We start from the raw sequence: 123075 nt of genomic DNA on the forward strand, positions 1-123075 counted from the left end.
GGTGGTTTTAGGGTTTGGATGTTGGGGCAGTCCAGTGGAGAGGCAAATCACTAACCTGTTTTTCTAACTGTTTTGGTTTGTCCCTGTGTCTATGTAGTCTGCTGGGGTTGTGGGTGAGGATTGGTCCCAGGAAGGATCTTTCGGTATATCGGTTTGGGTGGCAGAGTGGGTCTTTGAAGGTCAAGGTCCGGTGCATTGTTGGGGTTGTGCACAGTTTGGAGACAGGGCTCTCATCTGTCTGCAAACTGGTGGGAACTTCATGAGCATTTTTTCAACTGTAGTGTCCATTTATCTCCCCTTTTTTCAACATTTGAAATTATCTCTTTCATGTCTTTTATTGTATTGGTAAACTTTATTTCTGGTGATTTCTGTTTGGCATCACATTTTTTCAGTCTCATGTAAGTTTTGGTTTTCTTTAATGGTCTCAGTTCTACTTTCTTGTCTTGAAATATTTTCATTGCTTCATTTATTGATTAATTTTTATTTTCACAGTCATCATTAAGGGTTTTATTCATGCCTTCTTTTGGGTACTTGAACGTTTTACGTAATTAATGTTTTGAAGTTCTTGTCTTGTTTAATAGCTACATTGCATTTCTAAGGGTCTATTTTAACATGTTTATCAGGTTCTGTAGGAGGCATATTGTTTTGGGTATCATGTTTGTGTTTTTTTGCACATGTGTAGTTTTCATGTTTAATATACTCTTTGTGATGACAACAGGTTTTCTCATTCATTGGGATGGTGTAACATTCTTTTGTTGCTGTTGTCCTATTAGAATACTTGACAAACATGATGGCTCTTGAGTTGATGGCAGAGTGTGCTCTTCAGGTTAGTAGGTAACAAAGAATTGATATAGAGTAGGAAGAAAGGATGAAAGATGTTGTGGTAAAGAAATATAAGGGTCAGGTCTGCGCTAAAAGGTGGAGTCCCCAAAGGGGGATATGATAGTTTATTTTTGGAGGAGGGTCTCCTACAACAGGCTACAGAAGGATAAAAAATAAGTCTGAAAAGACATGAATGAAAGGGATGCTAGGATCCTGAGTCCACATCAAGAGGTAGAATCCCTAGTGAAATAGATTTGGGTGTGAGGAGGTGCTTCTGCAAGCCAGACACTACAGAACTCTTAATTTCCTTCTCTGCTCTCTTGTGAAAATAGTCAATCATAGGAAATTGACATCAAATAATATAATTTTGGTGACCAATGCCTGGTAATACTTCCCTCCCTACATTGTCTTTCAGTCATAGGTATTGTTGTGAGATGCTATTCTGGGTGAGCTGTAAATAAATTCTTTATACTCTAGATATGGAACTGATGACAGAAAATGGTTGGAGTTGGAGGATACTAAAGTACTACATGCTGAACCAATGAGTTTTATTCTTGTCACTTACAAGAATATGAATGAAAGTCTAGAAACAATAACAGAAATGACTCAAAGAGAGCTGTATTGATAAATTTAAATATCTACATTTAAGAGAAATCTCTTGGATGCAGTCTTACCTTTGAGATGCAGTGAAATCTTGAGAAATGGTAAAAAAAATTGTTGAGCATCTCATCATGGTATCTGAGATACTAATGAGAATTTGGGGGTAATGAAATACTTCCAATATCTTCCATGTGGGAGACTTACAGGGTTGAACTTATGGGGACAGATGCTTCAATCCTACACAGTGATAATACCCATGAGAGGGCAATCTCAAAATATTTTGCCTTTAATTTTTTTATAAAAATAGTCATAAAATAATGTATGTCTTATGCCCAGCATTTTGTTAAAATTCCTCTGTATTCCATATTGGAATGGATCAAAAGATGTATTCAAATACATGCTCCATGCACTTCAGTTTCCACTCATTGATAAGTAAGGCATGCTCATAAGCAGCCCTGATAAAGGACTTCACATTTTCCTGTAGAAACATTTAACCTTCCATTGTTTTATGTTTCATGACTTTGAGAAATCACAAATGAGTCACAAATGAGATATTTTCATCTGTACAACAAAAAGAGGCAATAGCTTTCAGGTTAACTGAGTTTTTCTATATGTCAGAATGAAGAATCCACTACGTTGCACCACAACCTGGTTTGCTCTTTGGGAGGTTTTGAATGCATCTCTACCCATCTTCTCTATCATTCTTTTTCCTCCCTTGTCATTTATTCCACCTCCACATCTCTTCCCTGCTTAGTTTCATTTATGTAACACAAACTCTGATGATCTCAGAAGAGGCATACTCAGTGGTGAAAATGAATCTATCAGAGTGCCTGTAGATATTTTCTGTATTGTATTTTTTTGATTAATGGTTGAAGAGGAATCATCCCACTGTGTGTGGTGCCAATTGTGGGCAGGTGGTCTTGGTTTTATAAGAAAGCAAGCTAAGTGAGACACAGACTATCAGCCAGTAATAAGTGTTGCTTCATAGTTTCTTTGGTTTCCTCTTCTAGGCTCCAACCTTGAATTCCTGCCATGTCTTTATGTTGCAATAGATTGTTAGCTGTTAAATGAAATAAAGCCATTTCTTCATAGCTATCTTTGACCATGGTGTTTTGCACAGAAATAAAAACAGATTAAGAAATTTCACTACTTCAGTTGGTTTGTTTTGCTTGCTTAAATAATTTATTTTTTAGTTTCATATTGAACAAACTGCATGGTTTTTTTTTTTTACTTATTTTTACTTACCTCCCCAGGACACCTTTTCTGATCTCTCCCTCCATCATTTCTGACATTTATACATTAAAATTTTATGTAATATACTGTTGTATAATTTCATCCCAGATAGTGTTCTCTGTGTTCCTCATACTTAATCCTGTTGACCAGGACTTTCATATTCTCCTTTTGGCTCACACATCCTGTATTTTGCTATCACAGCTTAAGCCCAGTATTGAGTTCTGGTTGGCTTTTCTCATTATGGTTTCTTTATTGATTTTTGCACCTAATTTATAAGTTACTTTGGTGACTTTACATAATGCTTCTACTAGCCCTTTGAACTCACTTTAAATTCAGTATTTATTTTTCCAGGAAAGGAAGTCTTCATTTTTTGAGCAATTTTATATTAATTGTTTGTTATAACACGTCTGCCCAGTTCTCCTGAAGTTTCTTTCTCTTTATTCTGTTTTACTTTTTATTTTATTTTTTATTATTATTTTATTTTATTACTTTAAAAATATCAATCCAAATTCCCACTCCCTTCCCACACCTTCACACACCCTTCCACCCCACTCCCTCCAATCCAAAGAGAGGGCAGTCCACCCCTCCCTGTGAAAAGTCCAAGGCCCTCCCTACTACATCTAGGATGAGCAAGGTATACATACAAAGAGAATAGGATCTCAAAAAGCCAGTGCACGCAGTAGAGACAAATCCCAGTGTCACTATCAGTAGCCCCTCAGCCTTCCCCAACTGTCAGCCACATTCAGAGGGACTAGTTTGTTCCCATGCTCATTCAAATTGAATCATTAGGTTCTACTACAAAAACCTGTACTCTACAAAATTGGAAAATGTAAAAGAAATGGACAATTTTTTTAGATAGATCCCATATACCAAAATTAAATCAAGACCAGGTGAACAGTTTAAATAAACCTATAAGCCATGAGGAGATAGAAGCTGTCATCAAAAACCTCCCAATCAAATAATGCCCAGGGCCAGATGGATTTAGTACAGAATTCTACCAGAACTTTCAATAAGAGCTAATACCTTATACTACTCAAAGTGTTCCACATAATAGAAACAGGAGGGTCATTGCCAAACTCTTTTTATGAGGCTAAAGTTACCCTGATACCAAAACCACACAAAAACTCAACCAAGAAAGAGAATTACAGACCAATCTCACTCATGAACATCAATGCAAAAATTCTCAATAAAATACTGGCAAACCGAATCTAAGAGCACAACAAAAAATTATTCATCATGATCAAGTAGGCTTTATCCCAGAGAAGCAGGGCTGGTTTAACATACAAAAATCTATCAATGTAATTGATAATATAAATAAACTGAAATTTTAAAAAATATGATCATTTTCATTAGATGATGAATAGGTATTTTTTATTTTTAAACTTATTAGATTTTTTAATAAAATACCAATCCAAGTTCCCACTCCCTCTCCTCCTTCCATTACCTCCACACATCCTCCAACCCCCTCCCCCCAATTTTCAGAGAGCTGAAGGCACATTGCTTTGTGGAAGGTTCACTACCCTCCTTACTATATATAGGCTGAGCAAGGTAAAAATCCAGAGAGAATAGAATCCTGTTAAAGCAGTAGGAATAAATCCTGGTGCCACTGCCAGTGGCCCCTAAGTCTGTCCCTGCCATGCAAATGTCAATCCCATTCAGAGGGACTAGTTTGGTCCTATGCTTGTTACTTTCCAGTCCAGCTGATGTTGGTGAGCTCCTATTAGCTGGAACCTAAAGTCTTTTTCTAAACTTTAAAGAGATAGAGAGAATGTGGATTTCCCAGCAATGAACCCCTAATTGGTTTTACAATAGCAGTTTGTAAGCCTTGAAGTCTAATACATTCTAACAATATGAAATTGACTCAGTAGGTTTTACTTTTTTATACAAGTTTGTGGGCAAGTAATAATAAAAATAGGAAATAATTTTAAGAGGGATCAAGACAGTGGGACAAGGAATGTGTTGGAGCAAATAAGGGATAAGGGAAATGTTAGTTATTTTTAATTAAAATAAAAAATACCATCTTATATACAAAAATATGTCAGAATAATGTACACAGTCAGTAGTACTACTACTACTTTCCTTAGGAGAATTTTTACAGCTAAATATATTATGAAAGTGTCATGTTAATCTTATTACTGAAGCCTGTATTACCTCACTTAGATTGCCATCCCTCACACTCTAAATGGAGTTTCACCTCCCTTGCTATTTCTATCTTTTCTTCTCAGTCAATCATAGCCATGACACAACACCTCACAATTAATATTAGTCATAGGATCAAAAGTTTTGACTAGAAAAGTGTGTTCATAAGAGTGTGCATTTGTAATCAATCAAAATTTATGACTGAAAGATGTTGCTAAAAAAAGAACAACATTTACTGAGTAGTTATTTTGAGAATCATCTGTGGAAACTGTTGATTTATATTATGACACAAAAATACTTGTGAACCAACAAGTATGAATATTCATTTTTACAAGGAACTTGTTTATATACAAAAGGGCAAACAAGGGGGCCAGGATTTGTTTTTTTTATCAGATGTTGTACACATGTGTTCAGTGCCTGGTGATTCCAGAAGATGACAGAGCATCCCTACATCTTTAGTTACAGGCAACAGTGTGCTAGTGGATGGAGGGACTTGGACTTTAACTCTAGGCTCCGTGAGAGTAGAGCAATACTTAACTGCTGGTCCTTCTCTCCAGCACTGAAAAAAATCAAAGTTCATATTGATTCTTTGATCTTCAAAGAGGTGAGTTCTATCATTAATTAATTATCTACTCATTAATTAAAAGAAACATAGAAACAAATAATACAAAACACCAGAAATTGTAAAAGTCAAATAAAAACTATACAACAGAAATATTTCCTTTATGTGAAATAAATATGGATTCAGAGAATTTGTGCAGTGATTTCAAACTTCCTTCTATTTAAGACTGATAGAAGGGGGTACTCAAAAGGCAGATGTGAGCATAATTACATTAGCTTTCATTTTGGGAAATGAAAGCAGAGCTGTATCCAAAGTGGAAAATGTCTTTGAACTCTGATTGTGCCCCTTGTACATTGAAGGTACATGTCTGCTGCGGATGTGACAAGCGAAGTAAGATACAAGGGATGTGACAAGGGAAGCAAGGTACAGTGTCACGTACAAGGGGAAATGTAAATGCAGGGGAAATTTTACCTTCCATATAAAAACAATGGAGTGTAACATAGACTGCACCAGAGCAGGGAAACACATTAGATATTACCATAGAGCTCAATTAAACTTTTATTTTGTTTATTTCAGGTTCAATTCCCAAAAATCCAGGAATCACAACACAAAGCAATTATTGTTTTCAACAACTATCTTAATCTGAAACTTAAAGTCTAGCTAATTTACAGTATAATTTGTAATCTACTTTTGTTACACCATGAACTAAATATATATCTTGATGTGTAAAGTAAATATATTTTAAATAAATCCATTCTCATACTTGTGCACAAAAGGACACACACAGTTATGTATGCCTACGTAGCTAAACACATTCACTTCCGTTCACAGCAGTGAGAAGGTTCAACTTCAATCACCTCAAAAGTCATGTGATATGAATGTTATTATGCTCACTATTCTCTCAAAATGACTCAATAACCAAGTGAGGACTGGGCAGCAGCTTTCACTTCAGCTCTTGATCAGAGGTCTTAGAAAAATGTCTACTAATTTTCCAGGGCAGGCAATAGCTGGATACCCGAGAATCATGATTCATGAGGAGAAAAGGAAAAACAGCGGGGAAAAGCAGAGAGGCCATTGCCGTCACATGCACCAGAGACCAGCCTGGATCATATAGAACAGCCCCAAGGAGTTGACAGAGTGAAGAGATTGTGTAAAAGGAGAAAAACGTACTGACCAGGAGAAGAATGGTTTTAGTGGCTCTTGTCTCAGGGGAGGATCTGGAAGAAGCATTGGTCCTGGGCATGTGTTGCATTCTTTTCTTGTGCCTGTACAGGGTGACAACCATGGAGCCACTGGACCATAACATGAGTACCAGAAAAAGAATGTCAGGAGCTGACAGCAATGTTGCATACAAGATGTCACTGGTTGGGTCATGACGGACAGAATAGCAGTATAAAAAAGATTTCAAGTTTTCTGTGCTTTCATTTCCATATTTTGCCCTCGTGTGCACAAGATTAATACTGCTAATAAGGAAATGAATTACCCAGTTCAGGTACACAGAGTAACAGATGTACTTGTGTAAATTTATTTTAAGCTCCGAATACCTGGAGTTCGTGGGGCTGATGATGATGGCTTGGAAGGCACTGAGGAAGGAGGTGCTGCCAATCCCCACACCCCTACTTACTCTGTGAAGAGAGAAAGTCAATTTGCATCCAACATCATTGAAGAAGTTGTTCAACCCAAAAGCTACTAATGTCTGAGGTACTCCTTTAGTCAGTACAGTTAAGATGTTGGCTACAATCAAGTGCATCAGAACCCAGTCTGTAAACTTTAATCTGTACCTCATTAGGGAAACAAATATGTAGTGGTGAAGAAGAGAGAAATTCCCCAGAAATCCAATCATAGTCAAAGACAAGAAGATCATTGCTATAGACAGCTCGCTGGTTTCCATGCTGTAAGTTACTGCTCCCAGACTAAGGAAATCATGTGGAAAGATGAGGCTTGGGCCACTTATACTGTATCATTGGACAAACAACATTCTCTATCCTCAATGAGTCCACAAGATAATTCAGTCTGTAGGGCATGTGCCTCTTTGACATTAATTGAACATGTAAAGGCAGTTGAATGAGGCACAAAATGCTCCAATATTTGTACGTTTATACTGTGTAGAATGTGCAGCGAGGTAACACTAGCTCCTTAGCAGGAAAGCACAGAATATCTCCATAGCCTGGTTCATATCTGAAACACAGTCATGACCCAGCAAAACAGTTGGCCGATAATCAAATGGCTTACTTTAATTTTGGAAGATAAACGTGAATTCATGGAAAATATGGTAATATAGAAAACAAAATTATTAATTTAAGATCACAAATAATTTCATTATTGACATATAAATGAAGGGATTTGGGGGTTAATGATAAATGAGTTAAGTTTTATAAATTAAGGATATAACTGTAAAGGGAATGGGATAAGCAAAAACTTCGAACTTTGACACAGGTAAAGTATAATTGCTATGCTAATAAGCATTAATGTTTAGAATATTTTAGGTTCAAAGAAAAATTTGGAAGTGAGTATAGGGCATTCCATAGAATTTGTCTATGTGATCAATCTCCCCATTTTCAATGTCTTATGCAAGTATAATTAATCCCATATTTGATGAGAATGTTGTTAAACATGAAAAAAAATTAACCCAAGTAGTTGAGGGCAGACAGAAATAATATTTATAGCTGCATTTAAATGACTCTTCCTACATCCACAGGAAAAATTACTGACATTTATAGAGTTTTAGCCATTTTCAAACCAATTAGAATACTGTTTCTATTCATTGCACCCTCACTCAGAGTCAGAGGAAAATGTTTTATGCAAATCAGGCCTACATTTACATGCAATTACAGGTAGGATTGCATTGTTTTATGAAACATGTTCCACTTGTTATTACAATCATGCAGTTACTATAGTTGTACTCCTAGAAGTGCTGAAAATGTATTATACTTATTTGATGAAGCTACAAGTTATTATTACTATTAATTTATTATTATGAGAACTTACTTTTTAATCTATTTTCATTTATGAAAGTTCTTTGCAAATATTTCATAGCAAAATCCATTCAAACCAATGTTAGTATCTATGACACTAGTACCATGTGAATGAATCACCTGCAAACCTCAAGACCAAGTCCATCACTGTCCAAACATCTGACTGTGCATAAAAGCTTCCATGAGACTAATATTTATAGATAAAAATCTCCCAAAAGCTAAGCAGTATCAATGATTAGGTGGCACTCCCTTATCAGGTGACTTACTAAAATCTCCTCATAAAGGGGTTTAAAGAAACTCTGCTTCTTTACAGACGTTTTGAAACTCCATAAACACCAGACTTATTTTTCAGTAAGACAGAGAGCACAGCAGGTACTGTCAGTGAGGAATGGGCTAAGTCAGAATTAAAACGCAGTGCTTCTAGGACCCCTGAATTCATTTCTACCTGATCTATTTCAGAAGATTTTCTGTGTCCTCTGTGGCTTTGTCCCTCCTCCAGTTTAGTCTCATGTCCTAATATCTCCAACGATCACTTACCAAGACTCACATTTTCTTCTCTTTTCTGCAGTCTATCACACTCTCGGCACTCTCTCTCTCTCTCTCTCTCTCTCTCTCTCTCTCTCTCTCTCTGATATGATGATCTCAGCTCCATACCCACAGAGATCAGGAGGAGGTTAGCTGGAGGGATACACCCAGTGCCTAAGATATGATCTGTGATTCTATGACCTCACCTCCCCTCAGACCTGCAATTATTATTTCACTTGCTGTAGCAGTGGACATTATAGACAAGAACTTTGATGTGAACTTTTCTCCCCTGGTGACCATTAGCAAGGAAGAATTGCAAGTTCCTGTTGTTAGCTCTTAAGGGAACATTGAGGCTTCAGAGAGTTCTGGAGGAGGTCACTTGCACCTCTGAGAGCCGTGCACACCACCTCATTCTCAGGTGCACAGCCAGTCAACATTGCCATCAAGCAAGCTGCTCAGAAAACCCATCCAAATGCTCGGTTTCCCAAGAGAGCCAGAGTTTATGCTAACAGCATGGCCCAAGGACAGGAAGCTGCCATTTTGAAACCACACAGGTGCTCCCTGCGAATCCATAAGACCTCTCTTAAAGGAGATGTGGCATGCTGCCAGGAAACAGCAAGAAGCTGTGTTAAACTTTGTATTTTTTAGAGAAATTGTTATCTGCTCTGTTTCCTAGAGGTCATGGGATCTCAGCTTCATAAATGAGAAGATTATGTGGTAGATCTGACAGCTATAATTGTGTATTCTGTTCCTTGATTGTCTGAGGTGCATGGTACACAATCTCATTTTTCTTCATCTCTGCTGGTGTCATCACTTTATATAGAAAGGAAATTTAATGACAAAGATTTTTGATATTGTCAAAGAACACCATAAAATGAATTGGATGCTACAAATTCACAGTAGTTTTTTGTGAAATGTAAGTTGTTCAATGTAATTTGTTTCTGTTTGCTTTTAAAGATTGAGACAACTTGCAAAAATTGATATTTTACAAGGAAATATCACATGTCAATATTATTTGGCATTACTTACTGAAGAGAAACAAATAAGATTTTGAGAAGAGGTACCAAGTATGGGTAAACAATTCTACCATCAGATATGAGTTATTTAATAAAATTTAATAATGTAACTTATTGAATGAAATCTCATTCCAGGCATTGCTTTTTTTCAGTGTGAGTATTGTCATGAGAGGATTGTGAGGTAAACAAACGGCACAGGCTCTTGTGATTGCTCTTACTTGCTCATCAAAACCAGTTGTAAGAGCATATTACTGATTATACCAAGTACTTGTAGTGCAGTTTCTAATTGGCCTTAATAATAAGAACCCTGAGTGGAATATAGGGGTAAATACTAAAATATCAGAGAAGCAGTACAGTGAACCACTAGTTCTTACCTCTACTGAATGCTCAGACCTAAGGGGTGATCCTGTCCCTACAAATCATTAGACAGAATGCCATCTCTACAGAGCCTCAGACTGAATCTTGAATTCCTGTCTTCTTCTACCTTATAGTATTCTCTCTGCTCAGCCCTACAGTTTCTCATCTCCACCTCTCTAGTGCTGGGATTAAAGGTGTGAGCCACTACTGATTGGCTTTGTTTCTCTTTTGGTCTAATTCAATCAAGTAGCCCAGGGTGGCCTTGAACTCAGGGAGATCTGTCTGCTTCGTCTCCCAAGTGCTGGGATTAAAAGTGTGTGCCAAAGTAACCTGGATGATATTTGTTGAAGTTGATCCTGTGATGATGCATGCCTCCAGCGTTCCCGCGTCCTCCCGGATGCTTGCGGTGTTTACCGATGCGGCCATGGCCGTGGCTCACGTGGCCCTGGAGTTTCCGGGTCTTCCTCAGTCTGGATGGCATGGCAATGGCAGAAATTGGGATGAGGCATTACCACTTAAAGAGGAACCAGAGCTTCGGCCCGATTGTCAACCTGGATAAACTGTGGACGCTGGTCAGTGAGCAGACCCGGGTCAACGCTGCCAAGAACAAGACTGGAGTTGCTTTCATCATTGATGTCGTGCGATCGGGCTACTACAAAGTTCTGGGGAAGGGAAATCTCCCTAAGCAGCCTGTCATCGTGAAAGCCAAATTTTTCAGCAGAAGAGCTGAAGAGAAGATAAAGGGTGTTGGAGGTGCCTGTGTTCTGGTGGCTTGAAGCCACTCAGGGAGGCCAATTAAATGCTAACACTTTCAAAAAAATAAGAAAATAAAAAATAAAAGTGTCTGCCACCACTGTCTGACCTCTAGTGTGGTTTGCTCTGCACTCTGATATTCAGCCAAACTTTATCTGTTAAAGCACAAACAAAATATCACCACATGTACTAATGATATAGTACATAAAAAATTAGCATAACCTGTCCATGAAGCACTCATATTGAAGAAATTACAATAATAGTCTAACCTAGCACTGTGCCCTGCATGGTACAGTGATGAACTTCCAAGCAAGTACTGATGACTGATGCAATAGTCACATGGCTGTTATGGGAGTAATTGAATACTTAAAAAATGGATATAAAGCCAATAAAGGTCCTGGCAGAAGATGGAGACCCCAATGTTAAAGAACAACTTTGGGTCCAAGCAGTGAGATGTCTCTGTCAATTCTAGAGGTTTGGAAGTTGCTTTATGCTGCACTTCCTGTTTAATATTATACTATAATATAACATATATATATAATGAAGTTGTTGATGGATAGTTATAGATAGATAGACAGATAGTTATAGGTATAGGTTTTTGTTGTCATCTGGGTTTCTGTCCTGCTGGGTTTCTGTCCTGTCTGTTTCCCGCAGCTGTTTAGCCCCAAAGAAAATCACACAGAGGTCTACATAAATTATAAACTGATTGGCCCATTAGCTCAGGCTTCTTATTAACTCTTATAACTTATATTAACCCATTATTCATATCTGTGTTAGCCACACGGCTCAGTACCTTTTTCAGCGGAGCAGGTCACATCCTACTTCATCAGTGTCTGGACATGATTGCATAGAAATGGGCTTCCTCCTTCCCGTAATTCTCCTGTACTCATTGACCTGCCTCTACTTCCTGTCTGGTTGTCTCACCTATACTTCCTGCCTGGCTACTGGTCAATCAGCATTTATTTAAAACATAATTGACAGAATACCGACCATTCTCCCACACTACTCCCCCCCCCCTTTTTTTAAACAAAGGAAAATATTCATAGTCCATTTTGGGGGAATTTGGACATAGTTTTCCAGGCTACTTCCTGCTGGTTGGGGGTGCTGATAATCTTATGGGGACCTCAAGAAAATTCAGAATTATGATCAAGTCCTGACTGGAGTATCCTACGAGTCTTGATCATCTCAGGCAGTAGTCTTGAATCTGTTCTGGATGTAGAACTCAGATCTGGGCCATCTGTTCCTATTGGAGATTTCTCAGGTGGTCTTGCTTGAAATTTCATAACTCAGAATGAATCCACAGCATCTCATTCCACCCTACCCCAACCCTATACTAGTTATAATCAACCTCTAATTGATGTCCCTAACCCTGAGGACATTGTTGTGAGAGGGGATGTTGTGGTGGTGATGTTCTTTCCAAGATATTTTATACAACTAAAATAGTGGTAAGATTCAAGATTACTATCTGTTATGATTGCAAATAGTGTCTGTGTAGTCAGTAGGGTATTTCTAAGATTCTTATTTGGACTTCTGGCCAAAACGTAAGAAGGTGTACCATTTCAGCTAACCAACCTCAATGTAGCCTTATCAGCATCATGATGTCATATCAACTAGGTGGAATTGTTGTGGAGTTCCATCTTCTTCCTGAAAACTCCAAAGATTATTGTAGGAAAATTCATTATTGTGGAAAATTTAAACTTTATTAATATAGACATATATTCAGCAAAAGCTATGATAGAAATAAAAAAATTATGGGAAAAAGTAAAATCATTCCTAAACTCTTTCTTCTTTCTGTCCCCTTCCAGATGACTCTGAATTTTTCTTTAAACAATATGCTTGGACTTAGAGGATAGCTAGCAGTGTTCAGCTACAAAGCCAGTTTAAATTTTTCTTCTTTCTTTTTTATTTTCCAGGTCTCCACATACCAGGTGCACACCCTATGATTCAGTTGGATCCCTGGCCCTTTATTTTATCTTTTATTTATTCATTTATTGAAAGAAAAACAATATTTTGTTTTTCATTGTACATACCAATTGAAGTTCCCACACCTCCCTACTCCCTGTCCCTCCAAATACTATCTCACCCCACCCCATCCAATCCTCAGAGAGTGTAAAGCACTTTACTTTGGGGTAGGTCCATGGCCCTCCCAACTATATCTAGGATGAGCAAGGTATCCATCCAAAAAGAAAAGGTTCCCAAAAAGCCAATATAAGCAACAGGGATGAATCCTGGTGCCACTGCCAGCGGCCTCTCAGTTTGCCCCAGCCATACAACTGTCAACCACATTCAGAGGGAATAGTTTGGTCCTATGCTGTTCCTTCCCTGTCTGGCTGGAGTTGGTGAGCACCATTAGCTCAGGTAGACTGCTTCAGTGGGTGCTCATATTCACATTCCTCCCACTGTTCAAACGGACTTTGAGAGCTCATTGCAGTACTCTGATGTGGGTCTCTGCCTGTTTTTATCAGTTGCTGGATGAAGGTTCCATGGTGGTATTTAAAATATTCATCAGTCTGACTACAGAGCAAGTCAGTTTGGGCCCCAATTCCTCTGTTGCTTAGGGTCTGATCTGGGACCTTCCTCGTGGATGTCTGGAAATTTTTCTAGATCCATTTTTTTAAAAATATTTATTATGTATACAGCATTCTGCCTCCATGTATGCTGACACACCAGAAGAAGGTGCCAGATCTCATTACAGATGGTTGTGAGCCACCATGTGGTTGCTGGGAATTGAACTAACGACCTGTGGAAGAGCAGCCAGTCCTCTTAACCACTGAGCCATCTCTCCAGCCCTAGATCCAGATTTTAGCTAACCCTATAATGGCTCCCTCAATCATGGTATCTCTTTCCTTGCTCTCATCTCTTTCCTTCCTCCATCTTGACTATTCCATTCCGTCAAGTTCTCCTCACCCCTCCCCATCTCGCCCGATCTTTCCCTTTCACCCTCCCTACTCCCCCCAACCCCATGCTCTCAATTTTGTCACATTATCTTATCAATTTCAACTTTCCAGGTGGATCTATATATGTTTTCCCTAGTGTTCACTTTATTGCTTAGCTTCGCTGGGATCATGAGCTCAATAACCTTTATTTATAGTTAGTATCTCCTTATGAGTACATACCATATTAATATTTTTTGGGTCTTGGTTACCTCAGACAGGATAATGGTTTCGAATTCCATTTATTGCATGCAAAATTCAAGATGTCATTGTTTTTTTACTGCCGAGTAGTACACTAATGTGTAAATGTGCCACATTTTCTTTATCCCTTCTTCAGTTGAGGGGCATCTAGGTTGTTTTCAGCATTATAAATAATGCTGCTATGAACATAGTTGAACAAATACCTTTGTAGTATAATTAAGCATCTTTGGGTATATGCCCAAGAGTGGTATTGCTGGATCCTGATGTAGGTTGATTCCCAATTTTCTAAGAAACTAACATACTGGTTTCCAGAGTGGTTGTACAAGTTTGCATTCCCACCAACAATGGATGAGTATTCCCGTTACTCCATATTCTCTCCAGCATAAGCAATCATCGTTATTTTTGATCTTAGTCATTTTGACAGGTGTAGTAAGATGGTATCTCAGAGTCCTTTTGATTTGCATTTTCCTGATGGCAAAGGATGTTGAAAGACCATGACTTATTAGCCAGTACCAAAAAGTCCATGAGTCATGCCACCATAAAATTCACTTTGCCGGGGGCTGGAGAGAGGGTTCAACGGTTAAGAGCACTGAATGCTCTTCCAGAGGACCCGGGTTCAATTCCTAGCACCCACATGGCAGCTCACAACTGCCTGTAGCTTCAGTTCCCTGGAAGCTGACACCTTTACACCAATGCACATAAAATAAAGTTCAAATAAATTTAAAAAAAAAGAGAGAGAGAAAAAATTCACTTTGCCTGTGCTAACCATTACTAGCTAGACAATTATTGAAATGTTCATAATTGTCTAAGCTTTATCTGTGTTGCCTATTATAATAACTACAACTACCATGCCTTTGGTGATTTAGTGTTGCCACCTGGTCCCTTCTATCTCAGGGGCCCTATTTTTAATAGCAAACCTATTGTATTTAATTCATCCAATTGAGCAGCAACACCTCCAACCCTAAGGTCTGGCACAATAAAAAAAAAAAGTGTGTGTGGGGGGGACAACAAAGCTTTTAAAATGTGCTGCTGCCCCTCTCATCAGTTTGCATTTTATAAGTTGTGAAGAGCATGCCTTCTGGGCATTCCCCTTGTGTGGGATTTGGTTTCAACAGCATACCCACTGTGGTGGTTTAAAAGAAAATGGCCCCCAAGGGGAGTGGCATTACTCTGAGACCATAGGTGTGGTCTTGTAGGAGGTAGTGCTTCAATGTGGAGATGGGCTTGGAGAGTTCATATATGCTCAAGCCACATTCAGTGAGAAAGTCTACTTCCTGTTGCCTGCATGTAACAGCTCTTTCTCCAGCAACATATTTTCCTGCACATCAAGGTCCCATCATGATGATAATGAAGTGAAACTCTGAAACTGTAAGCTGACACCTCAAATATTTCTTTTAGAAGAGTTGCCATGGTCATAGTATCTCTCCACAGCAACAGAAATCCTAAGACAGCCACTCTACTACTACAATTTCCCTGAGCACTAAAAGACCTTCCTCAACACTAATCCAAGGGATATCAGACATCTCAAACTCTTTTCCAGTAGGATATCTTTTAACAAATGTTTCAGCCAATCATTCAAAGAAAGCATTGATATTTTTTTAAACCCTGCAAGCATCCATATTAAATTCAGAATTCACATTCAGGGGGTCCATATCAAAATATTCAGCCTGATCTAGCTATATGTTCCTTATACCATTATCCCACACAATTAAAATTCATTACAACATATATTCACCAGACTTCTGCTTGAATGAATTAGCAAAATCATTAATTTCTTTTGAAGTGTAGCACAGCTCTTCATGGACTATACTTCCTATTTCCCTTCTAGGAACCTGCTTTGCTTGAGTCTGGTTTTAAGCTTAGAGGCAGTTATTGGTGGATCTTGAAGTACATTGATAATCTTCAGTGGAATTTTCTTCAGAGAAAGTCAGTGCTCTCTATATAGATAAATAAAAGAGAATTTATTAGAATGACTTACAGGCTGCTGACCAGCTAATCCAACAATGGTTGACTATGAACAGAAAGTCAAAAAACCCAGCAGTTAATCAGTCCAAAAGGCTGCATGTCTCAGCTGGTCTTTACTACATGCTGAAATTCCAAAAAAAGTAGGCTTCAATGCCAGTGAAAGAACGGATGTATTAGCAAGATAAGGACACACAGGCAATGAACAAAATCTTTTTCATTCCAGAAAAGGCTTTTTCGTCATTGTATAGGCTTCCAGCAGAAGGTGTGGTCCAGATTCAAGGTGTATGTTTCATTTTCAAGATCTGGATCAAAGCTGTGTATCTTCCTCCCTCAGAAAGGTATTCACTCACCTCAAAACAAGTCAAATAATAATCTCTCACAGGTATGCCCTCGATTTCTGAACTGTAGTTCATTCCAGACGTAGTCACGAACAGCCATCACACTTAGTAATGCCAGAAGCTCTATCTCTAAAATCTCAAGAATATGACCACCCAAAAACCAGCTGAACAAAAGCAGAAACACTGGGCATACCAAAGTGGATGGGAAAATGCCCACAAGGCCTAAACCATAGATGACAGGCAAACAGGGGATGTTTATAGCAGGAAAAGTAACATCTCCCATGGATGAGCATACCAATTGCTTATTCAATACCAAATGTTCAATCCTAAAAACAAGCAACATTATATGGGCTAAGTAGTTTATTTAGATGTATATGTATGTAGATAGATATGTAGTATGAAAAAAATTAATGAAAAAAATTTATGGGTTTGAAAGAGAGCAAAGAGGGTATATGAGAGGATTTGGCAGGAGAAACATCAAGAAGAAATGTTTTAATTATATAATCACAAATTAATAATATATAAAAAGCAAAACAAAAATAAAACAAATGAACAAACAACCCAATGTAAAACCAAAATAAACAAGTAATATACCTGCCAGGTAACGCAGACTAGGACTCCTTTAAGATTTTATGCTGCACAAGCTACAATATCAATCATCAGAAATAGAAATGATAACAAATGTTGGCATAAAAGTGGGAAAAAGAAAGTCATACACTGCTGTTCAAGTGAGAACTAAAGAATCAACTTATGAAATCAATCTAGATGTTCCAAAAAAAGGAATAAAAGAATAAAAAGTATTGTGTGATCAAATTAGAGAATTGATGTGTGATACTATTCCTGAGCAATGACAAACATCTACTTATAATAGATAGGAGACATTGACAAGCCAAAATTGGGAAGACAACAAATTCTAACTTGGTAAACCAATGAGCCACCTTTTTCTTTGTAGAGTTGATTCGTCTGTCTGTATGTCTGAACATACATGAGGATGTATGAAGCAGCCTCATGGAATATGTCTTACAAGTTAAATACATGTAATTTAAGAAAAAATGATTTTAAAATTTGAACTGAGGTTCCCACATAGGTAAACAGTACTGCTCCTAGACATCAGAACTACTAAATAAAACTCTCTGTACCAACAGCTACTGTCATCTGTCTAGTACTTACTGGTCATGGAGTCCCCATTGTCGCACCAAACAAAATAGGTCATTATCAGTGATTTCTTGGTCACTGTAAGTACATGGTGGTTCTGAACACACTGAACATTTTGGTTCCAAGAGAGCCATCTAGAATTTATGAGGGAAAGCTCTCTGTTGGCTATTGTAGCCATGCAAGGTCCTGTATGGGCCCTAGGCTGGGAAAAGATGTCAATGGTCTTACCACTACAACCAGCAATCTACAATAACAGGCAACTTATAAGATGCAAGCAGTGATGCAATACTGGCACAACTGCTTATGGGCATTACCAGCTTCATTCAATAGGACTGATTCCAGTTCCACAGAAAGGAATTCTTGCCTCATATAGTAAACATGGTAGAAGATCATGGGTTGAGATTACTGGTTTAAGGGCAGAGCAAATATTTTGTTAATGATGACATTTACTAATCTGTTATTGAATTATTCATCCTTTGTAAGATTTGTACTTTCAGCCTTGGTGAAAAAAGTCTCATACTTTGGTAGTAAATACTCTACAATAAATTGCTGTTCAAAAAGAACTGAGAACAAACAATTGTGGAAGAATAAGGCAATTATCATTTCATCATGGTTGGGGAGGGTCCCAATTTTATGTGTATGGCTGTTTTGACTGCATGTGTCTATGCAGCATACACATGAAGTATGTGCATAACCCAGAAGGCACCATATCCCCAGACACAAGAGTCACACAGTTGGTAGCTACCATGTTAACTGGTGTGAATCAAACCAGGAACCTAGCCAGGCGGTGGTGGCGCACGCCTTTAATCCCAGCACTCGGGAGGCAGAGGCAGGAGGATCTCTGTGAGTTCGAGACCAGCCTGGTCTACAAGAGCTAGTTCCAGGACAGGCTCCAAAACCACAGAGAAACCCTGTCTCGAAAAACCAAAAAAAAAAAACAAACAAACAAACCAGGAACCTACAGAAAAGCAAACACTGGACCATCTCTCTAGCCCTGACCTTGGTCATTTGTAAACTAAATGTATGCATGTACATGTTGTCACATTCGCATCTTAACTCTACAGTTTCTCAGCATCTTGATATATGTATTGTTTGACTATAGTTTGAAGATTTTGAAGGCAAATAAAAAGACAAAAATTGGCCGGGCAGTGGTGGCGCACGCCTTTAATCCAAGCATTTGGGAGGCAGAGGCAGGTGGATCTCTGTGAGTTTGAGACCAGCCTGGTCTACAAGAGCTAGTTCCAGGCCAGGCTCCAAAACCACAGAGAAACCCTGTCTCAAAAAAAAAAAAAAAGACAAAAATTTATTGGAACATTTTGTGTTTTCTTTCATAATAAATTTTATGTATACTATTTCAGTACTAGGCAAAGGATTTGTCAAATTGAATGTATTTGGGGGTGGAACTTCGGATAAACAGTAAAGTATGGGGATTATATACGGTTTACTTTATATGGTGTCTGAAAAATGTCTTTTCAGTGTTCAACAAAACTAGAGGAAAAACAAAGGTTTTCTCACAATTTTTGATACTACATTCTGTCCTTATGATTCTTTTTGAGTCAGGGATTATGTAGTCCTGCCAGGCCTGGAAACCAGTATATGGATCAGTCTGGCCTCATACTCATAGACATCTTTCCGACTTTGTGTCCTGAGTGCTTCTGGGATTCAAGGTGAGTAACATATTTAATTGGGGTGGCTCACTTACATTTCAGACATTAAGTCCATTATCATTATGGTGGGAAGCAAGGCAGCATTCAGGAAGACATAGTACTGGAGTTTAAGAGTCCTTACATTTTGATCTTTTTTAGTGTCAAAAACCAGGCGCAAAACTCAACTCCAAATGGATCAAAGACCTCAATATCAACCTGAACACACTGAACCTGATAGAAGAGAAAGTGGGAAGTACCCTACAACAGATGGGCACAGGAGATCACTTCCTACGTATAACCCCAGCAGCACAGACATTAAGGGCAACATTGAATAAATGGAACCTCCTGAAACTGAGAAGCTTCTGTAAAGCAAAGGACACTGCCACTAAGACAAAAAGGCAACCCACTGACTGGGAGAAGATCTTCACCAACCCTGCAACAAAGGTCTGATCTCCAAAATATATAAAGAACTCAAGAAACTAGATTTTAAAATGCTAATTAACCCAATTAAAAAAAAATGGGGCACTGAACTGAACAGAAAATTCTCAACAGAAGAAATTCAAATGGCCAAACCTCCTTAGCAATCAGGAAAATGCAAATTAAAACAACCTTGAGATACCCTTACATCTGTCAGAATGGCTAAAATCAAAAACACCAATGATAGCCTTTGCTGGAGACGTTGTGGAGTAAGGGGTACATTCATCCATTGCTGGTGGGAATACAAACTTGTGTAACCACTCTGGAAATCAGTGTGGCAATTTCTCAGGAAATTCGGGATCAACCTACCACAAGATCCAGTAATACCACTCTTGGGACTATACCCAAGAGATGCCCTATCATATGACAAAGGCATTTGTTCAACTATGTTCATAGCAGCATTATTGTAATAGCCAGAACCTGGAAACAACCTAGATGCCCTTCACTGGAAGAATGGATGAAGAAAGTGTGGAATATATACATATTAGAGTACTACTTGGTGGTAAAAAACAATGACATCTTGAATTTTGGATGCAAATGGATGGAAATAGAAAACACTATCTTGAGTGAGGTAACCCAGACCCAAAAAGATGAACATGGGATGTACTCACTCAAAATTGGTTTCTAGCCATAAATAAAGGACATTGAGCCTATAATTTGTGATCCTAGAGAAGCTAAATAAGGTGAACCCAAGAAAAACATCGTTATCCTCCTGGATATGGGAAGTAGACAAGATTGCCGGGCAAAAACTGGGAACTTGGGGTGGGGTGGGATGGGGGTAGGGGGAAATGGGGAGAGAAAAGTGAGAAGGGGAGGATGGAGGGAGCTTGGGGGAATGGGATGGTTTGGATAAAGGAAGGGTGGATATGGGAGCAGGGAAGCACAAATCTTAGTTAAGGGAGCCACCTTAGGATTGGCAAGAGACTTGAACCTAGAGTGACTCTCAGGAGCCCAAGGCGATGTCCCCAGTTAGTTCCTTGGGCAACTGAGGAGAGGGAACCTGAAATGACCCTATCCTATAGCCATACTGATGAATATCTTGCATATCACCATAGAACCTTCATCTGGCGATGGATGGAGATAGAGACAGAGACCCACATTGCAGCACCGGACTGAGCTCCCAATGTCTCAATGAGGAGAAGGAGGGAGAACATGAGCAAGGAAGTCAGGACGGCGAGGGGTGCACCCACCCACTGTGACAGGGGGGCTGATCTATTGGGAGCTCACCAAGGCCAGCTGGACTGGGGCTGAATAAGCATGGGATAAAACCGGACTCTCTGAACATGGCAGACAATGAGGGCTGATGAGAAGCCAAGGACAATGGCACTGGGTTTTGATACTACTGCATTAACTGGCTTTGTGGGAGCCTAGCCTTTTTGGATGCTCACCTTCCTGGACCTGGTTGGAGGGGGGAGGACCTTGGACTTCTCACAGGGCAGGGATTCCGGACTGCTCTTTAGACTGGAGAGGGAAGGGGAATGGAGTGGGGGGGGGAGGGGGAGATGAGTGGGGGAGGGGAAGAGGAGTGGGAGGAGGGAGAGGAAATGGGAGGCGGGGAGGAGGCAGAAATTTTCTCAATAAAAAAATAAAATAAAAAAACAGGCGCAAACACCAAGATATTCCAAGGCAAAAATTTACTAATGGCCAGGTCTTATTTTCAGTCTCCCATAGCAGGAGAATGAAAACAGCCTATATTAAAGGCAAGAGTAGTTTCTTTATATCAAGCAAGAAAGTGATTTAAGAGTGGAATTTTGCAGATATTTTTATGTTCATGGGAATGGTAAATGTTTATGGACAGAGAGTTAACAAACCACAAAACATCTTATGGTCAATTAATTCTCAGAACAATTAAAACAATTTATAATGTGTAATTCACAATGTTCTTGAGGAAAAACCACCCAAATAAGTTAATATCTAGCTGAGAATGTGATCAAAATCTAACATTGTTTAATTAAAAAGAAAAATGAGGTCAGCTGTCTTTAATCTGTAACAAACCAAAGGCAAAAGGAAGTAAACTATCTCAATGAGCATGGCTTGCACATGACAACTCAAAGCCTGTAACCAGTGACCCCTACCTCCAACAAGGCCACAACCAAACCACACCTCCTTAAAATTCCACTCAGCATGGTGGACATTTTCTTTCAAACCACCAAATTAGACTCCCTAGCCCCTAAGGGCATGTAACTATATCATAATGTAAAAATGCATTCAGTCAAAATGCAAAAGATCCCACTCTATCACAGTCTAACAATATGTAAACGTCATGTAAACGTCCAAAGTCCAGAGTCTCTTCTGAGTCATGTAATCACATTCATTGTAAAAAAACAACAACAACAACAACAACAACAACAAAAACAACAAAAAACCCAGGTCACATACAATGGCACAGGATACTCATTACCATTCCAAAACACGGGAAGAAAGTGTGGAAATACAAAACAAGACCAAAACCAGCCGGGCAAACTCCAAACTGCATTTCCACATCTGATGTCAAAATGTCTTCAGAGCTCCAATTCCTTTCAGCTGTGTTGACTGCAACACACTTCTTTCTCATGGGATGGTTCCACTCCCTGTTAGCAGCTTTCTTAAACACTGGCATCTCTAATATCTTCGGTTCTCCAAGAAAACACAGGCTTCTCCTTCACAAATTCATACAATAACCACCACCCCAAGGCCTCTATTCAGAACACCCTTGACACATGTGTGGCCTTAGTCACTTTTCTTATATGAGGAGGAAGGCTCCACATACATTTCTTCTATCTTTGAAGCCAGAAGGCTGGTTGTTCTGGAACTTGCTTTGTAGAAAAGGCTGGTCTCAAACAAGAGATCTGCCTAGCCTGCCTTCCCAGTACTGGAATTAAAAGCATGTATTACTACACCTGGCTGTAAGCTTCTTTTTAATTTCTTTCACAAGTTGGAAACTTATCTGGGTGGAATGGTGCCCTAAGGTCACCACTACCATTTTCCTATTTCTTAATCTGTTTATCTCCTGGAACACAGAATTCACTCCATTACACTTACTGGTGCTCTTTTCCTCCTCAAACTGTTCTACATAAACACATGTTCTGTATTTTTTCTTGCTCAACTTGCATATTACCATTATAAATATTCACTAGAGTTATCACTAATAACTATATGGCAGAGTCTATATGAGGCTGTTTTGAGATGTCTTCTGTTAATGAAATTAACAAACTCCAAATCTTCCCTTTAGCCTCACATAGACACTTTGGACAAGAAAAAAGGCAGCCACATTATTCAACAAAATATCACAAGAACAATGTCTAGGCCACATTCTTTTCTAACCAATCCAGGTACCAATAATTAAAATCACTCAGTATCACTCTCTTCCATGCTCCTACTAGGATGTCCCATTAATCAGCACCTAAAGCAGGTAACTACTTTTTGCATCCATAATCCTAAGGTCAATATTCCTTCAAAGAAACATGGTCAGGCCTATCACTGCAATATCTCTGTTCCTGGTATCTACATCTAATGCTCAAGTTAGAGTTCCTATTGCTGTTAAGAGAGCCCATGAAAATGGCAACTTTTACAAAGGAACACATTTAATAGGGATGGCTCACTTATAGTTCAGAGTTTTAGTCCATTATCTTCACGGTAGGAGGGCAGCAGGCAGGATGACAAAGTACTGGAGTTTAGAGTCCTTACATCTTGCTTGATCCAAATGCAACAAGAAGTGGACTCAGACGCTGGGTGATATCTTGAGCATAATAAGAGACCCAACAAGACCAATGCTACTCCAACAAAGCTACATCTCCTAATTGTGCCAATCCCTTTCGTGCTATTTTCTTTCAAACCAAAACCATACATGGGATCATGAAATTTAGGGTATTAAGCAAGTTAAATGTTATAATTATAGCTTTTCCCAGGTGGTTGGAGAGATGGCTTAATGGTTAAGAGCACTGGCTACCCTTCCAGGGAACCAAACTTCAGTTGATAACACACACTTCCTCAAACTCTAGCTTCAGTGGATCTGATACCCTCTTTTGGCCTCCACAGGCAGGAGCATACATACAAGGTACAAACATACATGCAGTCAAAATACCTAGGCATTTTTAAAAGCTTTTCACCTAGAATTGTGGGATTATAATTTAATATAAAACTCTTTAATATTTTCCTAAGAATTTAAGAGTCTTTCAAGGCTTTTACAACTTTCTCATCTTTATTTATCATGTATACTGTTGTGATTTGTAATGCCATATAGATGCTATGTCATCTTATTTACAACAGTATTTTTCTCTTCAGTATGAATCTTCTGATGTGCTCTAAGAGTTGAACAATCAGTAAAACAAACCTCACATTCCTTGCACATGCTTTCTTTCCTGAGTATGAATTCTGTAATGTGTTCTAAGATTTGAACTTTGGGTGAAGGACTTGTCACAGTATTTGCATTTGTAAGATTTCTCTCCAGTGTGAATTTTCTGATGTACTTTAAGATATGAGTTGCTAGTGAAATATTTTCCACATTCCTTACAAAGGTAAGTTCTCTCTTTAGGATGAATTCTTTGATGTATTTTCAGATTTGAACACCGGGTAAAGGATATGTTACAGGTTTTGCATCTGTAAGTTTTCTCTCTAGTATGAATTTTCTGATGTGCTTGAAGAGTTGAGCTCTTAGAAAAAGATTTGTCACATTCCTTGCATCTGTAAGGTTTCTCTCCGGTATGAACTCTCTGATGTCTTTTAAGATGAGAACACTGGGTAAAGGATTTGTCACATTCTCTACATTTGTATGGTTTCTCCCCAGTATGAGTTTTCTGATGTATTCTAAGATTTGAGATCACATTAAAGGATTTGTCACATACCTCACATTTGTAAGGCTTTTCTCCAGTATGAACTCTCTGATGTCTTTCAAGACTTGAGCAATTGGTAAAGGATTTGCCACAAACATTGCACTTGTAAGGTTTCTCTCCAGTATGAATTCTCTCATGTATAACAAGGTTTGCAGGGGAACTGAAGAATTTACCACATTGCCCACACTGGTGTAGTTTTTTCCCTATGTAGATTGTTTGGGGCAAAAGATTGTATGCCGAGTTGAAATTGTCACCATATTCTCCCTGTCTGTTTTCTCTCTTTGCAGTGTACAGGCTCTCATCTTGAGAAATGCTGGAACATAAATTAAAAGACTCCTCAGAGTCTTTAGATTTATAAGGTTCTTCTTCTCTGTGCATGCTTTCATGTCTATCTAGGTTTGCTGAGTTCATAGAAGCATCAATGTGATTGCTGCACCTGTAGATATTAGAGTTTTCTGTAGCTTCTCTTGTTTTATAAAGTGCATATTTGGAGTGGTCATGAAGCATTTTGACAAGGTCATTACAACACTGGCAAGAATCCTTTTCATTCTTCACATGTTGATAGACAGGATCACATATCCAATAGTTCTCTAGAAAAAATACAATTCAGATTACTAGAGCTTGTTCCAAATCAAACATTTGATAAATGACTGCCTCTTTAATTTTTCTGTTAAGTCGACCTGCAACTATTTTGAACAGAGCTCCCAGTAGTCGACATATTCTTTCACAATAATTATATAGATTCTTACAAAAACAGTGACAACCTTCATAGAAGATAAAACAAACATTTGAGACATCAGTAATTAGTCCTTGGGCTAGAGCTTACTAACTAATTGTATTTAGAATACACATCTCTATTTTTATATATTTATATACTCAGAAAATGATGAAAAAGAGCTTAATGCAATCTCAAGTTCACAGTGTTTGTATCAATGAACAACCATGAAGAGTACAGCTCAGAAAACCTGATTCCTTTTAAAAATAAAGGCTTGCTTAAAAGAAACAAAAGGTTTTTCTTTTTCAGAGATCATAAAAAAGTTTTTTCCCACTACCAAACTTTCCATAGTCTCTCTTATTTCCCATGACAGTTTAACAGAGTGTTTACAACTATAAAGTAGTGACATAAAAAGGCTGAGTTGGTGGGGTAAAGAGATGGCTCAGTGTTCTCTTCCAGTGGACCCTGCTTCAAGTCCTGTCACCCACATGGTAGCTCATGATTGTCTGAAACTCCAGTTCCAAGTAATCTGTCATCCTCACAAGACAAATATGCAGGCAAAATACCAATGTACATAAAATACAAATAAATAAATTTAAAAAAAAGAAAGAAAGCCTGAGTTAGGAATTCTACAAGCAAACTACGCTTACCCACAGAGATCAGGTTGTTATAATTCTCCAACATTACATCAACATACAAAGCCCTCTGAGCAGAGTCTAGACATTCCCACTCCTCCTGGGAGAAGTTTACAGCTACATCGCAGAATGTCAACAGACCCTGAAAGACAAAGCGCAGTTTGAGCAGACAGATTTCCTTTTGGATATAAGGAGATTTAAGGAAATATGGATGTAGATAAGTGAAGACCACTACTCAAATAATGATTTCTAACAGTCACTCTGTAGTTAACGTCCTAAATCTATGAAACAGGATTGACACAATATTCTTACAAGCAATATGCATGAAACCAAAAACAGATTATTGTTTGCACATGGCTATCTGCTATGGATGCTGTGTTTGTGTCATGCAGGATTAGATTGTACCAGTCTCAGAAGAAAAATCTGTGATGAGGAAATGTGCTTTTAAATATTGTATCTATATTTAACTTTTTGAATAGTAAACACACAAATAGCACAGGAACAAAATCCAAGTATAAACAGATGGGACTATGTGAAAATAAAGTTTGTGTACATGAAAGGAAATAATCAGCAGATCACTCAGACACCCACAAATGGGAGAAAATCTGTACCAGCAACACTTTAGATAGGGACTCATACCTAGAAATTAGCAAAAATTACAGAAATTAAATTCCAAGGACATAAAACTGCCAATCAACAAATGGGCAAATGACCTGAATAGATTATATTTCAAAGACAGAAACAAATGGTCAATAAATGTTGCAAAAATTGTTTAGGATCCCTAAAATGCCATTATGGACATATAAACAAAAACTACTTGTAAATATTGCCTCACGCCAAGCAGAATGACTATCATTCGCCGATCTGATAACAAATGTTAGAGAAGAAGTGACAAGAAAGGAACCTTATGAACACTTATGTGTTGTGTGTGTGTGTGTATGTGCAATTTAGTAAACTCAAATGGATATCAGTTTGAAGATTATTAAATTCTTAAAGCTAGGAGTAAAGTGGCCCCAGTCCTATCACTCCTGGGCATAAGGCCAGAAAACTTCACAGCCCACGATACAGAGTCCCCTGTTTACTGTTGCCGATTCACCATAGCAAAGCATTGGAATCAAACTAACCATGCATCTACAAATGAATGGATAATGAATATGGGACACTAGTCAGTCGAGGAGAAAAATATAACAAAAATGTGAAGGATAATGTGGATTTAGAATGTGTAATATAAGTGAGGTCATAAAGTGCCACAAGAAATCACATTTTCCCTCATATGCAGAATCTAGTCAATGATATGTGTTTATGGAAACAATGTTTATTATGATGACCCAGTAGGACAGAGAGGTAAGAGAACAAAAAAAGGGTAAATATCAGGTGCTGAGATAGGACTGCATGCAGTTAATGAACAGCAGCTATGAAAAAGAATATAAAACTTATTGTTTTTCTAGTTCTAATTTTGTCACATTTTGTGGGGGGGTAGTAGATAATTACTACAAAATATATTCAAGAGTGAAATATAAAAAAGTCTATGATGAGGCTCCAGAGCTCCTCTAATGACTATGTTAACCGTAAACTGAATAAAAGTACATAGAATTATGTACTTGGGGTCTGGTTAATTTTAGAATGTGATTTTTTTGTTGTTTGCAACTGTTTTTCATAATAAAGTTAAAAACAATGTCTCAAAATATAACATTTCCAGAAAAAAACTGACATGACCAATGACCTGGAACACATGTCCTGGAGAATCAGCCATTTCTTGTTCCTCCTCTTTGAGTTTCTCTTTCAGGAACAACGGATGGCTTGCTGAAGAGATGGCTTGCTGCCCTTTCATATAAAGGAGTCAAACAGGAAAAGCAAAATTTAGTAAGGAAAACCGTTCAATAACAACGTAAAACCACGTGAAAAACCCAAGAACCAGGATACTACTAGGTGTCTGGTCAATGGTCTCAAAGCCAGGAGAGCATGAAACCACATTTAAAGCTTATGGAGAAAAATCACTGTCAACCATATTAATACTCTCAGATAAAATCGTCCACAAAAGAGGGATAGATTATTTTTTACCAAAACTACCAATGAGAAGCCTTCTTTGAAGTTGTTGGCAAAAGCTATCTAAGAGACCTACAAGCATTACAGGGTATTGAAAACCCAGAATTCACCAAAAATATTAGAAAAAAAGCAAATGATAACATAACCAAATGAATTCAACAAACAATGTTCAAACACTGAACTGGCCAATATGTACATATTAAAAAGTTCTACATTGTAGGGTGTAAAATAATGTAAATTTAATATACAAAGATTCTAATTTTCCCTAGTCATCTATCTAATAAAAAATGTATTTCTTTCAGTAATTTTTTAAATGAAAATGGATAATATTACCTAAACTGATCACATAAAAAGCGAAATAACTGCAGAGTTTAAAACATATGTTTTTGGGGACTAGAGAGATGGCTCAGCAGGTAAGAGCACTGGCTGCACTTCCAGAGGTCTAGAGTTCAATTATCAGCAACCACATGGTGGTTCACAACCATCTGTAATGAGATCCAATGCCCTCTTCTGGCCTGCAGACATACATGCAGGCAGAACACTGTATATATGATATATCTTTAAAAAAAAAAAAAAGTGTGTGTGTGTGTGTGTGTGTGTATATATATATATATATGTGTGTGTGTGTGTATGTGTGTGTACATGTATAATATATATACACAAACATATATCCTGTCAATAATTGATTTCATATTTAGAGATACAACAAATTGAGAAAGACGGAATTTTTAAGATGCCATAAATACGGACAGCGGTAAAGAAGACTGATGATCATAATTTAAATAGTGACAGAAAAGTCAAGGCAAAAGCATCTAAATGCAAAATAAATGTATTAGCAAAAGATAGAATGGTTTATGACATAGACAATTCTTAAACAACATGGGTGCATGCAGTGATATTTCATTTGTATTTTAATAAATAAAGCTTGCCTGAAGTTGAGAGTAAAACAGACCAGAAACAGTAGTGACTTACACCGTTAATCCCAGTAGCCACACTAGTTTGCCACAGAAACCAGGCAGTAGTGGTGCAGGATTTTAATCTCAGCTCTAGAGAGGAATATAATATGGGAGGAGACAGCTTTCAGACAGTCTAATTCTGAGATTCGTGGGGGTAAGATCGCCATTTTGGACTGAGGGAGAGGTAAGGGCTTGGGGTTGGCTGTTTTGATTTTCTTACTGTCAGGCTGAACCCCAACTTCTGTCTCTGGGTTTTTATTAATCCTGCTACAGGTACATGTCACAAAACCTGGAATTCAGATATCCACAGACATAAAACATGAAAACTGGCACATTGCCTCATGTTCTTTTCAAACAAAAGACAACCTAGAAGGTCTGTTTTCTCTAAGACTCCAAGCAATTCCTATCATAATCCCATTTGCATTTTTTACAAAAAACAACGCTGAAAGTACCAAGAAACAACAAAGAGATGGAAAATACTAAGAGGATCAAACTTAGAGGTGATCTCACAGTATATTACATTTACAGTAATCGAAACCACTTGGAATTGTCATGACAACAGACAATAGGAGATAGCAATGGGCAGACAGTGCAGACAGAGTTTAACAGTCTATAAATATACTTCCTGATTCTTATCAAACCTCTATTGACAGCATTTTGGGGAATGTATACATTAACATTCTCTAAAAGGTAGAGAATGTGCTAGAATATCAAAGCTTAAAAAACAATCTAAAAACAAGGTATTAATTTTCATCCTTTTATATAACAAACTAAAACCAAAAAAATGAAAATCACTTAATATTTGCATGACATGATCAGTGACGTACATGAATATGGATAGTATCACTGATATATATACTCAAATAAAATTTTATGTGCCTCCTAGTATCAATTCTTTTGCAGAACAGCTCCTTTCAACATACCTTTTTATACCTATTATAGGCATGCTACATTAGGATAACCATGAGATCTTTCTCAGTGGATGGAAGTCTCCAGTATTTTTAGTGAAACAATGTGTCAAAACTGATGTCATGTCCCAAGTCCACATTCACTTGAAACCCTTTCCACTCCTTCACCAGTCCCTGCAACATACCGGGATCCTTAGACACTGTCTCCTCCCTCTCCATTTTCCAGGGTTTTTTGCTCTGCTCCATAGGTGACCAGGTCTGCGTGATCAGTGAGACCTGTACATGAGAAAGATATTTTTTAGGAAGCACCTGGATTTCTAACACAGTATTGTACATCATAGACAAAAAGAAAATAAAACAAAGAATTATACAAGTGATTCTCCACCTGTCATGCAATGTCAGAATACTGAGAATATTTAGGAAGCATTTTCAGTTAGTGTAACTGGAATCTCACCTCCAATCACAGCTCAGTCAAAATTCAGGTACAGAAATGAAATAAATGATTGGGATGAGAATAATGTACACTGCTGAGGTTCTGAATTATCCTAGGCCCAAGATGATATCCTAGGCCCACCTCCCCAGGGACACACAGGAAGAGAGAACATTTCCTGAAGATTTTCCTTATTCTTCTCAGGACTGGAGTTATGGTTTAGTGGTCAAGAGCAGTGACTGCTCTTCCAGAAGATGGGGTTTAACTCAACACACATATTATCTCACAATTTTCTGTTAATCCAAGTTCAGGGGATCTGATGCAATATTCTGGCCTCATCTATGCCCAGGTACCAGGCAGACACATGGTGTACAGAAACACATGCATGCAATATCACCACAAACACAAACACATAAATTCCCAATATTTTGCAAAATTTAAAGTTTATATAAACCCTGTGATATTTTCAAAGATTTAGACCTTTATTATTAAAGGCATTCACAAGTTTCTTATCTTTGTGTTTCTATTATGTATACTCTTGAGACTCATAAGCAGAGAATTTCAGATAGATGTTACATCACATTATTTACAATGGTATGTTTCTCTCCCGATGAATTCTTTGATGTGCTCTGAAGTAAAAGCATCTAGTAAAATATTTGTCACATTATTTACCACAGTAATGTCTCTCTTCATTAGGAATAATCTGTTATAGGCAAAGGATTTGTCACATCCCCTACATTTGCAAGGTTTCTCTCCAGTATGCATTTTCTGATGTACTCTGAGAGATGAGATATGAAAGGATTTGTCACATACCTCACACTTATAAGGATTCTCTCCAGTGTAGATTCTGTAATACCCTTTAAGTCTTGACTTCCCATATTCTCTGCATTTGTAAGGTTTCTCCCCAGTATGCAATTTCTGATGGTTATTAAGTCCTGTGGACTGACGAAATGACTTTCCACATTCTTTGCATTTGTAGGGTTTCTCCCCAGTATGAAGTCTTTGATGAATTTTAAAGTGTGAGCGTTGGGAAAAGGATTTTTCACAAACATCACACTTATAGGGCTTCTTTCCAGTATGGATTCTCCGATGTACACTGAGGTTTGAGGCAGTAATGAAGCATTTTCCACATTCCTCACACAGGAATGGTTTCTCTCTGATATAGATTGTTTGCTGCATAGGACTGTATGCAGAGCTGAAACAGTCATCATATTCTCCCTGCCTGTGCTCATTCTTTGCAGTGTAGACTCTGTGATCTTGAGTAATGTTGGAACACAAATTTAAAGATTTCTCATAGTCTCTAGATTTGCAAGGTTCTTCTCCAGAGTGCACGCTTTCATGTCTATCTGGGTTTGATAAGTCAGAGGCATCCCCGTGATTACTGCATCTGTAGTTATTAGAGTTTTCTGTAGTTTTACTTGTTCTATAAAGTGCACATGTGGAGGGGTCACGAAGCATTTTGCCAAGCTCATTACACTGACGAGACTCCTTATCAGTCTTCACATGCTGGGGGACAGTGTTACAAATGCCATAGTTCTCTGGAAAATGAGTACAAGACTAATTATTTGATAAATGACTCTCTTCCTATGTTCTCTCTTAAGATAAGTCAACCAGCAACTACTTAGAATAGAGCTCACACTACTTGACCTCATTCTTTCACTAATAATTATATGGATTTTCACAGTGAGAGAATGATAGACTTCAAGAAAGTTGAAACAAATAATTGAGGAATCAGAAATTTCCCTTGGGAAGGAGCCCACTGACTGATTATATATAGAATACCTGTCTGTATTTTTAAATATTTTTATCTCAGAAATTGTTAAAGAAGAGTATAATCCAATCCCAGGTTCAGTCTCTTACTAACTAATGTACAGCAATGAAGATTATACTGCAGAAGACCAAATGTCTTTAAAGATTCAAGGCATATTTAAAAGCATCAAAGGTTCCCCCCCCCAAAAAAAAACTACGTAGATTCTTTCAATAATAATGCATGCAAAGCAAGGATTCTGCCAGACATCAGAGGCTCTAGATCATCATTTTTCAACCTGTGGGTGGTGACCATCTGAGAAAACATATCTGATGGCCTTAGTAACTGAGATATCACTTAGCAGTAAAGTGACAGTCAAGAAGTAGCACTCAAAATAATTTCATGGTCGTGATCACCACAACACAAGCTGTTCATTACAGGGTCGTAACATTACCAACAGTGACAACTGCTGCTCTAGATCATTAGTGGCAGGGCTATTACAGAAAGCCACTGCTTATTTCTATCCACCATTGACACACATGCAAGGTAGGCAATTACAGAATAATTCTACTTCATGGATTCACATTTGGTTTACAATTTGTCAGATTATTCCAATATCAGCATACTCACATAAAATTACATTTTGTACTATTATTTTAACCATAATTTGGGTGCAATAAGCCTCAATGTCTTCTAACATTTCTAATAGACTGAATCACCCTGGGGCCAGGATGTTATACTAATTTAAATGACCAGGAATCCTTTCAAGTGGAATTGAATAAAGCAAAAAGTATTCTCAGTTTTTGCTTTCTCTTTCTCTTGAAGTCATCACTGTTGTCTTGCTCATTCACTATCCTACTCTGAGTGTGGCTACTCTCTCCTCTCCACATACCACGGCAATCTCATTTGCTCAGGGCAGGTGACCAGGCCTACCTTGCATACAATAATCCACATATTCTGTGAGGTAGCCCATGACCCCTGCTAGAATTTTTAGAAAGAATACAGACATCTAACAGCACTCTGCTCAACACATGAAGAGAACACAAAGTAGAGAAATACAGGAATGACTTCTCAATTGCTATTTCCTATCAGAATCTTCAGCATATTTAGGGAAAATTTTAAGTTTCCACACCCTTAGTTTTTCTCACAAGTAAAACAATGGCTAAGGCAATGGTGGACAATCTGCTTTAACATACAGGTAGAAATTGAATATGCTACTGAGTTTCTGAATTCATCGTGAAACTAAAAGGGTGCACTGTAGTGATATTGCATTCGTGTTTTAATAAATAAAGCTTCCGGGCTGGAGAGATGGCTCAATGGTTAAGAGCACTGCCTGCTTTTCCAAAGGTCCTGAGTTCAATTCCCAGCAACCACATGGTGACTCACAACCATCTGTAATGAGACCTGGTATACATGCAAGCAGAACGCTGTACACATAATTAACAAATAAATCATTTAAAAATAAATAAATAAATAAATAAATCTTCCCTGAACATCAGAAGAAAAGTTGCACTGATCAGTCTTACAGACCAGGCGGTGGTGAAAACACCTTGAATTGCAGTGGCCACACTAGTTTTCCATAGAAACCCAGCAGTAGTGGTGCACACCTTTAATCCTAGCATTAAAGAGGAATATAAGACAGGAAAAACAGCTCTTATATATGGTCTCATTCTGAGATTACTGGAGGCAGGATCACCATTTTGAACTGAGGTAGAGGTAAGAGCCAATGGATGACTGTTTTGCTTTTCTGACCTTCAGGTTGAACCTTAATTTCTGTCTCTGGGTTTTTATTAATCATATTACAATACATGACACCTCTAAAATGAAAAATGTTAAAAAAGCAAAAAATAAATACCAAGAAAAAGAACTTTTCTGCTACCTCAAGTTTCCTATTGCTTTCAACGCAGTCTAACAGACAGTTCACAACCTATAAAGCCTGAGTGGAGAATTCTACAAACAAATGTTCTCACCCACAGAGACGAGGCTGTTATAATTCTCCAACATCACATCAATGTACAAATTCTTCTGAGCAGAGTCCGGGCATTCCTTTTGCTCCTGAGAGATGTTCACATTCACACCCCGGAATATAAACAGACCCTGAAACAAAGGGCATAGTTTAATCACATAACATCAGGCACAGAAGTACTCCTTGATATAAGGAGACTTGTGGAAATCAGGAGTATAAATGGTGAACAAAGACAATCCCACTCTAAAATGAACATTCTAAGTTTGAAAGCAGTATGACATAATAGTTTCACAAGCATGTCCATGCAAGAAGACACACATTTAAGGTATGAACAGTTATCTATATGCTATGGATGTTGTGTTAGGACACATAAGATGATAATGTCCATGTGTAGCTTTGGAGCCTGTCCTGGAACTCGCTCTTGTGGACCAGGCTGGCCTCGAACTCACAGAGATCCACCTGTCTCTGCCTCCTGAGTGCTGGGATTAAAGGCATGCAACACCACCGCCTGGCGGGACATGTGCTTTTTTAATGCAGTACCTGAAGATCATGCTAAAACACTGATACTGAATCAATACTGTCCGTACTTGGGTCTTACATGACTCTATCCTAACAGGATCAGTTGGGGTGTTTAGATTCTAGGTTCAAAGCCCCATCATAAATAGTAAAGGGATAGATACAGAAAGCATAATTCATGATTGACTGGATAGTCAGACTTTGGGATTTTCCCAACAGTAACAAGGTGTGTCACTCTGCATACTACAAATTTTAACTTCAATATATAATAAGGTCAAGTAGTCTATAGACTTAATTTCATAATAATATTGAGCCATTTTCAATAGAAAAATCAGCATCAGTCACATTTGATATGATTCAAATTTTTCTATAAATATTAAGAAGCTGACTTAAACAAGTATCAATCTCAGAAGTTTTGAAGAACATTTCACTTCAACTGCAGAATTGTAAAAGTTGATGAAAGTCTTAAAAACACATCAAATAATGTTTATGTTACAGCTCAGCATGTACACATAAGTGTAGTTACTTTGGATGCATTCTGGAGCGACACGGATTTCCTGTCAGTAAATGAAGATATTAAATTCTATCAGAAATATATTCAATTCTTATCTTATACAATATATATTAATCCATTCAAAATAAATAAAAAACTCATTTAGAACCAGGCAAACAGAAACCAAGAAAACCTAGGGACTACATATTGGGACACTGCTGTGGGCAAGAACTTATTGATTAGAAAGAACAACAGCCTAGGAACTAACCCAACTATTAACAGATGATTCTCCATGAAGATAAAGACTTTTAATACATCAACTGAAATAATCAGCAGATCACATAGACACTACACAGAACAGGAAGGAATCTGTACCGGTAGCATTCTGGATAGTAGCTCATACCTAGAATCCACTGAGAATTGCAGAAATTAAATTTTAAGGAAATAAAACTGAAATCACCAAATAGGAAAATAAATTGAATAGACAGTTTTCAAAGATCGAAACCCAAACAGTCAATGAATATGGCAAAACGTGTTCAGGATCCCTAAAATTCACCCAGAGGAATGCAAACTAAACCTACTCTGACATACTGCCTCACCCCAGGAAAAACGGCTGTCATCAACTAACCCGACAACAAATGGTAGAGAGGATGTGGAGAGAAAGATACCCTTATTCAGTGTTGGTATGTGGGGGAGGGGATGCAAATTAATACACTCAAATGGAAATCAGTTTGAAGATTATTAAACAATTAAAAATAGAACTAATGTATGACCCAGTTATTGGCTCCTGGCCATATCCCCAGGGAACTCCACACCCCCTGAGATATTTATACCTTATGTTTACTACTGCTTATTCAAAAAAGAAAAGCATTGGAATCAACCTAACTGTCTATCAACAGATGAATGAAATGGTATAAATATATTGTGAAGTACCATTCACCTAACGAGAAAAATTAATAATAACGTGCAGGAAAACAGTTGGACTTAGAACGTGTAATAGTTCCTGAGGTCACACAGTGTCAAAAAAAATCATATTTTCCCTCATATGCAGAATCAAGCCAATGAAATGTGTTTATAGAAACAATATGCATTTGGTCACAGTACAACACAGAGAAAAGAGAAGAAACATTAAATATCAATACTGAGGTAGAACTGGATGCAGACAATGAACATCAGTTATACTGAGGTAAAACTGGATGCAGGCAATGAACATCAGTTATGAGAAAGGATATAAAGCCGAGTGCTTTTCTAGCTCTAACACTGTCACAGTTTTGGTTTTTGTTGGTAGATAAGTACAACAACTATATTGGATATCAAAACTATAAAATCCCATGTGAGGCTCCAGAGCATCTGTTCGCAGTGACTACTCTAACTGTACAAAAGTACATTGAGTTGTACAGCGGGCCTGCTTAATTTCAACATGTGATTTTTGTGTTTGTTTATTTTTATGTTTGTAATATTTTTCATTGGAAAGCTAAAAAAAAGACAGAAGCAGAAAATGAAAGGCTTCAAAGTTTCTCAAACTACAACATTTCCATTAAAAAAAAGGAAGACATGGCTACTGACCTGGGGCACGTTTATTGGAGAATCAGCCATTCCTTTCTGTTTCTCTTCTTTGAGTTTTTCTTTCAGGAACAATGAATAGATGACGTACTGCCCTTTCACATAAGAAGTCAAAAAGAAAAAATTAATACTGAAAGTGATTACAGAACAATGTCAAACCACACAAAAAGATTCAAGAATCAGAATATGACCAGGTGTCTCACTGAAAGACCCGGATAAATCCAGGTATCCCCAAAGAAAGCCCTGGATAAATCCATGCCTCCCTCCCCCCCAGCAGGAAGAAAATAGCCAAAAAATCTAAGCAGGAAGAGAAGAATCAGGAATCTAGCATTAGCTGGTTCAGTGACTGTGTTTCAAGAACTAGCAGAAGATAAAGTTAGATTATAATCTTGAGAATAATCTTGAGAAACAGGGAGTTTCACCCTTGTGATTATCATTGGTATTTTTGGAATACTGTGTTTTAGGAACTAGCTGATTATGACCTTGGGAGTGGTCTGGAGAGGCAGGGAGTTAGTTGCCCCCTTGAAATCATCACTGGTATTTTCGGAATTTTCTGTGACACCCTCCCGGTCCCTTTCGGATCTGGGTTGTGGTTTCTTCCCTTAAAAATTGCTTCTCCCGATCACTCGGGGTCAAACTCTTCCCCTACTCTTCCCCTGCATGGCTTATGAATCTCGGCCCTAGTGCACTGGTTTCCGTCTCATCTCATCGGATTAAAGCCTCGTGTAACTGCAGCAAGCATGGTCTCTCATGAGTTACTGGGGGGGGAGGGGTCGTGTTATCCCAAGACTTGAGTGAGAGTCTCCCCACACTGGGGGTCTTTCATCACCATGATCCAAAACCCAGGAGAGCGTGGAACGAGAGGTAAAGCTTGTAAAGAAAATCACCACCAACAGCACTGTTGCACACAGAAAAATTCTGTTACAATTGAGGAAGACATGAGTGCATTTTAAGACAGTTATGAATTATCACAATTGATTTCACTAATGCAACACTGCAGATAATAAATTACAGGCAGAACATACACAGGAGATTCCAAGGAATTATCATGAGAGCATGGGAAATAAATTTCAAAGGAAAAATAAATAAATACCAGAGAACTGGGAAGTAATAATCCATAGGTAAGGCAGCAAAGCATTAATTCTCAAGAGAAGGAAGAGGAATACTATGAATAATTCAACCAGAAAGAGCATCAAAAAGAAAGAAAGAAAGAAGGGACAGAGGGAGGGAGGGAGGGAGGGAGGGAGGGAGGGAGGGAGGGAGGGAGGCAAGCATAGGGAATAAAATCATAATGAACAAATAATTTAGGTGCTCTGGGAATCAATATGAAAAATCCTCAATTAAATCAACAAATTCTCAAGTTAAATGAATCTAGCACATGACTCAGATAGTCCACTCCTTGGCATAGGCTCAAAGGACTTGACATCCTACTCCAGATACTTGCTAGCCATGCTCATTGCTAGTCTACTCACAATAGTTACAAAAGGGAAACAACCTATAATGAATGTCCTTCAACAGACAGGGAGAATGAAAATATGGAATATGATTCAGCTGTAAGGAAAGTTGAAATCATGAGCTTTGCAAGTAATTGGATGGATGCAGATGAGAGCATATGGAATAAGGTAACACTGATATAATGAATAAGGTAACATTGCATATTCTCTCTCATAGGAAGTTCCTAGCTCAAATCTTCACATTTAAACACACAACCTGGAGTGATGCAGTAAAAAGAAAGCACTGTAAGATGTGTGGGGATTAATAGTGGGAATAACAGGGAACAAGTAATCTAAAGGGCGAAATGGAAACATGGGGGAGGGATTTAATTATGGCAAAGGAACAGATATATAAACAATGAAGAAGGAGGGTAAAATAAAACAGAAAGGATGTCTAAAATATTAAAAGGAGTCATACTATTATCCATTGTCCAAAAAAAATGCCTATAATATATAAGTCTGTGCATGCAGATACATTTAGAATGAAAACAAAAACCGCATCTGGTGATACCCCTCACAGAGATTTTCATACAAAACCACCAAAATCAGTCAGGACACAAGCTTTTTAGTTTGTCCAGGACCAGTCTTGACAAAAATGCCTCATGCCAGATAGAAGCATGAGGATTTAGAAACATAGTAAAGTGAAAATAACAAAATGAAGAAACATATAGCATAGTATCAGGAGGGAATTCCAGTGAGTACTGAAATTTGCCAGCATTTAATTTCCGATTGCTTAAAACACTCCTGACCCTAAAAGGCAGGAATAGGACAAAAGACTGCATTAACATGATACAAGGAAATGAACATGCTAATTGGAGGTCGCAGGCTAAATTCATAGTCAAAGTTCTGCTGCTAGAACAAAACAAGTCTTGCTCCTGTCCCAGACCAAAAATCTACCCCCAGGAGGGAACCTTTGTTTGAGGTGGAAGCACAATAACCTTGAACAAATTAGAGCTAAGTTCCAACTCCCTGACCTTTAATTACCCTGAAAATAGGCTCACATTTTCAGGACTCCACATTAGTTGCTGGTCACTGCTATCCAAGATACTCAACTAATTAATTATAGGCTACTGCTGTTGTCCAAGTTTGCCTCCCAGAAGTAGCTGAGCACCTATTGTTGAAGACACCATGTACTTTGGACAAAAAACTCAGAGGACTCAAGATGATTATAACCTAAACCTCCTCTCTGGGAACTAGCTTTCATGATATCAAAAGGCAACAAGCATCCTTTCAAAGGTGGGAGCCAACCAAGAGTCCTAGCCAGTTATGACATCTATGAACCACAACAATGATCTGCACTGAACGAAAACCCTAAAGCTGCAAGTGCAGCACACAAACCTTGATGGTAAGCACAGCTTCAAATTGGATTTAAGACCCTCTCAACAAGAGGGAAATCATGCCTGGCACTGGAAACTTAGCTAGTTTCCCTAGGGTTACTGAAGTCAAGGATCTTCAAGGAGAACCTACAAGCACTACTTTACTAAAACTGCATAATCCCTAACTGCATAAATATTTTCCTTACTCCCACAGATTATTGTAGCCCTCATTCCTCATCAAGGGAAGTTCCTTTGGAATTCATGGAAATTATTATAGAAAACAATCAGTCAAAATGCAGACTTGTGATGCTCAATCACCACTAGCAGACAAGAAACAACTTCAAGCTCAGAAATCACTGAGAAAGTGGGGCAAGAAGATTATAAGAGCCAGAAGAATAAGACATTTGCTGTGATGTGTTTCCTAGAAATGTCAGAGAAGCTACATGCACAAACATGGCTGCCTAATCATGAGCAGAATAAGGACAATATCAAAAGACATGCTAGCATGGACGGAAGAAAGCTCACTAGGCCTCAACCCTAGTCAAACACTAAAGAATTCTGAGAACTGAAGAAATAGAGAAGAGTGCACCATATGGTTATCCAATACCAAATGTTCATTCCTGAAAACATACAGACTGAGTAGGTATTTTTTTACACAAACATACAACAATGAAAGAAAAAGGTTATTAAAAATAATACATGTGTAAAACCAAATTTATAGATCATTTAGATAAAAACAATTTATAATATTTTCTAGTATTGCTACTCACATAAGTAAAGTTAATAGGTTCCCAAAGAGATGGCTCAATGGTTATGAGAGCATGTTGGTCTTGCAGAGACACAGTTTCTATTCCCAGACCCCACATACTGGCTCACTTGTGTCAATAACTGCAATTCTAGGATGGATATTGTAATTATTCAGGCACAAATAAGGCTGCACTTCCAAGTTTTAAAGCCATGCACGTGCAGACATGCCTGCAGGCAGAAGTGCCTGAATGTTAAAGGGCCCCGCATGATCCACATGCACACATGTGTGGTTACATACACGTATGTCTCAGCTAAACCCTTACGCACATGCAAGAGCTCTGTAATCTGCGTATGACATAGCCACATCAACCCCCTGTGGGCATGTGCTAGGCAGGCTTTAAAAGCCTCCATCTTCCTCTCTCTGCACACCGATCCCCAGGCCTGTACAAGACCCCCCCCCCTTATAAATGTCTAAGCGAGTTTGATGCCTGTTTTGTAGTTCCTTCTCAATCGCACCAGGTAATTTCACCGGTGCTGTGAGACTCGGGAGGCTCTTCCGCCCCAAACCCCTCTCCCAGGGGAGATCCAGAACTGGGTATTTTTTTCCATAACAACCACATGTTCCATATGCCTTAACACAATTTCTCTGCACAGTACCAGCTTCAGTTGGTTAGTTTCCCCCATTCTGGTCAGCTTAACTGTATCTCCAAACCCGAGGAATTGACCTTTGAGCTCCTGGCAATCTTCTGGTGTTCCTAGAAACGAGGAGCGGGGGGGGGGGGGTGGGGGGGGGGGGGGTGGGGGTGGGGTGGAGGAGGGGAGAAAAGGCCCCAATCATGGTCTTTAAGGCTACGATTGAGTCCTTCGATGACATTCATCTCTGTATTGCTTCCCTTAGCTAAAATTGTGTTTTGATGGCCCAGGGCTGGTCCTCCCATGACTGAAGGCCCAGGGCACATCAGATTCTTCTTTCTTTTTTCTTTTTCTTTACTTTTTCTCCCATCGATGTTAAATGCTGCTCAAAATGGCCACTGGCCCCTCTAGCTTCCGAGTCACCGCAACCAGATGCAGTCATGCTATGGCACTCCACTCAGGGGGCAGAGGACGCTCACCCATGGGTCCTGCAGTGTTCATGCTGATAAACACCCTGCCTCACTGTAGGCCTTGTGATGTCACCATTTTTCAAGGGTTTTCAGTTTCAGCTATGGGTAGCAAGCCATCCAAGCCCATCAATCCAGCCTCCCCCCCCCCCATGCCTTTGAACCCCCACCCCAGGCCTTAATGCCCTACTTACAGATTCCCACACTTTTCCATCTTTGTTCAAAAAAATGGCCTCATTACAATTTAGATAACAATCTAAAGTGGCCATCTACCACCACCTTTGATCCTGATATTTTATGGGAGCTTTCTAACTACTGTCAAGACACAGACAAAAGGAAGGAGTTTCCTTATATCCAAGCATTTTACTATGTAAGCCCTAAGCTTAAGCCCTCTGTCCTTGCAAGTTGTTTGCCTGCTCACACTTCCTGGCTATGCCATCTAAACTGAAAGGACCCTCCACTTCTGGTCTGGACCCAGCTAACAAACCCCCTCCTTTTCAACCTCAGCAGGCAGCTATAGCCGTTCCTTCAGTCCCTAACCCTGCTCCTTTAGCTCCTACCACCGTCCCTTCAGTCCCTATCCCTGTTCCTTACCTCCTACTTTCATCCATCCAGCTACTACCCTCATTCCTTCAGCTACTGCTCTGGACCTCGCTAAGGAATCCACACCTCCGCAGACAGATACTTCTGCTCCTTTACTTCCCACTGCCATGCAATCTCCCTACACCTCTCTTCAGCTCTCTCTCTTCCCCCACTAACTACTCCATCAGCCTCGCTGGATCATTCCTCCTCTCCAGTGCCTGGCCGTAGCAGCTGTCCAGCTCTGGTATCCACATTTATCCCTACTCTCTCTCACACGTTCACATGCTGCTATGGAACCCAGCATTGACCAAGCCAAGTTGGCTGCAGTTCTCAGATTGTAAGAGGTGACTGGTGTAGGTGGATTAATTAAGATTCATGTTCCTTTCTCCCTCTCAGAACTCTTCCATATAGAACAAAACCGGGGGTCCTATGTTTCTAATTCTAGCACTTCATTGAGCAATTTCAATATATTACTCAGTCTTATGATCTCACCTTTCATGATATCAATATGATCCTATCTAATAACCCACTTCCCAAAGAGCACAGGCCAGTTTGGGAGCAGATTCACCACAGGCATGAAACACACCTTCTAGGATCAGAGGCAGTCCCGGAGCAGGAATTTCTCTGTAACACCCCAGGTGGAATTTTAGCTAGGGACTGGTTTTTGACTTGCCTCCAGGCAGGTTTCTGCAAAGCTGCACTCACACCAGTAAACTATAATAAGCTCTCAGAGGTCATTCAAGATATGAAGGAAAATCCGTCCGCCTCACTAAAGCCCTGTTACAATATAGTAACTTAGATCCAGAAACCACTGAAGGCAGTTACTCATGACTCATTTTTTTCCTCTGTGCTACCCTGACATTAAGGCTAAACTTAGATGTTTGGAGAAATGCCCCTTGGCCATGCGGGCAGAAGTCTTAAGAGTTGGCTTTTAAGGTGTACCATGTGAGGAATGACAAAGTCTACAATCATTGTCACATGCTAACCACAGCCCTCCAACCAGCAGAGGGGACAGACCACCCGATCCTTGCTGTCTGTGCTGCTCCCTATCCCCTGGGGCTCAAGAACTGCCAGGCCCATGTTTAAATGGTGGTAGAACTGGTCACTGGGCCCAAGCATGCCCTAATCCTCATCTTGGTCCCATAAGACCTTGTCCAAATGTCATAGGGAAGGACAATGGACAGTCGATTTTCCTTGACATCAAACCCAGAAAATTCCCAAATTGACCTTCTAGGTCTGGCGATGGATAAGTGAAGCTGCCTGGGCTCCTTTGACCCGACCACACTAGTAGAAAGTGCCACACTCACTTTCCAATGCTGCCCACCCCTTAATATCTCAAATAGGCTACCTCAACCTAACATTAATTATTTCCCAGATCATTCCTGTATAGAAACCTTAGATGATATATTACCCCATCCCTCACATATACAGAAGGGCAAACTGTCCCAGGACACTTATACCTGGTACACAGATAGCAGCTCTTATGTGAAGCGACCCATAGAGCAGGCTATGCCATGGTGTCAGATACTGGAGTAGTGAAGGCACAGGTACTCCCTGCCCATATCACTAATCAGCAAGCTGAGTTAACAGCCCTTACCCATGCCTTCCAGTTACTAAAGGGACAACCTTTAAATGTTTACACAGACTCCAATATGCCTCTCATATCCTCCTGTCCCATGCAGCTATCTGGAAGGAGCGCGGGCTTCTTACAACAAAAGAAAGATCCATAACTAACTCAGGTTATATTATAGACCTGTTAAAAGCCTTCCACCTCCCCAAAGCTATAGAAATTATTCACTGTCGGTCTCATCAGACCACCAGTTCCATTATTTACAAGGGAAATAACTGGGCTGACCAAGCAATTGGATCAGCAGCATTCCAGAGCCCAAACCCATCTCAGTCACCTCAGGGGGTTCATACAGTACAACTCACATTCTCACAGACTTCATTTGACACCTGACAAATTCTGTCCTACCTACATAAGCTCTTTCATCCTAATAGCAAAGCTCTGTTTCATTTTGTCAAGGCTCACCTGCAACCCACTTCTGAGGACCTAGAGTTCTTAAAAGCTATCACTGCCTCTTGTAAAATCTGGCAAAAGTCAGATCCCAAGACCAAATATTATAGCTTCCCTTTTTCCATCCACCAGGCCAGGGGCTCCCTTCCAGGAACTGAGTGGCAGCTGGATTTGACTCATAAAGCGAAGGTCAGATGAGTTAAATATCTTCTTTTTTGGTGGACACCATTTCTGGGTGGATTCAAGTGTTTCCCACCCCTAAGAGGAGCCAAATATTTTCAGATGTTCTTCAAGAAATCATCTCCCGGTTTGGAATCCCAATGTCTCTTCAGTCGGGTAATGGCCCAGAGTTTACATCCCAGATTTCTCAAACTTTGTCTAAGGCTCCTAACATTTCCTGCCATTTTCATACAACATACCACCCTCAGTCTTCAGGGAAGGTAGAACAAACTAACCATTTTTTAAATATTGTTCTCGTTAAAATGTCACACAAGCTTCACCTCAAATGGGTAAAACTTTTGCCTCTGGCCCTTCTTAGGCTTAGGGCTCTCCCCAAAAGGCCCCTTTTCATCTTGCCCTTTGAACTGTTTTAAACCCTGGCCTCTGAACTAAAACTTCTCCTCTTCCTGATCACCATCTTCGCTCCCTATTATGGGATTCTACCTACTACTCCTTAGCTCAACCATGTACCAATTCATGCCCACCGCCAATTAAAATAGGGGATCAGATACTACTCTCTACACCAGACCAATGCCCCTTACCCTTTTCCCCTAAATGGCAGGGCCCCACTAAAGTAATTCTTGTAATTCCCACAGCTGCCAAGCTCGAGGGACTTCCTCATTAGATTCACCTGTCCCACCTTAAACCTTTTACTCTTGCAGCTCAAGATACCCCTCATATATAGCAACTCAAACAGGACCCTACTCCCTTAAGTTCCAGAGGGCACCAAGATCAGCCACTCTTTCTCCAGTTCCAAAAAAATAAAAGTCTCATCACCATACTCTCCTGTGCCAAAAACTCCATATACTCTCCCTCTTCCTCCTATATGTTTTACCAACTTCTGCATATCTGCAATGTCATGCTTAAAGCTCCAGTTAACCACTCAGCTGTTATTACAGATAACATCATTAAACATAGTGCTGGAAGTACAAGGACTGTCAAAAGCCCAGGTGGTAAGAAACAATAAAAGGTTGCAGCCCCAAACTCAAAAACTCACAAAACAGACTTTAACATAACAGATTTATCACTGACTGCAACAATTTCTCCTGGATGTTAAGGTAACACCATAAAGCTAAAGGAAAACAATTGCCTTAAGATTTACTTCAGGTAAAACATTAAGGGGTCTCATAATTCCCCTTTCCTATAATTCCCCCTTTTTTTCCTCCCTTCTCTCCACTGTCTTCTATTCCAGCACTACATCATCACAATCATAAACTTATATGTCTAAAATCTATTTCTTCTCAAACATTTTTCTTATAAGCTCCAGGGAGTCAACTAGACCTACCTAAATGAACCAGACTCACCCAGAGTAAGTATCATTTCATTCTTCCTTTATCATTCCTGGTCTCAGGAACCCCTGTGAAATTCCCTCCTCCACCCACTCCCCCCCCCAAAAAAAAACCCTCTATCTTTCATCTTGGGACTCTCCCCCCAGCCTTAATCACCAGAATCTAACATTTTTTCCAGACATAGTTTTCTGCCTTTCAAGCATCTTGCAAGGTTCAATCTGTTAGTCAGCCAGTTCCACAGAGCCTGGAAAAACACAAGAGTAATAAGCCACCCTAGCATGTGGTTAAGCATCTGAACTCCCTGACACCCATGAAATCAGCAAAAAGCATTCTCCAGAGGTTTAATGACACCCACAAAATCAGCAAGAAGCAGTCACAAGAGACCTTACGATGCCCCATTCCCACCCATTAAAGACCCCCAAACTCCCAATATTTTATAATGAAAACAAGGGTGGAATGTAATTATTCAGCCACAATAAGGCTGCACTTCTGGGTTCTGGAGCCATGCATGTGCACACAAGCCCTCAGGCAGAAGTGCCTGAATGTTAAAGGGTCTCCTGTGACCCACATGCAGCACATGCATGGTTACTTCCACATATGACTCAGCCAAGATCTTGCGTGCATGCATGGGCCCCATCATCTGTGTATGACGTAGCCATGTCAACCCCCTGTATGCATGTGCTAGGCAGGTTTTAAAAGCTGGAAGCTCCATCTTCCTCCCTCTCTCTGCACACCAATTCCCCAGGTAATAAACTCCTAAGCAGGTTTGTTGCCTGTTTTCTGGTTCCTTCTCACTTGTGCCAGGTAATTTCACACATGATATACAGTCATACCCTCAAGCAAAACATAGTATGCATTAAATACATGAATCTAAATAAATGAATAGTAACTAAAAATCAGCAAAGAGAGAGAGAAAGAAAACTTAATAAAAATTCCTTGAACTAATCAAGCAGATAAAAGTACTTTGCAATAAAAACTTGGACTCACTGAAGGAAGTGAAAATGCTAATAGAACATGGAAAGATGATTTATACAGATGAAATGGGACACAATTCTGAAATTTACAGTATTTCTGGAAGTGGATATATGATCAGTTCAAATATCAAGACATTTAACCTTCCCACAAGATACTTCAGAAATCATAAAGAGAAACCTAGAAATCATATTGATGCACAGATTCCCTAGGTACAGAGAAGCCTGAGGAAAATGATACATTTCTGAGATAATCCAGTGTAATTCCAGATGACACTGCAGAGCCAACCAATAGCATCATGGGAGAGGAAGACAAACAGCTCGGTGTACTACAGCAGCAGATCCAGACCCTGCCCAATAGCAATGACCCTGTCAATGTCATCAAAAGACCACGGAGGTCTGCTGCAGACTAGACAGCCTCCAAACAGAGGTATTGGGAAAAATATCTATCTGCATATGAAAACATGAACTGGGTTCAAATCTCTCCTACACATAATGAATTAAAGACTTTCATGATAACCATCTATAATAGCATTTGATGCCCCCTTCTGTGTATGTATACATAATAAAGAAATCTTTAAGAAAAAATATCTAAGTGGGCAGCGGTGTTGCACGCCTTTAATCCCACCACTCAGGAGGCAGAGACAGGCAGATCTCTGTGAGTTGGAGGCAAGGCTGGTCTAAAGTGTCAGTTTCAGGACTACTAGGGCTGTTACACAGAGAATTCCTATCTTGAAACCCCAATAACAACAAAAACATCATAAAGAGACAGTCTACACAGCAGATGAATTTATTAGCTATCCCTTTGTATTACAATGAATAAAAAGCCAGAATCTATCAAAAAAATACAAAAGAAGCAAATGATAACACAATCAATAAGTAAGCAAATGAATTCAATAAACCATGTTCAACAGTAGCTGAAACAGCCAATATGTAGATACTGAAACCTAAGGTAAATTTAATATACAGAGATGCCAAGTCTTCCTAGTCAGTTTACAGTCAAGTTCCTGAAGAATAGCAAATGCATTTCTTTCAGTAATTTCTTGAAATATGAATATAAATATAAAATTTTCTTGAAAATTTCTTGAAATATAAATGTAAATATGCCCTAAGCAAAAGAGATAAACAGATTATATCATAAAAAAAGATTAATGAGAACTGAATTTAAAACATGTATTTTCTTTTTTAGGTTTTTCGAGACAGGTTTCTCTGTGTAGCTTTGGAGTCTGTACTATAACTCATTCAGTGGACCAGGTCTACCTCTGCCTCCCGAGTGGTGGGATTAAAAGCTTGCCCCACCACCCAGTCCAAAGCATAGATATCTGACCAAAATTTTATCTACTACCTGACTCAAAAAAGATTTTATACCAAAATTTTATTTAATATCTAATAATACAACATACTAAAGAAAGAATTTTTTATTGTCAATAGCTGTAAAGACTTTCGAAGACCATAAGTAAAGTAGGTACAAAAAAAATCAATAAAAAAGTATCAAAATACAAAATAGAGAGTATTAGCAAACAATAATATGATTTTTTAGTTAGAAACTCCTTATTGAAAATTGCCAAACTCTTTTGCTACAATTGCCCTGATACCCAAACCACACAAAGACATGACTGAGAAAGAGACCAATCTCGCTCATGAACATTGATGCAAAAATACTAAATAAAATACTGGCAAATCAAATCCAAGAACACAGAAGAACCATCATCCACTATGACCAAGTCGGCCTCATCCCAGAGATGCAAGATGATTCAGCATACAAAAATCTGTCAACACAATCCACAATATAAACAAGCTGAAAAATAAAAACCACACGATCATCTCATTAGATGCCAAAAAAGCTGCTGACACAATACAACACCCCTTCATGATAAAGGTCTTGGAGAGAGCAGGGATACAAGGAACATACCTAAATATATTAAAGGCAACATACAGCAAGCCAACAGCAAACATCAAACCAAATGGAAATTCCCAGCGATTCCACTGAAATCAGGAACAAGACAAGGCTGTCCACTCTCTCCATATCTGTTCAATATAGTTCTTGAGGTGCTACTAGAGCAATAAGACACCAAAAGGAGATCAAGAGGATACAAATTGGAAAAGAAGTAGTCAAACTTTCACTGATGATATAATAGTTTAAATAAGCAATCCCAAAAATTCTACCAAGGAACTTCTACAACGCATAAACACTTTCAGTAATGTAGCAGGATACAAGATTAACTCAGAAAAATCAGTAACCCTCCTGTACACAGATGATAAGAGGGCTGGGGAAGAAATCAGAGAATCAACACCCTTTACAATAGCCACAAATAACAAAAAAATATCTCGGAGTAACTCTAACCAAACAAGTGGAAGACTTGTATGACAAGGACTTTAAATCTTTGAAGAAAGAAACTGAAGAAGACACCAGAAAGTAGAAAGATCTCCCATGCTCTTGGGTAGGCAGAATTAACATAATAAAAATGACAATCTTACCAAAAGCTATCTATAGAATGCCTATCAAAATCCCAGCAAAGGCAAGCCGGGCGATGGTGGAGCACGCCTTTAATCCCAGCACTCGGGAGGCAGAGGCAGATGGATCTCTGTGAGTTCTAGACCAGCCTGGTCTACAGAGCTAGTTCCAGGACAGAGAAACCCTGTCTCGAAAACCACCCCCCACAAAAAAAAAAAAAAAATCCCAGGAAAATTCTTCAAAGACCTCGAAAGAACAGTACTCAACTCCATATGGAAAGCTGTAGTAGGGAGCTACAGGCTGTGGTGGTGCACACCTTTAATCCCAGCACTTGGGAGGCAGAGGCAGGCAGACTGCTACGAGTTCGAGTCCAGCCTGGTCTACAAGAGCTATTTTCAGGACAGGCTCCAAAACTACAGTGAAACCCTGTCTCGAAAAAAAAAAAAAAGAAAAAGAAAAACATAAAAAAAGAGAAAGTGGGAAGTACACTTGAACGCGTTCGCACAGGAGACCACTTCCTAAATATAACCCCAGCAGCACAGACACTGAGAGAAACAATTAATAAATGGGACCTCCTGAAACTAAGAAGCTTCTGTAAAGAAAAGGACTTGGTCAAAAAACAAGACGACAGCCTACAGAACGGGAAAAGATCTTCACTAACCCCACATCAGACAGAGGCCTGATCTCCAAATATACAAAGAACTCAAGAAATTGGTCAACAAAAGAACACATAATCCAATAAAAAAAAATGGAATATAGACCTAAACAGAGAACTCTCAACAGAGGAATCTAAAGTGGCTGAAAGACACTTAAGGAAATGTTCAACATCCTTAGTCATCAGAGAAATGCAAATCAAAACAACTCTGAGATTCCATCTTACACCTGTGACAATGGCCAAGATCAAAAATACTGATGACAACTTATGCTGGAGAGGCTGTGGGGAAAGGGGAACACTTCTGCATTGCTGGTGGGAATGCAAGCTGGTACAGCCCCTTTGGATGTCAGTGTGGTGATTTCTCAGAAAATTAGGAAACAACATTCCTCAAGACCCAGTAATGCTACTTTTAGGTATATATCCAAAGATGCTCAATCGTGCCACAAGGACATGTGCTCAACTATGTTCATAGCAGCTTTGTTTGTCATAGCCAGGGCCTGGAAACAACTTAAATGCCCCTCAACCGAAGAATGGATAAGAAAAATGTGCTACATTTACACAATGAAGTACTACATAGCAGAAAAAAATAGCGACAGCTTCAATTTTGCAGGAAAATGGATGGAGCTAGAAAACATTATTTTGAGTAAGGTAACCCAGACATAGAAAGACAATAATCATATGTACTTACTCATAAGTGGTTATTAAACATAAAGCAAAAAAAAAAAAAACAGGCCTACAAACCACAATTCCAGAGAACTAAGACAACAATGTGGACACAAAGAGAGACTTACATAGATCTAATCTACATAGGAAGTAAAAAGTAGGAAAAGACAAGATCTCCTGAGTAAATTGGGAGCATGGGGACTTTGGGGGGGGGGGGGTTTGAAGGGGTAGGGGAGTGGCAGAGAGGGGAGCAGAGAAAAATGTAGAGCTCAGTTAAAAAGATAATAATTAAAAAAAGAAAGTCCTTATCAACATGGGTACATATAAGAAAACCTAGATGTAGACATGCACAACAGAAAACAGGAGAATACAGAAAACCTGTGAAAACTGGCGCATTGCCATTTGTTCTTTTAAAACACTAAGACGGCAAGAAATTCCTATCACAATACAGATGTAATTCTTATTAATAAAAACCTAAAGTCAGATATTAGGGTAAAAGCTGAATGATCAGAGAAGCAAAACAACAGCCATTAATTTCTTACCTCTATGAATGAACACTCAGAGACCCTGTCTCCACCCACCTTATACATCTTTCTCTGCCTCCTTAGTGTTGGGATTAAAGGCGTGCACCACCAAGGTCAGTCTGGCTTGTCTTAAGTGCGAAGATTAAATATGTGTGCAAGTACTGCCTATGGTTAACTAGCAGCTAACTCCACCCTTTGAACTCCAGGCAAGCTTCATTTGTCAGAACACAGACAAAATATATTTCACAATCCTATTACATAGTTTACAGAAAGTAATCCTGAAAGTACCAAGAAACAGTAGACAGCCAGAAAATACTAGGAGGATCAAACGTAGAAGTGATCTCTATGGTATATGACATTTGCAGCAGTGGAAAGCACCTAGTATTGCCATGAGCACAGACAACAGGAGATATCCATGGGTAACAGTAGATGGATGTAACAGTCTATAAATATACTTCCATTGTTGTTGCTTTTTTTAAGTTAATGGAGACCGAGTTTTTCTGTGTAGCTCTGGTTGACAAAGAACTTGCTTTGTAGACCAGAGTGGCCTGAAACTCAGATATCCGCCTGCCTCTGCCTTCTGAGTGCTGGAATTAAAGGCGTGCACCACCAAGCCTGGCCAACATAGTTCCATTTTTTTTTTCTTGATTTTTCGATACAGGGTTTCTCTGTATAGTCTTTGCTGTCCTGGAACTCACTGAGATCCACCCGCCTCTGCCTCTTGAGTGCTGAGATTAAAAGGCCTAGGCCACCACTTACTTTCATTCTTATCAAACTCAGTTGGCATTATTTTCAGGAACGGAGAAAAAACACTAAAAGGCAGAGAACGCGGCTAGAATACCAAGGCTCACATTTTCTAAACACAATAAAGCATTTCTTTCACCATTTTATAATTTATTAAAATCATACATGAAAACCAATTAATATGATGACATGCTATGAAGGGAATGACAGCAACACTCAATGTATAGCGAAATACAATTTCATTTGCCTCCTAGTGTCAATTCTTCCTCAGAACCTCTTCTCAGACCTATAATAGGATAATGGTGAGGAGATTTTTCTCAGAGCAAGTCTCCCAAATTCTTTCTGGTGAAAGAAAATGTGACAAAACTGATCTCATGTCCCATTTCCACATGAACCCCTTACCACTCTTTCACCAATGCCTCCACCATACCTGGATTCTTAGCTACTGTCTCCTCTCTCCTTCCAGGTCTCCTTGTTCTGCTGCAGAGGTGAGCAGGTCTGGGTGATCAGCAAGCCCTGTAATTAAGAAAGAGATTGTTCAGAAAGCATCTGGATTCCTAAAACAGTACTGTGCTCAGTAGATGAAGGATGAAGAGAGGATTCTACAAATGAGTCCAAGTGTCCTGCAATGTCAGAGTACTGGAAACATTTAGAAAGCATTTTCAGTTAGCGTAACTTGAATGCCCCTTCCAGTCACAGCTCAGTCAGAAATCAATGGTAGAAATGAAACCGAATGATTGGGATGAGGTTCTGTGACATTCTGAATTCATCACAGACCCAGGGTGATGGAAGCCTCACACCTCCCAAAGGGAAACATACAAAGAAGAAGGAACATTCCTTGAAATGTTTTTTCCCCTCTGAGGATTCCTCTTTATTCTGTGGGATGTGAGACTCATTCACACAAAGCTCACACACTTGCAGATTGGTTTGTTCAGAAACCCTTAGGAACAGGGGAGACTACAAGCTAACTATTCTCTACCAGAGAAACCAGACCTCTGTAATTCTGTGGGATCCAGTACCAGTAAAAAGCCCTCTCAGCAGGCTTCAGGCATTGCTCCTCCTGCTGGGAAAAGTCCAGTCTCAACACTGGCTGTCTAAAGACCACAAAGTAAAAAACAAGAGTTTGAATGGTTGTGTAGGGGCACACCTTTAATCCTAGCTCTCAGCAGGCAGAGGTGGGTGGAACTCTCTAAGTTCCTGTTCAACTAGTACTACAGGGTGAATTTGGTCTTAAGCTGTGAGTTCAGGTCTCAAACAAAGCAAACACAAGAACCAAAACAAACAAACAAGAAAGAAAGAAAAACCAACAGTTTGGTCAGTCACATGTATATGGGCAGAGTGCTTTTCTTGAACCAAGGAGACAGAAGTCTATTCTAGACATTTTTTTTATTTTATCTTCGAGACAGGCTTTCTCCGTAGGTTTTGGTTCCTGTCCTGGAACTAGCTCTTCTAGACCTGGCTGGCCTCGAACTCAGAGATCCGCCTGCCTCTGCCTCCCAAGTGCTGGGATTAAAGGTGTGCGCCACCACCACCCGGCTAGACATTTTTCTGAGGTAGATGAGTGATAATTATTCAATAACGTCCTTTCCTTCCTCCCTTCCTTTTTTTTCCTGTGTGTGTGTGTGTGTTTTGTTTTTTTTCAAGACAGGGTTTTTCTCTGTAGCCCTAGTTGTCCAGAAACTTGCTCTGTAGACCAGACTGGCACTGAACTCACCTGTCAAAAATGTGTGCCATCACCTCCTGGTTTATAATGCCTTTTTTAACTGTGAGAATACTGACACCCTCAAACAGCATTCTGTGCTTTCCAGACTCCAAGATGCAACACTACCAATTCAGGACGAGAATATACATTTCTTGTTCTTTTCTTTTCTTTCTTTTCTTTTTCTTTTTTCAATTTTGTTCTTTTGAGAGGGTCTCACCATGTAGCTATGCGTGTCCTGGAACTCACTACGTACACCAGGCTGGTCTCAAGCTTATTGAGATTTGCCTCTCTCTGCCTCTTGAGTGCTGATACACAAGGCCCGTGCCACTGGGCCTGACAAAGACACTTTTCAGAATACTGTGGTTACATTAGAGTACATAGCCTCACATGAAAAATTAACAATAAAAAGTTTGTTTTTCAATGTTAATGTTTACAACCAGACCTGTGGAGCTTGAAAAAAAAATATTTTCGTCTCGAAAATCCAAAATATATATATTCAATTTTAAGAGCTTTGTCCTTTCCACCATAACGCGAATCGCGTTTGCAAATATTCTACTAGAGTATTCTTATAATAATAGTTTAGCAACCAGAAATTCAACGAAAAAAATCAGGATCGTCCAGGTGATGTTATTTAAATTTTACCAAGAAGGTAAGAAATTCACAGGTCAACTTCACAGCCGGCTTCCTCATGTGCATCAAAGAAATTGCCTCCCCACCCCCATCCCAAGCGCCTTCCCTCCTGGGTCCCAGCCCCGCAGCTCCTCTGACCTGGGAGGTTCCAGGGCCGCCGGGCTGCGGTTCCCGCCACTGCGCTGCTGACTTTCCCAGGCCGTCCCCCGGCGACTGCGGCTCCGGGGAGTTTTCGCGTCCCCGCGACACCCAGGTCTGCACACGCCACTCTCCACGGTTGAGGAACCACAGTGAATGGGTCCTCTGCGCCGCTGACTTTCCCTCAGCAGTCCACTTCCCGGTCCTTACCCACGAGGTTTCCCAGCTTCCGCTTTCGTCACCCTGCCCAAGCTCCAATCGTCCCTTACATCCAGCCAATGAGTCACAGTCTCTCATAAATTGCTTCCGTTCGAGTGTCATTCTCGCCCCCTCCTCCCACATCGAACTGCCCCCACTCCGTCTCAGGCTTCCGTCCACACAGCTCCAGCTGTCAGGCTGCCCTGGACCCGCCCTGCACAGCCTCCCCACATGCTTGCTGCCAGCCTAGAGCAGATCAGGATTTAGTAGGACGCTGCTCTCCATATCTGACTCTCTTATCCTGAGTTTTGACCACTCTCTGTTGAAATTGTTCAGACTAACGCTTCATTTTGGGATTTCAGTTCCTGGCCTATAAACGCATACAGAAAAAAACAACCACCCAAAAACATAATGCTAGTTTCCATAACACAAACTACGATGAAATATTGCTCCCCCAATTTTCCATGGCTGTGTTCTCTAAGAAGACCAAAGTACATAAAATATGAGAAATAGAAAACACACACCACACAGAAGTATTCTCAGTAAGGTCAAAGTACATGAAGAGGAAGCAAGCTCCTGAAGTCAATGAGGACAGGATTGAAGTGATTGGAGGACAGGAAGACGCAAGCAAACGGTTTGTCCTCGAGAAATGAGGACAATTCAGCCTATGAAAACTGAATTTGATAAAGAGTTAGCAACACCAAAGAAAACTCAAACTGAAGTGAAGCAGGAAGTGAAAAACGCAATAAGCATAATAATAAATCAATGAAAAGCTTCCACACCAGATTAGATCAAGAAGGAGACAGAAGATCAGGGCCTGTAGACAAGATAATAGGATCTGTATCATCACTTAGTGAAATAAGATGATAAATGAGAAAAAAAAAATCAGATGCTCCATGCAAGCAGCACTTAGTAAAATGTGAAATGAAATTCCAGCTGCAACTTCTGCATTGATATAAAACATTATAAAACTTGATGTCAGTAACTATCGCCTTGGAGAGCATTCCTGGGAAGTTTGATAATCATTTCCTTCATGAAGCAAATGCAGTGTCACTAAGAGCCACCTTTATCCCGCCCTCAAAGTTCTCCACCATTAACAGTCAAAAAGCTGGGATCCCATGATTAGCAACATCATCAACTGTTAGGAATATTTCCTAACGAGAGCTCTCTGCCGATGAAAAAAACCCAATCAAGCCAAATCACAACAAGCCGAGTTAAAGGATATCCCGGTTTAATGGGATTCCTGTGCTCTCGGGTGGTCCCAGAGGGGAATCGGAAAGCCACCAAAGCTACCACGGAAGGGGTGATGGGGGTGGGGGCGGGAGTGGGGTAAGGGGCTGATGACAAGACACACACAGACCACAAAGAGACTGTCCTGTCCGTCCTCCAGGGGAGGAGCCAATGCTTGGTGGGCCACCTTGACACTCCTCCTGGAGAGACAGAGGCTTGGCAGGCACAGGGGTTGGGCCTCCGAAGATGGAGGCCAGAGACTGGGACTTACATCAACTTTGAGTGGGAAAGACATTTCAGAAACTCTGGATTTCCAAAGGAAATAGGTGACAATGTAAGCTGCTGGTCTAAACACTACTGGCAGACAGACAACACTTGACTTCATCCTGTGCTGTACTGCTTTTACCAATACTTAATGATCTTATCATTTTGCTGACAAATGATTTTGTCTCCAGGGGATCATGTTACAGGTGCTTTTGGATAAAACAGAGACGTTCCTTTTGAAAACGCAGTGGTGAATGCAGACTTGTGGCTATCCCAGATGCAGAAAATAAGTAAGGTGTGTGAGCTCAGCCCTGAACAAGTCAGTTATACCTTCTCATTTATGGCCCTGGGAACATGGAGGAGGAGGAGCAGGAGGAAATGGAATAAGAAGGGAGAGAAGAGGAAGGGCTAAGCGCAGAGAAATTGTACTCAGCTACACTGGCCTCACACAAAATCAGTTTAGCCATAATTGTAATAGTCTGCTCTGTTCCTTTAACAGACAAGCTTGCCAGTCCCTCCCCTGTCCACCAAAACCAGGAGATATTTAACTCATCTGACTGTGGAAATATAAGTAAAATCAATCTGCCAGTCAGTTCCTCAAAGGGAGCCCCTGGCCTGGTGGGTGGAAAAAGGGAAGCTATAATATGTGGTCATGGGTCTGCCTTTTGACAGATTTTACAAGAGGCTGTAATAGCTTTTAAGAACTCTAAGTACTCAGGGGTGGGTTGCAGGTGAGCCTTGACAAAATAAAACAGAGCTCTGCTATTAGGATGAAAGAGCTGATGTAGGTAGAACAGAATTTCTTGGGTGTCAGGAGGTGTCTGTGAGAATGTGGGCTGTACTTTATGAACCCCCTGAGGTGACTGAGGTGGGTTTGGGCTCTGGAATGCTGCTGTTCTAGTTGCTTGGTCAGCCCAGTTATTTCCCTTGTAAATAATGGAACTGGCTTTGTTCAAATATCAGCCTGTGTCTCACAAGAATGCCTTTATCAAAGGAGAGTACATTCCCAGAATCCTGTTGCCCTTTCTGGCCCTGCTTGTAAGTTTGAAAGGAAAACTCTCCACTGTCTCCTCCCTCCCTGCTTCAGCATGATTCTCTCAGGGTTACAGGTCCACAGGCCACCTGCATCTGGAATGGGCATGGCCCCCAGAGAGGGCACAAAGATAAAGATAAATTCATCTGTAACATAATCTCCCTTCGGAATGTAAATGAACATTTCCTTGTGGCCTTAATGACACTGAAGTGTTTGCATTGTATTTCTGAAAGTTTCCTGTAATTTCAAATGCCTACAAGCAATTAAAAGTTTCTGACTTGTGCTTAAAATCTCTTCAGAGTCATAAATATGTGAAAAACCATTAGTGTTTCAAATGTCTCTGGGGCAGAAAATGTCCCCACTTATAAACAGTACATAAAGCATATGACTGAATCTTTGAGGACTCAAACTCTAGAATAATGCTATCGATTAGGTACATAATCCCATTGGATGGCATTTCTGAGAACACTTGTACTGCAGATTCCTCCTCTGGTTTGTCACAGTCCCCTAAATTATAGCATTAGCAAGGCTATGATTAGAGATATGGAACATCAAGTGAACAGTACATTTAAAAACATTGTGCCCAGGAGTATTAATCAAATATGTTACAGAATGTTTATACACATCCACACAAACTATTTGTAAAATGTGTTTCAGCAGAGTACTTCTCGATTGGGAAGAACACTGGCAATCCTCTCTTGATGACTTAAGACTTCCTCGGAGACTTCATTAAGGCAGTTTGCCAAGGAAAGTAAATGTGATGAATAATTATAGTTTTAAAAGTACAATGTGGTATAGAGGAAGGTATATACATATAAGTATATTAAGATGTTACATGTACAAGTATGCAGACAAATGTGTATGTATGTACAGTTATATATATGGGACCATATATCTATGTAACATATTTGTGCATATATTTAAGGTAAATGTCAGGAATAGAAAATATTTTGTAACCCTAAGGTCTAAGTGGATTAAACATGGACACACAAAAATAACCCATGCACCTGAATTTTGAAATAAATTATATTCTATAACATTTCTGATAAATGATGTTTGATGTTTGCCTTAATAAATCAAACATACAGTTAAGTCACAGCCAAGTTAAAATGTATTTGGGATCATTTAGGTACAAATACTCATCTTGTTAACATACTGTTAACTCAGCCGGCTTAAAATTAATAGACTTTTAAAGAAAACAATTCAATTAATATCACTATGCTGTGGATTCCTGATGTACTGTGTTAGGCACTTGTCCTTCATGTTTTATTTATTTTTCTGATGCAGAAATACATCTGTATGCAGTGACTACACCAAAGACCACTGGCTGAAAGCAGTGAGGCATTAGAAATAATACCTTCAACTTGACAAAACATTGAAAACAACACATGGATATCATATCATATATGTGTTGTAGGAGGCTGCCTTTTTGTTTTCCAACCACCCAGAGTCCCAAAATAATCACACAGAAACTATATTAATTAAATTACTGTTTGTCCAATCACTTAAGTGTATTGCTAGCTAGCTAGCTCTTACATCTAGTATTAACCCATTTTTAGTATTTTATTCTGTACCATGAGACTTGTGGCCTACTGGCAAGGTTCTGATGTGTCTGTCTCTGGTGGTGGCTCCATTGCTTCTCCCTGACTCCACCACTTTCTTCCAGCATTCAGCATACTTTTCCCTGCCTAGCTCTGCTCTACCCTATCACAGGCCTAAGTCAGTTTCTTTACGAACTAGTGATATTCACAGCATGCAGAGGGGAATCCCATATTACCTCCCCTTTTCTGCTTAAATAAAAAGGAATGTTTTAACTTTAACATAGAAAAATTACATACAACAAAACAGGTATCAAGCAAGAATTACAATTATAATATTTATATCTACTTTATCTTTTATTATAACTAAGGAAAACTATAACTATAAATTTTTCAACTCCATCAAAGATTACAGAAGGATATAATATTAACTAAGTTAACAGAAAGTGCATTGTAAGCCAAAGCTCAAGAATTGACAGAAACATCTCACTGCCTGGAGAGTCACCCAAAGTTCTTCTGTAACATTGGGGCACCCATATTCAGCCTACAGGCCCATACTATTCAGTAGACTTTTCCATGAAGCAGGAAATTTCAAAGACAGGTCCACCTATATTGGCAGTTTGTCAGTGACTTTCTTCTGTGTCCTGTAGAAAGTTTGGCAGATTCTTTCATGAAACAGGAACCCCAAAGGACCATCTTACCTTCCTTAGGCAAGTTAAGTAGTCATTTTTCTGTGGGTCCTGCAGGTCCAGCTCATCAAGCAGTTTAGGCTAGAGCAGTTTCTTGTCCAAAAGTCAGAAAACTTCATAAGGAAACTCTTCAATGACCATCTTCCTCTGGAAGTAGCTTGGTGCTGCCAGGAACAAATGTGTCTCACTGTCATGAAAAGACCTAAGTTCGTAAACATTTTAAATGCTATATTCTGTAATCTTTGAAAGGTTTGAAGATTATCTATCTAATTGAAATATATCTCTATATATCTAGAAAATCTAACTACAAGCTTGACTATTATAGGTGATTGAAGGCGTAAGTCACAAACAATGCCACACCAGTTTGGAATTATGATTAATAGTGTGGTATTTATTTAAAGGGGGAAAAAACTGACAGATCACGCTCAGCCCTCTGCGCAACCAGGAAGGGAGTGTAGTCGCCGGCCGAGCAGGAAGTGAAGAGAGAGAGGAGAGGGAAGTGGCCGCTCTTTTAAAGGGAGAGAGACCACGCGCCAATGGGCTGGTATCTCAGCGGCTATAGGCTGGAGGAGGGAGGACCTCCCGCAACACCTCTCCCTTTTGTTTAAATAAGAGAGTTCTAAACCTACTATGAAATTATATACAATAAGTACAAATATCCTATTCTAACTAGCTTAGGTCTTGTATAATAAATAACTTGGCCAAGTCATGAGAGAAAAGTAACTACATCTATATAGTCTTCAACCCCATCGAAGATCTGAGAAGGGAAATAATGTTACCTGGGTAATTAGGAAGCTCAGTAAAACAACTTCCAAAACATGCAACAGATCACAGAGACAACTAGCTACCTGGGCAATCACCCAAAGTCACGTTATCAGCATTGAAGCAACCAACTTTGGCTAAGGCCTAACATAACTGACATACCATTTTCAAGGCAAGCAAATTTTCAAAACTATCTTACCCTGTCTTGGCAGGATATGACAGTCCTGTTTTATCCATTGATGCATGCTCTGTATCTTTGTCAGTGGTTGAGGTACCGGCATTTCTTTGCCCCAAGGCCAGTTCTGCCAAAAAGAAAGGCTCCAGGTGGAGTATCTTTGGTGCTCAACATTCTCTTGGGAATAAGTGGTGTTGCCAGGAGCAATTGTGTCTCACTACCACAAAACTCTGAGTTAGATTAAAGGCCATTTTCTACAGCTCTTTGAAGAAATTGAAGATTATCTATCTATACTGAGTATAATCTCTCTATATATAAAGAACCTGATTAGTCTAATTATAAATGACAAACTTAGATGACTATTAGTCTATATAATTCTCAATATCTATCTAACTCAAAGACTAAGACAATAAACGACTGTGAAACAAATGAGGACAATGACCTCCAAATATAGACAATGTACAAATATACATTGCAGTAGGTAAATATATATCAATACACAAACATTATATAAGTATCTTAATCAGAGGTAGAAATGTACACTGCAATATGGTAAGTATATACTATATATATATATCAATACAATATATGTCAATACATAAAAATGTTTTAAACAGAGGTAGAAACATGCATGCGTACAATAGTCAATATAATTTAACTTTGTATCAATATACAAGAATCTATACCAATATATTTGTCTAAAAACAGTAACTCACAATTACAAATCTATTATCCCATCATCCCTCTTTCTTTTTTCAAAATGATCCCTGAGCTTATAAAATTCCTCCCCCAACCCTCAATCATATACTAATTATAATCAACCCCTAAATGATGTCCCTAAACCCAAGGGCAAACTTTACTGGGAGAGGGGACGTCGTCCCCTAGAATTACTTCCAGCTGTCATGGGGGCGACGCCCTTTCTGGGGGATCCTGTGAAAGTAAAATGATGGTTAAATTTCAAGATCAATGTCTTTTAAAATTGCCAATAGCCTCTGAGTATTTTGTGCAGGTCTGACCAAAATGTTGTATAAGATGTGCACGATTTCAGCTAACCAAGTTGGAACTGTCTTGTGCAGCTGGTACCCAAAGCAAGTCTTGTAGTAGCGCTATCGGTATCATGACGTCATATCAACCAGGTGGAGTTGTTGTTATGGGGCCCCATCTTCTTCCTGGAAACTTCAAATGTCACTTCAGGAAAAACTCATTGTTCATTATGAAAAACTTAAACATTAATCATGTAGACATATATATATATATATATTCAAGGAAAGACATGATAGATATATTCAATGAAAAGTATGATAGATATGAAGAAAAGCAAAGATGTTTTCTAAACTCATATTTATTTCTGTCCCATATCATGGCTCTTGACATGAGACAGAAACTCCAGAAACTCTGGGTTTTTCTCTTACTAAGAGGCTTGGAATTGGAGAGGGACTGAGCCAGAGTCCAACTTCAAAATCAGCTTTATAAATTTAGAAATATGGTTTAATATTACTTACACAACCCATTCAGTTTTCTTGATATTTCCTATTGGGCAGGTATTTTTCCGTCTGTCAGTATCCAAACATCCAGGGTCCCTTGAATTTCTCAAAGATGAGTGTTTTCCTGTGGAGAAAAGAACAGAACCCTACCCCCATTCTATTTGTTTTTCTTACAACCTGTATGAATATCATCATTGTGGATGAGTTATCATTTCTCCTTTCCAAGAGGTTTCTCCTCTTCAAATCGAAACTTTATTAATTTTGATGGTATCCACAATTTTTCTTCTCCTGTGGAAACAAGAGCACAACCCCTTCCCCAATGTAGCACATCTCCTGGCTTCCACTGAGAGGTCAGCACATCTTTGAAATAAATCAGTTGATTTAGTTCAGCAAACTTTTCCATTATCCAATATCTTTCTGCTGCTGTCGTTCCTTTCTCATTAGCGTTAAGAAAATTCAAGGATAATAAAGCATTATGTAATCTATTTCTGGGGGTATTTTCGGTCCCTTTCTGTTTGTTCAGCATATCCTTTATAGTACGATTTGATCTTTCTATAACTGCCTGACCTGTAGGATTATTTGGTATACCTGTAATGTGTTTTATATTATAATAATCAAAAAAGCTTTTCATTTTCTTAGATACATATGATGGACCATTATCTGTCTTTATTTGTGCAGGTATACCCATGATGGCCATAACTTCCAATAAATATGTGATTACTGAATCAGCCTTTTCTGAGCTCAGGGCAGTAGCCCATTGAAAACCCGAATATGTGTCTATGGTGTGGTGTACATATTTTAATTTACCAAATTCCATAAAGTGGAGCACATCCATCTGCCAGATTTCATTTCTCTTAGTGCCCTTTGGGTTACCCCTTGCAGGCAACAGTGTTTGATTATAGAAAGAACAAGTAGGACATCTCTTTATAATGTCCTTAGCTTGTTGCCAAGTAATGGAAAATTCTTTCTTTAGGTGTTTGCTATTGACATGATGCTTCTTATGAAATTCTGAGGCCTGCAACACACGTATACTATTGACATGATGCTTCTTATGAAATTCTGAGGCCTGCAACACACTTCCAATCAATAATTGATCAATCTCAGCGTTGCCTTGGGCTAGAGGACCAGGCAGACCTGTATGGGACCCGATGTGTGTTATGTACATCGGACAAAGCCTGTTCCTGATTATGTCTTGTACCTGGATAAACAATGAAGTCAACTCTGTGTCATCTGGTATAAATTCAGCGGTTTCAATATGCAAGATAACTCTTTCTGCATATTGTGAATCTGTAACTATATTAAGAGGTTCTTTAAAATTCCTTAGCACCATAAGAATGGCATATAATTCTGCCTTCTGGACAGAATTATAAGGGCTTTGTTCCACCTTACTCAATTCATCTGACTTGTAACCTGCTTTCCCTGATTTATTTGCATCAGTATAGAACGTACAGGTTCCAGTTATTGGAGCATCACGTACAATTCTAGGAAGAATCCAAGAAGTTCTTTTTATGAGGTTAAGTCGACCACTTTTGGGACAGTTGCTATGAATTTCTCCCAAAAAATTAGCACAAGCTCTTTGCCACGGTTCATTGTCTTCCCATAATTTCTTTATTTCTTCAGTAGTAAAAGGCACTATGATTTCTGCTGGGTCTATATCTGCTAGTTGACCAAGTCTCAGCTTACCTTTTATAATTAATTCAGAGACTTTTTCCACATATGTTTTTAATTTTTTACTTGGTTTATTAGGTATAAATATCCACACTAAAATAATATCTTCCCTCTGCATTAGAATCCCTGTAGGAGAAATTCTGGAAGGCAATATGACTAGGATGCAGCTAAGATTTGGGTTAACCCTATCCACATGTGCCTCCTGTAATTTTTCCTCAATCATTGTCAGTTCCTTTTCTGCTTCAGCTGTCAGTTTTTTTGGACTATTCAAATCTTTATCACCATCTAAGGTTTTGTTTAAATGAACTATTAGATCAGGTGTTATCCCAACAGCTGGTCGTAGACTGGAAATGTCTCCGAACAATCTTTGGAAGTCATTAAGAGTCTTTAACCGGTCTCTCCTAATTTGTGCCTTTTGCGTTTTAATTTTCTCTAACCCTATTCTGTAACCTAGGTAATTAATAGAATTTCCTCTTTGAATCTTTTCAGGGGCAATTTGTAATCCCCACCTAGGCAAGACTTTCTTTACTTCTTCAAACATCCTTTCTAAAGTATCTTTCTTTGAATCAGATAACAAGATGTCATCCATGTAATGATAAATTATGGACTTGGGGAATTGTTTACGAATTATTTCCAATGGCTTACTTACAAAATATTGGCACAATGTAGGACTATTGAGCACACCCTGTGGGAGGACAGTCCATTGATATCTCCTATTAGGCTGAGAATTATTATAAGTAGGCACTGTGAAGGCAAATTTTTCTCTATCCTTTTCTTGTAATGGTATAGTGAAAAAGCAATCTTTCAAATCAATAACTATAAGAGGCCATCCTTTTGGTAACAGGGAAGGCAAAGGAATTCCAGATTGGAGTGGGCACATAGGTTGAATTACTTTGTTGACAGCTCTTAGATCTGTCACCATTCTCCATTTACCAGATTTCTTTTTTACAACAAACACAGGAGAATTCCAAGGGCTGGTTGATTCTTCAATATGGTGAGCATCTAGTTGCTCTTGCACCAGCTGTTCCAATGCCTGTAGTTTATCTTCAGCTAGAGGCCACTGTTTGATCCATATTGGCTTCTCAGTTAGCCATTTTAAAGCTAGGGCTGTTGGTACCTCTAAAGGTTTGGTATTTGCTGTGTGTTATTGTACAGCCTGAATGGCTGGTGACCTTTTCCCATAATACCTCATCATATCCTTCCCAGAATTATGAGTTCCTGGAACTACAGGATTGTTAATCTGTGTATTCCATTGCTGTAGCAGGTCACGGCCCCATATATTTATGGCAATATTGGCTATATATGGCCGTAGTCTTCCTATTTGCCCTTCGGGCCCTATGCATTCAACCCATCTTATGCTTTGTTTTACACGAGATAGGGTTCCAATTCCCAGGAACTGAACATCTACCTCTTGAAGAGGCCAATTCGGATGCCAAGATTCTGGGGTAATGATACTTACATCTGCACCTGTGTCTAATAAGCCTTCAATAAAAGTGCCATTTATACAGACTCTTAGCTTTGGTCTTTGATCATTAATAGAAGTCTGCCAAAATACACGTTTACTCTGTCCTACTGGGTTTTTTGACTCATCCTCCACACGTATTTCATCATTTAGACCAGTATTACGTTTTACAGCAGAAATTGGAGCTTTTAATTTTCTTGGTGAGGCACGTTCTCCACTGTGACTGGGAATGACTGGGCCACTGTTGGCTTGGGGGCCTGCGAGAGGCCCCTCAAGGAGTTTCCCGATGGTATCGGGTTGCCTTGTTTGTGTGTTGTTGACCAGCATTTGTTGGACCAATGTCGGCCTTTTCCACATCTCCTACATATACCTGAAAGCCGAGGTCTCCTATTTTTGTCATTCCCAGAGGAGATATTATTCCTAGAAATTCTTTGCCGGCAATCCCTTTTCAGATGTACTAATTTACCACAATTAAAACACCTGGCAGTTTGATGTCTCCTCATTGCTGTGGAAATCGCATCTCCTAACCAAGATTCATCGTTATAGCTAAACGTCTCAACATTCATCGTATGCTGAATCCATTCATCCATAGGTGCTGATCTAGACTTTAAAGGCCCAATTATCTTTTTGCATTCTATGTTTGCATTCTCAAAAGCTAGAGATTCAAGAAGTATTCGTCTAGCTTCTGGGTCTGTTTCCGTTACGTCCAGAGCCTTAATTAATCTTTGCAAAAAGTCAATAAAGGGTTCTCTCTGTCCCTGCCTAATTCTGGTATATGATTCAACCCTTTTTACTGGAACTTGTATCCTATTACAAGCATTTAAAGCTGCTTGGTGACATAGACACAGTACTACATCATCATAAAGAGCTTGGACCTGTGGATCAGCATATTCTCCTGCACCAAGAATTTGATCTTGGGAAACCTCAATACCTTTTGCTCTTCCTTGCTGTTCCATATGTTTGGATTCTTCTCTGAAATAAATTCCAAACATCAAGGAGAGTCCATTATCTAAAACTGCAGACACTAACTGATGGAAATCATGGGGGGTAACTCTAGCATTAGAAGCCCAAGTCCTTATCATTTCCTTTACGTATGCAGAGTGCAAGCCAAAATTAACAATAGCTTGCTTAATTTCTTTTAGATCATTCATTGCTATTGGTGTCCATCTAGCTTCTCTGACTCCCTTTGAGCCTTTAGAAGTTGATGCTTTGTCAGAATTAAGTATAGGGTATGCCGCTAAAACCTTGGGTAAGCCAGTTCTAATAGCTGGGGTTGGCATTGTATCCTGTCCTTGTGCCTTATTACTCTGTTCACCAGCTTCTATCAATTCTTCAATCATTTCAAGTCTTTTTATTATTGTCTTTATTTTTATCTGTTTTGAATCCTGAATCTCCTGACCTGCATGAGATTCTAGTAAAGATTGTATGGTTCTTAGGAGTGCCATGATATTCCTAAATGATAGAAAATGCAAAAGAATACTGAAACCTAGTAACCAGTAAATTAAGTTATCCACATAGTCATATAAACCTTGCATGATATAGCCCATTGTATTGTTAACCAGAACAGTAAAATTCGCGTTGGAAACGAAAACTGCGATATTACCTATTATCCAGCAGGTGGCGCTGTTGCCAAGTTGCGACATAAACAGGGTCCTGTTTCAGAGTCCACCTAGTATTTGTTAAAAACTGGAAAATGTAAGTTGCTCAACAAAGTAAATGTAATTAAATCAATTCCAGAGACGGAACCAGAAACCCAGAATCCAGGGGTAGAGAAGAGCAACCTGGAAGCCGCTTATGCCTCCATGTGACAGAGTCACCCTGAGGGGTTGCAGCTTTCAGCAACCGCGTGCTCTGGTTCGTGCCACTTAAGAGCTGTGCTTGCAAGGGAGATTTAAAAACAACTCAGAAAAGAACAAACCACGCAGGCAGAGACTACGTGGGCCTGTGGAGTTTAAATCCACGTGGGGAGGCCAAGGCCGCTGCTGCAAGGCACAGGCGGCAGCTGAGGAACGGAGGGCTCCCGCCAAGCCTAACTCACGGCTGGCAGCCGAGTGGGAAAAGGAGAGGTTCTAAAACCAAACGTTGGGTGCCAACTGAAGGCGTAAGTCACAAACAATGCCACACCAGTTTAGAATTATGATTAATAGGGTGGTATTTATTTAAAGTGGAAAAAAACTTACAGATCACCGTCAGCCCTCTGCGCAACCAGGAAATGAGTCTAGTCGCCTGCGGAGCAGGAAGTGAAGAGAGAGGGGAGAGGGAAGTGGCCGCTTTTTTAAAGGGAGAGAGACCACGCCCCAATGGGCTGGTATCTCATTGGCTATAGGCTGGAGGAAGGAGGACTTCCCGCAAAAAGTAGGTTGCCTTTTTGTCTTAGTGACAGTGTCCTTTGCTTTACAGAATTTCTCAGTTTCAGTAGGTTTCATTTATTCAATGTTGCCCTTAATGTCTGTGCTGCTGGGGTTACACATTGGAAGATATCTCCTGTGACCATATGTTGTAGGGTACTTCCCACTTTCTCTTCTATCAGGTATAGTGTGTTCCGGTTGATGGTCTGATCTCCAAAATATATAAAGAACTCAAGAAACTAGACTTTAAAATGCTAATTAACCCAATTAGACAATGGGGCACTGAACTGAATAGAGAATTCTCAACAGAAGATGTTCAAACGGCCAAAAGAAACTTAAGGTCATGCTCAACCTCCTTAGCAATCAAGGAAATGCAAATCAAAACAACTTTGAGATATCATCTTACACTTATCAGAATGGCTAAAATAAAAAACACAAAAGATAGCCTCTGCTGGAGAGGTTGTGGAGGAAGGGGTACCTCATCCATTGTGGGTGGGAATGCAAACTTGTCCAACTACTTTGGAAATCAGTGTGGTGGTTTTTCAGGAAATATGGGATCAACCTACCCCAGGACGCAGCAATGCCACTCTTGGGAATATACCCAAGAGATGCCCTATCATATTACAGAAGCATTTGTTCAACTATGTTCATAGCAGTATTATTTGTAATAGCCAGAACCTGGAAACAACCTAGATGCCCTTCAATGGAAGAATGGATGAAGAAAGTGTGGAATATCTACACATTAGAGTACTACTCAGTGGTAAAAAACAATGACTTCTCGAATTTTGCATGCAAATGGATGGAAATTGATAATACTATCCTGAGTGAGGTAACCCAGACCCCAAAAGATGAACATGGGATGTACTCACTCATAGTTGGTTTCTAGCCATAAATAAAGGACATTGAGTCTATAATTTGTGATCCTAAAGAAGCTAAATAAGAAGGTGAACCCAAAGAAAAACATATAGTTATCCTCCTGGATATTGGAAGTAGACAAGATTGCCGGCTAAAAAATTGGGATCTTGGGGGTGGGGTTGTATGACGGAAAGGGGAGACGGGGAGAGAAATGTGAGAAAGGGAGGATGGAGGGAACTTGAGGAAATGGGATGGTTGGGATAAAAAAAAAGGATGGATATGGGAGCAGGGAAGCATATATCTTAATTAAGGGAGCCATCTTTGGGTTGGCAAGAGACTTGAACCTAGAGGGGCTCCCAGGTGCCCAGGGACATGTCCCCAGTTATTTCCTTGGGCAGCTGAGGATAGGGAACCTGAAAGGCCCTATCCTATAGCCCTTCTGATGAATATCTTGCATATCACCATAGAACCTTCATCTGGTGATGGATGGAGATAGAGACAGAGACCCATATTGGAGCACCGGAATGAGCTCCCAAGGTCCCAATGAAAAGCAGAAGGAGGGAGAACATGAGCAAGGAAGTCAGGATCATGAGGGGTGCACCCACCTACTGAGACAGTGGGGCTGATCTATTGGGAACTCACCAAGGCCAGCTGGACTGGGACTGAAAAAGCATGGGATAAAACCAGACTCTCTGAACATGGCAGACAATGAGGGCTGATGAGAAGCCAAGGACAATGGCACTGGGTTTTGATTCTATTCGATGTACTGGCTTTGTGGGCACCTAGTCTGTTTGGATCCTTACCTTCCTAGACCTGAATGGAGGGGGGAGGTCCTTGGTCTTACCACAGGGCAGGGAACCCTGACTGCTCTTTGGAATGGAGAGGGAGGGGGAGAAGGAATGGGAGGAGGGGAAAGGAACTGGGAGGAGGGGATGAGGCGAAAATTTGTAATAATAATAATAATTAACATAATTAAAAAAGGAAAAAGAGAAAATTGGAAATATCCATATCTCTCTGATATGTGGACTTGAAGTATTTTGGCTGAATACCCAGGAAAGTAAATCTTGGTCATGTGTTAAGTATGTTGTTTGGGTTTTTTTTTTAGGAACAGTCACACGTATTTTCACTGAATATTTGTAACTTCCAGCAGTGTGAAAGTTTTCCTTTCTGACAACTTTTCTTTACCTTAGTTCCCATTTTCACCGTTGAACTTGGGAAATTAAATATAAATGTAGTTCGAATTTGATTTTCTCTAGTTGAATATTTTTATACATTCATTAGCTATTGTTAGATCATCTATGAGAATTGTTTGAATATTTCATGATTATATTCACTGTTAAGATTTCTTGATTTCTAACATTTTCTAGATATTAGCACTCTTAGTTGTAGCTTACACTTGCTGATTTCTGCAGTCTGCCTTCTTAATTTGTTGCATATTGTTCTTTATTCTAAAAATATTATTATTTATGATTTTATTAGCAATTTTACAATTACATTCATGTACATGACGCATTCTGGTTCCACTCACCACCCCTTCATATCTCTCTCTGATCCTCATTACCTTCCTCATCCATGTATATTTTTCACAGGTTTGTGAGCTTTGGTTTTGTTCTCTGACCTACTTGTAATAGCCAGGGATGTTTAAATAGCTATATGACTTGGATTGTTCATTTCACCCAAGTGAATAATTTTTACACAACTGATGACACCGTGTCACCCCTTTCTAAATCGGTTAATGGTAAACACTTCAGCAGTGAGGTGTAGTCCTTCTGAGTCCTTCATTCTTTCTTGCTTGGATGTTGATCTAGTCTTGTTCAGATCAAAACAAAAATCTATAGGAGTTTTGGATTTACAAATCTAAGGCAATTTATTGACCAGCAAATGGCATAGTATAGCTCTTATCCACATTGTCCCTTAACTTCTCAACCTTACAATCTTTTATCTACCTCATCTAAAATGTTTTTTGAAGATTATAGTAGGAAGGTAAAAATGTCTTGCTTAGGAAAAAGCACTAGTTCTCACTTATTGTCAGTCCCTTATTAAGTAATTTTTATCTTTATTGAAGTTTATTGCTGAAAGCCTTCTCTGATTATATCTTAGCATTTCAACTACCTTCTGAAATGGACACATATATTTAGAAAGTGGTTCTATAATGTGTCATTTTAGCTAAGCAACAGAATTAGTTCCCCCTCCAGTCCTATGATTTATGTTACCAGGTGCTTCGTGGTTGGATTACAGGAATGCGTGCAAGTTCCCTTCTGGGGTCTCTGCCTCAAATCCAATCAAATAATATGTTGTTAGTCTTTAATCCCTGTATCATTATTGTAAAATGAAAATAGCTTATCTGTGAGGTTGGTATCAAAGTTTGCTATTCTCATAGCTGGGTAGTTTCATACCTGGGTATAATATGGATATCTTTCCCACTCAGCAACTTGAGTAAAATCTTTTAGGATTATGAATTCTAGTCTGCTGGAAAGGAGTATCTATCCCATTTCCAAATTTATTTCTCTATCATGTATAGTACCCATATGGTATCTTCAGTAATAGGCCCTCATCATATAATCCTGGTCAGTAATGAACAATGTCAACCCTGTATTTATTGAGTACCTAATGTCTCCCTGACAAACAGCGCAGAGATACTCAACCCTTAGTAGTGGTGTTTTAATGATAAGTAGATAGTTGAAATGTGGCACATATACCCAACGGAGTATAAATCAGCTGTCAAGGCAAAAAGCAAAGTTATACAATTTTCTAGTAAATAAATAAAACTGAAAAGTTTATGTCCAATGTGGCAACAAGAGCACAAGATTATAACACATACACACATTCTTTTTAGGTTTGTCATGTCTTCAAGTCTCTAGTGTGCTGTGTTGAGCTTATAGTTTCCAATGATGCCAGAAATATAGAAAGAGGACAATAATGAAGTAATATCTTAAGGGAGGGTAAACATGACACGCTATCTATGCTGATAGCACATATACAAAAAAGAACTCTGTGGAAAGGTATAATTAGTGACAGTTAGGGAAAAAGAGAGGATAGGAAAGCAGGAAGAAGTGTCCATTTTTAAAAACTGTTGTATGAACACAGCATGGCCTTCTAAAGATAATTTAAATTGAAAGTGAGACACTCTGCAAGGCTGCAGAAACATTTTACTTTCAGGAAATGCCATTCATCAAATTTGGAAATTGTTTCCTGTTCTGATGGGGTCATTGGTATAGTCCTTGCATCTGCTTATATTGTAAAGTTTTTCCTCCTGGTTTTTTTCTCTAGCCTTTCTGAATGTCAGGTCTTCTAGTTGGATGCTTTGACCATGTGGGGTTGACTTCTTTATAGATGGAGATATAGGAATCTTGTTTTATTCCTCTATAGATGGATACACACTTTCCCAGTTAAGAAGGCTGTCATTGCTTCCATGCACATTTCTGTGAATATTTCAAAAGCATGTAAATCTTTTTGCAGAGATTGATGTCTGGGTATTCTGTTTTCTTTCATTAGACTACATGAAAATTTTTGATATACGATCATGCGTTCTTATGTCTATGGCTCTTTAATCAAATTTAATTATGTACAGTGATTGTCATAATGTATTCTGGAAACATCATCACTGATTTTTTAAAAATATCTCATTCAGATTAACATTTTGTCTCTGAGCTAAGTTTCTAGTTAAATGCCCTGGTCATTCTATTCCTGATAGCATGTCTCAGTATAATCAATTATGTGGCATAACAGGCCTTCTTGTAGGATTGCATTTCTTCAGTTGCAGAGCAATTGAGTAACACAATAAAATACAAAGCATTAAGAATATATACATCTCTACGTAACAGTACACTGGCAACTTCTATCTCAAAAACACATCTATGATTTTGGAGTGAAATATGCATAATAAAATGCATATTTAAGAACCACGACAATAAACATCAGATGCTTCAACCATTAGTATGTACCATGTACACACCTCACACCTGCAGCCTTGTGAATCATAGGTCTGTGCTCAAAGTACGTGGATTAACTGTCCATATTAAGTAGACCCAAAAGGTTATTATAACTGTGTGTGAAATATCTGATAGCTCTATTTCTTTTTGCTTCTCTCTCTAGTTTTATAGTTGCTGAGTTTGACACTTTCGAAAATTTTCCCATGCCATCACAGCCCACATTCCTATCTCCTGTGGAATTTAACTCTGCATTATTTGTTAACTATCTCCTTGTTTTATCACCAGACATTTGAGTTTATAAAGCATTAAAACACTCTTACACAGATGCCTCCAAGATGGTCCAGCAGATAAAAGCGTTTTCTACCAAGCATGGTTTCTTTAGAACTGTCCCAAGGATCAACCTGGAAGGAGAATAGATATGACTCCATCAGTTTGTAATCAGACTTTAAGTATGTCCGGAATCTTTCCACAATAGCTGACATTAACCCTTCCTCCCTAGTTTTCTTTCGGTGTTTCGTCATGGCAACCAAAAGGAATCTGTGATAAAAGACTATTATGCAGTTTTGATTGGGTCTTAAATGTACTATAATAAAAGACATATTATAATATGTCTTTTAGTACATAAGCTATTTTATTAGAATTTATGTATTCCTGTGGTAGAACCAATTTGTTATACCACACCTCCTAGAGAGAGATTCCCTTCTTGGTTTTCTATCCATTTTTTAAAGAAGTCAATTACTCCCATAACGGCCATGTCATTATTGCACCAGTATTGCTTGGAAGTTCATCACTGTACCATGAAGAGCACAGTGCTAGGTTAGACTATTATTGTAATTTCTTCAATAAAACTGCTCCATGGAGAGGTTATGGTGAATTTTTTATGTACGAAATCATTAGTTCATGTGGTGATATTTTGTTTGTGCTTTAACAGGTAAAGCTTGGCTGAATATCAGTGCAAAGCTTACCACACTAATTAGTCACAGAGGTGAGACAGTGGTGGCACGCACTTTTAATCCCAGCACTAGAGAAGTGGAGATGAGGAACTATAGGGCTGAGCAGAGAGAATACTACACGAGTTCAAGGCCACCTGTGATTGAATTAGACTAAAAGAGAAACAAAGCCAGTCAGCAGTGGCTCACACCTTTAATCCCAGCACTAGAGAAGTGGAGATGAGGAACTATAGGGCTGAGCAGAGAGAATACTATAAGGTAGAAGAAGACAGGAATTCAAGATTCAGTCTGAGGCTCTGTAGAGATGGCATTCTGTCTGATGATTTGTAGGGACAGGATCACCCCTTAGGTCTGAGCATTCAGTAGAGGTAAGAACTAGTTGTTCACTGTACTGCTTCTCTGATATTTTAGTATTTACCCCTATATTCTACTCAGGGTTTTTATTATTAAGGCCAATTAGAAACTGCACTACAAGTACTTGGTTTAATCAGTAATATGCTCTTACAACTGGTTTTGATGAGCAAGTAAGAGCAATCACAAGAGCCTGTGCCGTTTGTTTACCTCACAATCCTCTCATGACAATACTCACACTGAAAAAAGTGTGAGTAAAAAAAGTGTGAAAGAAAAAAGCCTGGAATGAGATTTCATTCAATAAATTACACTAAAATGTTTTATTAAATAACTCATATTTGATGTTAGAATTGTTCACCAATGCTTGGTATCTCTCTTTAAAATCCGTTTTGTTTCTCTTGAGTAAGTAATGCAAACAATATTGAAAAATGATTTTTTTCTCATAAAATATCATTTTTTTGCAAATTGGGTCCAGTTTTAAAAACAAACAGAAACAAATTACATTGAACAACTTACATTTTACAAAAAATACTACTGTGAATTTGTAACATCCAATTCATTTCATGGTGTTCTTTGACCATATCAAAAATCTTTGTCATTAAACTTCTATTCTTTATAAAATGATGGCCCCAACAAAGATAAAGAAAAAAATGAGATTGTTGTGTACCAAGTACCACAGCCCATCAAGAAACAGAATGAACACACATAGCTCAATTATAGCTATCAGATGGACCACATTATCTGCTCATTTATGAAACTGAGATCCCATGACCTCTAGGAAATAGAGTAGATAACAACCTCTCTGAAGCCTCAATGTTCCCTTAAGAGCTAACAGCAGAAACTTGCAATGCTTCCTTGCTAATGGTCACCAGGGGAGAAAAGTTCACAGCAAAGTTCTTGTCTGTAATGTCCACTGCTACTGCAAGTGAAATGATAATTGCAGGTCCGAGGGGAGGGGAGGTCACGAAATCACAGACCATATCTCAGGCACTGGGTGTATCCCTCCAGCTAACCTCCTCCTGATCTCTGTGGGTATGGAGCTGAGATCATCATACTGGAGCGAAAGAGTGCCGAGAGTGTAGTAGACTGCAGAAAAGAGAAGAAAATGTGAGTCTTGGTAAGTGATTATAGGAGACATTAGGACATGAGACTAAACTGGAGGAGGGACAAAGCAGCAGAGGACACAGACAAAGTCTTCAGGAATAGATCAGGTAGAAATGAATTCAGGGGTCCTAGAAGCACTGCATTCTAATTCTGACTTAGCCCATGCCTCACTGACAGGGCCTGCTGTGCTCTCTGTCTTACTGAAAAATAAGTCTGGTGCTTACAGTGTCTCAAAATGTCTGTAAAAAAGCAGAATTTCTTTAAACGCCCTTTTGAGGAGATTTCAGTAGGGCTCCTGATAAAGAAGTGTCACCGTGATCACTGATACTGCTTAGCTTTTGGGGGATTTATATCTATGAATATTAGCCTCATGTGGGCTTTTATGCAGAATCATAAGTGTGGGCAGTGACGGACTTGGTCTTGAGGTCTGCAGGTGATTCATTCACATGGTACTAGTGTCATAGATTGTATGGATTTTGCTATGAAATATTTGTAAATAACTTTCATAAATGAAAACAGATTAAAAAGTAAGTTCTCACGGCAATAAATTGACAGTCATAATAACTTGCAGCCCCATCATAATAAGTATTTTATTTTTATTTTATTTTTCATTTTCAGCACTTCTAGACGTACAAGTATTATAGCTTCATTATTATGATTGTAATGAGAAGTGGAACGTGCTTCATAAAACAATGCAATTGTACCTGTAGTTGCATGTAAATGTAGGTCTGATTTGTATAAAACTTTTTTTCTAACTCAGAGTGAGGGTGCAATTCATAGAAACAGTATGCTTAATGGTTTGAAAATACCCAAATTAATAAAAATATCAGTATTTTTTTTCTTGTGGGTATAGGAAGAGGCATTTAAATGAATGCAGTTATAAATATTAATTTTATCTGCTTTGAACTACTGGGATTAAATCTTTTCAAGTTTGAAAACATTTCCATCAATTATAGGATTAATTATAATTGCATAAGACATTGACCACATAGACAAATTCTATGAAATGTCCTATAATCACACTTACATTTCTCTCTGAACCTAAAAATTCTAAAAATTAATTCTTATTAACATAGTAATTACACTTTAATCTGTATCAAAGTTTGAAATTTCATTTTTCACATTACTTCCTAATATAGTTATAGCCTTAATATATAAAACTTAACTCATTTATCATTAACCCCAAAATCACTTCATTTGAGTGTCAATAAAGAAATTATTTGTGATCTTAAATTAATAGTTTTGTTTCCATTTTACCATATTTTCCATGGATTCATGCTTATTTTCCAAAGTTCAAGTATGCCATTTGCTTATCAGGTAGCTGTTTCACTGGGTCATGACTGTGCTTCAGATATGAACCAGGCTCCGGAGATATTCTGTGCTGTCCTGTTAAGGAGCTATTGTTGCCTCTTTGCACATTTCACACAGTATGAACGTACAAATATTTGAGCACTTTGTGCCCCATTCAACTGCCTTCACGTGTTCAAGGCATGTCAAAGAGGCACATGCCCTACAGACTGAATTATCTTGTGGACTCATTGAGGATAGAGAATGTTGTTTGTCCAATGATACAGTATAAGTGGCCCAAGCCTCATCTTTCCACATGATTTCCTCAGTCTGGGAGCAGTAACTTACAGCATGGAAGCCAGCGAGCTGTCTATAGCAATGATCTTCTTGTCTTTGACTATGATTGGATTTCTGGGGAATTTCTCTCTTCTCCACCACTACATGTTTGTTTACCTAATGAGGTACAGATTAAAGTTTACAGACTGGGTTCTGATGCACTTGATTGTAGCCAACATCTTAACTGTACTGACTAAAGGAGTACCTCAGACATTAGTAGCTTTTGGGTTGAACAACTTCTTCAATGATGTTGGATGCAAATTGGCTTCCTCTCTTCACAGAGTAAGTAGAGGTGTGGGGATTGGCAGCACCTCCTTCCTCAGTGTCTTCCAAGCCATCATCATCAGCCCCACGAACTCCAGGTATTCGGAGCTTAAAATAAATTTACACAAGTACATCTGTTACTCTGTGTACCTGAACTGGGTAATTCATTTCCTTATTAGCAGTATTAATCTTGTGCACATGAGAGCAAAATATGGAAATGAAAGCACAGAAAACTTGAAATCTTTTTTATACTGCTATTCTGTCCGTCATGACCCAACCAGTGACATCTTGTATGCAACATTGCTGTCAGCTCCTGACATTCTTTTTCTGGTACTCATGTTATGGTCCAGTGGCTCCATGGTTGTCACCCTGTACAGGCACAAGAAAAGAATGCAACACATGCCCAGGACCAATGCTTCTTCCAGATCCTCCCCTGAGACAAGAGCCACTAAAACCATTCTTCTCCTGGTCAGTACATTTTTCTCCTTTTACACAATCTCTTCACTCTGTCAACTCCTTGGGGCTGTTCTATATGATCCAGGCTGGTCTCTGGTGCATGTGACGGCAATGGCCTCTCTGCTTTTCCCCACTGTTTGTCCTTTTCTCCTCATGAATCATGATTTTCGGGTATCCAGCTATTGCCTGACCTGGAAAATTAGTAGATATTTTTCTAAGACCTCTGATCAAGAGCTGAAGTGAAAGCTGCTGCCCAGTCCTCATTTGGTTATTGAGTCATTTTGAGAGAATAGTGAGCATAATAACATTCATATCACATGACTTTTGAGGTGATTGAAGTTGAACCTTCTCACTGCTGTGAATGGAGGTGAATGTGTTCAGCCACGTAGGCATACATGTGTGTGTCCTTTTGTGCACAAGTATGAGAATGGATTTATTTAAAATATATTTACTTTACACATCAAGATATATATTTAGTTCATGGTGTAACAAAAGTAGATTACAAATTATACTGTAAATTAGCTAGACTTTAAGTTTCAGATTAAGATAGTTGTTGAAAAACAATAATTGCTTTGTGTTGTGATTCCTGGATTTTTGGGAATTGAACCTGAAATAAACAAAATAAAAGTTTAATTGAGCTCTATGGTAATATCTAATGTGTTTCCCTGCTCTGGTGCATTCTATGCTACACTCCATTGTTTTAATATGGAAGGTAAAATTTCCCCTGCATTTACATTTCCCCTTGTACGGGACACCGTACCTTGCTTCCCTTGTCACATCCCTTGTATCTTACTTCGCTTGTCACATCCACAGCAGACATGTACCTTTAACACCTTTCAATGTACAAGGGGCACACTCAGAGTTCAAAGAAATTTTCCACTTTGGATACAGCTCTGTTTTCATTTCCCAAATGAAAGCTAATATAATTATGCTCACATCTGCCTTTTGAGTACCCCCTTCAATCAGTCTTGAATAGGAGGAAGTTTGAAATCACTGCACACATTCTCTGAACCCATTTTCATTTCGCATAAAGGAAGTGTTTCTATTTGTATGGTTTATATTCAACTTTTACGATTTCTTGTGTTTTATATTATTAATTTCTATGTTTCTACAAATTAATGATAGGAGTCACCTCTTTGAATATCAAAGAATCAATATGGACTTTGATTTCTTCAGTGCTGGAGAGAAGGACCAGCAGTTAAGTATTGCTCTACTCTCACAGAGCCTTGATTAATTCCAAGCCCCTCCATCCACTAGCACACTGTTGCCTGTAACTTCAGATGCAGGGATGTGATGTCATTTTCTGAAATCACCAGGCATTGAACATGTGTGTACAACATTTGATAATATAAAAAATAAACCTTAAAAGAACTTTGCTTTGTTGATCCACTTGCACTGTGGTTTGGACACATAGTTGGTGTCTCTCCAGAGACCATGTATTGGAGACCTTGTCCCCCCTGGGATTATGTTATACTGGAGGAAACATAGCATGTTCAAGCTCTCTCTCATTACCTATCTTTCCAACGTGAGTTCTTCTGAACCATATTCACAACCATAATGAATATAACTGCTTTAATGTCCTCACTGAATTTATGCAGACTCAACATACTGCTCTACTTTCACCCTATGATATAAATAATTTTCCTTTCTTCAGGAATTACCCAGGCTTATGCATCTCATTCTGGAGAGAGAGAAAGGTTAATTTTAAATATGTGTATTTTTCAACACAAAGTATGTATAAAAACTAACATTTGGGTTTTCCAACATGTTCTGATGGTAGCTAAAGAAATAATTTTTTTTGTAAAAATAAATGTTCATACTTGTTGGTTCACAAGTATTTTTGTGTCAGCTTCAAAATGTATATCAACACTTTCCACAGATGGATCTCAAAATACTCAGTAAATGTTCTTCTTTTTTAGCAAAATCTCCCAGTCATAAATTTTGATTGGTTACAAATGCACACTCTTATGAAGACCCTTTTCTAGTCAATACTTTTGAACTTACAATTAAAATCAATTGTGAGGTATTGTGTCATGGCTATGATTGTCAAGAAAAAATAGAAATAGCAGGAGAGTTGGAACTCAGTTTAGCGTGTAAGGGATGACAATCTAAGTGAGGTAATAACTTGTGTTATAATACATCGGCCCAGTTCCACTAAGTTTCTTCTAAACTATAAAGACAGAAAGAATTGGGGTTTCTCAGGAAATAACCCCTAATTGTAAAACCACAATAGTAGTTTGTAAGCCTTGAAATCCAATACATTCTAACAATATAAAATTTTACTTTTTCAGACAAGTGTGTGGGTGTGTGATAAAGAAAAAGAAGGATCGAGTCAGTGGAACATGAAACGTGTTGAAGCAAGAAAGGGATAAGAGAAATGTTAGTAATATTTTTAATTAAAATAAAAATACCATCTTTTTTTTTTTTTAAGGGACAACATTTATTCTTTTTCCAAATGTTACAGTAAATCCAGGTAGAAGAGAATGGTTTTAGCAGTTAGGAAAAAAAAAGTACAAATCTGGGGCTTGGCCATTAAAAGTTATTTACAACGATGGGAGGGGAAAAGACAACAAAAAGTTGTTTCACATCACAGACCTTCCTCCTGCCCCAAAGCCTAATACTTGCCTATCAAGTCAGAGGCTGTTGATTCACAGGCTGGAGGTTTGAACTTGAGTAAGACAGTTATAAAACCCAGACAGGGCCAATGTCCTCCCCAGCCCAGGTGCCACTAGGCACAGCATAAGAGACTAAAAACTCAACAGGGGAAAGGCTGGACACTCAGGGTTTGGGAGTCTAAGCCCCACTTCTGGCTCAGGGGCTTTGGAAGTAGAATAAACAAAACGTACTTGGAAAAGAATTGGGAGAAAAGCCAGCAATTGCCTTCTGCAGGGATGGGGCCTGGGTAGGAAGGAGGTAGGGACAGGAGCATTTCACATCACTAACCTAACTTGAGAAACAGAAAGGGGCCATCTTCAACTGGCCTTAAGAGTAAGACCAGATGGCTGATGGGAGAATCCACAGGAGGGAGGGAACGTGGCTGGAAGGGGGCAACAAGCGCCTTCCTTTCTGGGCACCGGAAGGCAGCCAGGGCACCAGGCCCAGGCAGTGACCTCACAAGGACAGCACAGTTTTTGCAGCTTAGGAGATCACCCACCTGCCCTCACCCAGCTACTCATTCTGCTCAGCCTGGCTGATGCAGGGCCACTCTCGGTCCCCGAGGGAGTGGATGGCTCTGCAGCCCGGGGCCCTGTCTCCTCTTCCGTGTCTCCTCCCTTGGAGGCTGCACTAGCCTCTGCCCCCTTGGCCTGGGGCTCTTGGCTTTCAGGGGTGGCGGCCTCCTTCCCTTCTTGAGCAGTGCCCTCTTTGCTGCAGGCGCTGATCTCCCCCCTGCTCCTGCTCTTCCTCTGTTGGTGAGGAGGCCGAAGAATCACCCCCACCCTCCTTCCGTTTTCTCTTGAAGGACAGGCCACTCAATTTGAAAGGCTTCTTGAAGGAGAATTTCTTCTTCTTCTTGGGGGTCTCCTTGGGGGCGACCTCCCCCTTGGCCTGAGCTTCCTGGCTAGGGGGCGCTGGCTCGATGGCGTCGCCAGTAGCCCCAGCTGCCTCATCTGTTCCGTTCACGGGTGCTGACTCCCCTTCACCCTTGGGGGTTAAGTCTCCATTGCTTTTCACATGGCCATTCTGTCTGTTGGCCTTCGCGGGGGAAGCGCCCGCTGCCTCCTCCGCGATCACGTCGCCCCGGGGAGCCTTGGAACTCTGGCTGCCCATGATGGGGGTCTGCTGGGGGCTCCCGGAGCCGCCCCGCGCTGGCGCCGCAGGGGATAGTTCGGCTGGGAGGGCCGGGAGGGCGGAGGGGTGGGGCTGCGTCCGAGTGGAAGGGGTAAGGGGGCAAAGAGCGCTGCACCCCAGCTCCGCAGCCCGTCGCCGCTGCGCTCCACGCCAGAATGCCCTAAAAATACCATCTTATACACAAAAATATGTCAGAATAATGCTCACAGTCAGTACCATGCATTTGTCAGTAGTGATCTACCACTTTACTTAGATGAACTTTTACAGTTCAATATATTATGAAAGTGTCATGTTAATCTTATCACTGAAGCCTGTATTACCTCACTTAGATTGCCTTCCCTCACACTCTGAACTGAGTTTCAACTCCCTTGCTATTTCTATCTTTTCTTGTCAGTCAATCATAGCCATGACACAGCACCTCACAATGGATAATAGTCGTAGGATCAAAAGTATTGACTAGAAAAGGGACTTACTTCATAAGAGTGTGCAGTCAAAAGCAGCAGTGATGTTTCCCCCTAGATAAGAGCATTTTCACAATCTGATGCAGTGGCTCAGGGTGTATAGTGCACTGAACACTTGACAACTCTCATTTAAACCCTGGATTGTACACTAATTCTAGGTTATAACAATTAAAACAAGTGTGTCAGCTCTATTCTAGTTACCACATATGTCAGAAATTTACACTCATGTATTTTTGCAATATCATATACCCAGTCATAGAAGTAATAGTGAGTTGTAAGAAATCTACATGTAACTGTTATACATAAATATGAATAGATGTTTTAGTTGTGGATATGTGAGCACAGAAACAGAAAACCAACACTATAAACTGCTCCATGTAATTTCAGGTATCTTCCTTTGCTTTCCCAAGGCTTAAAGGACTAACATGACGAGCTTCCCTATGATCACCCAGGTCTTTTACACTCATCAGCTTCCATACACAATGTAATAGAGACGATCATGGAGACATAGTCTCACAGAACAATCAAAAAGCCTTTAGGGTGAAGCAGAGTCTAGGAGTGAAAAAGAGTCATTTTAGAACTACAGTGTCAGTGCCCACAGATCTAGTTTTCAGCCAAGATCTGAAATTGCACATAATTTAAAGGGCAAATGCCTAAGAATATTTAGAGAAATCATGTTTGAACAAGTCAAATGGTGTACTGAAGTCATAAAAAACCTGAAGATATTTAGGAAAGCACAGTGAAAAAGAATGATAAAAATAACCAGTCATAGCTGGGCAGTGGTGGTACATGCCTTAAAACCATCCCTCAGGAGACAGAGATAGTTGGATCTCTGTGAATCCGAGGCCAGTCTGGTCTACAGAGTGAATTACAGGACAAACTCCAAGGTTACAGAGAACCCTGTCTCAAAAAAAAAAGCACTCATTTAAGCATAATAATAATAACAACAACAGCAACAGCAGTAATCATCATCATCATCATCATCATCAATCATCATCATCATCATCATCATCATCATCATCATCATCATCATCATCATCTAACCAGCAATTTAGCCATAGGGAAAAGGATTTCTCCACTGAGAGCCATAGAGATTAAACTGTCTGCTCTGTTCCAACCTCCTTCATCCTTTTATTCATTCTTATGGATAACTTCTGCTAATTCTTGGTGAAAACATAAGCAATCATCTGTGGGTTTTTCCCAAGTGTGAAGCCTTTCTGTTCCTGAACTTTGACTCCAGAGCATCAAACAAGAACATTTCCTTGGTGAGAAAGGTATACTAACCCTTACCAGCATGTAAATTGAATACTGAACAGTATTTCCTGTGTATTCGATCATACACATAATTACAAGTACATTGGAACATACTTATATATTAGGCATGGTGGTCTTATATCTTTGTTTAAGGGTAATATGTATCATCAATGTTTTTGCACACATGCCACAGGTAGCTGATACAAGCTCATGCTTATTGTGCATCAAGACATGTCTGGGAAGTGGTCTATGACCTATGCAAATTGCAAAGGATAAACAAAAAGTAATGAATATAAATTTCAGAACAATGAATTTCAGCAACAATAAACTGCTTTATTTTAACAAAAGCTATTTTATTCATGGTCCCTTGGAATGTGTATGTTTGTGTGTGTGTGTGTGTGTGTGTGTGTGTGCGCATGTGTGGTTATCTTAACACAAATATGTCATTCATTGATTTACTTGTCTGTTTATGGCTAAATCTATATTCTTGATAGCAATATCCAACTGAATGCAGATAGAAAATTTTAGAAACAGCTAACACGAATGTTTCATAAAATACACAGTTAAAAAACTGATCAATTGATGCCTGTCTGTGGCACTTGTTTTATTTACTTTATTTCTCATTTATTAGCAGATTTCTGTAATTACACTTTTCATTTTTTTATAAAACACATACTGTGATCATAAAACAGCGTTCTGAGTTCCAGTGCCCTTTGACATTTTCAGTATCACATGATGTTTTCTTTTTACAACTGGGGAGTAAACTGGCAATCTGCGACTGTAAAACACTCTTATGTGCAACCGCTTCATGCACATTCACTACTTAAAGAAATTTCATGAACTAGATACCAATGTACACACACAATCTTTATGTAAGAATATTTTCTGGCTCCAGCATGGTTCCTGGTGTGCCTTCTCTAGCTGATATTCTTCCCCATGTTGGTTTCATATAGATATGAAACCACAGAATAAATCATAGTAAAAGAGACAAAATATTCCATAGAACAATTTTATTGGGGTACTATGAAAATGGTTCCATACAAAAGTGCTTCCTTACAGGCATAAACATATTTTTTGGATCTCTAGCACACATGAAAAATTTTGTGGTATGGATGTGGATCAGGAACCATAGCATTTAGACAGTAGAAACAGAGAAAAGACACTGAGCTCACTAGAAAGCAAGTCTCACCAATTAGTGAGCTTCTGACTCAGTGAAAGACTTTTGCTCAAAAATTACATTGGGGAGGCTGGAGAGGTGGTTCAGCGGTTAAGAGCATTGCCTGCTCTTCCAAAGGTCCTGAGTTCAATTCCCAGCAACCACACGGTGGCTCACAACCGAGGTCTGGTGCCCTCTCCTGGCCTGCAGGGATACACACAGAACATTGTAAACATAATATATATATATATTATAATATATATATATATATGGTGGCTCACAACCATCTGTAATGAGATCTGGTGCCATCTTCTGGCCTGCAGGCATACATGGAGGCAGAACACTGTGTACATAATAAATAAAAAAATTACATCGGCACGTAATAGAGAAGTCAAATGACATCATATACCCGGTCTGCACTTGCACCTGCACAATCACATATATGCATAAAAATACATGCACAAATTTAGAAAAAAATATTTTAAATGTAATCAGATGCAAGTACAGATCTATCTTCTAAAGAAGTACATGACAAGAGTCTATTCAGTATCACAAATATATCAGAGCATAGGGATTGAATTTACAATTAACATAAAATTGCTCACAAAATAAAGATTTTGTCTGGTAAAATAAATACTGAATTTAAAATGAGTTCAAAGTGCTAGTAGAAGCATTATGTAAAGTCACCAAAGTAACTTCAAAATTAGGTACAAAAAGTCAATAAGCAAACCATGATAAGAAAAACCAAACAGAACTCAATTCTAATCTGTTGCTTTCGTTGGTTAATTAATAAAGAAACTGCCTAGGCCCATTTGATAGGCCAACCCTTAGGTGGGTGGAGTAAACAGAACAGGATGCTGGGAGAAAGAAGTTGAGTCAGGGAGTCGCCATGGTTCTCCCACTCCAGACAGATAAAGGTTAAGATCTTTCCTGGTAAGCACACCTCGTGGTGCTACATAGATTATTAGAAATAGGTTAAGAGGCTGAAACTAATGGGCCAGGCAGTGTTTAAAAGAATACAGTTTCCATGTAATTATTTCAGGTAAATCTAGCCGTGCAGGCGGGCGGGTGCCGGGAAAGTAGCCCACCGCTCATAACACAACAAGAATTCAAATACATGAACCCAGGAGGACATTTCTAATGCAAAAGAGAATATATTTAATTTCATAGTCTTTCCAGAGAAAAAAGCAGGCAATCTTAATTTGGTTCACTTTACTTTCTTAAGTGCATCACAATTTTCACTTCATTTGTTTAGGGTTTATACATATTACTTTAAAATTGATTGCACTATTATATTAAATACTAATTAATATAACACAACTTAAAGGAAAATGATTTGCTTTGTTTCATAATTCTAGATTTCTGTTTATACTCACTTCTAGGTCTGTCTTAGGTAATGCTAAGCACCATTGTAGGGGATAAGAAGTAAAGAAGTTTCTATACTTGTGTGTGTGTGTGTGTGTGTGTGCGCGCGCGCGCATGTGCGCGCTTGTGTTTACATGTGCATATCTGTGATTGTCTATTCACTTATCCATGCAGCTACACATAGAGCCCAGAAGTTGCTCTCCGGTTGACATCTTCAGTCAGGACTTTGTATTTTTGAGATAGGATAGGCTCTCTCGCCTATCCTATCCAGAGTTGAAATACTCTGGCTGTACTGGCTGTCCCAAGATCTGGAATCTATCAGTTTCTTCCCATTGGCACTAGAATTATAAGCAAGTGCCACTATGCCTGGGTACTGGGGATCTGAACTTAGGTACTCGTGTTTGTAATACAAACACTTTAACCCTTGAGCCACCCTCATAACTCCAGAAATGTCAATCTCTTCACAGAAACTTTTAGTAAAGTTGTCCTACCTGAGTCTTGAGTAACAAGATGATTTCACATAAGAAAACATTCTGTTATAGCCATGAGCAAATGAAACTGTCTTTATGGTCCAAGGTCTATATTTTCTTCGCAGAGAATTCTACAAGAAACCTGCTAAGAATATTTAACATGAGACTTACTTGTACTTCACATGCCTAGCAGAGTGTTCTTTGTGTCTCGAATATTTGCAACTCAATCCTGCTTTATATATGCATCAAGCTTGTTAATATGACACTAGGTCTATTTAATTTTTTTCATGAAACGCATCATGCCTGGGATCATTAGAGAGAAGGAGGATGGCCCCTTCTGTAAGGTAGATGCACATTCAACCATCTGGAGAAATCCCAACCAGCCTTAATGTCTGCCTTACGAAGCTTGTGTCTTCTTGAACATGTTGGCACAGCAGAGCATTTCCTAAATATAACCCCAGCAGTCCAGACACTGAGAGAAACAATTAATAAATGGGACCTCCTGAAACTAAGAAGCTTCTGTAAAGAAAAGGACTTGGTCAAAAAACAAGACGACAGCCTACAGAACGGGAAAAGATTTTTACTAACCCCATATCAGACAGAGGTCTGATGTCCAAAATATACAAGGAACTCAAGAAATTGGTCATCGAAAGAATAAATAATCTAATAAAAAATGGAGTACAGACCGAAACAGAGAACTCTCAACAGAGGAATCTAAAATGGCTGAAAGACACTTAAGGAAATGTTCAACATCCTTAGTCATCAGAAATGCAAATCAAAACAACTCTGAGATTCCGTCTTACACCTGTAAGAATGGCCAAGATCAAAAACACTGATGACAACTTATGCTGGAGAGGTTGTAGGGTAAAGGGAACACTTTTGCATTGCTGGTGGGAATGCAAGCTGGTACAGCCCCTTTGGATGTCAGTGTGGTGATTTCTCAGAAAATTAGGAAACAATCTTCCTCAAGACCCAGTAATACCACTTTTGGGTATATATCCAAAGATGCTCAATCGTGCCACCAGGATATGTGCTCAACTATGTTCAAAGCAGCATTTATTGTAATAGCCAGAAACTGGAAATAAACTAAATGCCCCTCCATCAAAGAAAGTATGAAAAAAATGTGGTACATTTACCCAATGGAGTACTATACAGCAGAAAAAATTAACGACATCTTGAATTTTGCAGGAAAATAGATGGAACTACAAAACATTATTTTGAGTGAGGTAACTCAGACACAGAAAGACAATTATCACATGTATTCACTTATAAGTGTTTTTTAAACATAAAGCAAAGAAAACCAGCCTACAAATCACAATCCCAAGAACTTAGACAACAATGAGGACACTAAGAGAGACTTACATAGATCTAATATCTATGTACGTGGGAAGTAGAAAAAGACAAGATCTCCTGAGTAAATTGTGAGCACGGGGACCTTGGGAGAGGGTTAAAGGGGAGGGGAGATGCAGGGAGGAGAGCAGAGAAAAACGTAGAGCTCAATAAAAAAATCAATAAAAAAGAAGTTTGTGTCTTTCTCCTTGAGTTGCACATTGGTTTTTCAATGAACACAAAGTATGTGAATTAACATAAATGTGACATGCATCTGATAGACTGTCTGAATTTGGTCCAGAGTTTTTTTACAGTGTGGTCAGGGTTCATTAAAACCAAAGGACTTATGGTCAGAAAACATGTAGAAATCAGGTCAAAGATGTTATTTAGCCACTTACTTGAAATGTTAAAGGCAGAGATATAAGCATAAATGGTGGAGGAAGGAATTCTTTTGCCCTATAGAAATCAGATAAAACTTTTCACACACACGTGCACGCGCGCGCGCGCGCGCACACACACACAGAACCAAGGCTGTCAGTTTGAAGGTAGGAGTGGCTAGTGCACATTCGGTGAACTCTTTATTGGAGAAAGTTAATTAAGAATGGAATTAAATCACCAGGGAATTCTAGAGGGGAAGGTTAGTGTACTACGCTACATTTTTAGGTTGTGAGGCAAAGAACTAAAAGCTTTGTTTCAGTAAAATTATGCATAAGGCACTGATTTATTTTTTTGTTTTTAAATCAACGTGTTGTTTTTTTTCCTCCCAGAATGTATATGAGGTAACCAGGTAATCTATGTGAACAGTCAGGGGGAGGCTAGTGTGACCTGATCTGAGCAGTACATTCACCACACATGCAATTTCTAGGGGCCTACATCTGGATTTACAGTTATAACTCTAAGCAGTAGAAACAAAGAGGAGACCCAGGTCTCTAAATGATCAGTTTCGAGGTATGCTGTTATCAATCAGCTGTTCTCATTGTGAGCATTGTGGGTCAGTGGTCCAGCAGGAAGATCTCTGGGTTACAGTTAATTATATCAACCAGCTAGATGCTAAATGTAAATCAAGCCCCTAGGTTGCTATGCCTACCTATGCTGTGTTCCCAGCTGCTGGGGAGCTCCATAGCCAGGTCCCCTCTGAGAAAAGGTGCTTCTTTTTCAGATCCAGTGGTTTTTGTGATTCTGTGAAATAAATGTTTGATATAATTGTTGCCACTTATTGGAATAGTTAACTTGTCTGTATTCCCATATAAACTGAAAGCTTTGTGGAGAACAACCCTTCTTTTCTTCTTCCCCAAAGGAATATAAAAGCATGCAGGACGAACATGGTTAAGTCAGTCAGTTTGTTCTACACCTGAGAGTCAATTTGCCAGGTTTTCACATGCTATAATGAATCTTAGCTGGACGCTGAGAGATTTAACGGAGATTAACCCCAAAATAAACCTTGATATTAAATTAGGACTAGATATACTTCAAGACTGAGTTATACCTCTCTTGGTCATACAGTCTAAGTATGCTTCACCCTAGCCCAAGCACAAGAAGAAACCCACAATAAACACTGCTTGAATAAGCAAGAGCCAGAGACTACATAGCCCAGAGACCTACTGTAAAAACAAATACTTGTGCCCTAAAAATAAATTATAATAATAAATATCAATAAAATGATTCCAAATGACATGGTCAGTGCCTTTAACACTCAACTTCAAGAGGCTTTATCCTACAGCAGATGGAAACAAATATAGAGGACCACAGCCAGATACCACATGGGCAGAGAGTCTACATGGAAGGTCTCTATCAAATATCTCCCCACAGAGCTCAGGGAACCCCACAGAAGAGGTAGAAAGAGTGTAAGACCCAAAAGGGGTCAGTACACTGTTGCAGGAGGTCCTCCCACTCCTCCAGCCTATCACCTCTGAGATACCAGCCCATTGGGGCATGGTCTCTTTCCCTTTAAAAAAAGCGGCCACTTCCCTCTCCTCTCTCTCTTCACTTCCTGCTCCGCTGGCGACTAGACTCCTTCCTGGTTGTGTAGAGGGCTGTTGCCTGGGACAGTGATCTGTAAGTTTTTTCCCCTTTAAATAAATAGCACCCTAATAATCATAACCCCAAATTGGTGTGGCATTGTTTGTGACTTACGCCTTCATTTTGGCACCCAACGTTTGGTTTTAGACCTCTCCTTTCCCCACTCGCAGCCGCGAGTTCGGCTTGGTGGCCGCAGGCTTGGCGGGCACTAGTTAGGCTTGGCAGGAGCCCTCCCTTCCTCAGCCGCCTGCGGCCTTGGCCTCCCCATGTGGATTTAAACTCCACAGGCCCGCGTAGTCTCTGCCGCGTGGTTTGCTCTTTTCTGAGTCATTTTTAAATCTCCTTTGCAAGCACAGCTCTTAAGTGGCACGAACCAGAGCACGCGGTTGCTGAAAGCTGAAACGCCTAGGGTGACTCTGTCATGTGGAGGCATAAGTGGCTTCCAGATTGCTCTTCTCTACCCCTGGATTCTGGGTTTCTGGTTCCTTCTCTGGAATTGATTTAATTACATTTACTTTGTTGAGAAACGTGCATTTTCCAGTTTTTAACATCTACTAAGGCACTGAAACAGGACCATGTTTTCACCGCGACTCTGAAACAGCGCCACCTACTGGATAATAGGTAATATAGCAGTTTTTGTTTCTAACGCAAATTTTACTGCTTTGTTTTCACTAATACAATGGATTAGTAAATTTATATTTACTAATACAATGAATTACATCATACAAGGTTTATATGATTATGGGGATACCTTAATTTGCTTGTTACTAGGTTTCAGTTTTCTTTTCCATATTCTATCATTAAGGAAGAATATGGCACTCCTAAGAACGATTGAATCTTTACGAACTAATAATGAACAACTAATGGACAGGATTAAAATTATTGAAAATCAGAGGTTATCTGAACAAGTGGATACTATGACAGACAAAATTGACTCCATATCCAAGGGTATTAGAAAGTTACCTGAAAGGGTTCAGGCTGTTGAATTTGACCTTCAGACTTTATCACAAAGTTTTGATAAGGTAACAGACAAAATGTACCTCCAAAATGGGAATCTACATGATATACAAGGAAAGTTTAAGGAGGACATGTTATCTTTGAAGGAAAAAATTAAAGCTCTGGAATCACAGGTACAGAATGGGGACCAAAAAATTGATGCCTCAGTGAAATCACTGGAAATATATACAGGTCAGGAGATTCAGGATTTAAGAGAGACAATGATAAAAAGATTTGAAAAGATTGGAGAAATTATTGCAGCTAGTGAACAGAGTAAGGAGGCACAAGGACAGGATACAATGCCTCCACCAGCTATTAGAACTAGCTTACCCAGGGTTCTAGCGACATACCCTATACTTAATTCTGACAAAGCATCAACTTCTAAAGGCTCAAAGGGAGTCAGAGAAGCTAGATGGACGCCAATAGCAATGAATAATCTGAAAGAAATTAAGCAAGCTGTTGTTAATTTTGGCTTGCACAATGCATATGTAAAGGAAATGATAAGGACTTGGGCTTCTAATGCTAGAGCTACCCCCCATGATTTCCATCAGTTAGTGTCTGCAGTTTTAGATAATGGACCTTCCTTGATGTTTGGAATTTATTTCAGAGAAGAATCCAAACATATGGAACAGCAAGGAAGAGCAAAAGGTATTGAGGTTTCCCAAGATCAAATTCTTGGTGCAGGAGAATATGCTGATCCACAGGTCCAAGCTCTTTATGATGATGAAGTACTGTGTCTATGTCACCAAGCAGCTTTAAATGCTTGGAATAGGATACAAGATCCAGCAAAAAGGGTTGAATCATATACCAGAATTAGGCAGGGACAGAGAGAACCCTTTATTGACTTTTTGCAAAGATTAATTAAGGCTCTGGACATAGGGGTAACAGACCCAGAAGCTAGATGAATACTTCTTGAATCTCTAGCTTTTGAGAATGCAAACATAGAATGCAAAAAGATAATTGGGCTTTTAAAGTCTAGATCAGCACCTATGGATGAATGGATTCAGCATACGATGAATGTTGAGACGTTTAGCTATAATGATGAATCTTGGGTAGGAGAAGCGATTTCCAATGAGGAGACATCAAACTGCCAGGTGTTTTAATTGTGGTAAATTAGGACATTTGCAAAGGGATTTCCGGCAAAGAATTTCTAGGAATAATATCTCTTCTGGGAAGGACAAAAATAGGAGACCTCGGCCTACAGGTATATGTAGGAGATGCGGTAAAGGCCGACATTGGTCCAACGAATGTAGGTCAAAAACAGACAGACTGGGCAATCCAATATCATCGGGAAACTCCTTGGGGGGCCTCTCGCAGGCCCCCAAGCCAACAGTGGCCCAGTTAATCCCAGTCACAGTGGAGAACGTGCCTCACCAAGAAAATTAAAAGCTCCAATTTCTGCTGTAAAAAGTAATACTGGTCTAAATGATGAATTACGTGTGGAGGATGAGTCGAAAAACCCAGTAGGACAGAGTAAACATATAATTTGGCAGACTTCTATTAATGATCAAAGACCAAAGCTAAGAGTCTGTATAAATGGCACTTTTATTGAAGGCTTATTAGACACAGGTGCAGATGTAAGTATCATTACCCCAGAATCTTGGCATCCGAATTGGCCTCTTCAAGAGGTAGATGTTCAGTTCCTAGGAATTGGAACCCTATCTCGTGTAAAACAAAGCACAAGATGGGTTTAATGCATAGGGCCCGAAGGGCAAATAGGAAGAATAAGGCCATATATAGCAAATATTGCCATAAATTTATGGGGCTGTGACCTGCTACAGCAATGGAATACCCAGATTAACATTCCTGTATTTCCAGGAACTCATAATTCTGGGAAGGATATGATGAGGTATTATGGGAAAAGGTCACCAGCCATTCAGGCTGTACAAGAACACACAGCAAATACCAAACCTTTAGAGGTACCAACAGCCCTACCTTTAAAATGGCTAACTGAGAAGCCAATATGGATCAAACAGTGGCCTCTAGCTGAAGATAAACTACAGGCATTGGAACAGCTGGTGCAAGAGCAACTAGATGCTCACCATATTGAAGAATCAACCAGCCCTTGGAATTCTCCTGTGTTTGTTGTAAAAAAGAAATCTGGTAAATGGAGAATGGTGACAGATCTAAGAGCTGTCAACAAAGTAATTCAACCTATGGGCCCACTACAATCTGGAATTCCTTTGCCTTCGCTGTTACCAAAAGGATGGCCTCTTATAGTTATTGATTTGAAAGAAAGAGGGATGATGGGATAATAGATTTGTAATTGTGAGTTACTGTCAGTAGACAAATATATTGGTATAGATTCTTGTATATTGATACAAAGTTAAATTATATTGACTATTGTACGCATGCATGTTTCTACCTCTGTTTAAAACATTTTTTATGTATTGACATATATTGTATTGATATATATATATTGTATATATTTACCATATTGCAGTGTACATTTCTACCTCTGATTAAGATACTTATATAGTGTTTGTGTATTGATATATATTTACCTACTGCAATGTATATTTGTACATTGTTTATATTTGGAGGTCATTGTCCTCATTTGTTTCACAGTCGTTTATTGTCTTAGTCTTTAAGTTAGATAGATATTGAGAATTATATAGACTAATAGTCATCTAAGTTTGTCATTTATAATAGACTAATCAGGTTCTTTAGATATATAGAGATTATACTCAGTATAGATAGATAGTCTTCAACTTCTTCAAAGAGCTGTAGAAAATGGCCTTTAATCTAACTCAGAGTTTTGTGGTAGTGAGACACAATTGCTCCTGGCAACACCACTCTATTCCCAAGAGAATGTTGAGCACCAAAGACACTCCACCTGGAGCCTTCTTTTTGGCAGAACTGGCCTTGGGGCAAAGAAATGCCGGTACCTCAACCACTGACAAAGATACAGAGCGTGCATCAATGGATAAAACAGGGCTGTCATATCCTGCCAAGACAGGGTAAGATAGTTTTGAAAAGTTGCTTGCCTTTGAAAATGGTATGTCAGTTATGTTAGGCCTTAGCCAAAGTTGGTTGCTTCAACGCTGCTAACGTGATTTTGGGTGATTGCCCAGGTAGCCAGTTGTCTCTGTGATTTGTTGCATGTTTTGGAAGTTGTTTTACTGAACTTCCTAATTACCCAGGTAACATAATTTCCCTTCTCAGATCTTCGATGGGGTTGAAGACTATATAAATGTAGTTATTTTCTCTCATGACTTGGCCAAGTTATTTATTATACTAGACCTAAGCTAGTTAGAATAGGATATTTGTACTTATTGTATATAATTTTATAGTAGGTTTAGAACTCATTTAAACAAAACGGGGAGGTGTTGCAGGAGGTCCTCCCACTCCTCCAGCCTATCACCGCTGAGATACCAGCCCATTGGCGCGTGGTCTCTTTCCCTTTAAAAAAGCGGCCACTTCCCTCTCCTCTCTCTCTTCACTTCCTGCTCCGCTGGCTACTAGACTCCTTCCTGGTTGTGTAGAGGGCTGTTGCCTGGGACAGTGATCAAGTACACCAGGAAAACAAAGCCTCCTGAATCAATTAATCAAGACACACATGAACTCACAGGAACTGAAGCTTCAAAAAGAGGTGTTTTAAAAGTACAGCTGCCAGTCTGGCCTGTCACCTGGGTATCATTTCCCTTTAAGAGACAAGCCCCTTCTACTCCCAATCTCCCCTCTCCTGCTGAGGCAAGCTGTCTCTCACCTCCTCTCTAGAACTCTCAGTCTCTCTCTGGTCTGCCCTTCTTCTGGAAGGCAGCTTATGCCTCACTCCCTTCTTCCCCCTCTTCTCTCCCTTCCCTCCTTCTTTCTGTTTTTTTTTCTTCTTCTCCTTCCTTCTCTCTTCTTCTCTTCCCCCTCCAGTAAATATATTCTATACCCAAATTCTCTCCACATGTTTTTTCTGTCTGTCTCCTACTTGCTAGGGGGCCCTCATAGCCTCAGGTCACCATGAAAAAAAAGAATAAAAATATCTGCTTTTGCTCTATATTCCTTCTAATAACGACTAATAAATATGAAATATGCTTTATTATTCTTTCTGAAGTTTATGGTTAAAATGCGTATCAGAAAGGCATTGTTATTTTGCACATAGATTTAAGGTTTAGAATGTAAACATTGTATTACACTTAATGAAATATAAGTATATATGTATATATGTGTGTATATACATATACAAATATATATAATTACTAAACTTAATTTCTATACTCTGAACATGTTACAATAATGTAGCATAAATAATAAATACCCAGAGACAGATATTGGTGTTCTGAGACATCAAAGAAGAAAAGCAGCCAACCACTAGAGGTAAGAGAGCTCTTATCTCTACGAAATCTTCAGACAGAAAAGAGATCAAGTTACTGTCTTATCCCACCTTGTTTTCCTCTCTAGTTTTGGTATTAAAGGCAAACACCAAAACTACCAGGCCTCTAAAGTTAACTAGTGTGGGTACTGTGTTTAAAGGTGTGTGCCACCACTGCCTGGTCGATATGGCTGGCTAGTGTGGCTATCTTTCACTCTGATCTTCAGGCAAGTTTTATTTGTTATATCATAAACAAAATATCACCATACAATATCATCTTCCCATTTTGACCTCTACATTACTGTCATGCAATTTGTTGTATCTGCTGATATTTAAGAACTTTGCTTGTATTGATGACTAGTTCCATTCAGGCAAGTGTAACACTATATTTCCAAAGAAAGAATTGAGGTAATTTCTACAGATCCAACACACACTTTGTCCCCCATAAACATTTTTAAAACATACATACAAAGGATTTCTCCTGGGGTAATAAGGTAGATTGTCTTTGTATACCTTTTATTATTTATCTTTTATTCATTTCTCAAATCTAACTTTTGTTTCTAGTGAATCCTCAATAATTCTTCCTCTTGTAGATACATAACAATTTTGTTCTGTATTTAGCCTTTCTTTGTCATATGTTATATAAAATTCCCTTGTGCAGTGCTGCCATATGAAGTAAAATAAAAGCAATAGATCCTTGCTATAATTTGCACAGGCATGGATCTATTTCCAAGAATCTGAAGATGTTTGATACTTTGAACAAAGGCCGTTCTCTCTATTTATTGGCTAGCACAATGAACACAATATTGAAAAGGAAGAAATGACTGTTGTCTCATCAATTCCGTTAGAAAAGTCTCTCATGGGAAAAATTGTTTTGTGACCCCCATCAACTCAAATAAGGATGAAAAGTCATGACTGATGTGGTATTTTTTTATGTATGCTATAAATACCATTGGTTAATAAAGAAACTGTCTTAGTCCTATGAAAGGGCAGAGTAGAGCTAGGCAGGGAAAAATAAACTGAATTGTAGTAAATAGGGGTGGCGGGGCTGCGTCCCTGGCACCCCAGCTGCCTGGCTAGCTTATACCCCGAAATAACAACACACAAACTGTATTCATTTAAACACTGCTTGGCCCTTTAGCTCTAGCCCTTACTGGCTAATTCTGATATCCCGATCAACCCATCTCTAATAATCTGTGAGAACTGGTCTTACTGGGAAGATTCTAGTCTAGTCCATCCTGGGTCGGAGCTTCATGGTGTGTGTATGCCCAGGAGTAGGGCATGGCATCTCTCTGAGGCGTCTGCTCCCGAGAGGAGAGATGTGGAGTCTGAGCTCACTTCCTCTTCCGCCCAGCGTTCTGTTCTGTTTACTCCTCCCACCTATCTTCTAACCAATGAGGGCCAAGCAGTTTCTTTTTATTTAACCAACGACCTTCCTCCATCATTTCCCCTTTTTCGGTTTAAACAAAAAAAAAAAAAGGCTTTACATAGCAAAATTACATATAACGAAACAGTTATCAAGTAAAAGTTACAATAATCTTTATCATAACTAAGGAAAATTATAACTATAACTAACTATTCTTAACTCCATCAAAGACTCCAGAAAGATACATTACTACCTAAGCAAACAAGAAAAAAGCAACTTTTAAAACTCGAGAAATGACAGAGACATCTCGCTGCCTGGACAGTCACCCAAAATTCCTCTGTACCGTTGGGGCATCCATCTTCAGCCTTCAGGCCCATGCTATCCAGCAGACATTTCCATAAAGCAGGAAAATTCAGTCAGTTCAGTCACTATCTGTTGTGTCCTGCAGAATGTCTCGCAGACTCTTTCGTGAATCAGGAACCCTGAAAGATCATCTCACCTTAGGCAAGTTCAGTAGTCCTCTCTCTGTGGGTTCTCTGTGTCCAGTTTATGCAATAGTCCAGGCAAGAGCAGTTTCTTGCCCAAATGGCTATCAAACTCCATAAGGTGCCTCTTCGATGCCCATCTTCCTCTTGAAGTAGATTGGTGCTGCCAGGAGCAGAGTTTCTCATTGTCATGAAAAGTCCTCAGTTATTAAAACATTAAATATCCTATTCTGTAATCCGTGAAAGACATGAAGAATGTTTATCTAAAATATATCTCTATATATCTAGAAAATATTACCTAACATGACTACAAACTTGACTATTATGATTATCTATTAACTACCTATATACATTACATTTTTAAATGAACTACACAATCACAATACCTTAATCAATATCATAAATACATATACATATAACAAAATTGACCTTAAATCGCTATCAATAAAGCAAAATCTATACTAATGCAAATTATTCATATCTATATCATATCCCCCTTTAAATGTAAAAGAACATTTATAAACAATATTTGGGAATATGGGCGCAGTTTTTTCTCTCCAAACTGCTTCCTGCTGAATGGGGGCGTTGTTAATTGAGTCTTTCATGGTATAACCTGTGTGCTAGTTTCATCTCAGTTGGCAGTTGAGTGAAGCAATTTTCTGAAGATGTTCACAACAACCCTTCAGGAGGGCGTGGTCCATCATACCATATCGGGATAAATGCAATCCACAAGGTCTGATCCTCTGTGAAAACAAAAGAAGAATTTCTTTTCTAAAGTATCATATCCTTAGATCCAAATTCAAAATATCTATGTTGGATTAGTTCAGCAGCATTTATAAACAAATATCTTTTAGCATCTGTTGCTCCTTCCTCAGCATTCAAACAATTCAAAGAGAGCATTATAGCATACAGTATCAAAATTCTCTGTCTATTTTCCATCTTTGTACAGCTTTGTTTTAACCTCTATTTTGTTTATTTTTACTTTTAACTCTTTGCTTTTTGAGACAGGTTCTCTGTATCTTTGACCTGAAGTAACTCTGTAGACCAGGCTGTCTTTGAACTCTCAGAGATCCGCCTGTCTCTGCCTCCCAGGCATTCAGGATTAAAGGTGTACACTACTACACCTTGAACTCACAGAGATCTGTTTGTCTCTGCCTTCTAGGCACTGGGATTAAAGGCGTGTGCTACCACACCTTGAAGTCACAGAGGTCAATCTCCCTCTGCCTTTCAAGTGTTGGGATTAAAGGTGTGTACTACCACACACAACAACTCTCTTCCTTTTTTTGTTTTTTACTTTAAGATCTTCAACTTTTAGTCTGAATATATTTTTAACACACTTTAAACCATTCAGAAATTTTCTCTGTCTTTGAATCTCTCTTTACTGTATATCTCTCTTTTTCTGACCACATGAGTCTTTAATTTACCAAGCAATCTCAGTAGGACTAAAGGCATGACTTTGCTGGCTAGATGTAGCCCATTGCTTAGCTTTCCAGCCTCATGGCAGAGGTACTGGCTGTAGCCATGTTTACTGCCACAACTCTATGGCATTTCAAGGTCCCTGCCAGCAAGCGAGCTTCAGCAGCCTGTGCTTGCAAACTGCACGAACCGCCTGTGTAAAAGAGTCAGAGTTTGCCTTGGCAGGACAGCCCAGAAAGCTGGCATTTTTAAACGGTGCAGCTTTTTTCCTGCTATGGCTGAAAACCGAAAAGCATGCGTTCAGCTTTTCGTCAACACCATTTAAGTGTTTCGTGGCAGTACCTCTTAATGAGCTGCAGGGTTTTGCAGCTAAAGCTGAGTCAGGAAGCCTCTATTAAATTGCAGCTACCAAGAAAACGTGCTCTTCTCTTTCCCAAGCTTTCTCAGGCTTTCAGTGGATTCAGTTGTCCACACGTCTGGGCGCCAATCTGTAGTAATATGGGTGGCGAGGCTGTGTCCCCAGCACCCCGGCTGCCCACATGGCTAGCTTATGCCCCAAAATAACAACACACAAACTGTATTCATTTAAACACTGCTTGGCCATTTAGCTCTAGCCCTTACTGGCTAATTCTGATATCCCGATCAACCCATCTCTAATAATCTGTGAGAACCAGTCTTACCGGGAAGATTCTAGCCTAGTCCATCCTGGGTCGGAGCTTCATGGCATGTGTCTGCCCGGGAGCGGGGCATAGCGTCTCTCTCTGAGGCATCTGCTCCCGAGAGGAGAGATGTGGAGTCTGAGCTCACTTCCTCTTCCTCCCAGCATTCTGTTCTGTTTACTCCTCCCACCTATCTTCTAACCAATGAGGGCCAAGCAGTTTCTTTTTATTTAACCAATGACCTTCCTCCATCACTGAATCGTGGAAGAAAGGAAGTGGAGTCAGGTGGAGTCTGACAAATATGTCAGAAACTTTCTGGTAGGCCATGAGTCTCGTGATAAAATATAAAATACAGAAAATGGATTAATACTAGATGTAAGACCTAGCTAACAATACACTTAAGTGATTGACCAAGCAGTGATTTAATTAATATAGTTTCTGTGTGATTATTTTGGGAGTCTGGGCAGCCGTGAAACAAACAAGCAGCATCTTACAGCAAATTGAGACACCAACATGGGTAACTACATCCACATAAAAACCTGAGAAGGCTTAAAAAGGAATTGTAGACACAGAAGAATGGAGTTAAACGTGGCTTTTGGTAACCACAATTTAGCTTTTCTAGAAGGGCTCATGGTGAGCAGGGATGAAGCAGCTACTTTAAGAGAGAGGAGCAGAGAAAAAATGTAGAGCTCAATAAAAATCAATAAAAAAGAGTGAGGTGTAATAAAAACTGCTTGGCTTCTTTACAAATGGCAGCTTCCTCATTTGTCAGTACAAATGGCTGGAAAGGTCTGTACTATTTTGAGAGGTCCAGCTATGGAGCATTTAAATGGGGTTTGTGAGAAGATTGCTACAACTTGCTTAATGGCAACATAGACCCACTGTGTGCCTGAAAATGGGGCTGTGAGCATGGCTCTCACTAAACAGACCTCTGCCTCACCATGTTGGACTTGGCAAAGCCAAAAGGCAAAGCAGCCTTAGTACTAGTAGGCTGCAGCTTAGCATTATATGTAGGGCTCCTGGTTAGAAAATTACAGATACACAAGAAAGATAGATTCTGATAAAAAAAATTGATCTCTAAATGGGTCACAGAATTGGATAAATGTATGTAGGTGTGGGAGAGAGAAGAAAAAGGTATAGAGAGTTGTAAAAAGAGGCAAATTGTTTTTAAAGAATAAATCAAAGTTTTAAAGAAACAGTAAACTTGTAGAACAAGTAATAGAATAAGAAAATAAGCCATGTAAAGATGGAAAATATATGGAGAGTCTGAATTATACATATTATTGCATTTTCTTTGATTTTTTTTGACTCTGAATGAGCTAAATACAGAGAGACATTTCATTGTACAGACTAATAAACTGAACTAGTATATGTATTCTAAAGGTATCTTGACTTCAAAGTTTGGGTCTAAGGATTTGTTGCTTAGAAAAAGAAGTTCTGCTTTTGTTTACACACAATATGAAAACCAGTGGATTTTTTCCAGATTAATGTGGTTTGATGAACCAAGACCCTCCAAAAGGTCATCATGAGCTCCTCCCCAAAATACTTCATTCAACAAAAAGCAGGAAGCAGTTTGAGAGGATTATGCCCAAATTCCCTAAATGACTGTATATAAATATTTGTTTACATTTATATGGGGATATGTTATAGAGAGACGAATACTTTGCATTGGTATGGATCTTGGTTTATTGATATAAATTTAAGGTCAAAACAAAAAGAACAAATTTAAGGTCAATTCTGTTATATGTATATTTCTGCTCTTGATTGAGGTATTATGTTTGTGCAGCTCATTTTAAAATGTAATGTATCATTAAGCAATATAGTTTAAAAGAAAATCACTTATAATAGTCAAGCTTGTAGTTAGATTTTCTAGATATATAGAGATATATTTCAATTAGATAGATAATCTTCAAACCTTTCAAAGATTAAAGAATGTAGCATTTAAAATGTTTTTGAACTTAGGTCTTTTCATGACAGTGAGACACATCTGTTCCTGGCAGCACCAAGCTACTTCCAGAGGAAGATGGTCATTGAAGAGTTTCCTTATGAAGTTTTCTGACTCTTGGACAAGAAACTGCTCTAGCCTAAACTGCTTGATGAGCTGGACCTGCAGGATCCACAGAAAAATGACTACTTAACTTGCCTAAGAAAGGTGAGATGGTCCTTGGGGTTCCTGTTTCATGAAAGAATCTGCCAAACTTTCTGCAGAACACAGAAGAAAGTCACTGACAAACTGCCAATATAGGTGGACCTGTCTTTGAAATTTCCTGCTTCATGGAAAAGTCTACTGAATAGTATGGGCCTGTAGGCTGAATATGGGTGCCCCAATGTTACAGAAGAACTTTGGGTGACTCTCCAGGCAGTGAGATGTTTCTGTCAATTCTTGAGCTTTGGCTTACAATGCACTTTCTGTTAACTTAGTTAATATTATATCCTTCTGTAGTCTTTGATGGAGTTGAAAAATTTATAGTTATAGTTTTCCTTAGTTATAATAAAAGATAAAGTAGATATAAATATTATAATTGTAATTCTTGCTTGATACCTGTTTTGTTGTATGTAATTTTTCTATGTTAAAGTTAAAACATTCCTTTTTATTTAAGCAGAAAAGGGGAGGTAATATGGGATTCCCCTCTGCATGCTGTGAATATCACTAGTTCGTAAAGAAACTGACTTAGGCCTGTGATAGGGTAGAACAGAGCTAGGCAGGGAAAAGTATGCTGAATGCTGAAAGAAAGGAGGTGGAGTCAGGGAGAAGCAATGGAGAAACCACCAGAGACAGACACATCAGAACCTTGCCAGTAGGCCACAAGTCTCATGGTAAAGTATAAAATACTAAAAATGGGTTAATACTAGATGTAAGAGCTAGCTAGCTAGCAATACACTTAAGTGATTGGACAAACAGTAATTTAATTAATATAGTTTCTGTGTGATTATTTTGGGACTCTGGGTGGTTGGAAAACAAAAAGGCAGCCTCCTACAACACATATATGATATTATATGATATCCATGTGTTGTTTTCAATGTTTTGTCAAGTTGAAAGTATTATTTCTAATGCTTCACTACTTTCATCCAGTGGTCTTTGGTGTAGTCACTGCATACAGATGTATTTCTGCATCAGAAAAATAAATAAAACATGAAGGACAGGTTCCTAACACAGTACATCAGGAATCCACAGCATAGTGATATTAATTGAATTGTTTTCTTTAAAAGTCTATTAATTTTAAGCCGGCTGAGTTAACAGTATGTTAACAAGATGAGTATTTGTACCTAAATGATCCCAAATACATTTTTACTTGGCTGTGACTTAACTGTATGTTTTATTTATTAAGGCAAACATCAAACATCATTTATCAGAAATGTTATAGAATATAATTTCTTACAAAATTCAGGTGCATGGGTGTTACGGGAGGTCCTCCCACTCCTCCAGCCTATCACCGCTGAGATACCAGCCCATTGGGGCGTGGTCTCTCTCCCTTTAAAAAAGCAGCCACTTCCCTCTACTCTCTCTCTTCATTTCCTGCTCCAATGGTGACTAGACTCCCTTCCTGGTTGCGCAGAGGGCTGACAGTGATCTGTAAGTTTTTCCCCGTTAAATAAATACCACCCTATTAATCATAATTCTAAACTGGTGTGGCATTGTTTATAACTTATGCCTTTACTTGGCACCCAACGTTTGGTTTTAGAACCTCTCCTTTCCCCGCTCGGCTGCCGGACGCCATGAGTTCGGCTTGGCGGGAGCCCTCCCTTCCTCAGCCGCCACCTGTGCCTTGCAGCGGCGGCCTTGGCCTCCCCACGTGGATTTAAACTCCACAGGCCCGTAGTCTCTGCCGCGTAGTTTGCTCTTTTCTGAGTTGTATTTAAATCTCCCAGCTCTTACGTGCTGCAAACCAGAGCATGCGGTTGCTGAAAGCTGCAACCCCTCAGGGTGACTCTGTCACATGGAGGCATAAGCGGCTTCCAGGTTGCTCTTCTCTACCCCTGGAATCTGGGTTTCTGGTTCTGTCTCTGGAATTGATTTAATTACATTTACATTGTTGAGCAACTTACATTTTCCAGTTTTTAACAAATACTAGGCGGACTTTGAAACAGGACCCTGTTTTCGTCGCGACTTGACAACAGCGCCACCTGCTGGATAATAGGTAATTTGGCAGGTTTTGTTTCCAACGCGAATTTTACTGTTCTGGTTACCAATACAATGGGTTATATCATGCAAGGTTTATATGACTATGGGGATAATTTACTGGTTACTAGGTTTCAGTATTCTTTTGCATATTCTATCATTTAGGAAGATCATGGCACTCCTAAGAACCATACAATCTTTACTAGAAACTGATGCAGGTCAGGAGATTCAGGATTCAAAAGAGACAAAAATAAAGACAATAATAAAAAGACTTGAAATGATTGAAGAAATGATTGGAGCTGGTGAACAGGGTAATAAGGCACAAGGACAGGATACAATGCCAACCCCAGCTATTAGAACTGGCTTACCCAAGGTTTTAGCGGCATACCCTATACTTAATTCTGACAAAGCATCAACTTCTAAAGGCCCAAAGGGTGTCAGAGAAGGTAGATGGACGCCAATAGCAATGAATGATCTGAAAGAAATTAAGCAAGCTATTGTTAATTTTGGCTTGCACTCTGCATATGTAAAGGAAATGATTAGGACTTGGGCTTCTAATGCTAGAGCTACCCCCCATGATTTCCATCAGTTAGTGTCTGCAGTTTTAAATAATGGACATTCCTTGATGTTTGGAATTTATTTCAGAGAAGAATCCAAACATATGGAACAGCAAGGAAGAGCAAAAGGTGTCGAGGTTTCCCAAGATCAAATTCTTGGTGCAGGAGAATATGCTGATCCACAGGTCCAAGCTCTTTATGATGATGAAGTACTGTGTCTATGTCACCAAGCAGCTTTAAATGCTTGGAATAGGATATAAGATCCAGCAAAAAGGGTTGAATCATATACCAGAATTAGGCAGGGACAGAGAGAACCCTTTATTGACTTTTTGCAAAGATTAATTAAGGCTCTGGACATAGGGGTAACAGACCCAGAAGCTAGACGAATACTTCTTGAATCTCTAGCTTTTGAGAATGCAAACATAGAATGCAAAAAGATAATTGGGCCTTTAAAGTCTAGATCAGCACCTATGGATGAATGGATTCAGCATACGATGAATGTTGAGACGTTTAGCTATAATGATGAATCTTGGTTAGGAGAAGCGATTTCCACAGCAATGAGGAGACATCAAACTGCCAGGTGTTTTTATTGTGGTAAATTAGGACATCTGAAAAGGGATTGCAGGCACAGAATTTCTAGGAATAATATCTCCTCTGGGAATGTCAAAAATAGGAGAACTAGGCCGTCAGATATATGTAGGAGATGCGGTAAAGGCCGACAATGGTACAACGAATGCAGGTCAACAACAGACAAACAAGGCAACCCGATACCCTCGGGAAACTCCTTGAGGGGACTCTCGCAGGCCCCAAGCCAACAGTGGCCCAGTCATTCCCAGTCACAGTGGAGAACGTGCCTCACCAAGAAAATTAAAAGCTCCAATTTCTGCTGTGAAAAGTAATACTGGTCTAAATGATGAACTACGTGTGGAGGATGAGTCAAAAAACCCAGTAGGACAGAGTAAACGTATATTTTGGCAGACTTCTATTAATGATCAAAGACCAAAGCTAAGAGTCTGTATAAATGGCACATTTATTGAAGACTTATTAGACACAGGTGCGGATGTAAGTATCATTACCCCAGAATCTTGGCATCCGAATTGGCCTCTTCAAGAGGTAGAAGTTCAGTTCCTGGGAATTCGAACCCTATCTCGTGTAAAACAAAGCATAAGATGGGTTGAATGCATAGGGCCCGAAGGGCAAATAGGAAGACTAAGGCCATATATAGCCAATATTGCCATAAATTTATGGGGCTGTGACCTGCTTCAGCAATGGAATACCCAGATTAACAATCCTGTAGTTCCAGGAACTCATAATTCTGGGAAGAATATGATGAGGTATTATGGAAAAAGGTCACCAGCCATTCAGGCTGTACAAGAACACACAGCAAATACCAAACCTTTAGAGGTACCAACAGCCCTACCTTTAAAATGGCTAACCGAGAAGCCAATATGGATCAAACAGTGGCCTCTAGCTGAAGATAAACTACAGGCATTGGAACAGCTGGTGCAAGAGCAACTAGATGCTCACCATATTGAAGAATCACCCAGCCCTTGGAATTCTCCTTTGTTTGTTGTAAAAAAGAAATCTGGTAAATGGAGAATGGTGACAGATCTAAGAGCTGTCAACAAAGTAATTCAACCTATGGGCCCACTACAATCTGGAATTTCTTTGCCTTCTCTGTTACCAAAAGGATGGCCTCTTATAGTTATTGATTTGAAAGATTGTTTTTTCACTATACCGTTACAAGAAAAGGATAGAGAAAATTTTGCCTTCACAGTGCCTACTTATAATAATTCTCAGCCTAATAGGAGATATCAATGGACTGTCCTCCCACAGGGTATGCTCAATAGTCCTACATTTTGCCAATATTTTGTAAGTAAGCCATTGGAAATAATTCGTAAACAATTCCCCAAGTCCATCATTTATCATTACATGGATGACATCTTGTTATCTGATTCAAATAAAGATACTTTAGAAAGGATGTTTGAAGAAGTAAAGAAAGTCTTGCCTAGGTGGGGATTACAAATTGCCCCTGAAAAGATTCAAAGAGGAAATTCTATTAATTACCTAGGTTACAGAATAGGGTTAGAGAAAATTAAAACGCATTTTCCTCCAATGAAGTCCCCAGAACCAGGACACTCCGAGTCCAGACCACAGGATGCAATTAGCAAGAGGTTTATTGAGTAAACACAGGTACCTGTGGGCAGCAAAGTCTTTCGGAGGACATGCACACCTGCCAACTGGAGAGCGGGCTTTTTATAGGGAAGAGCAGAAAGCAAGTTTACAGAAGCAAAGCATGGTTATCGGTCGATTGGAATGAGGCGGGGTGTCAGCAAAAAGCAAGTTTACAGAAGCAAAAGCGTGGTTATCGGAATGAGGTGGGGCGGGGGGCATGACAGTTCCTATCTCATTAGATATCCTCTTTTGCAGTCAACCTGCTTTGTTGATGTCCTATCTTATTGACATCCTGCCTTTCAGGCTTCCTATCTCATAGACATCCTGCTCTCTCAAGCACGTGGGATGTTCTTACGAAAGCAGGCTGGCTGCTGATCTGGAGAATTTTTTTTTAAAGCAAACAGGACGTTCCCCAGGGAGCATGGTAGCTGCGGGTTTTGAGGAGGGGGTCTGTAGGGTCTTTCGGCTAAACTATTATTATAAGAATACTCTAGTAGAATATTTGCAAACGCGATTCGCGTTGTTATGGTGCAAAGGTCAAAGCTCTTAAAATTGAATATATATATTTTGGATTTCGAGAAGAAAATATTTCTTTTTCAAGCTCCACAGGTCTGGTTGTAAACATTAACATTGAAAAACAAACTTTTTATTGTTAATTTTTCATCTGAGGCTATGTACTCTAATGTAACCACTGTATTCTGAAAAGTGTCTTTGCCAGGCTCGGTGGCAGGGGCCTTGTGTATCAGCACTCAAGAGGCAGAGAGAGGCAAATCTCAATAAGCTTGAGACCAGCCTGGTGTACGTAGTGAGTTCCAGGACACGCATAGCTACATGGTGAGACCCTCTCAAAAGAACAAAATTGAAAAAAGAAAAAGAAAAGAAAGAAAAGAAAAGAACAAGAAATGTATATTCTCGTCCTGAATTGGTAGTGTTGCATCTTGGAGTCTGGAAAGCACAGAATGCTGTTTGAGGGTGTCAGTATTCTCACAGTTAAAAAAGGCATTATAAACCAGGAGGTGGTGGCACACACTTTTGGCAGGTGAGTTCAGTGCCAGTCTGGTCTACAGAGCAAGTTTCTGGACAACTAGGGCTACAGAGAAAAACCCTGTCTTGAAAAAAAACAAAAAACAAAACACACACACACACACACACACACACACACACACACAGGAAAAAAAAAGGAAGGGAGGAAGGAAAGGATGTTATTGAATAATTATCACTCATCTACCTCAGAAAAATGTCTTGCCGGGTGGTGGTGGCACACACCTTTAATCCCAGCACTTGGGAGGCAGAGGCAGGCGGATCTCTGAATTCGAGGCCAGCCAGGTCTAGAAGAGCTAGTCCCAGGACAGGAAACAAAACCTTCGCCGAAACCCTGTCTCAAAAATAAAAAAAAATGTCTAGAGTAGTCTTCTGTCTCCTTGGTTCAAGAAAAGCACTCTGCCCATATACATGTAACTGACCAAACTGTTGGTTTTTCTTTCCTTCTTTCGTTTGTTTGTTTTGGTTCTTGTGTTTGCTTTGCTTGAGACCTGAACTCACAGCTTTGAGACCTGAACTCACAGCGTAAGACCAAATTCACCATGTAGTACTAGTTGAACATGAACTTCGAGAGTTTCACCCACCTCTGCATGCTGAGAGCTAGGATTAAAGGTGTGCCCCTACATAACCATTCAAACTCCTGTTTTTTACTTTGTGGTCTTTAGACAGCCAGTGTTGAGACTGGACTTTTCCCAGCAGGAGGAGCAATGCCTGAAGCCTGCTGAGAGGGCTTTTTACTGGTACTGGATCCCACAGAATTACAGAGGTCTGGTTTCTCTGGTAGAGAATAGTTAGCTTGTAGTCTCCCCTGTTCCTTGGGGTTTCTGTACAAACCAATCTGCAAGTGTGTTAGCTTTGTGTGAATGAGTCTCACATCCCACAGAATAAAGAGGAATCCTCAGAGGGGAAAAAACATTTCAAGGAATGTTCCTTCTTCTTTGTATGTTTCCCTTTGGGAGGTGTGAGGCTTCCATCACCCTGGGTCTGTGATGAATTCAGAATGTCACAGAACCTCATCCCAATCATTCGATTTCATTTCTACCATTGATTTCTGACTGAGCTGTGACTGGAAGGGGCATTCAAGTTACGCTAACTAATGCTTTCTAAATGTTTCCAGTACTCTGACATTGCAGGACACTTGGACTCATTTATAGAATCCTCTCTTCATCCTTCATCTACTGAGCACAGTACTGTTTTAGGAATCCAGATGCTTTCTGAACAATCTCTTTCTTAATTACAGGGCTTGCTGATCACCCAGACCTGCTCACCTCTGCAGCAGAACAAGGAGACCTGGAAGGAGAGAGGAGACCGTAGCTAAGGATCCAGGTATGGTGGAGGCATTGGTGAAAGAGTGGTAAGGGGTTCATGTGGAAATGGGACATGAGATCAGTTTTGTCACATTTTCTTTCACTAGAAAGAATTTGGGAGACTTGCTCTGAGAAAAATCTCCTCACAATTATCCTATTATAGGTTTGAGAAGAGGTTCTGAGGAAGAATTGACACTAGGAAGCAAATGAAATTGTATTTCGCTATACATTGAGTGTTGCTGTCATTCCCTTCATAGCATGTCATCATATTAATTGGTTTTCATGTATGATTTTAATAAATTATAAAATGGTGAAAGAAATGGTTTATTGTGTTCAGAAAATTTGAGCCTTGGTTTCTAGCCGCGTTCTCTGCCTTTTAGTGTTTTTTCTCCATTCCTGAAAATAATGCCAACTGAGTTTGATAAGAATGAAAGTAAGTGGTGGCCCAGGCCTTTTAATCTCAGCACTCAAGAGGCAGAGGCAGGTGAATCTCAGTGAGTTCCAGGACAGCAAAGACTATACAGAGAAACCCTGTATCGAAAAATCAAGAAAAAAAAATGGAGCTATGTTGGCCAGATTGGTGGTGCACGCCTTTAATCCCAGCACTCAGAAGGCAGAGGCAGGCGGATATCTGAGTTTCAGGCCACTCTGGTCTACAAAGCAAGTTCTTTGTCAGCCAGAGCTACACAGAAAAACTCGGTCTCCATTAACTTAAAAAAAGCAACAACAATGGAAGTATATTTATAGACTGTTACATCCATCTACTGTTACCCATGGATATCTCCTGTTGTCTGTGCTCATGGCAATACTAGGTGCTTTCCACTGCTGCAAATGTCATATACCATAGAGATCACTTCTACGTTTGATACTCCTAGTATTTTCTGGCTGTCTACTGTTTCTTGGTACTTTCAGGATTACTTTCTGTAAACTATGTAATAGGATTGTGAAATATATTTTGTCTGTGTTCTGACAAATGAAGCTTGCCTGGAGTTCAAAGGGTGGAGTTAGCTGCTAGTTAACCATAGGCAGTACTTGCACACATATTTAATCTTCGCACTTAAGACAAGCCAGACTGACCTTGGTGGTGCACGCCTTTAATCCCAACACTAAGGAGGCAAAGAAAGATGTATAAGGTGGGTGGAGACAGGGTCTCTGAGTGTTCATTCATAGAGGTAAGAAATTAATGGCTGTTGTTTTGCTTCTCTGATCATTCAGCTTTTACCCTAATATCTGACTTTAGGTTTTTATTAATAAGAATTACATCTGTATTGTGATAGGAATTTCTTGCCGTCTTAGTGATTTAAAAGAACAAATGGCAATGTGCCAGTTTTCACAGGTTTTCTGTATTCTCCTGTTTTCTGTTGTGCATGTCTACATCTAGGTTTTCTTATATGTACCCATGTTGATAAGGACTTTCTTTTTTTAATTATTATTTTTTTAACTGAGCTCTACATTTTTCTCTGCTCCCCTCTCTGCCACTCCCCTACCCTTTCAAACCCCCCCAAGGTCCCCATGCTCCCAATTTACTCAAGAGATCTTGTCTTTTCCTACTTTTTACTTCCTATGTAGATTAGATCTATGTAAGTCTCTCTTTGTGTCCACATTGTTGTCTTAGTTCTCTGAAATTGTGGTTTGTAGGCCTGTTTTTTTTTGCTTTATGTTTAATAACCACTTATGAGTAAGTACATATGATTATTGTCTTTCTATGTCTGGGTTACCTTACTCAAAATAATGTTTTCTAGCTCCATCCATTTTCCTGCAAAATTGAAGCTGTCGCTATTTTTTTTCTGCTATGTAGTACTTCATTGTTGTAAATGTAGCACATTTTTCTTATCCATTCTTTGGTTGAGGGGCATTTAAGTTGTTTCCAGGCCCTGGCTATGACAAACAAAGCTGCTATGAACATAGTTGAGCACATGTCCTTGTGGCACGATTGAGCATCTTTGGATATATACCCAAAAGTAGCATTACTGGTTCTTGAGGAAGGTTGTTTCCTAATTTTCTGAGAAATCACCACACTGACATCCAAAGGGGCTGTACCAGCTTGCATTCCCACCAGCAATGCAGAAGTGTTCCCCTTTCCCCACAGCCTCTCCAGCATAAGTTGTCATCAGTATTTTTGATCTTGGCCATTCTTACAGGTGTAAGATGGAATCTCAGAGTTGTTTTGATTTGCATTTCTCTGATGACTAAGGATGTTGAACATTTCCTTAAGTGTCTTTCAGCCATTTTAGATTCCTCTGTTGAGAGTTCTCTGTTTAGGTCTATATTCCATTTTTTTTATTGGATTATGTGTTCTTTTGTTGACCAATTTCTTGAGTTCTTTGTATATTTGGAGATCAGGCCTTGTCTGATGTGGGGTTAGTGGGGAAGATCTTTTCCCGTTCTGTAGGCTGTTGTCTTGTTTTTTGACCATGTCCTTTGCTTTACAGAAGCCTTTTAGTTTCAGGAGGTCCCATTTATTAATTGTTTCTCTCAGTGTCTGTGCTGCTGGGGTTATATTTAGAAAGTGGTCTCCTGTGCGAATGCGTTCATGTGTACTTCCCACTTTCTCTTTTTTTTTTATGTTTTTCTTTTCTTTTTTTTTTTTCCGAGACAGGGTTTCACTGTAGTTTTGGAGCCTGTCCTGGAAATAGCTCTTGTCGACCAGGCTGGACTCGAACTCATAGCAGTCTGCCCGCCTCTGCCTCCCAAGTTCTGGGATTAAAGGTGTGCACCACCACAGCCTGTAGCTCCCTACTACAACTTTCCATATGGAGTTGAGTTCTGTTCTTTCGAGGTCTATGAAGAATTTTGCTGGGATTTTTTTTTTTCGAGACAGGGTTTCTCTGTCCTGGAACTAGCTCTGTAGACCAGGCTGGTCTCGAACTCACAGAGATCCACCTGCCTCTGCCTCCCAAGTGCTGGGATTAAAGGCGTGCACCACCATCGCCCGGCTTGTCTTTGCTGGGATTTTGATAGGCATTCTATAGATAGCTTTTGGTACCTATTATTATCCCAACCCAGAGTAGTAGGCAACAGTGTAAGAATATATTCCATAAAGCAAACCATAAGCAGCCTATATTTCATGATCCCAGAGAAGCTAGGTAACAAGTAGATCTCTAAAAGAGACATACATGGATCCCATGGGAAGGGGATACAGTCAAGACCTCCTGAGAAAATTAGGAGGGGGGGAGAAAGGAGGGTAGAAGGGGAGGAGGAGGGGAGAAGGGAGGGAGGACAGTGGAGGCCCAAAAATGTGAGCCTATTTCCATTGATCAGAGAGTTCTGTTCTTTCAAGTTTATTGTCAACAGGTGTGGCTAGTATCCAGACCTTGTATTTCAGGAATACAGAAGTAGATATATTTCTCCTCCAAACAAAAGTCTAAGGGATCCAAGAAAGTTCCAGTTCCCTTAAGGAGATAACATTGGATTCCAGGGCTGCAGAGATGGCTCCAAGGTTAAGAGCACTGACTGCTCTTCCAGAGGTCCTGAGTTCAATTCCCAGCACCCACATGGTGGCTCACAGCCATCTATAGTGAGATCTGGTGCCCTCTTCTGGCTAGTAAGCATACAGACAGACAGAACACTGTATACAGAATAAATAAATAAATAAATCTTTAATGAAAAACTAAAACAAAACAAAAAAAAAACATTGGATTCCACACAGGGAGTGGTTTTCCTACAGAATGTTTTGGTCTAGGGTGTGAGTATGACTTATTTTGTTCTAGCAACAGAATGTTTAACTATGGATGTGGCCCATGATCTTCAACTGGTCTGTTCATTTCCTTGTATCATGTTAATGCAGTTTTTTTTTTTTTGGTCTTACTCCTACATTTTGTGGTCAGAGGTATTTTAAGCAATTGGAAATTAAATGCAGTCGAATTTCAGTGCTCACAGGAATGCCCTCCTGACACTATTCTGTTTCTCCATTTTATTATGCTGGCAAGAGCTATTTTTGTCAAGGCTGATCCCCGACATATAGTACCCAATGTGGGGCTGACTGGTGAGCCTCGAAACACACAGAAGTGTGGCCAGGAATACAAAGGATTACGTGAGGGACTCCACAGAAAAATTGCACCAGTGCATGGACAGCCACAATCTCAGAGGTAACCCAGGCCATTGTTAGGCCAAATGCCCCATTCCCATCATTCTTCCAACCAGTTACGCAGCCACAGAGGCTTCGTCTAAGTGACTAAAGCACCGCTGCTTGCATGGGTGAAGACAGTCCTCAGTTTGGCCTTTCCAAGTCCCAGAGCAGCATGAAGGCACCAGCAGGTACACCGCCAGCACAGGGGCAGCAATATAATATTTACAAACTCTAAAAAGCTCTGTATTAGTTTTTGCTCCATTTCAGCTCCTCTACCCATCAAAATATATCCAAGCAACGGTACAGATTGCCCTACATGTCTTTAAGTAGGGATAAATTACTCTTGAACAAAATGATCCTAGATAGTTTTCCCTTCAAGTCAAGTGTCTTGTTGTTTAAATAAACTTCTTGTTTAAAATGAAAAAAAAAACAAGAGTTGTGTGGTCATGGTGTTTCTTCACAATAATAAGACAGATTAAATATGTACTTATTGTCCCTCAGAAGTTCAAAACAAATTTCTGTATGCCTTTGGGAATTTCTTTTCTTTTTTCAAGGTATAACCCTGGCTGTCTTGGTATTTGCTCTGTAGACCAGGCTGGCCCTGTCTACCAGAGATCAGCCTGTCTCTAACTCAAGTGCTGAGATTAAAGGCATGTCCTACCATGTTTTGCAACCTTGGAGATTTATTTTTAATTAAATAATTATTTTATATGTATGGGCATTTTGTCTGTGTATTATGTGCATGCAGTATCTGTAGGATCCAGAAAACAGATCCCTTAGTAAAAGAGTTAGATAGTTGAAAGTGGTCATGTAGTTGCCGTTAATCAAACCAGGGACCTATGGTAGAACAAGTTCCAGTGCTCTTAACCACTGAACCATTTCTCCAGCCCTGACCTTAGGGATTTCTAAAATGTATGTGAACATGTACATTTTGTCACATTCACAGCCTTACTCTTTACAGTTTCTCACATCTCACTATTTGGAAGGTTTGAATATAGCATAAAGATTTTGAGGGTGAATAAATGATGAAAAATTATTAGAGTAGTTGTGTTTTCTTTCATGATGAATTGTCTTTTATGCATACTATTACAACACTGGGCAAAGGATTTGTCAAACTGAATGCACTTCGGGAATGAAATTTCCAATGAACATTAAGACATGGGTATGATTTATGTTTACTTTCACATGGTTTGTCAGAAGCATGGATTTCATTAAAACAACAAAATTAGAGGAAAAACAAGAACTTTGTCACAATTTTTGATGCTACTTTTGTCCTTATTGTTTTTATTTTTTTTTTTGAGACAGGGTTTATATACTTCTGCATATGTACTATTTAGATCAGGCTGGCCTCGAACTCACAGAGATCCTCCTGCCTCTGTGTCTGGAATACTGTGATTAAAGGTGAGCACAACTATGCATGGAATTAGTATGAAGTTTTGGATGTTGAACAAGATAAATTTTTATATTATAGCTTTTACCAGGAGCTTGAGAAATGGCTTACTGGTTGAGAACACTGGCTCATCTTCCAGAGAAGGGTTCAATTCTCAGAATATATCTAGCAGCTCACAACTGTCTATAACTCCAGATTTTGGGATCTGACACCTTCTTTTGACCTCTACAGGCAAGAACCATACATGGAGTGCACAGACATACATGCAATCAAATATCTATACACAGTTAAAAAAAAGTCTTTTTACAGTTATTTTGCAGAATTTTATTTTAATATAAACTCTGTGGTACTTTTCTAAGATTTAAACCTCATTAAAGGCTTTACAATTTTCATATCGTTATGTTTCTTTGTGTCTACTGTTGTGATTTGTAAGCAGAGAATACCAGATAAATGCTACATCACATTATGCACAATGGCATTTTTCTCTCCAGTATGAATTTTATGATGTGCTCGAAGAGTTAAGAACTTAGTAAAAGATTCACCACATTCCTTACATATGCACTGTCTTTCTCCTTTATGAACTCTGCAATGTGTTCTAAGATTTGAACTCTGGGTGAAGGATTTGTCACAGTCTTTGCATTTGTACGGTTTCTCTCCAGTATGAATTTTATGATGTACTCTAATATATGAGCTTCTACTAAAAGATTTGCCACATTCCTTACAGAAGTTATGTCTCACTTTAGTATGGACTTTCTGATGGTTCCTCAGATTTGAATACTGGATAAAGGATAGGTCACAGGCTTTGCATTTGTAAGTTTTCTCTCCAGTATGGATTTTCTGATGTTCTCTAAGAGTTGAGCTCTTAGAAAAAGATTTGTCACATTCGTTACAACTGTAAGGTCTCTCTCCAGTGTGAACTCTCTGATGTCTTCTAAGATGTGAGTCCTGGATAAAAGATTTGTCACATTGCATACACTTGTACGGTTTCTCTCCAGTATGAATTTTCTGATGTGTTTTAAGAATGGAGCTTGTGGTAAAGCATTTGTCACATATCTCACATTTGTATGGCTTCTCACCTGTATGGATTCTGTAATGGGTTCTCAGGTGTGATAATTCAAGGAAGGACTTACCACATTCTTTGCATGTGTATAATTTCTCTAGAGAATGAATTTTTTGATGCCTTTTTAATGATGAATAGTGTCGACAGGATCTGTCACACTCACTGCATTGATAAAGCTTCTCTCCAGCATGTCTTTTGTTTGTATGCATTTTCTGATGGCTTTTAAGTGCTGATAACTGAGGAAAGGACTTTCCACATTCTCTGCATTTGTAAGGTTTCTCTCCAGTATGGAGTCTTTGATGAGTTTTCAGACTTGAACACTGGGTAAAGGATTTGTCACAAACATTGCACTTGTAGGGTTTCTTTCCAGTATGAATTCTCTGATGCTTTGTAAGAGTTGACTTCACAGTAAAAGATTTGTTACATTCCTGACATTTGTAAGGCTTCTCTCCAGTATGCATTTTCCAATGGTTTTTAAGTGCTGACAACTGACGAAATGACATTCCACACTCTTCACATATGTAAGGTTTCTCCCCAGTATGAAGTCTTCGATGTATTTTCAGATTTGTGCACTGGTTAAAGGATTTGTCACAAATGTTGCATTTGTAGGGTTTCTTTCCGGTATGAATTCTCTGATGTACAGTGTGGCTTGAGGCAGTACTGAAGCATTTTCCACATTTCTTACACTGATGTGGTTTCTCTCCAATGTAGATAGTTTGTTGTAAAAGACCACAGCTGAAAACATCATCATATTGTCCCTGTCTGTGCTCTTTTTTTGTAATGTAGACGACTCTCTGATCTTGAATAATGTGGGACCACAAATTTAAAGATTTCTCATAGTCTTTAAATTTACAAAGTTCTTCTCCAGTATGCATACTTTTATGTCTACTGATATTTGATGAGTCAATAGAGGCATCCCTGTGATTACTGCATCTGCAGTCATTAGAGTTTTCTGGAGTTTCACTTGTTTTATTAAGTACACATGTGGATGGGTCATGAAGAACTTTGCCAAGCTCATTACACTGATGAGACTCCTTTTCATTATTCACATGCTGATGGACAGGATCACATTTGCAATAGTTCTCTAGAAAATGATAAAGATTACTAAGGCTTGTTCCAAGATTTAACATTGATAAATGACAATCTCTAAGTTTTCTATTAGATAAGTCAACTTACATCTATTTCAAATAAAAGTCCCAGTAGTCAACATATTTTTTCACTACAGTTATATGAATTTTTACAAAAAGAGAGTGACAGCCTTCATGGAAGATGAAACAAATATTTGAGGAATCGGTAATTAGTCCTTGACATGGAGCTTACTGACTGATTATATTTAGAATGCGCATCTCTATTTTTAAATATGCATTTCCTCAGACATTGATGAAAAAAGAGTTTAATCCAATCCCAGGTTTACCATATCTGTACCTACTCATTAAGAGCAATGCAGAGACTACAGTTCAGAATTCCTCTTCAGATTAAAGGTTTACTCAAAAAAAGCATCAAAGAGTTTATTGCTTTCGCTAGAAAACACATTAGAGTCTTCAAATGTGATGGATGCAAAGCAACTATTCTCCTAGACAGCAGATGTTCTAAATCATTTGTGACAAGGCTTTTAAGAGCAGCTATTGCTTATTTCTATCCTCCACTGTCTGAGTTCCACACACTGCTGTGTTTCTTAACTTTCCTTATAGGGTTGTTCTCAAGTCTACTCTGTACACCGACTCCTGAGAATATTTCCCAAAGGTGTTTGTGTTTACTCCACTGGGAATAAAATGAAAGATGCAATGTGAAGACATACACGCAAGGAAGGCAATTACGGAATAATCCTACTTCATGGACTAATGTTAGAATTTGTAAAATTATTCCAATTTGATATAAGTACATTCAAATAAAATCATATTTTATACTAGTATTGAGTCATCATAACTCAGGTGTAAAAGGCACAATGCCTTCTAACAGATACAACAGGCAGTACACATGCTGGGGCCAAGACACTATAATAAGTTCAATTATCAGGAATCCTTTCAAGTGGAATTCAATATTGCAAAAATATTCTCAGCTCTTGCTTTTTCTTTAACTTGAAGCCATCACGGTTTTCCCACTCATTCACTAGCCCACCCTAGTTGTGGCTACCTTCTCTCCACATTCCAGGGCAATCTCATTTGCTCTGGACTGGTAACCACACTACCTTGTATACAATAATCCATATGTACTGTGAAGTAGCTCATGACCCATGAAAGAATTTTAAAGAAGAATATAGATGTTTAACATGGTACTGGGCTTAGTATATGAAGAAAACAAAAAGTAGAGGAATCTAGAAATGATTTTTGCAATTTCTATTTTCTATCAGAGTATTCGGCATAGGTAGGGAAAATTTTAAGTTGCATATCTTTAGTATTTCTCACAATTAAAACAATGTAAAATTCAATGATGGACATGGAGCTTTATGATATGGAATCTGCCACAAAATGTATGAACTACAATCTGTCCTGCTAAAAGATATGCTAGGAAAATACAGATACAGAAATTGTGGAAGTAGTCAATAAATGTTTTATTTGACTTAAGGTCCAATCCATAAGACATAACCCATAATGGACACTGTTTGGGTAATTAAGGGCAGAGACTAGATAACACAGAGACTGAGGGTAATATCCAACACTACTGGTCTAAAAAAAAGTATCAATAAAGTGAATCTTAATGATATTGTGCTGTACCCATGATATATTCAGTCATCATTAGAGAAATTTTCTCCAGCAGCAGATGGGAACAGATGCAGACCCTACAGCCAGAGAATATGTAGAGAGAGAGTCTACATGGGATAGCTCCATCAACTCCCTCCCCTCAGAGTTCAGGGATCCGTGCAGAAAAGGTGAAAAGAGTATAAGAGCTAGGTGGATGGAGAATACCAGCAGAATAAGACCCTCAATTCAATTTAGCGAAGTGCAAGTGAACTCACAAAGACTAAAGTAGCAGGCACAAGGCCTAGATGGGTCTGTACTAGGTCCTCTTCCTACATATTACTACTTTAAGCTTAGTCTGATCATGGGACTACTGAGTGTGAGAACAAAAGGGTCTCTGATTCTTGTGCCTTTTCTTAGGAGTCTTATCTTTCTGTTGGGTTACCTTGTTTAACTTCAGTATGATGGTTTTTGCTTTATCTTTTTAAATTTTACTTTGTCATGCTTGGTTGTTATCTCTTAGAAGCCTGTTTTTTTCCTAGTGAAAGAAGAGGAGTGGATATTGAGGGGAGGGTATATGGTGAGAAACTGAGTTGTAGAGGGAAGAAGTATAATCAGGATATGTCGTGGTTTGAAAGAAAACGGCACCCATAGCGATGTGTGGCCCTATTGGAGTAGGTGTGGCCTTGTGGAAGGAAGTGTGTCACTGTGGGGTGGGTTTTGAGGTATCACATATGCTCAAGCCATGCCTAGTGAGACAGTTCACTTCCTGTTTTCTGCAAAGTATAGAATTCTCAGTCACCTCTCCAGCACTGTGGCTGTCTGTATGTTGCCATGCTCCCAGTGACCATGGTCCCCAGCAAAGATGATAATAGACTAAACTTCTGAAACTATAAGTCAACACTTCAATTAAATACTTTCCTTAATAAGTTGCCATGGTCACAGTATCTTTTCACAGAAATAGAAACCTTAACTCAGACAATTAAGACAAAGGTTGTTACTAGGAGTGGGGTATTGCTATGATAGGCCTGACCATGTTTTTGTTTCGAGGAATTTGGACTTTGAAAAGCAATTGAAAGCTTTAAGTATTGCTTAATGGGACATAACAGTAGTAGCATGGAAGAGAGTGGTGCTGAGCATGATTTGATGAACTGTGGGAGCTGGCAAAAGAGATTTCAGAGGAGTATTGTCTAGAGATTGTTCTTGTGATATTTTGGTGAACAAAGTGGCTGCTTTTTGCCTTTGTACAGAGTCTGCCAGAGGCTAAAGTGAGGGGTTTTACATTAATTCTATTTGTAGAGAAAATTTCAAAACAGTCAGGTATAGAGTCTTTTGTCATGTGTTTATCAGTGATAACTCTAATAAAGATTTATAATGAAATGGAGAAATAAAATGTAAAATTTGAGGGGATAAGAAGCACTAGGAAGTAGAATGGCACTAAATCCCTATGTTCTTGGAGATAAACAGATTAAGAAATGGAATAAAGGGAGTGTTGACCTTAGGGCAAGATCTGCCGTAGCTAAGTTTTGAACTTGTAAAAAGAAACTGAAGAAAAGCTTAGAGCCAATGTGGTGGTGCACATAAGACAAGCACTGGGAGCCGGGTGATGGTGGCGCACGCCTTTAATCCCAGCACTCGGGAGGCAGAGGCAGGCGGATCTCTGTGAGTTCAAGACCAGCCTGGTCTACAGAGTTAGTTCCAGGACAGGCTCCAAAGCCACTGAGAAACCCTGTCTCGACAAACCAAAAAATAAAAAAAATTTAAAAAAAAGACAAGCACTGGGAAGACAGAGGCTGGTGGATCTCTGAGTTTGAGGCCAGCATGATCTACAAAGCAAATTCCAGAAGAGACAAGCTTAGGCAGAGAAGAAAACCATCAAAAAAGATGTAATTGAACAAGAGATCCATGTTCCAGCCCCAGTAAGCAGCAGAACTTATCAGTTTCGGGCTCATAGTTCTGGAGTTAAGCATAGAAGAAAGTGGCTATGGAATTTGCCCCTGAGACTAAGGAAAGCTGCTAAGGCCAGGCATGTGTCAAGAGTGTCCATGAATGGAGGCAAAGAGAGGCCTTGCTCGAACCTTGGATTGCCATGGAGAACCCAAGATGTTAGAGATGCCATACCCTTGGGATACCTGCCCAAGAAAACTACTAACAGGGAGTGGAACCAGTCCAACAGAAAGATGTATGTTGTATTCAACACAGTTGAAAGGAGTTGGATATCAGAAGAGTGTTTTGACATCAGACATGGAGATTATGCCAAGCTGGATTACAGTCTTGCCTTAGTCCAGTATTTCCTTGCTATGATCCCTTCCCAACATATCCTGTGCCATTACCTGTTGGAAATATGTGATTTTTTTAACTTTGATTTTATAAAAGGTTACAATTAAGAGATTGCATTAATCTCAAAAGAAACTTTGAATTTTAGACTTTTAAGTAAGTTTGAGATTGTTACAGACTATTAGGACTTTTTAAGTCGAACTGAATTCATTTTTGAATTATGATATGGCTACAAGACTATGGGGGCCAGCAAGTGGAATGTGGTGGTTTGAAAGAAAATGCCTTCTAATAGAGAGTAATGCTCTTGGGAGATGTACCCTTGTTGGAGTGGATATGCCTTGTTGGAGGAAGTGTGTCACTGTGGGGCAGGCTTTGAAGTCTCAAACCAAGCCCCGTGAAACATTTATTTCCTGTTGCCTGCAAAATATATGATTATCAGCTACCTCTCTAGCATCACATGTGCCTTCATGCTACCATACTGTCATTCTCCATGTTCCCTGGCCATGATGATAATGGACTAAACTTCTGAAAGACTATACGATTCCAACTCAATTAAGTGTTTTCCTTTATAAGAGTTGCTGTGCTCATGGTGTCTCTTAACAGCAAAAGAATCTCTAACTGAGACAATGAATAAGTAAAGAGTCTACTTCAATAAAAGAAAAAAAAAATGAAAGGAAGACATGGTGGAAACGTTATATGCTGCTGAGTTTCTGAATGCATCTTGGAGCCCAAATGAAGGGTGTGGAAAATTAAAACAACAAATACCAAGAAAAAGTTCTTTTCTACCAAGCTTTCCCTAGTCTCCTGTTATTTTCAAGACAATTTAATAGTTTACAACCTATAAAGTTGGTACATTTAAAGGATGACTTAGGAATTCTACAATCAAAATGTTCTTACCCACAGAGACCAGGTTGCTGTAATTCTCCAACATCACATCAATGTACAAAGTTCTCTGCACAGAGTTCAGGCATTCCCACTCCTCCTGGGAGAAGTCTACAGCTACATCCCAGAATGCTAATAGACACTGAAACAAAAAAGTACAGTTTGATCACATGATCCCAGACAGAGTGCTTTCCTGGATGTAAAAAGACTTAATGAAATTAGGGATGTAGATGAGCAAAGACAATTATATAAAAAGATGATTTCTAATATAGTCACATTGTATAAAGGCTTTTCTATCTGTGAGAACAGGATGACACAATAGTTTCATAGCCAGTGTACAGGAAACAAGACACACATGTAAGGTCTGGACGTGGTTGTCTATCTGTTATGGATGCTGTGTTTTATGTCCCACAGGATCACAGCATACATGTCTCAGAAGGAAAATCTGTAATGAGGAAATGTGATTTTAAATGCTATACCTGTAAATGTTACAGTGTACCATGCTACAATGGTTCAAAACCATATTTAAGAGCAGAAACACAGAAATATAAAAAACATAGAGATATCTTTCAGGATATAGGATGGGGAAGATCTTTTGAATAGCAAAAACACCAACATCACAGGAACTTATCCCAAGTACCAACAGATTGGAGTACATGGATATAAAATGTTTATCAAAGGAAATAATGAGCAGAGTACACAGATACCCACAGAATGGGAGAGAATCTGTACCAGAGACACTTTGGAAAGGGGCTCATACTTAGAATTTACAAACAATTTTAGAAATTAAAAAGCAATGGAATAAAACTGATAATCAACAAATGGGCAAATAAGCTGAATAGACACTTTGCTAAGACATAAACACAAATGGCCAACAAATATTGCAAAAAGTGTTCAAAATTCCTAAGATGTCATCATGGAAATGCAAACTAAAACTACTTTGACGTACCACCTCACCCCAGGCAGAATGACATCAACCAATCTAACAACAAATGTTAGAGAGGATGAAGAAAGATACCTTTATTTATTGATGGTGTGTGTGTGTGTGTGCGCGCGCACGCGCGCTGCAAAGTAAAACAGCCATTATGGAAATCAGTTGGGAGATTATTGAAAAATATTAAAGATAGAACTAATGCATGAACAACTCTTTCATTCCTAGGCATATGCCAAGGAAATTCTACACCCCAATACAGAGAATTTACACCTTACACCCCATGTTTATTGCTGCTTTATTCACCACAGCAAAGTACTGTAATCACCCGAACCATCTAATAACAGACAAAAGGGTAACAAAAATGGTATACATATAAAATGAAATGCCATTCAGATGAGGAGAAAAAGGTAACAAAAATTTGCAGTGTTGTGGTTGGATTTAAAATATATAATGAGGTCACACAGTGTCAGAAAGAACAAAAACATGTTTTCCATCATATGTAGAATTAAATAGTACGTGTGGGTACAGTAAAACCTCAGGGGTTGAGGATGGACTGAATGCAGATAATAAACACAGGTGATTAAAAAGGATATAAAGTTAGGTGCTTTTCTAGTTCTAATTCTGTCACTGTTTTTTTTGGGGGGGGGTGGTACATAATTACAAAGAAATATATTCGATAGTGAAAATATAAAATTCCATGACTCCAGAGGCTCCAAAGCTCCTGTTCCCAATGATAACTCTAACTATATAAAATTACATTGAGTTATATAATCTTTGGGTCTGGTTATTTTTCGTATGTGAACTTTTTGTTGTTTGTTTGCAATGTTTTTTATAACAGTTTTAAAAAAAATCAAAAACAAAAATTAAATGCTTGCAATGTCACAAAATATAACATTTCTATAGCAATAGTAGACACGACCACTGACCTGGGACATCCTTCCTGGAGAATCAGCCATTTCTTTCTCTTTTTCTTTTTTAAGTTTCTCTTTCAGGAACAATGAATAGATGGCTTGTTGCCCTGTCATATAGAGGCATCCAAAAGAAAAAGCAAAAATTAATATTGAAAGCTGATAAAGAATGATGTCAATCCACATGAGGACCCACGCAACACAATACAGCAGGTTTCTAGTCAGTGATCCCAATGCCAGAAGAATATGTAAATACACCTAAAGCCCGGTAAGAAAATCACCACCAACCATACTGTTACAACTAGAAAAATACTCTCTTAAAATTCATGGAAACATAAGTGCATTTCAAGATAGTTCCAAATTAACACAACTGATTTCACTAAAGATACATGACACATATTAATTTTGAGGAAAAATATACATAAAAGAAAAGGGGATTTATCTATTAGAACATGAGAAGTCATAAATTTCATGTGAAGGATAGATAAATACAGGAGAGCTGGGAAGTAATCATCCATGGGGAAGACAGCACATCACTATTAGTCACAGAGAAGGAAGAAGAATATTCCCAAGAAATCCAGCCAGCAACAACATCAAAAACAAACAAACAAACAAAAAAACCATTTCCAATAAAATTCTGGCCACTCTGGAAATCAATATGAAGAATTGTCAAATAAAAAAAATCGTCAAGTTAAATAAATCTAGCACATGACCCAGATGTCCTATACCGTGGTGTACACTCATAGGACTCGACATACCACTTCACAGATACTTGCTTATCCATGTTCTTTGCTGCTCTACTCATAAAAGCTCCAAGAGGGAAGCAAGCTAAATGCCCTTCAACTGACAAATGGACAGTGAAAATGTGGTACACATACGCTATGGAAAAGACAACTGAGGTCAAGAGCTTTGCAGCTAAGAAGATGGCCTAGAAAAGATCATACTGAGGAGTGATGTAACCCAGACACAGAAGGACAGACAATGGTTGTTCTCTCTCATAGGAAGTTCCTAGCTCCAAATCTTCAGATGTGAGTCCACAACCTGGAGTGAGTTCAGTAACTGGACAACTAAAAGGAAAGCACTCCAGGGTGTGGGGGAATAACAGAGAACAAATGATCTGAAGGGGGAAATGGAGAAACAGGGAGGGATTTAATTATGGAGAAGGGGCAGATATAAACACTGAAGAAAGAAGGTAAAATAACAGTAAGAATGGCTGAAAAAGTCATAAGGAATCCATCTATTCTTTGACTATTATCTATCCATGAAAAAATGCCTATAATACATATAGGTCTCTGTAAGCATATACATTTAGGGAGTAAATGAAAATTCCCAACTGCACTGATGATGCTCCTCACTAGAGTCATAGAATTTCTAACAAAATGACCGACACCAGGTGTAAGAAACCTGCTTTGAAGTTGTTGGTCACAGTTTTCTAAGAGACTTCCAAATATTACAGAATATTGCTGTTGCCCATGGCTGCCTCCCATAGGTAGAAGTGGAGTCCCTAGTACTAAAGAAGCCACACACTTCAAACACAAATTGTAGAGTACTCAAGATGAATATGACCTTAAAGCTTCCTCCCTGGGGACTAGCCTTTCAAGGTCCCAGCAGGCAACATACACCTAGGAGCCACTCTAGGTTCAAGTCTCCTTAGCAATCAGGGAAATGCAAATCAAAACAACTTTGAGATATCATCTTACACCTGTCAGAATGGCTAAATTCAAAAACACCAATGATAGCCTTTGCTGGAGAGGCTGTGGAGGAAGGGGTACCCTCATCCATTGCTGGTGGGAATGCAATCTTGTGCAACCACTTTGGAATTCAGTGTTTGGGTTTCTCAGGAAATTCGGAATCAACCTACCCCTGGACCCAGCAATACCACTCTTGGGAATATACCCAAGAGATGCCCTATCATATGACAAAAGCATTTGTTCAACTATGTTCATAGCAGTATTATTTGTAATAGCCAGAACCTGGAAACAACCTAGATGCCCTTCAATGGAAGAATGGATGAAGAAAGTGTGGAATATATACACATTAGAGTACTACTCAGCAGTAAAAAAACAACGACTTCTCGAATTTTGCATACAAATGGATGGAAATAGAAAACACTATCCTGAGTGAGGTAACCCAGACCCAAAAGATGAACATGGGATGTACTCACTCATAATTGGTTTCTAGCCATAAATAAGGGTCGCGGAGTCTACAATTGCTGAACCTAAAAAAGCTAAATAAGAAAGTGAACCCAAGGAAAAACATATAGTTATACTCTTGGCTATGGGAAGTAGACAAAATTGCCGGGGAGAAAATTGGGATCTTGGGGGTGGGGTGGGATGGGGGTAAGGGGAGATGGGGAGAGAAAAGGGAGAAGGGGAGAATGGGGGGAACTTAGGGAAACAGGATGATTGGGATAAAGGAAGGTTGGATAGGGGAGCACGGAAGCACAATTCTTAGTTAAGGGAGCCACCTTAGGGCTGGCAAGAGACTTGAAC

The 123075-nt window shown here is 39.2% G+C and overlaps 3 protein-coding genes and 2 pseudogenes across 3 annotated transcripts; 2 read left to right on the forward strand and 3 right to left on the reverse strand.

The window, feature by feature from the left end:
• Nucleotides 1-6299: 6299 nt before the first annotated feature.
• LOC121449782 (vomeronasal type-1 receptor 4-like) lies at nt 6300-7247 on the reverse strand. Its single transcript, XM_041654460.1, has one exon. The coding sequence runs from the start codon at nt 7245-7247 to the stop codon at nt 6300-6302; it is 948 nt and encodes a 315-aa protein (XP_041510394.1).
• Nucleotides 7248-10645: 3398 nt separating this feature from the next.
• On the forward strand, nt 10646-11049 carry LOC121449783 (60S ribosomal protein L27a-like). Its single transcript, XM_041654461.1, has one exon. The coding sequence runs from the start codon at nt 10646-10648 to the stop codon at nt 11003-11005; it is 360 nt and encodes a 119-aa protein (XP_041510395.1). The 3' UTR covers nt 11006-11049.
• A 12820-nt stretch (nt 11050-23869) lies between these two features.
• Nucleotides 23870-120670, reverse strand: LOC121449192 (annotated as a pseudogene).
• LOC121449235 (vomeronasal type-1 receptor 4-like) lies at nt 75410-76357 on the forward strand. The gene has a single exon (XM_041653537.1). The coding sequence runs from the start codon at nt 75410-75412 to the stop codon at nt 76355-76357; it is 948 nt and encodes a 315-aa protein (XP_041509471.1).
• On the reverse strand, nt 79261-79882 carry LOC121449236 (annotated as a pseudogene).
• Nucleotides 120671-123075: the final 2405 nt, after the last annotated feature.

Source organism: Microtus oregoni, unplaced genomic scaffold (genome assembly GCF_018167655.1).
Source record: "Microtus oregoni isolate MIOR12 unplaced genomic scaffold, Mior012 000006F_ref0000085, whole genome shotgun sequence".
Classification (NCBI taxonomy): domain Eukaryota; kingdom Metazoa; phylum Chordata; class Mammalia; order Rodentia; family Cricetidae; genus Microtus; species Microtus oregoni.

Coding starts and splice junctions, on each gene's coding strand:
- LOC121449782 (XM_041654460.1), bottom strand. CDS start 7,247: ATGGAAACCAGCGAGCTGTCTATAGCAATGATCTTCTTGTCTTTGACT.
- LOC121449783 (XM_041654461.1), top strand. CDS start 10,646: ATGCGGCCATGGCCGTGGCTCACGTGGCCCTGGAGTTTCCGGGTCTTC.
- LOC121449235 (XM_041653537.1), top strand. CDS start 75,410: ATGGAAGCCAGCGAGCTGTCTATAGCAATGATCTTCTTGTCTTTGACT.